This window comes from Meriones unguiculatus, chromosome 11 (assembly GCF_030254825.1).
Source record: "Meriones unguiculatus strain TT.TT164.6M chromosome 11, Bangor_MerUng_6.1, whole genome shotgun sequence".
Classification (NCBI taxonomy): domain Eukaryota; kingdom Metazoa; phylum Chordata; class Mammalia; order Rodentia; family Muridae; genus Meriones; species Meriones unguiculatus.
Genome location: NC_083359.1, coordinates 15987695 through 16122225, shown reverse-complemented (window position 1 = coordinate 16122225; position 134531 = coordinate 15987695). Strand labels below are relative to the sequence as shown.

Below are 134531 nucleotides of genomic sequence, written 5' to 3'. Positions count from 1 at the left end.
AGACGGGTGTGTGGCAAGCCAGAGGTAAAAAAAAAAAATGATACACCCTTTAGTGGGGCAGCCAATCAGTCAGTACTCTTCTGACTTCCACAGGCATCAGGCACACAGACACACTCACATACACACACTCACATACACAGATACACACACACACTCATACACACATATTAAAGATTAATAAATCTCTCTTTAAAATAGTTATGAGGCACTGTGTACACAGGAGTGGAAATGCCTCCAGAGGCCAGAAGAGGGCGTTGTTTCTCTGGCAGCTGGAGTTAGAGGCGGTTATGAGCTACCCAGTGTGGTACTGGGAACCAAACTTGGTTCCTCAAGAGCTGTATGTGTTCTTAACCACTGAGCCATCTCTCCAGCCCCAGAAGTTTGAGTGTATTAATTAAATTTGGGAGGAGCACCTTTCTCCTTTCACTGATGCAGAAGAGAGGTTAGGTGCCTTCCAGAAACTGCGAGGCAGCCTGGCAGCCTGCCTTTCTTACCTAGGCTTCTGGGTGGCCAAGAACCATCTGCTTCGTAAAAACGGCAAAGCCCAGTGTCTTTACGTGAGAGTCTGCTCGACTCAATGACATTGTCATCTCACCACAGAGAGATTGTAATAGGAAAAATCTAACACCCTGGTTGCTGTTGTTCGGAGAAAGAGTCCTACTAGGCAGCCCAGGCAGGCCTTGGGCTCAGGATCCTCCTGCCTCAGACTCCCGGGTGCTGGGAGGACAGGTGGGCACCACATCCCCACCTGACACACTTTCTCTGATGAACTAAGGCAGTCTCTGTGTGAGCTGAGTTCGAGATGTAGGGTGGTTTGGGGAGTGAGAGTGTCTTTCTGTTAACCACGCACAGCAAAAGCTCTTCACTTAGTTTCTTTACGTGGTGTATGAGTCTGTGTATGTGTGTGTGTGTGTGTGTGTGTGTGTGTGTGTGTGTGTGTGTGTGTAGCGTGGAAGCCAGGGGAAGAGGAAGATCCTGAGTGTCTTCTATCACTGCTGCCTCACTCCTTTTGTTTGATTTTACTTTGAGACGGGGTCTCTCTCACTATATAGGCCTGTCTGAACTCAGAGATCCTCCTGCTTCTGTCTCCTGAGTGCATGCTGGGATTAAAGACGTGTGCCACCACTGCCCTGCTAGGACACGGTCTCTTTATGAGCCGAAGGTCCCATTTGGGCTACGCTGGCTGGCCAGTGGGTCTGTGGAATCCCCACCTCTGCTCCATGACACTAGGGTTGCAAGCTCCTAGCTCTTCACTCAAGGGCTCAGGCCTTCACAGGAACGGCTCTCACTGAGCCATCTCCTCCAGACCTCATCCCTGCCTTTAAGCTGGGTGTATCTATTCTAGCAAATAAAAGCTACTGTTTCACATCGTAGCATCTGTGTAAATATCCTCTTCTCCTGCTAGGGTTGCTTTTATGCAGCATTCATTTGGGCTGGTTTTGTCATTTGGCTCTATGGAATAGCTTTACAGCACATAGCCCACAGCCAGGACATGTGTATCTATTTAAAGATGAATCAGAGAGGGGCTGGAGACATGGCTCAGGGGTTAAGAGCACATCTACTTCTTCCAGAAGATCTGGGTTCGGTTCCTCGTACACACATCAGGTGGCCCCCAGCCACCTGTCACTCCAGCTCCAGGGGACCCAACACCTTCCCCAGCCACTGTGGGTACTGTGTTCTTGCAGCACACCGAAATACACGCAGGCAAAACATTTGTACGTGTAAAATAAAAATAAAATAAAATAAATAGCTTGAGGGGGAGAGAAGCTTTTCTGCTCCGTGGGAAGCATTGCCCCCTGTTCTGTAACTAAACTGTGAACGGAAGAGCGTGCGGAGTCTCCAGTGAGAGTCTCTGGAGACCTTTCTACCTTGTGGCCCACAAGCCAGTCGACGCAGGAAATAATGGCGGGAGGAGGCTGGACAAGTGACCTCGTTCCTCACAGCTCTCATAACGCCATGTGGCAGATGCCTCATTCTGAGCAGAATTCCAGCAATAGTTACGTCCCGGTTCACTCTGAGAGCTTAATCAATGCATTTCTGCTGTCCTTCTGTCTCACCTCCTCCCACCCCCATACATCACAGTGCCTGAGTCCTGAGTCACACCAGCTGAATGTCCTCACGCTTGGAAATACATGCTATGTGCTGCTTACTCAAAAATATTCTTTGAGACGAAGTCAAAGAGACTTCTGAAGCAGGGTTGCTCTTGAGCAGCGATATGAGACACAGGCACATAGGACCAGGGCACTGTGAACTCACAGTTTCCATTTAGAGAACTTCAACACTTCGAAGAAATGCCTGCCGCAACCATTATTCAGCCAAACTGACATAAATTAAATGAAGAGTTAAATGATCCTACGCACATCACCATTCCTGTGGCAGCACGAGTCCCTCGGCACTGTGTGCCTGGAAGCCACGGTGCCTTGTCTCCGTGACACTTACAGCAGCCCAGGTCCTGAGTGCAGCGGTTAATGACCCGTCTCACCGAGCTGTGTGCTTTGGTTCCCTTGCTCACCGTTGGGGGCGGGGGTGGGGGTGGGGAGTAATACAATGCAGTTCCCGGAAAAAAAAAAGTCAGACTTTTTTGTTAGTTCATCCGAAAAGGACATTGAGGTCTGTTCAGAATATGCAATAAAGACAGGCCTTTATCCAACCTGCCACCAGGGAGCAACCTATGCCGGACTGTATTAAGTGGTGGTGGTAACGGTGGTGGTGATGGTGATGATGATGGTGATGATAGTGACGGTGGTGGCGGTAATAGTAGTGGCGGTGGTGAAGGTGATTCCTGCAGAACTGGAGATGGAACTCGGGGCCTTGTACCTACCAGGCAGGCACTCTACCTCTGAGCTACATTCCCAGCCCCACAGTGAAAAAGTTTTATGTCTCGAAATACAATAGAATTGTGTACCATTGTAGGTAACACAAATGTTTTTTTTTCCTAATATCTGTTGTGGAAAAGATGTATGTATGATATGTATCATGCCAAAATCATAAGATCTGATAACCTAACATAACTTAGGCTTTCTTAATGAAGGAATTAATGATTGCATGTCTGTGTGTGGACATGTGCACAGTATGTACACGGATATCGGGGGAAAGCTTGTAGGAGTCAGCTCTCTGATTTTTACAGTGTGGGTCCCATGGATCCAACTCAGGTTATCAGGTTTGAGAGCAGGCACCCTTCTCTGCTCTGAGAGCTCCCTGGCCCTAGGTTTTTACACAGGCTTTTTGGGTCACTGGAAACATGACTCAGTGGGTACAGTGGTTTCCTAGCATACATAAGCACCTGGTTTCGATGCCCATCGCAACTCATGACTATAATCCCAGTACTTGGGAGAGGATGGCAGGGAGATCAGACATTCAAGGCCATCTGCAGCTACCTGGTAAGTTGAAGACAGGCTGGGACACGTGAGACCTTGTCTCAGAAATATACACAAAAATTCCACAAGTCACAGCTACACAAGCTCAATGAATTTTCATAAAACAACTGCTTACCCTTCAGAACAGCCTAGTGACGTCTCACAGGGATAGCACATCCAACAGTGATCTGCCAAGATGATTGAGCTGAAAACTCCTCCTGCCTAGCGACGGCACACCTTTTTTTTTTTTTTTTTTTTTTTTTTTTTGTCTTTGGTTTTTCAAGGCAGGGTTTCTCTGTGTGGCCCTGGCTGTCCTGAAATTAGCTCTGTAGACCAGGTTGGCCTCGAACTCATAGAGCTCCACCTGTCTCTGCCTCCTGAGTGCTTGGGTTAAAGGCGTGTGCCGCCGCTGCCCGACAGACAGCACAGGACACTTTGTATAACGCCACATCACAGAACAATGCATTTCGTGAAACCATGTTGTCACATAAATAGTTCCTCAGAGTTGGTCTTATTTTATTTTTTATTCCTTTATTTTGTGTGTGTGCACACGCATGCATGGAAATCAGAGGACAACTTGAGGGAGCCGGTTCTCTCCTCCACCGTTCTGATTCTAGGAACAAAACTTGGGTTATCAGGCTTGCAGCCAAGTGCCTTTACCTGCCGGGCCATCTGCCAGCCCTATTTCCCCCGAATTGAGATGTTCCCTGCTGGAGATATGACAGTGGTGCAAAAGATTCAGGAACCTAAGGATGGGCCCTCGTGGTGAGCTCTGGTCTCTACAAGGCAAGAGAGATTCTAACAAAATCTGAATGGCTTAGATTGGTATGTAAGGTGGTCTTAGAGGGTCTGCAGAATTCAGAGGAGGATGGAAGGAGGGAAAAAGACGGTGGGGCCTCACTGGGTCTCCTGGAAAAAAAAAATGTGGCAAATGCTGCCTGGAGTCAGAATTTTTAGAGTAAAACTTGACAGCTAAATCCAGTGCCTTTGAGCCTTGGGAAGGCTTTGAAATCTGAGCAACAAAAGGGATAAAAGGAGTGGATGAGAGTAAAATGGGTCAGAAGGATTAAGCTTGTCATAAGGTTGGGTAATTATTTCACCCAGAGAATATGCTATGTTCATTTTTCCCTGCGAGAAAGTTGAGCTGGGTAATGGTAGCATACTCTGTTAATCCCAGCACTCAGGAGGCAGAGGCAGGTAGATCTCTGAGTTAGAGGCCAGCCTGGTCTACAGAGTGAGTGCCAGGACAACCAGAGCCACAAAGAGAAGCCCTGTCTTAAAACACACACACACACACACACACACACACACACACACACACACACACAAAGATTGCTCAGCATGGGGTCCTTGTGGTAGCCAGGTGTAGCTGACAATGAAACCAAACACAATGGCTCAGTGTTTACCACATAGCAAGCCCGCTTTTGTCCTTAGTACTGAAAAAAACAAAACAAAACAACAAAAAAAGTCAGGCTTGGTGGCGCATGCCTATAATCCCAGCACTAAGGGAGGCAGAGGCAGGCAGATCTCTGTGAGTTTGAGGTCAGCCTGGGCTAAAAAGTGAGTCCAGGACAGCCAAGGCTACACAGAGAAACCCTGTCTCAAAAAAACAACAAACAAACAAATTAACTAAATAAAAGTGTTTACTGTACAACACAGCAGCCCTAGCATCATAGATTTCTTGTTTTCCACGTCTCTTGCTCACGTTAAGCCATGTGGGGCTGAACAACATGACCCCTAGAGCTGTGTAAGAACATGCTTCACGGTTCTCGTTCTGATGAAACTGCTGGATTTTTCAGAATTCACCTTGCCACGGAGTGACTCAGGATTGTGTAGGTTATCATTAGGATTCTGGTAGTTCCTTTTTTTTTTTTTTTTTTTCGATTTTTAAAACTTTTTTGTGTATGGGTGGTTTGCCTGCATGGGTCTGTACACTGCTTCACTGCTTGCATGCCTGATGCTTATGGAGGACAGGAGGCATTTTAGACACCTGAGAACTAAAGTTACAGACAATTTGAGTGGCCATGTGGGTGGTGGGAATCGAACCTGGGTCCTCTGGGAGAGTGCTCTTAACCAATGAGCTGTCTTTCCAGATCCCCACAAGTTATTTTTTTAAAAACCATTATTTGCCTGTTCTCAAAAGTCATCCAACAACTTGACTTCTATAATTTTATGATGCCTAGGTTTAAGCATGTTTTAAGTAGCATGTAACAAACACCCAAAAAAGTAGGTGGTAAGATACAACCAATATGCAATAATTTGTGTTATTGCTTGTTTTGAGACAGGTCCAATGTAGCCCCAGGGTGGTCTCGGATTCACTATGTAAGCTGAGGATGGTCTTGAACTCCTGATCATCCTGCTTCTACCTTCTATGTGCTGGGATTACACGGATGCTTGCGTGTCTGGTGAATCTGCCGCCTCTGCCATATTTGCCAGGTGACTTTTACAGAGGGTAAAAGGCTTTCTCCTGGTGATGTGTGCCTTGGCTGGACAGGCTGTGCCGAGACTAGCTCCCAGTAGACGCTTTAGCAAATGGTGTAGCTCTGCTTTAATCCACAGGAGCCATGCTGCGCATGTTGAAGGTGTGTGCTGTGGTGCTTCTCAGCCAGCTGGGCTGCCGCTGTTTAGTGTGAGATAGCTCACCAAGAGCTGTGGGTGTGGTGCACCTGAATGGAAGTACTGGGGTGCCCGTCAGTTCCTGTGGGCGAGGGAGGGTGGGGCTGTTCTGGTGGACCACGGCGAGTGTGGCATAGCTTGCTTCTTAGTGACACACTGATGTTTAATGTCTGGGGCCTACAAGGGTGGCTTTTCCGAGACCCTGGGCCCTGAGCTGCTAGGGGAAGGTGGTTCAGATGCTTCCTGGAGCTCGGGGTGCGTGGTTGGTGTTTCTCAGACTTCTTAATCAGGCTGAGCTGAGAACAGGCTGTTCAGCAGCTTCTTGGGACTAAAGGCAGAGTCGTAACGCTGCCTGCCTGTTTCCCAGAGGCCTTCGTGAGCCAAGGCGGTTAGAGAAGGCCCACTCGGCGGTTTCCTGGAACTGTAGGTGGGTGAGGAGGCCACCCATGTGCTTCCTAGGACCTCAGCTGCTCAAGCTGCTTAGGGTACACTGCCAGGCTGTTTCCTAGGACAGTGAGTGGGTAGCTGAGGCCACCTGGCTGCTTCTCGGGACTGGGCTGTTCCTTCAGAACACTGCTTATGGGTTCCAAAGTGGCAGCCTGCAAAGGAGCCTACGTATAGGAAAGCAAACAGAGACTGTCCAGGAACTCGGAGCTCACAAGCACCGCAGACCTGAGCAACAGATGTTACTCCAGGGATGGGTGGGAATCGCTGACTGTCTACCCCCTCTCCCGAAGTCCAGGCCAGTCTTGAGCTCCCTATGTAGCTGAGAATGACAGGACCTTCTGATCCTCCTGCTCCCATTTCTTATTCCTGGGGATACAGGTGTGTAACACCACGCCTGATATATGAGGCGCTGGGGATCAAACTCAGGGCCTAGTGCATATTAGGAAGAATTCTACCAACTCAGCTATGGCCCCAGCCCCTGCTTACCTTTGCTTTAGGGAGTGAACTCCTTCTTACTCCAGGGTTGATCTTGAAATTCTGGGTGCTGTATGCTTAGCTCCCTTCTTTAGGAGCTCAGCACACCTCTCCCCTCTGAAAAGAACAGCTTCAGCCTCAAATCACCCAGTGAAACAGCTGGTTTTTGTTTGTTGTTTCTTTTGTTTTTTTCATTGTGCTCTTCTATTAGGGGGGACATAGCTCAGACACCTCTAGTAGCCATCATGCTTTCATCCTCCAGCAGGGGGCGCTAGTTGGATTGGTCTCTTTCTTGGGTTGTTTTAAAGGCAGTTTGAAGAAACAGGAACCTGAGATTCTTAAAAATGTGCATCAAGGACTGAAAACACCATAAACTACAGGGTTACCTGTTCTTCGTCGATGAGTCTATGCTCATATCAACAATATCTGATCCTGAATATCAACAATCAGGCAAAGCCATAAGTCAAGGAGGAACCAGGAAAAACACATCTTCCCCAATGGCTTAACTCTCACCATTTTGTCTGGGGTTGGGGGTGGGGTGGGGGGGGAGGGTTGGGGGGAGAGGTACACTCCTTTAATCCCACCACTTGGGAGACAGCAGTAGGCAGATCTCTGAGTTCGAGGCCAGCCTGGTCTACAGAGTGATTTCCAGGACAGCCAAGGGTGTCACAGAGAAACCCTGTCTCGAAACAACAACAAAAACCAAACCAAACCAAACCAAAAGAACCAAAAGAAATGGAAGGAGCTGGGCAGTGTCAGCACACACCTTTTTTTCCAGCACTCAGGAGACAGAGGCCGCTGAGTTCTAGGCCAGCCCGGTCTTCAGAGCAAGTTCCAGGACAGCCAGTGCTACTCAGAGAAACTTTGTCTTGAAAAAACAAAACAAAACAAACAAAAAACAACAACAAACAAACAACTAACCAAACACACAAGAGAAACAAAATCCTCACCATTTCCCCTCTGGAGAGGCTGAGGGAACCCTGCCTGGTAGGTTATGATCAGCATAGTTAGTGTCACTAAGTGAGCTAAGAAGGAAGTGGGGCTGATTGCATTTTTCTAACAGATTTTTCTCTAACTTCTCTAATCATTGTCAAATTTCTGCTGCCGATTGTTAAATTTTACCCACTGTGGTTTCAAACTGTTTTAAATTAATCTATTTCTTGCAACAGGGTTTCACGTAATCCCAGCCTAGCTTTGAACTTTTAAACTTCTGGTCTCACGGTTTATGCAATGCTAGAGATAGAACTTGGGGCTTCACGCATACTAGGTAGACATCTATCAAGTAAGCTGCATCCTTACCTTTTTTGTTTTTGTTTTTGTTTTTGTTTTCAGAGGGTTTCTCTCTGTAGCCTTGGCTGTCCTGAACTCCCTTTGTAGACCAGACTGGCCTCGAACTCACAGAGATCTGCCTGCTTCTGCCTCCCTGAGTGCTGGGATTTCAGGTGTGCCTGGCTTCTCCTCACTTTTTAAAGAGAGCTAACTGCAGCAGACTCCTATTAAAGTAATTCCAACTAGTGCTGGTGATATGGCTCAGTGGGTAAGGGTGCTTGCTGCCAAATCTGTCAGCCTGCCTGAGTTTAATGCTTGGGACCCACGTGATGGAAAGAGAACCAACTCCTGAAAGGTGTCCTCTGGCCTTCACATGCGCAGTGTAATGTAACCATTTCACACACACCCCAAATGAATATATATATATGTATTTTTTTTAAACAATTCTAACTAGCATAGCATCTAATCCAGATTTTTTTTTAAAAGACTAATTTATTTTATTTTATTTTATGTGCATTGATGTGAGGGTGTCAAATCACCTGGAACTGGAGTTACAGACAGTTGTGAGCTGCCATGTGGGTGCTGGAATTTGAACCTGGGTCCTTTAGGGAGAGTAAACAGTGCTCTTAACCACTGAGCCATCTCTCCAGCCCCCTGATTTTTCTTTCTTTCTTTCTTTTTTTTTTTTTTTTAATGCTTAGGGGTAGGACTCATGCCCCAGGAGAACACATCCATGATTTCCTCAGACACACCATTTTCAGTGACATAACCATGACTAGCGTCCAGTCTCCTGTTCACCCTTTGACGGATATTTTTCCTTGTAATTCAAAATAGAAAAAATATTAGGTAGATGAATGACTGCAAAGTGTGTTAATTCGCTTGGCTCTCCGGCTTGTATGCAGCTTCTTGGCCAATAGACTGAGTGCCCTGAAGAGCAACACTCAGCCGCCTCTGGCAAGCTGAGGCAATGATGGTAAGGATGCATTTGTGTCCTCTGGCCAGAAGCCTTCAGGAACCTTCCTCCTCAGCTGCAGGGGGTGTTGGCTTGAGGCTCTTTCCTCAGAGTTACCGGTCTAAAGGAACTGCCCCCCCCTGAGGCTCTGCCTCTCTCCTGGTAGGTCAGGTCTTGGTGCCAGGACACAGAGTTCCCATCCTCTTGCCTCCGGGTGCCCAGATAGATTCTGAAGGCGTGTATCTTATCTCCTTCACTTCCTGAGATCTAATTTAAACCTCCCACAAGCAATGCTCTGTCTCGAGTCTTTTTCCCTGGGAACCCCAGCTAAAACATGAGCCCTTTTCACTTTTTTTGTTACAAAAATAAAAAGATAAAAGTTAAAAAAAAAAAAAGCTACATAAAAGCCGTGCGTGGCCAGAAGTTTGATAAGTGCCTCCAGAGTACTCCCGAATCACCAGCAAGAGCTGATTTTTCTCTTAAAGCGGGCACAGGGGTGCATGCCTGTAATCTCAACACCCAGGGTGGGGAGGTGAAGGCAGGACGCTCAGGAGTTTTAGGTCAGCCTTGGTATATACTGCGTTTGAGACTAATCTAAGCTATAATGTTTTTAAGCTTCAATTCATATTCTTAAAAACAGTGTTAGGTGTAGAGTTATGTTATACTTCTCTCTGTATCCATGTGTACGCGTGCACTCACGCATGTGAGTACAGGTGCCTGGAGAGAGGAGAAAAAGGTGTCACACCCTGGGAGTCAGTCACCACCGTGACCTGGGTTTGGGGAATTGGAGTTCTGCAACCTGCAGAGCATTACACGATTTCAACTTAAGCACTGAGTTAATTATTGTTTTGTTCGAGATGGACGTCTCTCTACACAGCCCTGGCTGTCCTGAAACTTACTGTATAGACCAAGCTGGCCTCAAACTCCCAGAGATCCTCCTGCTTCTGCCTCAGGTGCTGGGATTAAGAAACGTGCACAGCCATGCCCAGGTCCACTGAGTATTTCCTTAGGTCCCACTTATATTTAAGATAGAAAAACTGGGGGCTGGAGAAATGGCTCAGCAGTTGAGAACCCTGTTCCCTTTTCCAGAGGCCCAGACTTCAGGTCCCAGCACCCAATTCAGTTAGGTAATAATCACATGTAACTCTTAGTTCCAGGAGATCTGACACCTCTCATCCACAGGCACATACACTCACATGTACATATCCACATGTGCGCGCACACACACACACACACACACACACACACACGTTTTAAAAAATTAATCTTTAGACAGACAATAAAGCTACAGCACACTGTGTATTATAGCTTATAAACAATGTTTTAATAAATTATTCCATTATCATTTTTTGAGACAGGGTCTCACACATCATAGGCTAGCTTCAAACCTGCTATAGCGCTGAGGTTGATCTTGAACTTCTGACCCTCAAGCCTCTAATACTCCCCCACCCCAGCACCCCCAGTTCTGGGAACCGCTTTGGTTATGCAGTGCTGGGGACAGAACTCAGGGCTTCATACACACTAAGCAAGCGTTTGGCAAACAGAGCCACATCCTTATCCCTAGAATTAATTTTCATATTGAAAAGCAGTATGGGAATCTCCAGGTATCCTTGGGCCTCCTGACAAAGGCAGGCACAGAATCCCCGCTGGGCCATTCCAGCCCACACCTCCGCAGACTTCTCACAGAATTGTCAGTCCTCACTCTATTTCCTCTGTTGTTTTTCCTGCAGTACTGGAGACTGACCCCCAGGCCTTGTATGTATTGTACAGGTACTGTACCGCTGAGCTATAGCCCCAGCCCGTCACGGCTCTAACTCAGGATACCTGTGGTGTGGATCAGTGAGGTGGCACAGCAGAAAAAAAGGTTCTTGCTGTCCAACCTGATGACCCATGTTCAATTCCCAGAGAACCAACTCCCAGAGTTATTCTCTGACTTCCGTGCATGTACGCGATCACAGGTGCACACGCGCGCGCACACACACACACACACACACACACACACACACAGAGTTACAGTTTGACTCTAAGATGCCTCCCACAGGTTTGTGTTTTAAATGCTTTTTTTTTCTCCCTAACTTGTAGGGCTGTTTTGAAGAGTGTGGAACCTTTAGGAGGTAGAACTTGATTGTCACAAGTAGGTCAGTAGAAACAGTCATTTTAATGTTATGCTCACCCCACCCCCACTCCCCACCAGGCTTAGCCAAGTGTTTCCTGTCTGCTGCCATGTTTTGCTGAGACATCACCCTTAAAGGGTTGGCCTGAAATCATGACGGAACACAGGTAATCATCACAATAAATCTTGGATCTGTCCTGAGCCAAAAGGATGGTGGATGATCTAGGGATTTGATAAAATAAGGCAAAAAGCAAATATAATATGTTCCAGACTAGCCAGGGCTACATAGTGAGAGCCTGTCTCAGAAAAGTCTTATCCCTGCCAACACTTGAAACTGTCAGCCATCCAGATTTTGGCCATTCTAATAGACACATAACAGTATGTCACTGTGATTTTAATTTCCAGTACCTGACAGTGTTAAACAACAACAAAAAAGTGTGGCTGGAGAGATAGCTCAGTGGTTAAGGGCACTTGTTGCTCTTGCGGACCCGCGCTCAATTCCCAACACCCGAATGTTGGCTGACAATCATCCACAACCCCAGGGGATGATACAACAAAGTTTCGTGTGGCACACATAAACGCACACAGGCAAAACATCCATAAAATAGAGTAAAATACATAAATCTAAAAAAAGAAAAAAAAATTAGCCAGGCAGTGGTGGTGCACACCTTTAAACCCAGCAGAGCCTTAAGAGTAGGCTGGGGCAGGCCTTTGCGAGTTTTAATCCAACCTGGTCTATAGAGTGAGGTACAGGACAGCTACACAAAGAAACCCTGTCTCAAAAAACCAAAAAATAAAAAAATAAAAATTAGGATTGTGTGTGCATGAGTTTGGTTCTCTCATTCCATCACGTGGGTTCCAAGACTTGCAAGTCAGCTCCTGTGACTCTTTTTTGATGAGACATCTGTTCAAATATTTATTTTTAAAACTAATTTGAGGGGGGCTGGAGAGATGGCTCAGAGGTTAAGAGCACTAGCTGTTTTTCCAAAGGTTCCGAGTTCAATTCCCAGCAACAAGGTGGCTCATAACCATCCGAGATCTGGTGCCCTCTTCTGGCCTGCAGGCACACACGCGGGTAGAATACTGTGTAAGTAATAAATAAATAAATCTTAAAAAAAAAAAATTGGGTTGAGGGCCTAGAGAGATGGCTCAGTGCTTAAGAGCACTGGCTGCTGTTCCAGAGGACCTAGGCTCAATTCCCAGCACCCACATGGCAGCTCACAACCATCTCAGTTCTAAGGGATCTGACACACTTTTCTGGTCCCTGTGGGCACCAGGCACACCATGGTGAACTGACATACATGGCAGTAAAACACTGATGCACACAAACGAATTGCTAGTTGGATTTCTTGCTCCAAGATTCCTTTATTTTTATTACGTATATGTGCATATTGTTGGTTTGAGTTTGTACATGTAAATGCAGTGCCTCTGGAGGCCAGCAGAGGGCACTAGATCCCCTGGAGCTGAAGTGATAGTTGTGATCTACCTGACAGGGGTGCTGGGAACTGAAATCAGGTCTTAGGGAAGAGCAGCAAGAGCTCTTAACCACTGAGCCATCTCAGGCCCTGCTTGCTTTTTTGTTTTGTTTTGCTTTGCTTTGTTTTTGTTGTTTTTTTGAGACACCGTTTTTTTGTGTGTAGCCTTGGCTGTCCTGGACTCCCTTTGTAGACCGGCTGTCCTCGAACTCACAGCAATCCATCTCAAGTGGATCTCAGAGTTTGAGGCTAGAACTACACAGTGAGATCCTATCTGAAAAGAGAGGAAGGGAGGGAGGGAGAGGGGGAAGAAGGGAGAGAGGAGGGAATGTAGCTATCTATAACATTTCACAACAGTCTGTGATCCAAATACAGCTAGTTCTACAAAGACCACAAGTAGTCTGACAGAGGGCCACTACTTCCTAAAAATGCTGGGATGTCTTTATTCTATAGTGACCCAAAATGATTTTAACATTTCATCTAGCTCTCTTCAGAAGACTGTTTAAAATGTCTTTATAGGGCCTGGAGAGGTAGCTCAGTGATTTAGAGCACTGGATGCTGTCCTAGGGAGCTTAAGTTCAATTCCCAGCACCCACATGGCAGCTCACAGCCATCTACAGGTCCAGTCCCAGGGAACCCGATCTCTTCTCCTGACCTCTGTAGACACCGTGGACACTTATGCAAGCAAAACATCCATACACATAAAACAAGGGGAAAGTTGTCTCTATAAGAATGCAGAGAAATAAGCTACATAATCTTCGTTAGCTGCAGAAATAACCACAGGACTCTTGGACACAATGGCTGCTTTAGGCGGAGAGCTGGCAGAAAAATGTTAACTTTTTACCAACTTAATACTTGGGGGATTAAACACCAATTCAGTGTAGCATTTTATATTTAGCAGTTGTGTTTCCCATGGGGTGGGAAATCACCAAGTTGGGAAAGTGCTTCATTGGCAAACAGCTTTGGTAAGACCAAAACACCTACCAAAGGGAAAGAGAAGAATGCCCCACCCACCCAAGCATTCAGTCTCCATGTAAGGGCTGCCTGTCCGTGAGAAGGGAGGGTATTGCTGTGTCCTCAGAACACTGCGGCGCTCTGTAGCCCCTAGCCCGTGGCTCAGAGAGAAATATGTGCGTGGCCAGGATCTTTGTCATGTATGTATTTTAAATGGGAAGGAGCAGAGGCTGGTTTTGTCCTGGCAGCTTTACTGCTTCTGGGTTGGCGCGTCACAGTAGGGCACGTTTTCTACAAGAAGATCTTCCCTGGGAACCAGTTCTAAAAGGAACACAGAGAGAGGAACGATCAGAACTCCAGTCACTATTTAACCTCAAAGCAGACCTAGGAGCCAACACGTCCATTTCCCCTACGAGTTCTAACCAGAAGCTGTCTACTTTAGAAACCATGAAGACAACTCTTCTAGAGACATTTTATTTCAGTTGATGTCTGAGGTGAAATCTTTGACTTTAAATGGCAGCATTTAATAAGATCCTCATTCATGATACTTAAAAACATATAGTCCTTTATTTTATTAAACATGAATAATTAAACAACTGAAAAGAATTAAGCTAATAACACGTTAATGGCCATCTGTCATTGCTAATTAAAAATGTCACTTATGGTTTTTGAGACAGGATCTCATGTAGCTCAGGCTAGCCTTGAACCCCCTATGTAGCTGAGGCTAACCTTGAACTCCTGATCCTCCAGCCTCCATCTCCCAATGATGGGATTATAGGTGTATCACACCATGCCTGGCTACTTGGAAATTTTTATAGAAAGCAAGATGTCACCCTCATAATTTAGACAGTCCTCTGGGCATGATGGTGACACATGCCTTTAATCCCAGCATTCGAGAGACAGAGGCAGGCGGATCTCCGTGAGTTCGAGGCCAGCCTGGTCTATACAAAGCGAGTCCAGGACTGCCAGAACTACCATACAGAGAAACCCTGTCTTAAAAAAACAAAACTGAACAAACACAAAAAACAAACAAAAAATTTAGACAGTCCACGTTTAGAGAACAATGGTTCCCATCCACTCCCATAACTTCCTCTCTTCTTTCCTCCTTTTCTTTTAGTTTTGGTGCTGGGACCAAACCCAGGGCCTCACACATTGCTAAGCTTCTGTCCTACTACTGAGCTACACCCCTGTCTGCTAGAACAATGGTTCCTAACTGGGGGAATCTTCAGACACTAAAATTTTACTGGGCAGGAACCAAGGATGCTAGCTGCAGTGTGAAAGACAGTCTGGTGCAGTGAGGAACTGCCATGACAGAATGACAGCAGTGCCCCCACTGGGACACACTGCTAAACAAACAAACAACTGTTGACAACAGTTGTCTTACTGGGCAAGACAACTTGATAGTGTCAAGATAAAATTCCTAAAACAGAAAATGCTGGGGCCTCAGAGATTGCTCAGGGTTTAGTTAAAGTGCTTTCTGTGCTAAAGTGCTTTCTGTGAGGACCAGATCAGCTGTGCTAGCATGACTAGCCATATCAGAGAACTGTGTGTTTAACTGAGAAATCCTGCTTCGATGAATAAAAAAAAAGTGATGGAGGACAATTCCCAGCATTGGGTTCAGGGGTCCACATACGCATGCTTCCACACACACGTAAAAACATATTTGTGTGCATGCGCACACATGCACGAAAGATGGACAACAAGAGAGAAAACTGCACACATATGTTGGTGCATGTCTATAATCCCAGTCGAAGGCAAAGGCAGCGAGATCTGCATTCAAGGCCAGCGTGTGGCACACAGCATGAGCATGGCTGGTCTGATCTACAGTGAGACCCTGGCTCAAAGGTCCCGGGTTCAATACTCAGCACTGAAAAACAATTAAAAAGAAAAAAAAATTTGAGGAGATGCATCACTGCCCCCTTTCTTGGGAAAGGCAGAACCCAGCTAAGCCATCCTCATGAGGCTCAGTATGGTGTCTCACACATAATCTTAACAGTTGGGAGGCTCAGACAGGAGGATCACCGTGACTCTGAGGACAGTTTGAGCTACATGAGTTCTGGACCAGCAGAGCTAAACCTGTCTCAACAAAAACAGGGTTGGGGGTGTAGCTCTGTTGGCAGAGTGCCCTTCGCTCAACCCCCAGGCCACCTGGTGTGCTGGTACACACTTACAACCCTGGCACCCAGGAGGTGAAGGAAGGAGACTCAGAAGTCAAGGTCATCCTCAGCTACATAGGGTGTTTAGGCCACCTTGGGATATATAAGATTCTGGTCAGACAAGAGAGCAAATGCTCCCTTGACAGCCATTCTCAGAACCTGCCTACACTCTTCAAACACGGTCATGAAAGACAAAGCAACTGTTTTTTACTCAGGAGGTACTGGACACTCATTGGCACCCTGGACCACAGGGGAAAGTAGTTTCTTCCTGCTAGAAAGGGCCTTGTTAGCTGGGTGGTGGAACATACCTTTAATCCCAGCACCGAGGAGGCAGAGGCAGGTAGATCTCTGAGTTCAAGGCCAGCCTGGTCTACAGAGTAAGTTCCAGGAGAGCCAGGGCTACACAGAGAAAGAAACCCTGTCTCAAAACCAAACCAAAACAACAACAGGAAATGCATATTAAAGTGCTTTTGAAGATGTATTGTTCTTTATGCATGTAAATGTGTCTGTGTGTGTGTGTGTGTGTACATGTGTGTGGGTGCTCCAGGAGGCCAGAGAGCATGTCAGACTCCCCCAGAGCTAAATTTATAAATGATGGTGAACCACAGAATGTGGATGATGGGAACTGAACTTCAGTCCTCCATAAGAGCAGTATGGGCTCTGCCTTGCTAAGCCATCTCTCCACGCGCCACACTGAAGTATTTTAAATCAGTTATTGGTGTGAGAGCACAGTCCTGTAATCTTAGCACTTGAGAAGTGGGGGCAGGAGGGAGGATCAGGAGTCAAGTAGAGCCTATACTACATGAGACCCTGTCTAAAAAATTAAAACAAACAAACAAAAAAAGATGTCAACAAGAACAACAAGAACTCAAACTACAGTTACCCGAATTCTGCACTTAATAGAGAGGTTGGCAAGGACACTTGCCACCAAGCCTGAGACTCACATGGTGGGAGGAAAGCTGTCACCTGATCTCCATGAGCACATCATGACAAGGCATATAAACACCCTACCACACACATAAATAAGTTAATAAAATAATGCACCCATAAGATAAATCTGGCTGATGAAATGAGAAAGCCCCTGATTATTTCTGACTTGTAATTAGTTTTACTGGCTCTTGGGTACTTTCATCCAACCCTATTGGTTTTAATAGTGGTAATAATTAATTTCACTTATTAAACACGTGTTTATTCTATGCTGGATAGTACATCAAAAAATGAGATGAAGCTAAACATGAAAGTTTCTTTGGCAAGCCAGGCATTGTGGGTGCACGCCTTTAAACCCAGCACTCAGGAGACAGAGGCAGGTGGATCTCTATGAGTTCAAGGCCAGCCTGGTCTCCATTGCAAATCCAGAACAGCCAGAGCTACATAATCTTTGGTTTCAAGTGGTTCATAATCTCTTGGAAAAGATAAGATAAAGAACAAATCACACTGTAATATATGGATTCACAAATGCCTTTTATAGTGAAATAAATTACTAAACCTATCAAAACCACTTTAGATTATGTTCGGCTTTGAATAACCAGAAGTTTATCAAACAGTGGTTTAACAAGAAACTTAATTTTCAGTTTGAGGCCTGCCTGGTCTACAGACTGCCAGGTCAGTCAGAGCTATTACACAGAGAAACCCTGTCTCAAAAAAACCAAGAGAGAGATAACTTTCTGCCATTTTGAGACAGCAGGTCTGAGCTTGTCAAATCCTTGGTGCTGCTAAGAACCCAGGATCTTCCCTCCAGGTCTGCAGCCCTCGGTGAACAGCAGTGTGCCTTCCCTTCTGCTAACACCACATTTGCATGGCAGGCAGGAAGAACAAAGGGCAGGAGGGGAGCCCCACCCAGCCCATTCCTTTTCAACAAAACAGGCTTCCGTGGAAATAACACTCAGTGGATAGGTGCTTATGAAGGATGCCGGAAAGTCTGGGAAATCACGTCATATCCTTCTTTGATGTCCCTCTCTGGATATGCAAAGTGGACATAAGCAATTCACAGAACACCCCCATTTATTACCCGTCCCCAGAGCCTCACCCAGATTCACATAGGGGCCTCTGATTAATAGACTGGCCTGCTCTGCCCTTTGGGTCCATCTGTGGCTCAAATGGTAGATAGCTACCCACTTTGGTTAGAAATAGACGATAAGATGAAAAATAAAAACACGAGCTTTCGAATACATAGTAGCGACTGCACCACAAAAAATCCTAATCCTGGGGACAGGAAAAGGTAAAGACATCTTAATTTGGTAAGGAATAAATCCTGAGCCTGCCAGTTTGGCATTATCAAATCTATTTCAAGAGATGCAAAGCCCCCCTCTGATGAATTCGACTATACAGATGCTGGCCAGTGCTAGCCTCTGAGCCACTTCCTGTCCTGGAAAGATGGAGACCTTGGGGAAGACAAGCCCTTCTGGGGGCCTCAGAAGCTGTCACAGTCCATTTGCTGTTACTCTGAGTTCAGGAGACCAGGGATGGCTCTAAGAGTTAGAGTAAACTAGACAAGCCTGGGTTTCTTAGCAATATAATGTGCTCAAAAACTATAAACTTCAAGTCTGTTTCCAGTTGTTTCTAAAACAAGAAGCCACAGGCAAGCATCTTGACCCAATTTTAAGCAATAAAGACAGTCATCTTTCAGTAATGGTCTCTACAATCTGCCGCACTTGCTGGTCCTTACGTTGAGACCACTTCTTCTTCTTTTTTAATCTTATTTATTTGTTTATTTATTTTTCACATTACTATGCACTTTATGTTGTGAATAGTCATCTTTTGTGTTTACCTTTTTAAATTTTAAAAAAATTTATCCTATCATATATTATATCTAGACCGCTGTGTCCCCTCCTTCCTCTCCTCCCAGTCCTCCCACCAGACCACTTCATAAGGCAACAGCACTCAGGAGGCAGAGGCAGGTGGATCTCTACCAGTTTGAGGCCAGCCTGGTATACAAATCAAGTCCAGGGCAGCCAAGGCTACACAGAGAAACCCTGTCTCAAAAAAACAAAGATATTTTAAATTTATAAAAAAAATACTGCTAAATATATCAGGCACATAAATAGCAGTAAGCGGAATGGGGAGCTTACACTTTGGTCGTGTTCTCTCCAAGAACCTGTGCCTGCCTGTGTTTACGCTCAGAGCTCTGCTGACACGCAGAAAAGGCTGTGGGGGATATTTAATTATCAGTCTTTCACAAAGAGTACACGTTTTATAAGGACAGGAACCAGGTTTGTCCTGCCTGTTGTTCCACATAAACCCCAGTGCCTACTACAATGAGGATTCCATAAATATGGGTTGAGTCACATTAATTTGTCTTAGGAAAAAAAATCAGATATCATTTGACAATGACAACTATAAAAGGAAAGGCAGAAGTGTGGGGCTGAGCAGATGGTTGAGCTGATAAAACGCTGGCTGTGCAAGCACAGGACCTGAGCTTTGATCCCTGGTACCCATGCAGAAACACACACCTATGGTCTCAGAGCGAGAGAGGTGGACACGAGTGAATCTCTGGGGCTGGCAAGCTAGCCAGGTTAGCCAAAAGCAGTGAGCTCCAGGTCTGGTGAGAGACCTTGTCTGTTAAGTATTAGGTGGAGAGCAATCCAGGACACCTGACGTCAACTTCCAGCCTCCATACACACATGCGTACACAAACACACACACATACACACAAGGCAGAGGTTTAAAAAAAAAAGATATCTGAGCCAGGGACAGCAGTGCATGCCTTTAATCCCAGCAATTGTAGGCAGAGGCAGGCAGCGGGTTTGATGGCAGCTTGGCTTACACAGTGAATGCCAAGACAGCCTGAGCTACATAGTGTACATAGTGAAGCCCTGTCTTGGGGGAAAATCTTGCTGTATTTTCTTAATGTTATCACATACATTTAGAAATACAAACCAATTCTGTCTTACGTCTGTGCTAGAGAGGATAAAAAAATATTGGGCTGAAAGTTGGGTAGTGGTAGGGCACACCTTTAGTCCTAGCACTTGGGAGGCAGAGACAGGTGGATCTTTGTGAGTTTGAGGCCAGCCTGGACTACAGAGTGACTTCTAGGACAGCCAGGGCTACACAGAGAAACCCTGTCTCAAAAGACAAACTACATAGTTTGGGCTGGGCTAAAGAAAAGCGGATCTGGGCTGGAGAGGTAGCTCAGAGATTAAGAGCACTGTCTGCTCTTCCAGAGGTCCTGAGTTCAATTCCCAGTGACCACATGGTGACTCACAACCATCTATAATGAGATCTGGTGCACTCTTATGGCATATAGGCATACATGGAGGCAGAACATTGTATATATAATAAATTAATTAATTAAAAAAAAACAAAAACAAAAACAGAAAGGTGGATCTGATGCCCTTTTCTGACTTCAGAGGGCACCTTTTGAGGTAAAGCTGTGTTTTTGCACTGTCAGTAGAATGATTGCCTAATATACACATATATCAGCATGGTGGTACATATTGGGAATCCCAACACTCAGAAGGTAGAGAGGCAGGAAGAACAGAAATTCAAGGTCATCAGCTACATAATGAATTACAAGGTAACTTGGAAGCCGGAAGCATGGTGTCGAAAGCCTGTGATTCCAGCATTCGGGGAGGCAGAGGCAGGTGACTTGCTGTTAAGTTTGAGGTTAGCCTGGTCTACAAAGTGAGTCCAGGACAGCCAAGGCTACACAGAGAAACCCTGTCTCGATAAACAAAAAAAAAAAAAAAAAAGAGAGAGAAAGAGAGAGAGAGAGAAGGTAGCCTGGAGACCCTGTCTCTAAAACAAAACAAACAAATAAGACAGGGGAATGGAGTGATAGCTCAAGGGTTAACAGCATTTGTTACTCATTCAGAGAACCTGAGTTTAGTTCCCAGTACCCATATCAGGTAACTCTAGTTCCAGAAGGTCTAACCTCCTCAGGCTACTGCATGCACACGGTGCGTGTGTGTGTGTGTGTGTGTATGTCTGAATATACGTGATATATAACGTGTATATGTATATATACATATATCTAAGATAGAATTTAATATAATATATATTCAGGTACACACACATATAAATAAACAAGCATCTTTTAACTAAACAATAAAATCTTAAAGGAAAAGTTTGGGTGTGGGCTCTTCGGCCTTTGGCCCTCCTGCTTGGGTGTCAGCGACTGGGCTGTTACAGTCTCTTCTCTCTGACTGAGCTGAAAGTGAACTCTTGGTTCACTTTGCATTTAACAGCATTCGGCTCCTTCACATACTTTACTATCAGGGGACGGTAGATCAACTGTTCCAAGCAGAAGGCAGCTCAGAAACAGAGAAACAAAGGAAACCGGTGTGGAGGGTGTGGAACTCTCAGAGCATGGACTGGCATCGCTGTGTAACAGACTTTAGCACAACTGACACCATAATGGGAGTACCATTCGGACCTGGAACCCAGAACACGGCAGCAACGTCTGCCAAAACAAGAACAAGGACTCAACCCGTCGAAGTCCATAGTCTGGGAGAGACCCTAAATGAAGTATGTCAACCCAGGATTTGGTTTTTGTGCTTAGAAGCCCACCCCGAGGAAGGCTAGGGACTGCACTCTGGTCCTGAACTCCCAGTGAAGTCACCAGCCAGCTAAGTCTTTTTATCATCTTGAGCCTGTGTCCACATGGTCTTCTCTGGGGGATACCTCACAACAGTTCCTCACCCAGTGACCCTCTTAATGTATATGTTACTTGGAAGCCACAGCAGGCTTAGATGACACCATCGTAGAGCTGACAGACATGTCCCCTGTCAGAAAGCACTGGTTTGGGAAGTCTAGACTTCTGCAGCCTCCAAAGTGTATTCCTGTCTCCTCGCCTCCAGGCTGTGGGAAAACATTTATCACCATGACTACAGCTGAAGCAGCTGTCTGTCAGCCACATTAACCTTCAGTTTTCAAAGATGATGAGTGGTATGAAGGATCTCCCAAACCGGCTGCTACTGTTTCCACCTTACCGCAAAGCTACAGCTTTCCATTATCTTATAAAGACTCCTTTCTACAAAGCTGTTCAAGTTCTGGCCTCAAGGCTACAGTCGTGAGGAAAGCTCAGTTTTTGTGAGTCTCTGGGATTGGACTGCTGATCACAGCTGCTGAGTCATAGGGATGACCCCTGCCTAGGCCAGACTGAGAAGAATGCCTGTAAGAGTTTGCTTCACACAGCCTGTTCCAAAACAAAGAGAGCAATCTTGAGACTCATCGTAGACAATGAAGATGTGTTGAGGCATGAAGACCTGCTGCAAGTTGAAACTGATGGGTTTTCAGAGAGTGACCTCAAGAAATAGGGGATCCTACGCCCGGCCTGGTGGAACACGCCTTTAATTCCAACACTCAGGAGACAGAGTGTTCTTTTTTCCTTGAATTCTTTGAATTCGAAGCCAGCCTGGTCTAAACAACAAGTTCCAGAACAGCTAGGACTATAGAGGACAACAAAAAATGGAGTGTGAGATGCTGTCCTCCTGTAAGGGGAAAGGGGAAGGAAATGCTAATTCTACTACACCAGGAGAAATTCTTGAGGGTGAAATTAAAATCAAGCCTGTTTGCAATGGGTCTGCACTCTGCAACTGCACAAGTGAAGGAGTCAGATTTAATTCATGTTTGTTCAGAGTAGAGATCCTTTGCGCGGGTCAGTGATCTAGTCTGCTGTGGAAGCTCATCTCTCAGTGGGAGGAGAGTGGACCATGTGCTCTTAAAACATAAAGCCAACGTTAGCGGATGACCAGAAAGCTACCTTCTGGAACACAGCACAGGAGAATCCCTCTATGACCTTGCTTGACACAAAGTCTTCTTCGACAGGGCCCAAAAGTACCCACCATAAAGGAAAAATGGATCAGCTAGACTGTATTAAAATAAGGAATTCCTCGAAGGGAAAAGCCACAAGTAGGAGGTTCTTAGGATGCACACACACAAGAATTCCTTCAAGTCAATAAAAAAGGCAAAAATCCCCTAGACACGTGGCCAGAGGCTTTACAGGTACTTTTAGAGAAGATTCCAGTCTCCACGAATCAACTGTAGGGTGCTCACACACTTCGCTAGTTGGCAGGCAAATGCAAATTCAGCAGCCTGTGAGATGGCTCAGCAGTTTAAGGGGCCTGTTACCAGGCCTGGATCCCCCAAATTTAATCTCACGAACCCACAGTATAAAAACTATCCTTTGGGGCTGGAGAGATGGCTCAGAGGTTTAAAGCACCAACTGCTCTTCCAAAGGTCCTGAGTTCAATTCCCAGAAACCACATGGTGGCTTACAACCATCTATAATAAGATCCAGGGCCCTCTTCTGGCATGAAGGTATACATGCAGGCAGAATACTATATACATAATAAATAAATCTTTATAAAAAAAAGAATCTATGTAGAAAAGAAAACTATCTTCTCATATGTATGTATATATGTACCTATTATAGAATAAAAGATAAAAGAATAGACTTAGTCTAGGTAGATAATAAATTATGCCAGAATTTTTAAAAAATAAGGTTATATAAAAACAGTTGGCTGGAAAGTAGTGGTGTACTTTTTAATCCCAGTACACTCTAGGCAGAATAAGGCAGATGTTTGTGAGTTCAAGGCTAGCCTGGTCTACATAGTGAGATCTTGTCTTGGAAAGAAAAAAAAAAAAAAGGATGTATTTATAACAACAATTTTGCAATATAACCAGGAATTAAGATTTTGGGGAAGAAAGGTGCTAGAGGGATAACTCAGCAGTTAAAAGCAGAAGACCTGGGTTCGATTCTCAGCATTCACATTATGGCTCACACCATTCTAACTCCAGGGCTCCAACACTCTCTTGTGACTTCCGCCAAAACCAGGCACACATGGATGGGGTGCACAAACATGCATACACATAAAATACAACTTAAAAATCTAAAAATAAGCCGGGCGGTGGTGTCACATGTGTTTAATCCTAGCACTTGGGAGACGGAGGCAGGTGGACCTCCATGAGTTCAAGGCCAGCCTGATCTACAGAGCTACTTCCTGGTCAACCTACACAAAGAGACCCTGTCTCCAAAAACCAAACAACAACAACAACAAAAATCTAAAACAAAAACAAAATACCTTAAAAGTAAAATAGAAACGAGGTCGGGGAAATGGCTCAGTTAATGCTTGCTGCATAAGCATGAGAATTTGAACTCAGTCCCTGCTGTTAATGTTAGAGTAAGGCCAGCCTGGTAGGTGTGGTCACGCCTTTAATCCCGCAGAGGGGCTAGCCTGATTTACACAGGAAGCTCTGAGACAGCCAGGGCTACACAGTGAAACCCGGTCTCAAAGGGGGAATAAAACCCCAAAGATTAATAATAATAAATAAAATAGAGACAAAGGTACATTAATTGTTCACTATTTTGAAACATCACAGTCGGCAATCATTTTCTCATGCTTTACTTACTCAGTGTGTCGTGGTCAGTGTGGATACCTTGAATGACAGATGTTCTGAGCAATAGTTCAACATCGGAGCCTATTTTCATCATCTGTTAAGAAAATCAAACAGAGTAACCCCTGAGTGCTTCATAGGACTGCACTGGCTTTAAAAACCACACTTTTACAGGTCCCTTTTGGAGAATGTGGCTTTTAGCTCTTGACACAGTACATGGAAATGCAGGACTTTCAGAGGTTCTTCACTTTTATCTAGACAACCCATATTTTGTTCAAAAACAGATGTAGAACTTTTCTGTTATATATTTTTAAATATGTTAGGGCCTAGACATGATGGTACACACCTTTAATCCCAGCATTCGGAGGCAGAGGCAGGCAATCCCTGTGAGTTCGAGGCCAACCTTATCTACAGTATGAGTTCTAGGACAGCCAGAGCTATATAGTGAGACCCTGTTTCAAAAAAAACAATACAAATAAACAAACCTAATATTTCATTCACTTGTATAAATGCTATTAGATATGGGAAACATTCTCTTATTTATATTTTCTCCATTACCAAATCAATTCTTTATACCATAAGTATCCCCACAAATAATTGTCTTACCCTTTTTTGTTTGTTTGTTTTTAAGACAGGGTTTCTCTGTGTAGCCCTCACTGTCCTGGAACTCACTCTGCAGACCAGGCTGACCTCAAACTCAGAGCTATCTCTCCACCCCCAGAAAAAAAAAAAAGCAGTCTACTTTTGATCATAGAGCAGAAAATTCCCTCTGAAGTGTTGCGTCATGACAGTGCTCATTGCTTCTCTGTCGTCACTTGTCTCAAGTGAAGAAAGGATGGTATGGTTTCCGCCATGGTTCACCTACTCTGGACTTGATCAGGGCCATGTCTGAGCTCTCTTCCCAGGGGACCTTGTTATCTTTGGGGGCCGGAGATAGTCCTGAGGAAGGGAGCCACAGCAAACACATCCAGGTTGTCCACAGCTGTGACGTGATAGCTTTCCTTCACACAACCCTCCAGTCCCATACCCCCTCTTTACCAAAAACATTTACGCCAGCTTTATAATTGAAACCTATTACTGCACCTCCTTTATTTTCTCCGGAGAGGTCTCACTTTTGTGTTTTTTGAATTCTTCATTTATCTTTGCTCTGGCTGCTAGAGAGAGAAAGAAATACACACAATTAATACTTAGGATTCTGCTTGTTTGTTTGTTTTTCAAAACAGGGTTTCTCTGTGTAGCCCTGGCTGTCCTGGACGGGCTCCTTAGACCAGGCTGGCCTTGAGCTCACGGAGCTCCAACTGTCTCTACGTCCCTGAATGCTGGGATCAAAGGCATGAGCCACCATCGCCACCATGCCCAGCTTAATACTTAAGATTCTTACATGTTATTCAGTGTTACTCATGAATCTCTGCTTCTCACATAAAACATGTGAGATGTGTTACATGAAAATGTATTGCAATGATGGTGTTATACACCATAACAGCAGCACTTAGGAGGATGAGGCAGGAGGATTTCAAGCTTAAGGCCAGCAGCTAGGGTGGGCTATATAGTGAGGTTCTGTCTCAAAAAAAAAAAAAAAAAGGATTAACCAAATCTCCTGGGGAGTTCTTGAGAGCTGGGTGAATCTATGAAAGAGACTTAGTGCTCTCATACTCTGGTCCTCTCTGCCTTTTGTCTTCAGCTTTTCTTTTTCTTTTAAAATGCTTCACAGATTTGCATGTCATCCTTGCCCAAAGGCCATGCTAATCTTTTCTGTACCATTCTAGTTTTAGTATGTATGCTGCCGAAACAAGCACAACTTCTTTTCTTTTTTTATTTTATTTTATTTTATTTTATTTTTTATTTTGAGATAGGGTCTCTCCACATAGCCCTGGCTGTTCTGGAACTCATTATGTAGACCACGCTGGCTTTGAACCCAAAGAGATACAGAGATCCTCCAGCCTTTGTTTCTAGGATTAAAGGCCACTACCTCCAGCTTCTTTTTAACTTCATTTGTGTACCAACCAAAACTACTGGATTCTAAGAAATCCAAAGCCAGGTAAGCAATGCCCTGCTTTGCTTTGTTTTGAGATGGCCCAGGCTGTCACTGAACCTGTGAGCCTCCAGAGTGCTGGGGTTACAAGCATGGGCCGCCACATCCGACTGCGATGCTTCATGAAGATGGTGAGAGCCAGTGCAAACAGGCATGTAACCTGCATCTGAACACACACACATGCATCAGTACAGAAGATTTGATCCCAAGCACCTTGGCTGACACAAAAGTGAAAATAAAAACGAAGTTGCTAGGTGAAGTACTGCATGCCTTTGAACTAAATACTGGAGGGGTAGAGGCAGAGGCAGGAGGTGCCCTGTGAGTTTGAGGCCAGCCTGGTCTACATGTTGAGTTCCAGGACAGCTACACAAAACCCTTTACTGATCACATATACCACCTGCACTACTGCAGCTTAATCTGCTCTAGTCTAACTGACCTCGCTATATTGGGAACATGTAGTAGAACAATCTATATGAACTTCTTCGTAAATACTCAACAAATGTTGGCTAAAGCAAAAAATATACCATGCTGATAGAAAAAGATCAGAGCTGTGGAAATCTCCTTCAGTGCTGATCTTCCTTGGTATGCAAGGTGGTTAAGAGTCTGGTCTTACACACTCATAATCTCAGCACTCAGGGAGACAGAGGCGGGCAGATCTCTGTGAGTTCGAGGCCAGCCTGGTCTACAAAGAGAGTTCCAGGACAGCCAGGGCTACACAGAGAAACCATGTCTTGAAAAACAAAACAAAACAAAGAGTCTGATGTTGTGGAGGCTGGAGAGATGGCTCAGTGGCAGCTCCAGGGGATCCACTGCCCTTCCTGGCTTCCCAGGGCACCAAACACCCAAGCGGTGCACAAACATACCTATAGGGAAAACACCCATACATATTAAGTAATAAAAATAAATCTTAAAAAAAAAAACAAAACAGTCTGAGCTGGGCAGTGGTGGCACACACCTTTAATCCCAGAGCTCGGGAGACAGAGTCAGGTGAATCTCTGAGGCCACCCCGGTCTACATGAGTTCCAGGACAGCCAGAGTTGCACAGAGAAAGCCTGTCTCAAAAAATGAAAGCAAACAAAACAAAAGGAAAAGGAGTGTGGCTTCTGGAATGAGACTGCTTCAGGCACTCCTCGTTCTACTGTTCAGTCAGGACATGTGGGAAATCTTTTTAATATTTTGTCAGTTTTCCTATCTACAGAAGTTGGAATTGTAACCGCCTCACAGAACTGAGGACTGTCAGAAATGTGTGTAAAGTACGTGAAACGGCGTGTTTGTGAAACTAGGGGCTGGAGAGGTTGCTCAGCCGTTAAGAACAGGCACCGCTCCTGCAGAGGACCGGAGTGTGGTTCCCTGCACCCACATCAGGTGACTGACTGCTGCCTCTGACTCTAGCTCCCAGGGAGCCTTATGCATCAGGCTTCTGTGGGCACCCGCACAGCACATGCACAATTAAAATTAATAAAAATCAGAATTTAAAAGAAATGACCAAATCTGATTTCCTGGGAATGCTTTGTCTAGTGCCCTCTTAGGGGAGGTTTGAAAAGGGACGGTGGGTGGAAATCAACAGTCAAGCAGAGGCTGAGGGTTAAAGCTGTGACTTCCAGGTGAGCCCGAAACCACTTCAAACATGGAGAGGCTGAGTCAGGATTCACATGCCTGGATTCTCCCACAGCTGCAGTGACTGCTACACTTGCTCCGGCATAAACAGCACGGTAGCACCTGGTTCTAAAGTGGAAAAGTTAGGTTATGATGCATAGAAATGGGATTAAGGGAGAACCTTGAATTTCACCTGCCCCTTCCTTTTTCACTGATCCTGTATGAAAGCTTGATCTCTATAAATATTTACATATTCTTCCATGAGTATGATGTAAGCAGGTCTTTATAGAGCACCAGGGAGAGATGGTGAAGGTCACGCCATAGAGGGGTCAGCTAAAGGATGAATGTGCGCCAGGGGCATGGGGACACACATCTCAGATGGGAGGATTAGGAGTCCAAAGTCATCCTCCAGAAAAGCAAGTTCAAAGCCAGATTGGGATATTTAAGATTCTGGCTCAGGTTGGCTACCTAGCTCAGTGGTAGAGCGCTTGCCTTGCATCTGTGAGGCTCTCAGTTCAGTTCCTAGCACTGAAAAAATAAATAGAAAAATAAATATACATAGACAGACAGGTAGATAGATAAAACAATAAAGCAAAAGCATGATTTTCTCTAAAGGAAGGAAAGGTATATTTACCTTCTAATGCTCTTCTATCGTTTTTAAAAACCTGTTGTCTGGTCCTGTGCAGTGTTTTAAAGAGCTGTAAAACCTATGAAGAAAAAGGAGAATTCAGACTGAGGAGATGGTCAGTGGATAAAGGGAATGCTCCCAGTCTTGGGGAGTTGAGTTCAAATCCCTGGAACCCACATAAAAACCAAACATGGTAGCACACCTCTGTAGTCCTTGTTGTGAGGTGATGGCAGAGAGATGGGAGAATCCCCGAACTCAAGGGCCAGCTAACCTGGCATAGACAAAGGAGAGCCCCTGCCTCAAACAAGGTAGAGGGCAGGAGCCAACACCTGAGGTTTTCCTCTGAACATATACACATACACAAACACGCATACAGATAAACATGTATCACATTTTACATACATCTAGAATTATCATATTAGAAGTATTAAACACTATTTATTTTCTATTTGTTACTGTTGCATGTGGGTTTTTTTTGTTTTGTTTTGTTTTTGAGAAAGGGTTTTTCTGTGTAGCCCAAGCTGTCTTTCCTGAAACTCAGAGATCAGCCTGCCTCTGCCTCCCTAGTACTGGGATTAAAGGCATGTGCCATCACTGCTTCTGTTTGTTTCTGAAAACTACTATTCAGGATACCTGGTAAAAGCAAGGGCTTGCAAAATAACTTTCTGGTTGTCATTTCTCTTTTAAGTTAAAGAACAAAACAAGGTCTGGCTGCTAAACAGAGGAACCCTGTCTTGAAAAACCAACACCCACCTCACCATCCCCACCCCACCCCCTGCCACACACACACCAAAAAAACACAAAACTAAAACCAAACCAACAAAAACACTGGGGAGCTGGCTCAGTGGTTAGGAGCTTGTACTGTTCTTCCAGCTCTGTTCCTTGGTTCCCTGCACCCACACCAATTGGCTTGAGACCACTTGTAAGTCCTCTGGGCCTCTGTAGGCATCCGTATTTGCACACACATACACACACACACATGCACACAGAAACATATTAAAAAAAAAAGTAGCAGTTGGGGATACAACTCAGAGATAGAGTGAGCAACATAGTACGGGTAAGGCCCTAGGCTCCAACTACTACCAATATATTACAAAACTGTTTACAAAATGTCAGCCTCTGCTACGTGGTGAGTTCAAGGCCAACCCGGGCTACATGAGAGCCTGTTTCAACAATGCCCTCAAAACAAAACCGTTAGTCATCTGTACAAAAACCTAGTGTGCTAAGGTAGTGAACCCTGCCAGTTCGCACGGGTTTATTGCCTTCTTAACATGTACCTTTCATCTGCTCTTGAGGCATACATACATATTCAGGAACTTATTCTATCCTAAGAGCCCAAGAAGGTGTTAGGGACAGCTAACTGCACCCTTCTGAAACAAAAAGTGGAAGGAATGCTGACACTCGCCCGTGTGAACGGGTGGGGAGAGGGAGGTGAGCGCACAGAGGGCTGATGTTTTGGTGATCCATGAAACTGGAAAGGAATCGTGGTGGAAACTGGAGCGGAGGGAATGGAAAAGAGCATAAGACACACATGCATGTGTGAAAGTCTCAAAGAAAAAAAAAAGTTGCTGAAGCGATGGCTTACCACTTAAAGAACACTGTTTGGTTCCTTCTTCCAGAGGACCTGGGTTCAGTTCCCAGCACCCACATGGCAGCTCACACTGTCTGTTAACTATGGTTCCAGGGGCTCTGACACCCTTACACAGACATGAATGCAGGCAAAACATCAATGCACGTAAAAATCTTAAAAAGTTAAAAACAGGGCTGGAGAGATGGCTCAGAGGTTAAGAGCACTGGCTGCTCTTCCACAGGTCCTGAGTTCAAGTCCCAGCAACCACACAGTGGCTCCCAACCACCTATAATGAGATCTGGTGCCCTCTTCTGGTGAGCAGGCAGAACACCATATACATAATAAATAAATCTTAAAAGAAATAAAAAACAAGACAATAAATGTAGAAGGCTGGAGAGATGGCTCAGCAGTTAAAAACAAAAAAGAGAAACAAAGATAAACGAAAGATAGAAAATCCAGGCCAACAAAAATCCACATTAGATTTAGGTCTGGGGAGATGGGTTGGTGATTAAAATGCTTGTGCTGAAAGGTAAGAACTGGAATTTGGGTCCTCAGAACCCACAAAAATGCACAGTTAATTTATTTCCAGCCTTAGAAGGCAGAGACAATAAGTTAGAGCAACTGGCTAGCAAGACAAACCATACTCATACTGAAGAGCTCGGGGCTTAACTGAGCCGCTCTGCCTCAATAAAAAAAAAAAAAGGTAGACGAGCGAGAGAAGTATTCATATACATGTGCACACAAGTACACACATGAAAATGGAAAAAAATAAGATTTATTTATGAACATTTCAGATTTAGTTCTGTTTTGTTTTTGGATGCTTGGCCCATACTTTGTTAAGACAATCACAGATCACAGGAAACTAACACATTTGGTATGGGGGGAACAGGGAACCATAACAACCAAAACATGTGGGGGTGGCTTTGGAAATGAGTGATGTGTACAGAATGGACTTTTCTCAAGTGCTTAACAATAAGAGCTGACTGCCTTGCGGAGATTGTTGATAGGAATACGGACTTTTAAAGGCACCACAGTAGACTGGGCTTAGCATGTAGTGGGGCCTGGGTTCATTCTCAGCACTACAAAATCAAATACAAACTAAGTAAAGATACACATACCACACTAGGTGACCTGTAGTCCCAGCCTCTTGAGACATGGGGAGGAGAGGATAACTTGATCCCAAAGTTTAAGACCATAGCCTCAAACCAAACAGTGAGAGGTGAGTTATGTAAGTAATTTTGTATAGTGCTTATAGGGTGGGGGTTGTCAATACAGAAATAGCACCACTAAGACCATTCTCTTAATAAAAAGAAAATGGGAGCTGGAGAGATGGCTCTATCACTGGCCATTTTTTCAGAGGACCCAGGTTCCTCCCATTCCCCCCATGGCAGCTGACAACCCCTTGTAACTTCAGTTCCAGGGAATCTGACACCCTCTTCTGGCCTCTGTGGGTACCAGGCATGCGCATGGTCCACAGACATACATGCAGGAAAAACACCCATGCAAATAAAATAAAATTTAAAATTATTTAAAAAACAAACGTCATCTTTTATTACCGCAAAGGTACTGAAACCAATACTACATTGGAGTTAATAATCATAAATTTTATTACTTATGTAGTGCTCAGCATGGAAGCCAGGGCCATGAAAATGCTAAGCAATGGCTGTAATAGTGAGCTAAATACAACCACAGCCATATCTAAGAAACGTCTTTTCAAATGCAGAAACCCCAGCACTTGGCGTGATGATTGCTGTGGGTTGGAAGCCAGCCTGGGCTGGATGACGGCAGCCCCTCCTAATTCCGAATCAAACTTCAGGTTTCTTCCTATAGTTCCTTGTGATTTTTAAATTTTGAGACAGGATCTATATTGCCTGGGATTGCCATCAACAAGTAGGCTCGGCAATGCTGCCTCTCTCCCTCTATAGAGATTTCTGTATTCCTCTAAGGTAAATCCTGGTTACAGGTTCACAAAACATGCTGGGGGTTTGTTGTTTGTTTGTTTTGTTGTTCTTGTTTCTTTGAGACAGGGTTTCTCTGTATAGTCTTGGCTGTCCTGGACTCTCTTTGTAGTCCAGGCTGGCCTCGAACCTCACAGAGATCCACCTGCCTCTGTCTCCCTGAGTGATGGGATTACAAGCGTGCGCCATCGCGCCAGACGACAACATCCAGTGTTTTTAATTTGAAGAACTTCCTACGGTTTTATTAATTGTTTACAATCTTCCTACTGCTGGACTTATTAGGGCAAAGGTCAGTTTATGTTCATCGCTCTCCTCCATTCACCATCTTGAATGGTTGTGTCATCCTCCTCACTGTCTCTCATGGCTGTTACCCCCCTCCACTCACCGCCGCTCGGGGGCCTCTCCTTCCTCACTCACTGTCCCCCTCCTCCACTGCCGCCCCTGGACACTGTCACTCGTCCCTCACTCTCCCACAAGGCTATCACCCTCCTCCGTCCGCGGTCCCTCGGGGTGGTCGCCCTCTCCCACTCAGCGGCCCTCAAGGTTGTCACCCTCCTCCACTCTCCGCCCTGGGGGTCGCCTCCCGCCCTTGCTAGGATGGTGAGCCTCAGCACCCTCCTACCCGGCTCTGTCACCTTGGCTGGCTGACCCATGGCTCCCCACGCCGCTGCCTCCGCCTCTCGAGCCCGCCCCCTCCCCGGCAACCAATCAGGGCCAGGGCGTAGCCGGCGACGCTTCCGCGTAGCAACCATTCAGAACGTGGCACATCCTATCTTGCCCGCCTTCTCCGCAAGACGAAGGCGTTTGCTGAGCAAACCCGAAAGTGGAACTGCGAGAGGCCGCGGAAGCAAATCGCGGGTAGAACGGAAGTAGCCGAGACGCCATGTTTGTGAGGGACAGAACCTTCTCCGGCTTTCGCTCACGCCTGGTTGTTAACGGGTGGCCGCGGAACCTGCTCATTTTCACCTCCTGTGCAAGGGCGTGCCCGTATTTTAACATTTCCCAGCGGTGACGGTCTCCTTGGAAACGTGCGCAAACAAACGCCAAGTCCTAAGAACCACAGCCGGTGCAGATCAGACCGCTGACTCCCGAAAGTTCTGTTTGTACATTCGCTTAATTATTCCCCCAGAGGGTCCGGTTGAGCTGCCTGCTCAAGCTCACACGTTTGATCCCAGAGATTGTTCACCTTCTGCATTGTCATTTCCCTACTTGCCTTGCCCTGATCTTTGGTTTTGCTGAGGTAGGAAATCACTGAAAGCTTCGTAGTCATAACCATAACACATTTATATTCATTTTAACTTAGGGCTTGCAGGCATGGATGAAAATACCCACCTTGCTCCTATTTCACAATCGTTTGTCTTCAACGCTACTGTAACATTTCAGGTTACTTTTACGTAAAACTGTTTATTAACCAAAGATTTGGGAGCTGGGTGTGGTGGTACCTGCTTGTAAGCCCAGCATTTGGGAGGTAAACTCAGGAGCTTCAGGAGTTCAAGGACAGCCACAGCTTAGCATAAATGAGACTATCTCAATAAAAAAAAAAAAAACAAAAAGAAAAAACAATTTGTTTTTTTCAGGTTTTGAGGCAGGGTCTTATTATATATAGCCCTGGCTGTTATGGAGCTTGCTATATAGATCAGGCTGGCCTCAAACTCCGATATCTGCCTGCCTCTGGAGTGCTAGAACTAAAGTCAGACCCCCACACCTGTGCTCTTCCTCAGACGTGCCTTCTACTTTTGTTTGAGACCTAGAATTTGCCTAGAACTCACTGGTTAGGCTAGCCTGGCTGACATGGCTGGCCTCAGAGATCTTGTCTCTGCCTCCCCGAGGCTGGGATTACACGTGTGTAAAAATATGCCTAGCAAGTCATCATGACAGCAGCAAGAACAGCCAGCTTTTAATAATTGTTATTGAGGGCCGTAGAGCTGGCAAGGAGTTTAAGAACACTGGCTGTGCTTCCAGAGAACCTGGAATCTATTCCCAACACCCATATGGTGGCTAAAAACTGTAACTCCAGTCCCAGGGGCTCCGACACCCTCTTCTGGTCTCCAAGGACACCACTCGAAAATGGTGTAGACAAACATTCAGGCACTCATACACATAAAAATAAAATCTCAAAAAAAAAAAAAAAATGTTACCGATGTTCTTAAATTTTCAGAAGAGCATTTAATACAACCAATTAAATCAAGTGTAGTGGCTATTGGCTTTTTTTCCAAGGAACAATAAGATGGTCCTGTGACATTCAACTGTAGTGCTTTTGGGAGTAACCTTTAAAAAAATTTTTTTTTTCACTTTAGGATTATAACCCAGTTTCCTTCTTCTTTTCTTTTCGAGACAGGGTTTCTCTGTAAAGCCTTGGCTGTCCTGGACTCGATCTATAGCTCAGGATGGCCTTGAACTCTAGCAGAGATCCACCTGCCTCTGCCTCTCGAGTACTGATAGTACAGTCATGTACTGCCGCTGCTCCATGGTGAGTGTTGTGAGTCTTCTCTTAAACAAGGTGCAGTTTCTTCAGCTGCTCCACAGATGAAGTAAAGTGAGATGGCTCAGCACTCTTTACTTATCATCTGGTTATTCTGGGAACACGTCCTGGTTTTCATCCGGACAAGCAAACTGAACTGAAGAAACCCCAGAACTCAATTTGAAATTTACATATATTCATAATGTAAGTTCCTGGAGCTATGTGCCTGGCAGGATCATGCCCTCCAAAACATGTGTGCACTCAGATGTCCAGAGCTTTACGTTGGTATTACCCTGCAGGAATAAGGGGTTTTGGCTGGTGGGTTAGACTAATATTCTCAGGTGGGAAGCTTTTTCTGTATTATCTGGTGGATTAAAAGTCACATTAAAAGTCGAAAAAGGAAGCTGGCGCAGTGGCACAGGCCTGTAGTCCCAGCACTGGGAGAGGAAGAAGCAGGCAGAGTTCTGTGAGTTCGAGGACCACCTGGTCTACAAGTCCAGTCCAGGACAGCCAAGGCTACATAGAGAAACCTTGTCTCGAAAAACATACAAACAAACAAACAAAAAAGTGGAAGAAGGAAACAGGGAAGTTTAAAGATACTTAGCTGCTGGTTTTGAAGATGAATAAAGAGACCACACAAATCAAGGGAAGCATGGGATCGCTGGAAGCTGGAAAACACAAGGGAATGGACTGCCCTCTAGAGCCTCCAGGAAGAATGCACTTCTGCTAACATGAGTTTCGCACAGTGGAAACAAATCTGACTTAGGACTTCCAGAATGCCACCCATCCATCATCTAAACCAGTAGCTCTTACCTTTGCTAGATCATCACATCTCTCCTCTCCTCTCAAGAGACCTGTGGTTACTCTGGGTTCACCCTGATAATTCAGGTGCCCACCTCCTTCAGTATCCCTAATTTAATCACGGCTGCAAGATACCCTTTACCTAATAACATAACGTGTTCATGGGATCCTGGAATTGGGACATGGGCATATTCTGCCTGCTACATCCAGTTTGTATGCCAGTCAATAAGCTTGAAATGAAAGTAAATGAAGGAGGAGAAACGGGACATGGTCCCAAAGGTTCCTATTAGTCAAGGTAAGGATTTTGGATATCATTCTGGGATAGCATGCCCTGGAATCGTATCAGCAGAATTACATCATGGTTTACATTTTATGAACATCATTTTGGCTGGATGTAGAGGCAGGGGGGTCAAGGGTTCAAGGTCATCCTCAGTTAAACAGCAAATTCAAGTATATATGTGTGTGTGTGCTCTATCTGCATGTACACCGGCATGGCAGAAGAGGACATCAGAACCCAGTGGAGATGGTTGTGAATCACCATGTGGTTGCTTGGAGTTAAACTCAGGACCTCTGGGAGAGCAGACAGTGCTCTTAACCGCTGAGCCATCTCTCCAGCCCCTGTCATTATTGTTGGTCTGCACTGCTGTAGTCTAATAGTAGCCACAGAAGATGGATAATGGACACACATGGACTTGTCCTGATAATATTGGTATGGGCAGAGGCTTTTAAGTAGCATTTATGTATTATCACATATCCATAGTCTCATGGTTTTTTATTAAGTTTTAGAGCCCCATGGCAAAGTTTGGTGAAGTAGTTTACAGTAATCCATTTCATCTAATGAATGTCTATAGGAAAAGAGTTCATAACTTTCAAAACAATGTAAAGATAAAAGAATGCTGGGAGTAGTGGCAGTGCATGTTTTAACTCTAGCACTGGGGAGGCGAAGGAAGGTGGATGTGTTCAAGGCCAGCCTGGTCTACAGAGTGAGTTACAGAACAGCCAGGGCTACACACACACACACACACCTGTCAAGAAAAACCCTGTCTTAAATAATGTATTAAAAAGAGTAAGCTGCAGATATAATACTCCTTTGCCTCTAAATACATAAATGGGTTTTTCCCAGCAACAACACTACATCACTGGTCCTCAGAGTGAAGTGTCAGGGCCAAAAGCAGTAACATCATCTGGGACACACTAGAGACCTAACTCAGAGGACCCCAAGCCGAGGCCAGCTGATACTGAGGACCTCTCTGTAGTCATGGGAAGAAATGAGCATGACTTCAAAACTAATGTCTTACGTAGAGATATTATTTATCAGTGATCGTAAAGTACCAGTAATGCCTCTGATAACAAAGAATGGGACACTGAGACTACCAGGAACCACTACCAATAATTTTGCCAAGCCAGGTATGTGTTGCAGGCTTGCAATCCCAGCACTCTTGAGGTGGATGAAGAAGGATCAGGAGTTTAAGGACGTCCTTAGCTACATAGCAAGCTGGAGGCCAGCTTGGGCTACATGAAACCCTGTCTCAATAATGGTAATAATTTTGTTAAGGCAAAGTGGCCAAATATTATAAAACAAGTGCAATTCAGAGGAAGTAGTTAAGTTTTCCTTTTTTTTTTAGACAGGATGTCCTGGAACTTGTTCTGTAGACCACGGCCTCAAACTCAGAGATCTTCCTGCCTCTGCCCTCAAGTGCCGGCATTAAAGTCGTGGACCATCACTGCTTGGCTTAAGCTTTCCTTTTTAATTATGTATATATGTGTGTATCTGAGTGTGCACATGTCCACGTGTGATTGGCGGCACCCTGGTAAACCAGAGGCATAAGATTCCCCTGGAGCGGGAGTTACAGGTAGCTGTGATGTTTGAGCTGGTCTCTTAGAGAACAGTATGTATTCCTGATCACTGAGCCACCTCTCTAAGCCTTTAAGGTTTCTTACAATGGCCACTTGGAGATTGTCAGAGAAGAAAACCAAGAGCAGACTCCAGTGAGGAATGAAAATGAAGGCTCATTGTGCAGAAGACAATACCATCCAGAGGGGCAAAGGAGTAGAGATGTTGAAAGAAGATAACAGTAACAACGGTGGCAACCTATGCCAACAGATCTGTGGCAAGTGGTACTGTCTATAGAACGTGAATGGAGGTCCTGCTGAATCTCGACAAGAAGGAAATGGACTCAAAGAACCAAAGGTGACAAAGCTAGCACGATGTGTAGAAAACTTTTTTTTTTTTTTTGAGACAGGGTTTCTCTGGTTAGCCTTAGTTATCCTGGAACTCACTCTGTAGACAAGGCTGGCCTCGAACTCAGAGATCTGCCTACCTCTGCCTCCAGAGTGCTGGGATTTAAAGGTGTGTGCACCACCACACCTAGCTTGGAAAGCACCTTTTAAGAGGAGCAAAGGAGTTGGGGGCTGGAGAGATGGCTCAGAGGTTAAGAGCACTAGCTGCTCTTCCAAAGAGTCCTGAGTTCAAGTTCTAGCAACCACATGGTGGCTCACAACCATCTATAATGAAATCTGGTGTCCTCTTATGGCAGGTATGCATGTAGGCAGAACACTGTATACATAATAAATAGATAATCTTAAAAAAAAAAAAAGAGCAAAGGAATAGAAAGGAGGAGTGGTGGGGCCAAGAAAGGTTTTGTTCCTTCCAGGTGGGACATCTTACCTGAAGCTGGTCCCTAGAGGCTTACAAACAACTGCAACCTAGGCCTCATCTCTGCAGATTTGGACTTAATTGATCTGGAGTGTGGCTAGAGATGTTTAAAGAGCTCCCAAGTGATTTTTAGTATGTAGTTAAGATGGGGAACTACTGCCACACACAGTAAAACAACAAAAACAAACAAAAAACTGACACAAGACTTCACAGCTCTAGCCAAAACCTTAAATAGCCAAGGGTTTAAATGATCAGGATTAAGAGCACTTGCTGCTCTTGCAGAGGGCCGGGTTTCAGGTCCCTCCGCCCACAGGGCTCACAACCCTCTGTAACTCCAGTTCCAGGGAATACCAGGCATTGGATGTGGGGCCCTCACACACACATGCTCGCAAAATACTGTATACATAAAGATAAATCTTAGAAAAATTGTAAAAGAAAGGTTAAGGTATCACAGCCAGCAAACGTGATCAGCACCCCATGAGCTAGAAGACAGACTGCCCTGAGACAGGGTCTCAGGTAACCCAGGCAGGCCTCAAACTCGACTATGTTGGGGACCAACCGAATTTCCATCCTCCTGCCTCCATCTCTCAAACTCTGGGATTGCAGGCACCAAGGACCGGCCTATGAGGAGTTGGAGATCAAACCTAGAACTCCGTGCATGCTGAGCAACAGTGTACCAAACCGAGCCTCCTCCTGGAGCCAGCAAATCAAATTTTCCTATAGACGTGCACACGCAAAGCCCTTCTCGCTCTCCTGCTCGCAGCAGCCGCCGCGCCAGCGCCAGCACGCATGCGCAGGCCGACCGGGCGCGAGCCGCCAGTCCCCGCGCGCTCCCGCCGTTCCTCTCCCCACCGGGGCCGCGGCGCGGGAAGGGCAGCGAGCAGCCGCGATGGCCGACGAGATTGCCAAGGCTCAAGTGGCCCAACCCGGCGGCGACACGATCTTCGGCAAGATCATCCGCAAGGAAATCCCCGCCAAGATCATCTTCGAGGACGACAGGGTAGGCTTGCGGCCGGGCCACACGCCGGCGTTCCCTGAGGAGCCGCGGGCCTGCGGCGACGCTCGGCCCGACTGGCCTGGCCCTGCGCCCGCGTGGCCCCGCGGCGCGTGCCTGCGCTCCGGTTACGCGTTATCGGCCGCCCGGCCCGCCGCGTGCCGCCGAGGTGCCGCGGGCGGAGGCCCCGGGGGTGACGCCCCGTCCGGGTCCCCTGTGCGGGCCCGACCCATGGGGTGACGCCCTCCGGGGCCCCCGCGGCCGCCACCCACCTCGCAGGCGTCAATCTGGCCCGCGAGAAACCCGATCGTGCCCCCGGCGCAATCTCCGCGATCTCCCGCGCGTAGCGGTCCCCGCACCGCGAGGTGACCGGGGAGGCGAGGGCCATCAGCTCCCCGGTCCCGCTGCAGAGGGTGCCCCTGGGGTCTGGAATCAACCCTTCAGCCTTTTAGAAAAACATTGCTTTAGGTTGCTTTGTGTATATATAAAATATATATTATATATTACATATGTTGCCTTCACGTGCCCCAGGCTGACCCCGAAATCGCTGAGTAACTAGCCGGGGCTGACCTTGAACCCTTAATCCTCCTGCCTCCGCCTCCCAGATGCTAGGATCGCAGGCGGCCCACTACGCCACTTTAAGCCCTGCTGAACGAGAAAACAGTTATGGTGCAAGATCAAAAGGTTATTTATTTATTTATTTTTCTTCCGTGATAGACAAGAAATCGCGGTCAACACTGAAGACCAATTTTGTAAATTACTTCCTAGTTCTCACTGGGTGGGAGCATGGCCCGTTGACTAGAAAGTTTTGTATATGGTTTGTTCAGTTCGCTTTAGGAAATAACGAGAAAGCATTAATGCTACTGGTAATGTTCATAGAGAACCAAAATATTACCCCAAATTTAATTCGGTTCCTTGAGGTGAGTTTTATTTAAATTGCTTGTATTTGTCACCAGTTGGGGCAATGTCTTTGTCTTAGAAAAAGCCCCGTTTCATCTAAAAAGTTTGCAGTTGTAGCAGCACGCCCTGTAATCCCATCCAGAAGGCTGAGCCAGGAGTTACAGACCAGCCTGCATTATAAAGTGAGACCCTGTCTCGAAAACAGAGCAAAACAAAACAGGAAAAGCTTTAAACACAAAACCATCCCCCCTGGGATTCTTGCACTTGGAAGGTGGAGGCAAGAGGATCAGTACAAGTTCAGCCCAACCTGGTCTACAAGAAGACCTCACTTTCAAACAAACAGAACCACAGTTTTCAGTTGTTTTGATAAATGGTCTTTGAAATAATGACTGAACTTCATTATAACTGGCTGAAACATTCTAAGTGACACAGCATTTTGTAGGGTACAGCAAGTAAAATTATTCCCTAGTCAAAAAAAAATATGGCTGGGTTCCATAAGGAAGAGAGCAAGAGTTATAAAACACCCACACAGGCAGTAACCTGCAAAGTAAAACAAAACTACAGGCAATTGTGCAATCAGGACTCTGATATGGAAAAGGTGGGAGGGGGAAGGGAATCGGGTTTGTTTCTGATTGTATAATCATGGAGGTTGAGGAGATGGTTCAGTGGCTAAGAGTGCTTACTCTGAAAGCCTAAGGACCTTTGTTCAAAATTTTTCCTCCCTGTTTTTTGAGACAGGGTCTCTCTGTGTACTTCTGGCTGTCCTGGACGTCTGTAGACCAAGCTAGCCTCAAACTCACAGAGCCTGCCTCTGCCTTCCCGAGCGCTGGGACTAAAGGCGTACGTCACCCCCGAAGCGCTAGAAGAAAACATTTAATTGGGAGCTTGCTTACAGTTTCAGAGGTTTAGTCCATTATCATGTAGGAGAGCATGGAGAGAAAGAGAGATTCCCTGATGACTAAGCATTCTACTATATGAGTCTATGAGGGCTGTTCTTATTCAGACCACACACATTGTCACAGATCAGGGTCACTGCCTCAAAATGCTTGTCCTTGATCACTCAGTCTAAAGCATATCTTTTTGTGGTAATCGTCCACCTCACCCTTTACTTTTATAACATGTCTGACCGCTAAGAATTATGTCTCTGCTTAAAGTCCATCCACTCTAAAGTTCCATGAATAGGATCATGAAGCCATGTGAATTGTGTACAGTTCTGTTTTTCTAGCTCAGTACCTCCCATTCAGTTAATGCTTGATACTTGTCAGAGAGTATGTTTTAGCCTAATGGGTGATAGACTAAAGCGTCTGTTCTTTTTTTCCCGTAGTGTCTTGCTTTTCATGATGTTTCCCCTCAAGCGCCAACACACTTTCTAGTGATACCCAAGAAGCATATATCCCAGATTTCTGTAGCAGAAGATGATGATGAAAGTGTAAGTACATTTCTAACACATTTTATTTCACTGATTCTGTAGTTGTTGTTTTGGGTTTTTTGACCCAGGGTATCGCTATGTGGACCAGGCTGGCCTGGAACCCAACAGAGACTGGCCTGCCTCTGTCTCCTGAATGTTGGGATTAAAGGCATGCTCCACCATGCTTGTTATTTAATGGCCAGAAGTGTACATTTCCTATGTTTAAGAAGCTTGTTTTTTTGTTTCCCAGCTTCTAGGACATTTAATGATTGTTGGCAAGAAGTGTGCTGCAGACCTGGGCCTGAAGCGGGGTTATCGGATGGTGGTGAATGAAGGTGCAGACGGGGGGCAGTCTGTCTATCATATTCATCTTCATGTTCTTGGGGGTCGGCAGATGAAGTGGCCTCCTGGTTAAGCAGGTTGGGGTTAATTTTCCCTTCTCTAGGTAGAGATTCAGTTGGCAAGCTCTAGTGTGTTAAATGACACACACAGTTTTGCCTGAACATGGAGAAACTGAAGAGATCATTTAAAACTTCTGTGCCTAATAAAAGATGTTGTTGCATGCCTCTGAGTGGGGTTTTATTCTGGAACTGTGCAATGGAATGATGAGGGTAGATTCATCATAGAGGTTTCTCATATACGTGTTCTGGAGATTAGACTCGGCTTCAACAAGCCAGGCAAGGGATCTACCACTAAGATAAGTCCACAGCTTTAATCCCAGTACTCAGGAGACAGCGGCAGGTGGATCTCTGGGAGTTCTAAGTCAGGCTGGTCTACATAGTGAGACCCTGTGTTAAAAATAAAAAGAGATAGGCCCACAACCCAACTTTATTGCATTTTCTTCCCAAGGAGGCCTGGCATTTGAACATTCTGGCAGAATCATATAACTAATCTTTGATAATTAAAAAAGTTTGATTTAAAAAATCCTGAGGCTATTATTATTTAAAATATCTGAGGCTATTATTAATTCAAGAAGTTTCCTCTCACCCCTCCCCTTTTTTTTCTACTCCCCCCCCCCCCTTTTTTTGAGACAGTTCAATGTAGCCCTAGCTAGTCTGAAAGTCACTAAGTAGACAAGGCTGGCCTCAAACACATAGGTCTCTTCTGCTTCCCAAGGGTTGGGATTATAGGCTTACACCATTATGTCTGCCCTTGAATATTGTTTGGATAGATTTAAAAAACTGGCTTTATATGTAATATTTTTTTCCATTTTATGTTGTATTTAAAAATTTTGTATAGATGATACATCTTTTACAATGCCTTTCATGGCCACTTTCTCTCCCCTGTCATTTTTCTGGTTTTCTCCTTTATGTTATGGCAAAGTTTTGGAAGGATCTGTGGCGTTGTTCAGAATGAAGCAGGAAGCTTGAGGGTCGAGTCTGCTTTCTCCAGGCATGCTTCCTGCCCTGATGGACCATTCTCTTTCTCCTGCACAGGACCTCTGCCTTCAGTTGTCCTGGGACAGACATGCACACTCATGAGGCAGCCAGTCTCCAGGATAGCACTCAGGAATCCTCTTGTAGTCTTCCCATCTTGGTGTCTTCTGAATCAGGGCCTACCTGTCAGACTAGCGGTATGGCAGAAGGAAGGTGGGAGTTCCGAGGTTAGGCGCGCGCGTGTGTGTGTGTGTGTGTGTGTGTGTGTGTGTGTGTGTGTGTTTTGTAGACCAGGCTGGCCTCACAGAGATTTGCCTGCTTTTGCCTCCCTGAGTGTAGGGATTAAAGGCATGCACCACAATGCCCATCTATGAGGGTAGGTCTTAAAGGGTGATCTGGCCTACACCATGATCTCGGGGATGGCTTTCTGCTATAGACCAATGCCTGTGTTCAACACATACCTTACCTCTGCTATGATGCTATAGGGAGGAGAGGCCTTTGTTAGGTGATAGAGAAAAATGACTGGCTTCCTTTGCCATGTGAGGATGATTCAGAAGACAGCCATCTGTGAACCAAGGAGTAGGCCCTTTTGAGGGTCCTGAACTATGAGAAAGAAGTTGCTATAAGAAGCCCAGTTAATGGCACTTTACAGCATCTGGAACAGGCTATGGCACTCCCTCTGGGGGAAGCCAGTGTCTGCGGCTGAGGAACTTCAAGCAGCCTACTGAGAGGCCCGTGCTGAGAACAGATCTGCAAAGATGCTAGTGCCAGTGTCCCTGTGAGCAAATCGCACTGGCGTTGAACCCCTCTGGAACTGGAGTTAAAAGTACTTGTAAGCTGTTATGTGGGTGCTAGGAATCCAACCCAACCTCTGTAAGAGCAGCAAGTGTGCTCCTCCACTAAGCCACTTTTAGTCCTTGGCAGAGTATTTTATTGCAGTTTAGGAAAGAACTAGCAGTTCTGCAAAAGCAAGCTTGTACCTAAGTAGTACATCATGGGCTTCTGCCTAGAGCAACATAAATGTACGGGGCACTTGCAGCTTCTGGCTACCTCTCCTAGAGAGACCCCTTGTCCCCAAAAGAAGCCGCGCTGACCAGTGAGAACTGTTGCTGCCCCACCCAGCTGCGATGCAAGCCCTTGACTTCGGCTCTGCCAATCAGATGCACTTATCTGGGACTTTCAATCTGAAACTAATGACACAGGAACAAGGACAGTGGACACTTCATCCTGGTGTCCGTGGCAGCAGCTTCAAATTGGCAGGCACAATGATGTCTGTGTTGCCAACCCTTGGATCCAGTGTTGAATGCCAGGGAAAGACAACAGTTCAGGCTGGTTCCTGTGTCCAGCAGCAGCAGGGCATCCTACACACTGGCTCCCTGGCTCTGCTTTGATGGTGGCTTTTCTTCATAGCTTGTCTTTATTCCTGCTTATTCCCTGATTTAACCTGTGGGTCATCCACCACATATTGTTTCACAAAGGTAACTGACAGAACTTAGTGGAATCCTGTTCTGACCCTTACTGAAAAGTGAGACTGGTGAAGAGTGGAGACTGGCTAATTGTTTGGGATGAAGGAGAATGCAGTGGACATTAACAGTGGAGTTTTCAGAGCCTGTGGGAACTAGCCAAAGAGTGGAGGAATTAATTTGTGTACTGATGTGCCAATTTAAAGGCATGGCTTGGAGCTTCCAAATGCAAACACTGTAGGAGTATATGAAGGATACTACAAGATAAAGAACTGGGAGCTGGGCGCAGTGGCCCACCCCTATAATCCCAGCACTCAGGGAGGCAGGTCACTATTTGAGTTTGAGGCCAGCCTGGTCTACAAAGTGAGTCCAGGACAGCCAAGGCTACACAACCCAGTCTCAACAAACCAACAAACAAAAACAACTGTGGCAATCTTCTGACTGCTGTTTTGTTTTTTCAGACAGCATTTTACTGTGTAGCCCTAGGCTGCCCTTTGTAGTCCAGGCTGGTCTTAAAACTCAGAGATAATGTCTCCTGAGTGCTGGAATTAAAGGCATAGACCACCATGCCTGGCCTGACTGTTTTGTGTGTGTGCATATGGGGTATATGTGCATGGGGGGTGTAGGGTTACAGGCACCTGTGCACATACATGGAGGCCAGAGGCAGGCACTAGATATCATGATCTGTCACTCTGCCTTAATCCCTTAAGACAGACAGGATCTCTCTCTCAACCTAGAGCCAGGCTTAAGGCCAGCAAGCCCCAGAAATCGTCTTGCTACCACCCTTCACAGCTCTGGAGTTACAAGCAGGAGAGGCCACACCTGGTCTTAACTTGAGTTCTGGGGATTTAAGCACAAGGCATGATTGTGCAACAAGTGCTCTAACCCACAGAGCCATCTTTCCAGCCCCCTTATGTTGTTTTTCCACTATGTAACCCAGGCTAGCCTTAAATTCCAACTCCTGCCTCTGACTCCAAAGTGTTGGGTATGTACGGCACCACCATACCCAGCTTTTATTATTGCTCCTGATAGTACTGAAATTGTGTTTTGTGACAGGGTCTCATGTAGCCCAGGCTGGCCACAAACTTACTATGTAGCCAAGGATGATCTTGGACCCTGATCCTTCTGTCTTCCCTTCCTGAATGTAGGGATTAGATGCACATCTAGCTTCTGTTTTTTGAGACACGATCTCTCTTGTGGGGTTGACCTTCAACTCACTACATAGCTGAGGGTGACCTTAAACCTCCGGTTGTCCTGCCTTCACTTACGTGCTGGGATTACAGGTGTGTGCTGCCAAATCAATTTCATAGTGCTGACATCTTCACAGCGACAGTATCAGAATTGTAAAAAATTAGCTCAACTGTCAATTTAAAACCCAGGGGCTTTCCTGTGACTCTGCTGTAAAACTATGTGAGAAATTTTGCAGAACACATTCCAGTAGGGGAAGATGTGAAAAGGTGGCATGCCCAACACAATGCTGGGTTCTCAGCACCACCAAGTGTTTATGCTTAATTGACACACATACACAGACTCCAAGGAAAGCTAAAACATTGATCAGGAAAGGGTGGCAGCTAAATATTTGCACTGAACTATGCTTGTGAATTTAGTTGACGAACCACACCCAAATCCCAACCTACTGAGCCTCCCTTGTCAGCTGGAGCTGGCTCCTGCTGGGTGAGGAGGGAGGGAGGAGAGACAGACAGACAGACAGACACACACACGTACACAGTCCTTTCCATGTGTCTGTGGTAAGCATGTGTGTGTTCACATCTGGACATGCATGTGGAGGTCTGAAGTTGGTGTCAGGAATTTTGTGGGAGCTGTTCATCTAGCCCCTGACATTAATGTGGGTTCAAGGAACCCAAAGGAGCCTTCTTGTATGATAAACTGGTAAACACTGTCACCCTTAGCTGCTGAGCCATCCCCCACCCCAGAGGATGGCTGATTGTTTACAGCCCCTTTCTCAAAATTTCACTTTTCTACTGTAGCTATTATCTGGCTGGTGCCTGATGCTTCCTCCAGGCAATTCTTGCATTTCTTTCTCTCTTCTCCCCACCTACCATTATTATGTGTTAGGAGATCCCAATCAGTTCCTGCATCTCATGCCTGCATATCTCTACTTTCAGCATTTTGGAGGCTGAGTCAGGAGGATTACGAGTTCTAGGCCAGCTTGGAATACATATGGACATGCTGTCTCAGAGAAGAAGAGGAGGGAGGGAAAGAATAAAAAGAACCCAGGTTCTGGAGAGGCGGTTCAAGAGCACTGGCTGCTCTTGAAGAGGACCCAACTTCAGTCCCTAGCATTCACACAGCAGCCCGCAACTCTTCTAGGTGATTGTGCCCTCTTCTGGCATCCATGACACCAGGCACTCACAGTAAACAGACATACGCAGGTAAAACACATACATAAAATAATTTTTTAAAAAGCTGGGTGGTGGTGGCACATCCTTTAGTCCCAGCATTTGGGAGGGAGAGGCAGAGGCGGGAGGATCTCTGTGAGTTTGAGCCCAGCCTGGCTTACAGAGTTCCAGGACAGCCAAGGCACAGAGAAACACAAAGAAACCCTGTCTTGGAAAAAAAACAAAAAACAAAACAAAACTTAAGATTCAAACCCAGAGGAAGCAGCTGAAGTGCCTATTAAACATATCAAAGCAAACCTGGCCCCAGGCTTTTCCAGCATCCCTTAGTCCCTACCTGTTACTGGGTATGGTTGGAATATTGGGCCCCTTACCCTGAACTTTCCAGCTCAGGGGCTGGACTGCTCTTACCCCAGAGGTTCTTCTCTAGGTAATTGAGACCTACTCTGTCTTCACATCTCTCTCTGCCCCTCTCTTCTCTGTGTATGTTATCTATCTATCTATCTATCTATCTATCTATCTATCTATCTATATCTACCTACCTACCTATCTATCATTTATTGATCTATCTCTGCTCATTCTTTGCCTCCCTGGCTGCATGGCCACTTCTTTGGCCTCATCCTTTGAGACTGGTGAACAGGTTTATTTAGGAATAAACCTGCTTTTATACTTTTAATTTGGCTTGAATTGGCTCATTACGTCAGTGGAGAAACCCACTGAAAACAAACACACAAGACCACCGAGTTCCACCAAATGTTTGTCTGTGGGTCTCCACATCTGTTTCTCAGAGCACAGGTATGCCAGTCTCTTGTCTGTAAGCATAGCAGAGTATTGTTGGTAGTGTCAAGGTCGGCTCTCTCCATAGGGTAGGTCTCTTGTTGGGCTAGGCATTGTTTGGCTTTTTCCTTAATCTCTGCTCTATCTATATCCCTACACACCTTGTTGGCAGGGTAAATTCTGGCTGAGCTTGGGGAGATTGATATAAGGATAGAGGGACCTGGAGGGGACAAAAACTCCACAAGAAGACCAACAGAGTCAACTAACCAAGGACCATGGGGCTTCACAGAGACTATCACCAACCAAAGAGCATGCATTGACTGGACCTAGGCCCCCTACACATGTGTAGCTGATGGGCAGCTTGGTCTTCATGTGGGTCCCCTAGCAATTAGAGCGGGAGCTGTCTCTGACATGGACTCTTGGCTCTTTTTGGATCACTTTCCCCTAGCTGGGCTGCCTTGTGGCTTGTGGAAGGGGATGCACTTAGTCCTGAAGCGACTTGATTTGCTGGGGCGGGTTGGTGGTGGCTCCCCTTTCCTGAGGAGAAGGGGAGGGGGAAAAGGTGAAGAGGCTAGGAAGGAATAGGACCAGGAAGAGAGGAGGGAGGAGGCTGTGATAGGGATGTAAAGTGAATTTAAAAACAAACAAAATGTTAACAAAACAAAACACAAACTTAAAAATGGCAATCGGCCAAAGTCTTTTAGGGCATCGAAAATACTTTCTGAGAATAGCATGATGGATTTGTTTAAGTGCAAATCTATCTCACACATGGCCTACCTAATGAGACCCTGTCTCCAAAACCAAATATCAACAATAAGATTAAGCATACAGTAACCAAATGGGCCAACTAAGCACATAAGCACATTCATTTGTAAGCATAAAATTAAGAGAAATAAAAATAGGAATGAGAGGCTGGAGAGATGGCTCAGAGGTTGAGAGCACTCTCTGTTCTTCCTGAGATCCCGAGTCTAATTCACAGCAACCCCATGATGACTCACAGCAATCTATAATGAGACCTGGTGCCCTCTTCTGGCACGCAGGTGTACATGCAGACAGAACATTATGTATGTAATAAACAAATCTTTTTAAAAAATAGGAACGAACCTTGAGTGTGAACTTTGTGGGATTGTGATATGTCGAATCACAATGCATTAATGTAACAAATGTACCGTTGTGGGGTACATGCACAAGTACATGCATGGGGCAAGGGACAGACTTTACCTTCAGTGTTTCTGGGAACCTAAAACTACTTTTTTAAAAATTGTCTTTTTTTTTTTTTTTTTTTTTTAATAAAGAAAGAAGCAAATCAGGAGACACACAGTGAGCAAGCTCATGGAAGGATTCTCAGCATCACGAGCCACTGTAGAATGTTGATCAAAACCACAGTAAGGTGCCACTTCACATCCTGTAGGGTGATTATAGTCCAAGGTAGTGTTGACCAGCAGGCAGTTATCCCCTCATAACTGTTGAGGGGATTGAAGATGGTTGAGCTACTTTGTAAAATAGTGTAGCAAAAACTATTTTTTTTTTTTTAACCAGGAGTTTTTTACCAGGAGTTTTACCAGGTCAGATATACAGAGACAGGTTGAAGAGAGAACAAGTTAGACATAGGTGAAGATACAACGAGCCAGAGAATGAGGAGCTAGAAGATTAGAAAAGATTACTGGAGTTTTGAGGCCAAGCAGAGCAATTCAGAGGCAGAGAGAAAAGCCAGAATGAATAAGTTAGCAGGGAGAGGAGTTTGAGCCAGAACAGCTGAGTTGAACCAGCCAGCCCAGAGCTCAGTAAGAACAAGAAAGGGTGAACTTATTCAGCAGTGAGTCTCAAAGGCTGAAAATGTTCTAGGCCTACGTTAGATTGTACAGAGGCTAGAAGCTTCTAAGGCTAGGCCTAGTTTAGCAGATAGAAGCAGTAATCTCCTGAGGCAACCGCAGAAACAGGAGAATAAAAGCACTTTTACACATGGCGGCTGTTAGTGTATAGGCAGCCTGCTTCTGGGTTGCCTGGTAACCTGTGATGTCATCATGTGTTCCCACCAGGTGTGTGGTAGACACAGTTCAGCTGCGCATGTAGAGGCTATAAAAGGACCAACCCGCCACTTTGTCTTTCTGTCTTACCTTCCTCTCTTACTCTTCTCCCTTGCTCTCTGGCTCACTTTCTTTCCTGGTGGGGGCCCCACCATGTCTCTCTCTTTCCTTTTCTTCTCTATCTCTCCACCTCCATCCAATAAATCTCTTTCATAGAATATCTGTTGTGTGCATCATCATTTCAGTGGCTCTGCCTCCTTCTTTCTCCTACTCTCCTCTCTCCTCTCTCCTCCTCCCACAATCCTGTCCTCAAAGCTCTCAAACCTTAGCTCCACCTCTCATTTCTGCCCTGCCCAGGCTTCAGCATTTTTTATTAACCAATGAACTTCAAATTACGTTAGAGCAAGGTTTACACAATAAGGACAGGTGTACGTGAGACGTTCTCGTAAGAGACAGCAAGCAGGGGAGAGTCTTGGAAAGGGACTTTTATCCCTAAACATCAGCATTCAAGTGTGGATGGGGCAGTGAGAGGCGGGGAAGAGGCCAAAATCTACAGCTCCATCCCTCTGCGCTACGACTGCCAGATTGGAGAATTTATAGTCGCCAGGGTTGGTTCTACCTACACTGTCAGGTGCACTTTGATGAGGGAAGGCCGCCTACCTGGAGCTAGATTTGCTGGTGAACAGTGTGCTGGCCATGCACTGCCTGGAAGAATTCTCAGCCACAGCATTAAGTTCCCCTGGGTCCCAGCTCCATCTGTGCAAGGTGTCTGAGCTGTTGCTGCTTTGGCCAGGGTCTTCCCTTCAGATCCATACCCTCCCCTGGGCTCACCTTAAGGCTTCCCCTTTCCTTACCTACTTTGGAATCTTTGAAGTTCTCTGTGGGGTACTTCTCTTCCAGATTCACTAAACTTTACCCAAACATCTCCCAAAGCACCATGACCACCCCCATCCCCTACCCTATGCCAGAGCTGCTCCTTGCTCCAGTCCTGTCTCCAAGGGCAGCCAGCCCTTGTTCACATGTTTTCCATTCCACAGAAGCATTCCTGTCCCTAAACATCCCATCCCACCTCAACTGTCCACCTCACTAGCTCCCAAAGCCCCACTTATCCCTGACTCCCCAGGCCACAACCCTCAGGATACTGTATTTACTAATTATGCGTGTCAGGCACTGAAATGGGCTGGACTTGGGAGCAAGAAGCCAAAGAGTGTGGGACTATGCCTGAGGTTTCCAATATGAAGGGTAAGAGCCCAAAAGGAGCTCCTCCATGGATCTCTGTGGATTCTGAAAAATTTTAAATGAATATTAAAGAGAATAAATCATAAAAAAAGAGAGACAGCAAGCAAACCTTAGGGAGCAAAATAATTAACAGTCAAATACAAAACACCAGACCATATTGTTACAAGACATAGCAAGACCTTGTCTCAAAACACAAAACCCCAGAAAGGTTAAACAGAATACTCACATAGCCGATTGCTATGTAAGCATAGGAACAGGTCTACCCTGAACCGTGCACACACTTAAGAGAAGTGGGCACGTTATAGTTTGAATGTGAAAGGCCCACACAGACTTATGAACTGGGAGCTTGGCTGCAGGCTGATGGGCTTTTGGGAGGCCAGTGGCTCTGACCCACGGCTCTGAATCATGATGGCACCATTGGAAAGTGCTGAAAAGCAGGAGGCCTAGGTGGAGAAAGTGCCAATAGGAGGAGGTCTTTCCTTGGTCTCCACTTCCAATCTGCCATTAAGTGTCCTCTGCAACACTCTCCTGATGCCCTGAAGTAGTAGACCTAGCTGACCTTGTACCAAAGCCCAGAAAGGCAAGCAAAACCAGTCTTTCTTCCCTTAACTTGATTTTATCAAATATTTGTCACATGACAAAAATCTAACTAGCACACACATGTCCCGCAAAAACCTGTCTTGGAGTGGCTGGAGCAACATTACCCAGAATGGCCAGTGCACATACAAATCACAAGCACATTTAAACATTTTAAAGATTTATTTTAGGTGTGTGCGTGTGTGTCTGTCTTGTGTATAATCTGTGTGAATGGGAGTATGCAGAGACTAGAATAGAGCATTGGATGCCCTGGAGCTGGGGTTACAAATGTCAAGGGTAATAGGAATTTAGCTTAGGCCCTCTGGAAGAACAGCAAGTGTTCTTTATTGGGGTAACCTACCACCATACATGATGTCTATGAATCAACTGGCTATGAATCTGTGCCCCTATATATTTTCAATTGTTAATTGCTGTGCTGGCAGGATATGTGATACTGTCATTTCTATAGCCCACATGACCTGCTTTCTATATGTAAATGTTTGTTGCCTCCTCACCTGTCCAAAAAGATGTAAACAGAGTGATCAAAGATTATCTGAGATTATCACGTTAAATTAAAGGCAAGCTGTGGGTCTAGAGAGGTGGCTCAGAGGTTAAGAAAACTAGAAGCTCTTCCAAAGGTCCAGAGTTCAATTTCCAGCAACCACATGATGGCTCACAATGAGATCTGGTGCCCTCTTCTGGCCTGCAGGCATACGTGCAGGCAGAACACTGTATACATAATAAATGAATAAATAAATCTTAAAAAAAAAAAAAAAAGGCAAGCTGTGTGTGTGCTCTCAATCTGGCCAAAAGGTAATGCTAAGACATAGATAGGGTATAGTGCTGCTGCTGATTGGTTCAGAGTGAGTCAAGTGTGAAACCTCTTTTCCTATGCTAACAAGCCCTTCTGTGTTAGTAAGAAGGAGCGGCTTTTGATGAATAAAGAGCTGGAGCTGTAGGAGGAAGAAAGCGACAAGGATGAGACAGAGGCTGGGTGGTCAAGACGTGGTAGCAGAATAGTTGGCTCAAGTCTGGATGGCTAGCTCAGGAAACTGCTCCCAGCAAAAAGGCTAGAAGGCTTATACTATTCAAACATCTCCGTGTCTTTATTATTATTAAACCCCAAGCTGGACCTCCAGAAGCTCCCACAATCGCCCTTAACCACTTAGCCATCCCTTCAGCCCCTTGCAATGTTACAAGTGCATTTAAGTGATCAATAAACAAAACATATTATACCCCAATAATGGCATTTTATTTAGCAATAAAAACAACAAAGTTGCTATGACATTTGGATGCTAAATGGAGGAAGCTGGTTGTAAAAGGTAACAACCTGAGGCTTATGGTGATGTATGGGTCATGGTCCTACTGTGGGTGGGGGTCTGTTCTGATGTATCCACACCAGAGACCATGTTGTCCATGGTCTGTGCTACAGCCTGAAGCCATGTTGATGTCTGTCGTCTGGGCTGCCCCCGAGGGTCTTATCTGGGCCCATGGTCCACTGTTACGTTGCTGCACAGGCAACTCAACTACAACTTCAGGGTCCTGACAACAGCCTATGTAACCACTTGGGCCAGGTGCTTGAGACATAACCCGTCTGACACTCTCATCCGCTCTGTGTTTTGGTTTCTCTCCCCATCTCTGACTTTTCTCTCCTGAGGTGCCTCACCCATCCCTCTTCTCTTTTCTCCTCTGCCTTCCACTGTCTCTCTGTCTCTGTGTCTCTCTCCACCTCCATACAATGAATCTCTTCATACCAGCTCTGTTGTGTGTGGCATTTTTTAAACATCTTGTTACACCTACTGCAGCAGGAGGCCATGTTTGTTTATGGTCTGTGTGGCCACCAGAAATTGCGTGGAGGCCCATGAGCCGTGCTCCTGATGACTGTGAAGAGCAGGCAGGCTACGTCTGGTGTGCTACTGATGACTGCAGATGCACAGTTGAGACAGGGGGACATGGAAGGCTTCTGTGACAAACCCTATACAGACACCTAAAAGTAAAAGCCTAGGCAAGAAGCTTTTAGAGAAAACTCTTAAAAATCCTGCACTCGGGAGGCAGAGGCAGGCAGATTTCTGTGAGTTCAAGGCCAGTCTGGTCTACAAAGTGAGAACAGGACAGTCAAGAAACCCTGTCTCAAAAAAAAAAAGGTTCTGCAGGTTCTACAGAGGGTTCTGGGGGGAAAGGCCTCAGTTCTAGTTAAGGGGCCAGCCGCTAAGGATTTGAGCATGCTCCAGTGAGTATATAGGTATCACAAACTGGGCTTTTAATTTTTTTTCTATTTGTAAAAATTTCTATTCTTTATTTTTATTTTTTTCTTGGTTGGGGGAAGGTCACAAGGGTGGAGAGGTAGGCATGGAAGGGCTTGGAAGTGAGTGAGATGTTACATTGCCAGAGAATCAACAAAATGTCATGTTGAAAAGAAAAGAAACCAGAGAGAGAGAGAGAGAAAAGTAAAAATCAACAGAATTTCACCAGTCAACACCAACATTTAGTCCCTCAACTGTTCATTTTTATAAAATGTGGTGTCATCCATAAGTAGGTTTCTTCTTGGAATTATGCTGGAGGCATCTATATCACTGCAGTCAAAAGATCTATTTGGCCTATTCTCATTTGAAGCCTGGTTTGTTTTCAATGCAGCCTCATATGACTGCTGGGTCACCACACACAGATTTCATAGTGATTTTAACTCTATCCACAAGGAGGCAGCAAACAACTATGCTAAGATTTTATTTTATTTTTTTAAGTGAAAGGAAGTCTATGCAGGTACACAGCTTTCCCTGACCCTGTGGGTGGGCATCCACGGTAGTATTGTCATTGGGGGTGCTCCTTGCATACTTTTCATCCCAGCACTTGAGAGGCAGAAGCAGGCAGCCCTCTGGGAGTTTGAGGCCAGCCTGGTCTAGAGCTGGGCCAGCTGGGGCTACACAGTGAGGAAATGTCTCATTAAAAAAAAAAAAAAAAAAAAAAAAAAATTAACATTCCAGGACAGGATTGTAATGCTGTTTTCTGACTCCTCAATGGTCAAGTTCTCAGCATTCTGCCTGCATTTAATTCAGCCCTAGGCACAGTACCAGGGAGACGATGGTGCATAAGGGATAAATAAGAGGGTTCCTGCCCGTCAGCAGTCGTTATCAGGTGTGAGGACAGATTCATCCACAAATAGATGAGTGGTTACACAGCAGAGTAAACAGAAGGGCCCAAGAAGGCAGGAGACTCGGTCTGATAGTGGTGCTGGGCTTGGCCTTATCAGAGAGGAGAGATAACAGAGTTCAGGCTGGACAGACACTGCTCAGTCCCTCGGCGCCTCTCATCAGAACGCCCACACAAACTTGCAAGCGTTACATTCTGGTTTGCAGGAAAGAAAGCTGGTAGTCAGCATGGTTAAGAAACTACACCAAGGCTAGGGAGCAATTAAAATGCCTACTGCTCTCCCAGACGTCCTGAGTTCAGTTCCCAGCACCCGTGTCCAGTGGCTCACAGAAAGGATCTCATGTAACTCAGGCTGGCTTCACTCATTACATAGCCAAGGATGACTGAATTTCTAATCCTTCTGCCTCCGCTTTCTCAGGGCTAGGATTGCAGGTGTGTGTTACCTCACTTGGGCTCCAACTTTGTACATGCTGGGCAAGCATGGAACTGACTGCTCTCTATACCATCCAGAACTTACATTTTAATATAGATTTCACAGGCCCACAAAGAGTAGTGGCTGTGACAGACAAAGCAAGAGGAGACTTCTAAGATTAAAAAAAAAAATGTGGGTAGAAAGCCTGGGAGGCAGGAAATAAAGGCATGTCGAGGAATGGCAAGGAGGTCAGTGTGCCTAGACAAGAGAGAAATCTAAAGAAACTGAGTACTGCCAGGCCTGGTGGCACAGGCTGAGCCTAGCCTGAGAAGAGCTAGGCAAACAAGAATATTCCACTGTATTTTATTTGCAACTACAGCGAATGACATCACAGGTGCTATAAAAGATTAATTTGGTGCATTGTGTAATAGAATAAGGACACTAGTTAGGAGCTGTTAAAGGAATCCTAGCCAAAGATAACTACAAAAGCAATGAGTGCCAAAAGACATTACAGAGATACATTTCCCCATGGTCCCGAATCTCATTAGATGCCAGGGAAGACAGAAGAGATGACTGTGACGAAGGTCTCCTTGGTAGGCTGCCAGGAGGATGTGAGTGAGGCTTCTGAGAGGTAGATGGGTAGAGCTACACAGTGGCAAGATGGACACAGGCAGCTGGTACCTGAACCCCAAAAGAAATGACCCAGGAAGCTGGCCAGGTAAAATCTTTATATAAGATTCATCAGAGAAAGCAGGTGCAGTGGTGCACGCCTGTAATCCCAGCACTCAGGAGGCAGAGGCAGGTGGATCTCTGCGTTCACGGCCAGCCTGGTCTACAGAGTGAGTCCAGGACAGCCAGGAATACACTGAGAAACCCTGTCTCCAGAAAAAAGCAAACAAACCAACAAACAACAAAACAAAACAGAAAAGCAACAACAACAAGAACGATTCAGCAGGGACAGCCAAGCATATATCTGCTCTTGCAGTTCCTGGACACAGAGGCAGAAAGGTCAAGAATTCAAAATCATCCTCACCAACACTCTTGAGTTTAAGGCTCACTTCAGCTATAAGAGATTCAATTTCATTTTGGTAGTGCACACCTTTAATTCCAGAACTCAGGAGGTAGAAGCAGGTAGACATCTGTGAGTTCAAGGCCAGCCTGGTTTACTAAGTTCCGGTTAACCAGGGCTATAAGGCCAGACAGACAAACACACACAAAAGGTAGTTAAAAAATGAGGTTTGATAGAAGGGGGGAAAAAAAAAAGAACAGAGGCATGTTCCAAGACTCAAGATAGGCCAGTGTAATTGTGTCCAGAAGTTTCTGGAATTGGGTGGGGGATGGACCACAGCGTTCCTGCAGAGATACTGGCCAGCAGGATGGGTCCTGTGAGAGGCTGGCTTTCAGCACCGTTCAATTACAGCCCAAACACCTGTGTCCTTGGGCGGTCACGTCTCAAGGCTTGCCCTGGAATTAGAGCTGCTGTTTGTTCTGTTCTTTTCCTCCATGGTAAATATCCTGATTTTCCACCCAGTTCTTGTGTTTGGACATGCCCTCATTTTCCCAGAAACTCACTCCACAGTTCTCTGTGGCTTCCCGCTTCCTCCTAGCCCAGCATTCCAGCACCAGCCAATCTGTCTACCACCATCCCTGTTCAAGACAATTCCTATCCCAGGTCTCCTCTTGTTTTCTCTTTGAAACAGGGTCTCGCCAAGCAGCTCAAGCCATGCTCGAATGTACTGTTATCCTGCCTCAGTCTCCCAAGTCTCAGTTATTTATTACTGCTACTATTATTATTATTTTTTTGAGACAGGGCTTCTCTGTGTAGCCCGGGCTGTCCTGGAGCTTGCACTATAGACTAGGCTGGCCTTGAACTTAGAGATCCACCCATCTCTTCCTCCCAAGTGCTGGAACTAAAGGGGGTGTGCCACCACACACCTAGCTTGTTTTGAATTATTTTGATACTCTTGCTTCCTTCTCCCCAATACTGAGATGACAAGCATGAACCACCATGCTGGGGTTATGCAGTCCTGGGGAGTAAACCTAGACTTTGTGCCCGTTAGGCAGTCACTCTACCAACTGAGCCACATCCCTAGCCACTGGCACTTGGGGAGCTTAGAAAATAATACTTTATAACACCCCAAACAAAGACTTCAGAAGCCACATCTCTTTATCCTGTCCTCCTGTTTGGAGCTCTTCTTTCTCCTCCTTAAACTAGGCCATGGAGACTAGAATCTTTTCCCTGAGTTAAGTCATAGAAATGGGAACCCGTTTCCCACAAAGCAGTTGCAAACCCTAACACCATGACTTGTCTTTCCCTGCCTTTCTGTCTTAGAGTTGGCATAAAGAAATTCTCTGTTCTGACAGCATATATGCCTTCTTTGCAAAGGGCTGGCTGTGCTCCATATCAAAGATGACAGGCTGCACAGGAAGGCCTGGCTCAGTCGCCTTAGTCTGTGAACACCAGCTCAAACCGCTTTCGTCCAATTACATTTTTGTGGTTGACCCTGCTTCATGGCAAGCCCAGCACAAACACAGAGAGCTATCCCTGAGTGTCCTGTTTTTGATATTACGGACCGTGTGTCAGGTGAAACTACGATCAAGTAAATCTGCTTCTTGCTTTTTTGGTTTTGTTTTACCAGCCTGCTGATCATTTCAGCAGTGCCAACCATGTGCCTTTAAAGTTGGTGGGTCCCCTGAGAACACGTTATGTGGTTTCTCACGAGATATCCACCACAGACATGGCAAATCTCGGCTGCTCAAGCAGAGGTACCAGGTTCCCTGTCAATTACAGCATCTCAGGGAATCCTCCGGGGACAGGGGTACAAGCTTGTCATAGCACAGAGCTCCTCGTGATGCTGAGGCTTGCTGGGGCTGAATGACCTAAGGTCACACAAAGCTGTGAGTAGGGGTAAGGACATGCTGGGTGAATGCACTTGTCCCCTAAGTGAGTTTGTCCTGAGTGATTGGCTGTGGGGAGCAGTTAAGTGACAGACTGAACCAGGCAGGACTCAGGTGCGTAGGACAAGTGTTGAGCAAGTGTGTCTATGTGTGTGTCTGTGTGTGTGCACGTACGCACGTGTGCCCAGTTGTGTAGAGGTCAGAAGACAACCTCCAGGAGTCAGTTCTCTCCTTTCACCGTGTGGGTGAAATCAAACTCAGATCATTAGCGCCTTTACCCTCTGGCCATCTTGCCAGCCCTGCCTTGTTTTGAGGCAACGTCTGTTACTAGGTTGGATGAACCCTCTGTGTACGTGTACATTAGGCTGATGGCTAGTGAGCCCCGGGCATCTGCTTGTCTCTGCCTCTCTAGTGCTGGGATTGCAGATGTGGGCCACACAGCCGCCTTTGAAAGGATTTCTTTATTTTTGCTGTTTTGTGTGCATGCACATATGTGTGCCATGGGAGTGCATGGTGCCTCCCAAACACAGAAGAGGGCATTGGATCCCCTGGAACTGGAATTAGAGAAAGTTTGAATTGCCCTGTGTGTACCAGGAACCGAACCTGGGTCCTCTGCAAAAACAGCAAGTGTTCTTACCTGCTGAGACATCTCTCAAGCCTCCACACAGCTATCTTAAAACAAACCAACCAAATCCCAAAAAAACATGGGTTCTGGGGATCAAACTCGGATCTTTAGGGTTGCGAGGCAAGCATTTTACAGACGGCTATCACCCGTCCCCCCCTCCCCCCCAGTGTCTTTCTAATCTACCATCTCACATGGTGTTACCATAATGCTCTACTTATGGGACCATTAGACTAAATAATGAGGTTAAGGCAGTGAAATAACCTTCAAGTACTCGGTCATCTCTGGCTCTTGTCTTCTGGGAAGCCCTGAGCCTGGCTGCAAGGGGAGGGAGTGTGCAGAAGGGACACTCCCCAAAGCCCCTTTAGCCCAGGTCATTGAGCACCACAGGCTCTGAGCAGCCAGCCCTCCCAGTGTGGAAATTCTTGACCAGGAACCTCCTGTTCTCTCAAATTGCTCAAGTGGTGGAGGGGCCAATTTCCTGCGGTTTAATAAACAGGCTGTTTATAGCCAGGAGCCATCACGGGGCAGGAACCAGCAGGGGCAGGCCAGGAGGTCACGCTGCTTCTGGAGCATGCGGCTCCTCATAAACACCCTCCCCTCTCCAGTGAGCCTCCCAGAATGGGACGACTCACGGCTGGCGTGGAGACAGAGCTCCAAGAACCATACTTCTTTCCTTCTTTTCACAGTGCTTGCCTTTCTCCCTTCCCCTATCTGCTCTCCTGTCCCATCCCCCTACCCGCTCACAACCAACCCCCATCTTCTCTAGTGGACAAGAACACCTTTTCAGAAGATCTGCACCTGCTAACTTTGAGTGGGTGATTGATCTTTCTCAGTTTCAGTTTTCTTGGTTCTATTATCCTCCGCCCTAACCTTCTCTCTAAAGAGAAATCCTTTCTCTTTTCTCCTGCCTGCTCCAACCCTGTCCCCATTGCCAGTACTGGCCATGTTATCCAAATGTGCTTTGCTGCCATGGTTGATGGACCAAAGAGCCTGGCTCTAAGCTCAAGACAACTGATGATGGTGGGGTCAGGCTGGCCTTGCCACTTTCCCACAAGGCCTTGCCCTAGGCCTTTCTGCTTTTAATAAAGTACTCTTATCATTTGGGAGTGGAGGAAAAGTGTAGAACAGGAGAGCACTTACCTGTTGGTTTCTCCTGGTCTCTTATCTGGTTCTTCCTCCATTGCCTTAATGGTAACAAACCACTGTGCAAAAGGCAGGCAAGTCCCCTCCACTGTCTGGACTAGACGTGAACAGGAAAAGTAGACTAGAAGGGCAGGGCGTGGAGCCAGCTTCCCAAGATGGGACCCTGTTTTACTTTCTCTTCTGTTGCTATGCAGCAGCAGCTGAGGACACCGTCTTAGAGGTCTGAGGCCAGCCCTATAAGCAACCTGAGGCTGTTAAGACAATACCAGAAATGGACCTAGAATGTTCTCTCACATGTGCAGAAGTACATGTCCACAGAAACAGACTGTGGCCTTCGCCTTTAAAAAGCTGCAGTCAGTCTCAGATCCAACCAAGGAGACCATGGTCAATTGCTGCTTAAATAAAATTCGGTTGATTACAGTTTCATAGGGGTCAGGTGGTTTTTCTAGGTGGTCTCAAACTCCCAAGTCAATGACAAAACACTCTAACCAAAAGCAAATTAAGGGAAGTGGTTTGTTTGACTTATACTTCAGTTTATAATCCAAAACTAAGTAAAGCCAGGGCAGGAACTCAAGCAAGAACTTGAAGCAGAAATCAAGGAGGAGCGCTGCTTGATGGTTCAACATGAGGGCTCATGCTTAGCTAGCATTCTTATACAGCCCAGGCTCACCCGCTTAGGGACAGTGCTGCCCACAGTGGGCTGGGCTCTCCTGCATCAATTTGACCTGGAGAAATCTTCAATTGAGACTTCCTTCTCAGGTCAGTTGTCTTAGGCTATGTCAACCTGACGGTTAAGGCTAGCTAGAACAGATCCTATCCCCATTACTTAGCAACAGGGTTTACTGAACCCCTCTATGCCTCTGTTTCCTTTTTGTTTGTTTTTGTTTTTCCAGACAAGGTTTCTCTGTGTAACAGAGCCTTGGCTGTCCTGGACTCACTTTGTAGATCAGGCTAGCCTTGAACTTACAGAGGCCCACCTGCCTCTGCCTCACAAGAGCTGGGATTAAAGATGTGTGCCACCATGTCCAGCCACTTCTGTTTCCTTAATTGTAAATCAGTACCCAGCATTTAGGAGGCAGAGGCAGGCAGAGCTCTATGAGTTTGAGACTAGCCTGGTCTACATAGTAAGACCCAGGCCAGGTGGGGCTACAGTGGTTAAGAGTACTGGCTATTTTTTCTAGGTTCCTAGGTTTGATTCCCAGACCAGTGTTTGGCAAAGCCTTATGACTGTCTTTGTTCTGTAACTAATGAGCTTTCATGAAACCACTACAAGGAGGAGGAGGACAAGTTACTTAGAGCTGTTTATATTGGCACAAGAATAAACTCTTATTCTTTTTGAGGTGAGAGTTGTTTTGTGTCTACATGAAAACCATCATTGGTATTTGTGTAGAGACAGGGTCTTGTGTAGCTTAGGATGACCTTGAACTTCTGATCCTCCTGTTTCTGCAGGATAACAGGGCATTCACCACCATACTTGGTTGATGTCCTGCTGGGGATCAAACACAGGCTTGTGTGGGTCAGGCAAGCATCCTACCAGCTAAGTTACATCCTCAGCCCCACGGCCTACCCAAACCATGTAATAAGGAAGGACTGTATCCCGTGTCCAGAGCCAAATCCTTCCTTGAATTGGTTCTCTCTCTCAACACTGCAACAAAATGCCTGACTGACAAACAGCTGTCCCAGCCACTGTTCCATTGCTGTGAAGAGGCAACATGGCCAAGGCAACTCTTACGAAAGAAAACATTTAATTGGGAGCCGACTTACGATTTTTGGACAGTGAGTCCATTATCACCATGTATGCCTGCAGGCATGGTACTGGAGAAATAACTGAGAGCTACATTCTGCAAGCAGCTGGCAGAGAGAGAGAGGGAGAGAGAGAGAGAGAGAGAGAGAGAGAAAGAGAGAAACTTTCTCTCTTCAGTCTCTTCAAGTTCTGCTTTAAAAGCCTGTCATAGGTTTTAAAACCTCAAAGCCCACCTCCAGTCACACACCTCCTCAAACAAAGCCACACCTCCTAATCCTTTCCAACAGTCCACCAATTGGGAACCAAACATTCAAATATACGAGCCTATGGGAGCCATTCTCATTCAAACCACCACAACAGCTCAAGGAGAGAAGGCATCATCCTAGCACACTGTTTCAGAGGGTCACTCACTGGTCACTGTGGTCTCATGCACTTGGGCAGACCATCATGGTGGTGTCACTGTGTGGCAGAGGACCGCTGCTCACTTTATGGCTGACCAGGGATCAGAGCAAGACAGAAAGCAGTTAGGGAGGATATGCCTCCAGGGATACAGTCCCTCCTTATTACATGGTTTCAGTTGGTGGTGGGGCTGAGGATGTAGCTCAGCAGGTGGGATGCTTGCCTGTCATGCACAGCCTGGGCTTGAGCCCCAGCAGGACGTCACTCAAGTGTGGTGGTGCATGCCTGTTATCCTAGCGGAAACTTGTTCCAGTCATTCACTCCTTTCAGAAGGGCTCCACTCTCTAGTTTCCAGAACCTCCTGAAATAGCACCATTAGCTACGGACCAAGTGTTCAAAACTTGAGAGCCCTGGGGACATTCCATATTCAAACCACGGCAGTCCTCATGTGCCATCTCGGTCACTACAAAACCCCCTTTTTACAGACAAGGGAAGATACTTTGGCCATGCGAAACCATGAGACAGGAGAACCACCGTTCTCAGAAGCTAGGGCCAGGGTTCCCATGCCACACCTCCAGACTTGAGTCATGCATGTCATGCATATGTCTTGCATTTGTCTAAAGGAGCTGGCCCAGCGGGGAACAGCAATGGGCCAGCCTGGACTCAAAGGCATCATCCCAACCCTGATCCATAAGCCACCAGGAGAGAGACAAGACCCTACGGGAAGGCAGGTCCTGTCCTTTGGGGACCCAGCCTCTGTGCCATTTGCCCCCAGTTATCTAGGCAGGAAGCACAACCATCCTGGAGGCAGACAAGGAGGACCAAGATCCAGCAGCAAAGTTGTTGACCCATGTGTCTGATCTGCCCAGACTTTGGCAGGCCTTGATTTGTTTGTTTTGTTCTGATACAAGGACTATCCTGGTACTCAATACATAGCCTAGGCTGGCCTCAAGCCTGCAGTGATTTTTCTATCTCAGCCTCCAGAGCACTCGATTATAGATGTGTATGCCATACAGGGCTAAGGACCTTGATTTGGACAGAGGTACATGAAAAAACAGGAAGATGGTGGGAGACATAGGGAAGGAGACACCAAAAATAATCAATAAAAGGTCATTGTTTTAGGTGAATTTCATAACCTGGGCTACAACAGAATGGGATCTCAAACTTAAAAGAACTTCTAAGAAACCAGACAGGGACTGGAGAGAGGGTTTGGAAGTTAAGAGCACTGGCTGCTCTCGCAGATCTGGGTCCAGCTTCCAGCACTACATGGCAGCTACCAATTATCTGTAACTACAGTTCCATGGGATCTGATGGGACACAGACAAATCCACATAAGCAAAACATGCATATACATAAAATAAATAAAAATTTCTTGCAGGGAGGTGATGGGGTATACCTTTAGTCCCACACTCAGGAAGCAGAGGCAGGTGGATCTCTGTGAGTTTGAGGCCAGCCTGGTCCACAAAGCGAGTCCAGGATAGACAGGGCTACAACAGAGAAGCCCTATCTCAAAAAAAGAAAAAAAAATTCTTTATAGAGCCACAGTGAGATCCTGTCTCATATGACCACAAATCAATCAATCGATCAATCAATCAATCAATCAATCAGGAGACAGACAGTCAGGTGAAGTGGCTCATGCCTGAGATTCTAGCCCTGGCCGAGGCAGGAAGATTTCTGGGAGTTTATGGTGGACCTGGGCTAGATAGGGATTTCCCAATAGGGTGAGATTCTCTGTCTGTCTCTCTTTCTCTGTCTCTCTTTATCTATCTATCTAACGGTCTGAATTTCCCAGACAGGCCAGTTTCAGTCTGTGTGATAGTGAAGTTCCGTGCCTAATCCTTACAAACCAGTGAGCTCACCAGCCTGGTCTCCGTGTTCCACTTCACAAAGGAAGTCTCTTAACACTAGGCTCCCCTTGGCCTTTGTTTCTGCTTTCTCAGCTTCTTCTTGTTCACAAAAACCAGGCCTCTGCTTAGCTCATTGGAATGCTTTATAGCATGGAATGAAGTGTTGCCTGATTTTAGAGTACAAAATAAAGTCAATTAAGATCATGAGACTAAATAATTATGATTTTGTCTGCTGACAAAATTTTCCTATCAGATAAGCAAACACAGCATGAACAGCAAAGACTGAGAAAGTGGAGGCAGAAGGAAATAGTCCAAGACCAGTTTCGCCTACACAACGTACGCTGCATGAAATCCTGTAGCAAGCAAGCACACTAGAAACACAGGACTGGACTGGCACATGCCTGTAACCAGGGCACCTGAGGCAGGTGAATTTGATGTCAAGCCTGGGCTAGATAATATGAGACCATGTCACGAAATAGTTCTAAAAAGGGCTGGGAGAGCCAGGCGTGGTGGTAATATGAGCTGTAACTCCAGCACTTGGAAGGTACAAGCAGGAAGATCAGGAGTTCATAGTCATCTGTGGCTGCAGAGTGAGTTCAAGGCAGCTTGGGCTATATGAGCCCCTGACTCAAACAAAAGAAAGAAGAGAGTTTGGTGGGGAAAAGACAAGTCCTTTGGGCATGGGATGTCATCACGAGGAGTGACATCTTGCTTTGGAACGAGGCTGTGTGGAACAATCTGCTCCAGGAGTCTCACAGAACCAGGGCCAGAGAAAGGTCAAAGGTCAGAGTTCTAGGATGGGAACTAAACTTGAGACAGGGTACAATGTGGAACTGTGTGTGTGCGTGTATGTCACAATAAGCCAATCAAGGAGGATAGGAACTCTGCTCCAGGGATTCTCCAGCCTTGCCCTTCACGGTAGGCTGGCCTCAGCACTGGTGGGTTTAAACCAGAAGATGGAATAGGTCACCTAGTCTAGGATCCTTCATCACCTTCAGGTTAAAAAAAATATCCTGGAGAGAGAATTAAGAGTGGGTTGTATCAAGGACACAGATATACCAAGGCGAAGCCCAGTGCTATTCCTTCTATATCATGATCCAAAGCAGAGAAAGCACCAGGAAGAGTCCAAGAGAAACAGACTGCCTCAGATAGTGACAGTTTAAATAGGGCTGGGGGTGGAGCTCAGGGGTAGAGTGCTTGCCTAGCACTGTAGAGATTCTGACAATCCCCAGCACCACAAATATGAATGAATGAATGAATGAATGATGAATGAACGAATGCGGCCTCTTGTTTGAATATGAGGGCTAGCAATGTAGCTCAGTTAGTAGAGTTCTTGGCTAGTAGTCACATAGCCCCAGTTTCCCAGCACTATATAAGCCAGGTGTGGTGATGCCCACCTATAATGCCAGCACTCAGAAGGTGAACAGAGGAGTATTGGATGTGCAAGGGCATCTTTAACTATGTAGACAGCTCCAATTAGAAAACCCGAGACCCTGCCTCAGGGTTGGAGTATCTGGGAAAGAGGGGCAGGGAGAGCAACTTCAGGAAAAGGCAGATAGGACCAGAGGAGAAAAGGTTATTATTTTTTTTACAACTCTATGAGTTATGACTCACATAATGGCTTGTTGAATGTGTGTTGCTACTGATGGGACAGAAGACCTAACTTCATCCCTGAGCTATACTGTGTGACCTTGGGCATGTCCTGCCTAGGACTCTCAGAATGATCATTTGAAGCAGGAATGCAACAGTGAGTGTCCCACAGAGCTGATACTGGAGACAGGCTGGAAAATAAGTCAGAAAGAGTAGTCCATCAAATTCTTAACAAAAGGGTGACAAGTATGTGGATTAAACCATTCACTGAGCCTCTGTGCCTCAGTTTCCACACCTGAATGTGGAATGGGTATTGGTGGGAACCAAACTGGGTGAATCTGGCACAGCCTCCAGACCTTACTGAGTATGTAGTGACTCCATATTCCTTACTATCACTAACTGAAGGTGACTCTCAGTTAGAACTCAATAGTGTCACATGTAGAAGAAAAGCATCATTAACTCATGTAGAGATAAAGAAACTAAAGCAGAGGAATGTTTACTGCATCAGCAGCAAGACAAGGCCTGAGGCCACACTAGGCAGAGGTCAGAACTCAGGCACAGTGCAGGCAGCTGCATGAACATCTGTCTGCAGAGCCCAGGGGATGGCATAGCCACGAAGCCAGGTCCTGGAGCTACTGTCTCACTTGCAGCTTCACACTGCAGCGTCAGCCTGTTTCCTCTGGGGCTCCAAGAGTGGAGAAAAAGAGGTCCTGGGAAGACACACTGGCTCCAGAAGCCCCTGGTTTTGGTTTTGGTTTGCCACTGTTGCTGTTTCGTCTTAAGAGTTTTATTTCTTTTATTCATGTGTATATTGTGTACCCTATGTGTGCTGGTGACTGCAGAGGCTAGAGGACATCAGAGCCTCTGATGTGGATGCTGAGAACTGAATCTTCATCCTCTGCAAGAGCAGTAAGATCCACTGAGTCATCTCTGTGATAAAAAACAAAAACAAAAACCCCCAACAACCTACTATTATTTTGTGTATATTCTGTGTGTTGGGGGGGTATGCAAGTAAAGGTATTTGCCTGCATGTGGGTGGGGCAGAGGTTGACTTCAGCCTCTTCCTCAATCTCTCCCCTCTTTATTTATTTACAGATTTATTTATTTACCTGGGTGCAGTGGTGCAGCCCATAACTCCAGCACTCAGGGAGGTAGAGGCAGGGAATCTCTGTGAGTTTGAGGCCAGCCTGATCTACAAAGTGAGTCCAGGATGGCCAAAGGGTCACAGAAAAACCCTGTCTCGAAAAACAAAACAAAACAAATTTCTTTCTTTTATTTTTAGGTATAGGGTATGTCTGTGCACCAGGATATGCCTGGTGCCAAAAGAGGCCAGAAGAGGGCGTCTGATCCCCTGGAACTGGAGGCAGGAACTGAAAGGCAGGTGTGAGCCTCTATGGAACAGGTTAGGGGAGTAACATGTAGGCTCTAAAGTAAGCTGTCCTACTTCATTTAAAATTCAAAATAGTTGGTTGGGTGAAATGACTCAGCAGGTAAGTGGGACCTGCTGCTAAATTCAATCCCTGGGGCCCACAGGATGGAAGGAGAGAACCAACTCCTGAAAGCTCTTCTATGACCTGCACACGTGGTTACCGTGGCACACAATGAATGAATGAATGAATGAATGCAATTTAGAACAATTAAAATATTTTTGAACTATCCATTTGAGGGTAACAGTTAAAAAAGGAAAGAAGAAAGGAAGGAGGGAGGCACAGAAGGAGAAAAAGAAGAAAGAAAGAAAAGAAGGAAGACAAAAAGAACATGATTTACCCATAGTCCTTCAGTCTCTGACCCACCCTCTACTAGGCAGAGGCAGCTTCTGTAGAGCATCAGCCATTGGCTCTCAGGACTTTGGCCAGCTCAGGAGAGACAGAATGCTCTTAGAGAGATTGGCAGGAAACAGCATAGGAACCCAGCTTTTTGTTTCAAGCACAGGGGAACCCAAGGCTTACTGACTAATTTACTACCTTCCTGAGGTAGGGTAAAGGTTCTGCATCTGTCTGCAGCTTCTGTTTGTTTGCTTGCTTGTTTTTTTTTTTTTTTTTTGTTTTTTTTGTTTTTTTTTTGAGACAGGGTTTCTCTGAGTCACCCTGGCTGTCCTGGAGGAACCGGCTTTGTAGACCAGGGTGGCCTCGAAGTCACAAGAGATCCACCTGCCTCTGCCTCCCAAAATCTGTAAATAAAGTTGTGCTCCACTATGCCTGGCTTGTCCAGAACTTTTTTTGTTTTTTCAAGACAGGGTTTTTTCGACAGCCTTGGCTGTCCTGGACTCCCTTTGTAGACCAGGCTGGCCTCGAACTCACAGAGATCAGCCAGCGTCTGCCTCTCCTAGTGCTGAGATTAAAAGCATGTGCCACCATGCCTGGCTCCAGAACTTTCTTAAGTGGGCTTGCATAGCTTCGGGGTCTGAGTTGGAGAGAGGATGAGATACGAGTGAAGTGGGCCTGAACCAGCAGTGACCATGCTGAGAGCAAGACAAGAGATGGGGCAGGCGGCTCAGCCACTTGAGGAGTTCTCGCTCTGTCCTCACTGTGTTTGGATGCAGGTGCCCTAGAGGTCTTGGCTGTTTGTGAAGGCAGTTACTGAAACTAGAACAATCTGGTCCCCCAGGTGAACCCTAACCTAGGAAAGATACGAGAAAGGTGGAGGGTTAGCTACCAGAGTCGTGGGTTCTGGTGACACGGCCAATCAGAAGGGAAAGGACATTTTGGCTGAAAGCTTGGAGCCTTGTCCAGCCTAGATGTACAGCCCATAGATGATTGGACTCTCAGTGAGATACCAAAAAATATAATCCAGAGGAGAGGTTGATTGTCATGAGGACACCTCCCTTTCCCCTTTTATTTTTTATTATTGTGTGTGAATGATGAACGCATGCATATGCGTGTGTGCGTGTGTGCGTGTGTGTGTGTGTGTGTGTGTGTGTGTGTGTGTGTGTGTCAGAGGGCAAATTTTGGGACTTAGTTCTCTCCTTCCACTTTTCTGTGGGTTCTGGGGGTCGAACTCACGTTGTTAGGCTTGGAGCCACATGAGCTGTGGAGGGAGTGACATCTCTCCTCCGGTGGTCTGTTGAAACCCTAACCCCCCCCTATGACAGTAGGGAAGTGTGGCTTTGGGAAGATGCTTCAGGCGTGCGGGTAGGGCCGCATGAGGAGATTAGCGCCCATATGAAACAGGCTTCACTCACCGTCAGTGAGGTTACCCCGAGGAGTCGCCGCCTCTGAGAAAGCAGGCCTCTCAGACACTGCATCTTTTGTCACCTTGCTCTTCGACATCCCAACCCCAGAACTGAGGGACAAAGGCTTCTGCTGACTCCGCGACACTTAGCTCATGCGTGGCGCTCTGTCACAGCCTAAGACAACTCTGTTTCGGAAACACTCGACAAAGCCCACAGTTGCTAGGCCAGCACTCGGAAGGGCTGACTCAGCAGGACTGAAACCGCTCTCCCTAGAAAGACCTGCCCTGCTTGCTCCTTTGGCTTCTGGAACCTTGTGTTCTACAGAATTCTTCCTCCTTGGGATGAATTAGCATGGCTCGGCCACACAAACAATTGAGGTCTGCGGAACCTCTGACAGTCTACAGTGTTGATGCACAGAGTCTCTGAGGAGTCTCCCTGTGAAACAGCAGCGCAGACAGTTGACATGCTTCCTCACTGGAGGACTCAACAGGTCCCGGTGACTCAGCTGGAAGAGGGCTTTCAGGGCTTATGTCTGGCTTCCTCTGGACCTTGCCCCAGGCGCCCTCTCCATCCGCTGATTTTGCGACTTTCCAACGGGCTAAACCGTGTCATATGCTAGGTTCTGTGGCTGCACGGAGTAAATCAGTGAACCGAGACGTGGCTTTGGCCTCCGTCAGGAGGTAAGGCTGGTCTTCCCAGAGGCACCCGGAACTCTCTGCTGAGCTTATACGAGTATTTGAACCGGCGCTGGCCACTATGAGTCACAGTTTTAAACTTCGCTATAGCTACACTGCAATGACCTCTTCCTGAAACGCAGTCTTGCTATATAGCCCAGGGTAGTTGGCACATGCTATGTAACCCTGACTAGCCTCAAGCTCACGGCAGGCTCTGTTTCAGCCTCCCAAGCTCCGGCGTTACAGATCCACACCGCCGCACCGGGCAGTAGCTGTGGGGTTCGTTTGTTTGTTAAGGTCATTTTCTTTTCAGGACTTCGTGCTTACTGGGCAAGTGTCCTACCCCTGAGTTACATCCCTTTAATGGTTAGTATTAGCTTGAGACAGGGCCTTGCTGGGTTGGCCAGGCCAACCCCAAACTCGTAGCCCTTTTGCCTCGACACCTTAAGTAAATGGGATTATAGCGATGGACATATACTCCCGGCAGGTGAAATTATTTAATTAAAAGTTTAAAACTTACTATTGGTGTGTGTGTGTGTGTGTGTGTGTGTGTGTATGATGTGCACAGCATATGTACATGTATGTGTGCATGTATAAACTGTGTGTGATGAAGTGTGTGTGTGTATGTGTTTGCTTGAGCACAAGTGAGCACCACGCCTGGCTGTATGCAGGGTGGGTGTGGGTGGGTGCTTCATGGTACCCATATGGTGTGAGGACAACCGTATGTAGTCTGTTCTCCCCCACAGGTTTCTCTACGTAGCCCTGGCTATCCCGGAACTCACTCCGTAGACTCGTTCTGGCCTTGAACTCACAGAGCTCTAACTGCCTCTGCCTCCCAAGTGCTGGGATTAAAGGTTTGCGCCACCACCTCCTGGCTTTATAGGGTTCTTGGGCTCAACCTAGGCTTGTTACCAGGCTGGTGAAGCAAGCGCCGTTAGCCACTGAGCCCTGTCACTGGCCTGTTTGTTTGTTTGTTTTTTTTTTTTTAATTTATTTCTTTATTTTACATATGAGTGTTCTATTTGCATGTACATCTGCATGACAGAAGAGGGCACCAGATCTTATTATAGATGGTTGTGAGCCACCGTGTGGTTGCTGGGAATTGAACTCAGGACCTCTGGAAGAGCAGCCAGTGCTTTCAACCTCTGAGCCATCTCTCCAGCTCCCTGGCCTGTTGTTTTAAAATTAAAAATAATATTTATTTTTTATGTGTGTGACTGAGTGTATGTATGTATACCACATGTGTGCCTGATACCATTGGAGATCAGGAGAGGTATCAGATCCCCTGAAATTAGAGTTGCAGGCAGTTGTGAGCCTCCTTGTGGGTATGGGGAATTGGATCCAGCTCTCCGGAAGAGCAGCCAGTGCTTTCAACCTCTGAGCCATCTCTCCAGCTCCCTGGCCTGTTGTTTTAAAATTAAAAATAATATTTATTTTTTATGTGTGTGACTGAGTGTATGTATGTATACCACATGTGTGCCTGATACCATTGGAGATCAGGAGAGGTATCAGATCCCCTGAAATTAGAGTTGCAGGCAGTTGTGAGCCTCCTTGTGGGTATGGGGAATTGGATCCAGCTCTCCGGAAGAGCAGCCAGTGCTCTTCATCATTGAACAGCTCCCTGCCTTTCTGAGACATGGCAGCTCAAAACTGTGATTCTAATTACAGGGGATTTGCTACCTCTTCTCAGTCCTCTGTCGTTGTTTTGAGACAGGATCTTGTTTTCTAGTCCAGACAGGTTCAAATGTGACAACCCTCTTAGCTTCAAAAGTGCTGGGATTAAAAGAGCTGAGTCTCCATGCTTAGCAAAATTTTTTTTTCAGTTTTTAAAAATTAATTTATTACTTTATTTATTACAATGTATTCACTTTGTATTCCAGCTGTAGCCCTCTCCCTCATCCCCTCCCTATCCCACCTTTCTTCCCTCTTCTCCTCCCATGATCCTCCCTCAGTCCACTGATAGGGGAGGTCCTCTTCCCCTTAATTAGCAAAATTTTAAACATATATTTATCCTTTAACTTGACACACTAAAATATTATTTCCACTTGGGAGGCAGAGGTAGGTGGATCTGTGGGTTTGAGGCCAGCCTGGTCTACAGAGCGAGTCCTGGACAGCCAAGGCTACACAGAGAAACCCTGTCTGAAAAAAACAAAACAAAACAAAACAAAACAAAAAACTCCCAAAATAAATATTATTTCAACATGTAATAATATAAATTTTTTTGAGACAGGAATTTATGTAGCCCAGGTTGGCCTCAAACCAGATATACAGCCAAGGATGACCATGAAGACCTAATTCTCCTGCCTCTATCTCCCGAAAGCTGGGATTACAGGTATAAACTACCATGTCTGGCTTATATTGAACATTTTTTGTTTTGTTTTGTTTTTCTGTACCAGGAATCGAACCCAGGGCTTCATACATACTATGTAAGCACTCCACTGCTGAGCTACAATGACCAGCTATTTGCCTTTTTGCTTTTTTTTTTTTTTTTTAAAGAACAACTCTTAAAAAACAATGTGTACTTCATTCTTTTGGCACTTATCAATTTGGACTGGGCACATTCCAAGGTGCCTAGTAAGCCCACATGGCCAGCAGCCACCATGTTGGGTGGCACAGGCCCAGAGGTTATTGGCAAGGACTCTGAAGACAGCGTGTCTGATTTAGACCTGGTTCTGCCTCCTTACGGACTGCAAGACCGTGAACAGTTTCTTAACTTCCCTGCACGTTAGTGTCATCCCTTAGATGCCAATGACAATGCCACCTTTCTCATGAGGTCCCAAGGCCCTGTCAAAAGTTAAGTTGGCACCAAGGACGAGGCTCTCAGTTTGGTGGCATGCTTGTTTAGAATGCATGAGGTTCCACCTTTTGTTCCCAGTACCACAGAAGCCAAGCTTGGTGATGGCAGCATGAGGGCTGTGAAGGCTGGAAAACCGAAGGTCAAGGCCACCCTTAGCCACATATCAAATTCAAGGCCAGAATGGGCTACAAGAAAAATGTAATAAATCAAAGTCAGCACCTGTATATAGCTTATTGATTGATTGATGGTTACTAGTTAAACGTCATCCCAAGGTAGACTTGTCACGTTGTTCCTTGTTCCACAGATGAGAAAAGGGAGACTCAGGATGGGAAGGTGCTGGTTCAGAAGTAGGCTCCAGGACTGGAGAGATGGCTCAGAGGTTAAGAGCACTACCTTTTCATCCAAAGGTCCTGAGTTCAATTCCCAGCAACCACATGGTGGCTGACAAACATCTATAGTGAGATCTGGTGCCCTCTTCTGGCACACAGGCACACATGCAGGCAGAATGCTATATAAATAATACATAAGTCTTAAAAAAAAAAAAGTAGGGGGCTGGAGAGATGGCTCAAAGGTTAAGACTAGTGTCTGTACTTCCAGAGGTCCTGAGTTCAGTTCCCAGCAACCACATGGTGGCTCATAATCATCTATTATAAGATCTGGTGCCCTCTTCTGCCCTGCAGATCAGATGTACATGTACACAGAATATTGTATACATAATAAATAAAAGATTAAAAAAAAAAAGTAGGCTCCAGCTTCTCTCCTTTCCCATTTTTATTATTTTTAGCTATATGTTTGCTTTTCTGTGTCTGCACATGTGTGTGCAGGTGCCTGCATGAAGACTCAGATCCCCCCAAACTGGAGTTACAGGTAGTTTTGAGCTGCCCAACATAGGTACTACGGACTGAAGTTGGGTCCTCTGTGAGGGCAGTTCACACTCTTAACTGCTGAACAGCTCTCATCCCTCACTCAACTCCTGACTGACAGCCTGTGAGCTGACTCTGAGATCCCATCTGCCAATTCTTCTAGAAACCAGAAGCTCCAGGGTCCCACCCGAGTTCTGCAAACGCTTCTTGATTGAAAAACAGATCACAGAGTTCTGAGTGATGGGGGCTGGGCCTTCCTGCTGCCACCCCTATCTGGGTGCTTAAGTTGGGCTAACTGACCCCATCACTGACCTCCAGACCTAAAGCACTTACTCAGCGATGGGGTGCCTTTCAGTGTTGTGGCTTTTATAGCCCTTTTTGTTCATTAACTCATGTTCTGTTTTCCTTGAGGACACAATGCATCAGCACTTAAAAAGAAAGCTCTTGTTCTGCCATCTCTAGTCCTTGTTTACCAACCAAACAGAAAGTCAGAGCCAGCAAGATGTCTCAGCAAGTAAAGGGGCTTGCCACCAAACCTGACCACATGAGTGCCATCTCTGGGGATCAGCATGGTAGAAGGAGAGAAGAAATAAGTGTAATTACACTTTGTTATCTTTTTTGTTTGGGACAGGGTTTTTCTATGTAGTTCTGGCTATCCTGGAACTTCCTATGTAGACTATGGTGGCCTTGAACTCTCTCAGAGATCTGCCTGCAGTGACCTTTACAGTGTTGGGATAAAAGTGTGTATCACAATTCTTGACAAGAAGAAATTTTGTTTTGTTTTGTTTTGAGACAGTGTTTCTCTGTGTAGTATTGGCTGTCCTGGACTCTTTTGTAGACCAGGCTGGCCTCAAACTCACAGAGAGCCACCTACCTCTGACTCCCTGAATGATGGGATTACAGAGAAGTATGTACCACCACGTCCGACTGAAGATTTTTTTAAAAATTATTTATTTACTCAGTTTACATCCTGATTGCAGGTGTCCTCCCCTCCCTGAAAAAAGAAATTTTAAGTTATTTTTTAGTTCCCTGCATGTATTTATGTGTATGGGTGTTTGGCCTGCCGTCTATGTCTGTGCACCACATGCATGCCTGGTACCTGCAGAAACCAGAGGAGGGCATCGGATCCCCTGGAACTGGAGTTACAGGCAGTAATAAGCTGCTTTGTAGCTGCTGGGAATTAACCCCAGTCCTGGACGAACAGCCATGCTTAGCCATTGAGCCGTCTCTCCAGCCCCTTAATTTTTTTTTTTTTTTTTTAAGGATAAGAGATGCTGGGTGCTCAGCTCTCTGACATGAGATGGAGATCATGTTCTCAGACAGGAAATAAAGCCTACTATTGCTTCCTCCAAGGCTCTATGATGTCTATTTCCACTACCTCCACCCCGAGGTCACTGAATGTCATCTCTCCTGAACAAGCTTCCTCAGGACAACCCACTTGCCTTCAGTCTCAGACTAGTCTTGTGGTGGAAAATGGTTAGCAAAGGCTGCCTGCCATTCTGCTCGCTCTGGTTGTCAAAGTGTCCTTCACTTGCTACTATGTGATAGATGCTGACCAAGCTAATACGTATCAAGGCTCACTTGAGCTGCTGCAAATGGCGATTTTGTAGACCTTATAATTCAGTGCATAAAATAAGCAGGACATGATGATGGGATGGTGAGTTGCTTTAAGATAAACAACAAACAAAATAAAGAAATTATGTTAGCTGGGCACACACACCTATAATCACTGGGCTTGGAAAAGTGGAGGCAGAGAGATCAAGAGTTCAAAATCGATTATCCTTGGGAGGTGGCTAGATGGCTCAGCAGGTAAAGGCACTTGCAGGCAAGCCCGATGACCTGAGTTTGATTGCTGGAACCCGCATGGCAGAAGGAGAGAACCAACTTCTACAAATTGTCCTCTGACCTCCACAGGTGTGTGGGGGTGAGCGTGCCTTGCCTCCAAATAAAAGTTAAAATTTTAAAACAAAATTTGTAACAACTTTGAAAAGAAAGAAAGAAAAAAGAAAAGAAAAAACATCTCCTTTGGGAATTAAAAAAAAATGTTTCCTTAATAAATCTACATTCCCTATGCTAAAAAAAATGTGTAATAAAGTTGAGGGAGAAAGTTTGAATTCTAGGAACTAATAAAACCAGGGGTCAGGTGTGGTGGCATACACTTTAATCCCAGCACACTGGAGGCAGAAGCAGGAAGCTCTCTCAGAGTTGGAGGCCAGCCCGATCTACATAGTAGGTTCCAGGTCAGTCAGGCTACGTAGAAAGACCAGGTCTCAAGAACTAACCAACCAAAACCAACCAACCAAAACCAACCAACCAAAACCAACCAAAACCAACCAACCAACACCAAACAACCAACCAAACAACCAACCAAAACAAACCTAGTGCATCTGAGCATTGCTCAACAAGCAACATTAGCAGAGTCCTGAACTGGTAGAGGGAAGGCTGGGCAGAGGTGCAGAGGGCACCACACAAGAGAAAGCCTGCAGTCCAGCAGAACAGACAGCGTTCGGTCCAGCTGAGGAAGGCAGGATTGGAAGAGAGGCCAGAAGACCAAGTGGGCAGGTTCTGAGTCACTGAAGGAATTTGAACTTTAACCTGATGGCAAATGGAAGCTGCCTGGTGGAGAACAACATTTCTCAGGAACAAACCTAGCAGAGCTGCTTCGAAGCTCTCTTGGTGTCTCTCTCTGACAGATATTTTTTCTTCTAGAAAAGCTCTCTCTGTATACAGTTGTGAACATCACACCTAATCCAGCTGTTTATGCCTTCTCTTTCTCCTACTTTTCAGATAGAGGCTTTTGAGGCTCAGGCAGGTCTCAGTGAGCGTTTGATCCTCCTGCCATCTGTGTGGTCCTGGGACTGGAACCAAGGGCTTCAAGGTGCTAGGGAAGCACTCTACAAACTGAGCTACACGCCCCCACCCCTTTAACTTAAGATAAACCTTTCACTAAGTTGCCCAGACTAACCTTGAACTTGTGATCCTCTTTCTCTGGTCACAAGTTGTGCCGACAGCCTTCGAGCTCATCTCTTTGCCTGGATAGTTTTTTGAGGAGCAGGGGAGATAAGGTTTCACTTTGTAGCTCAGGCTATTGGTTATTTGGGGAGGGAGGCTTAACTCTCGTTTTTGAAACACAGTCTTGCTATGTCCAGTGCAGCCTGACTAGAACTTGCATCCTCGAACTTGCCATCCACCACCTCAGCCTCCTTAGCCATCTCAGAATCCCTGGGATTTACGCCTCCTCTGAGTAGACTGCAGCAGTTTTCTTTCTTCTCTCTCTCTCTCTCTCTCTCTCTCTCTCTTTCTCTCTCTCTCTCGTATGTGTGTGTTTGTTTGTTTGTTTTGTTTTGTTTTTTTTCGAGACACAAGGTTTTCCTGTGTAGCGTTGGCTGTCCTGGAACTCACTCTGTAGATCAGGATGGCCTCAAACTCACAGAGATCCCCCCCTGCCTCTGCCCTCCCAAGTGCTGGGATTAAAGGTGTGCCACCAGGCCAGCCAGCAGTTTGCTTTCTTATACTCACGAGGACCACTCGCAGGCCAGTCTGATGAAGGCAGCCCTCAATTGTGACTCCCTCTTCCTAGATGACTCCAGTTTATGTCAAGTTGACAAAACCCAAACAGAAATAGAAACAACCCAACCAAACCAGCACTCGTAATAAATGCCGTCATTCAAAACCTAAAGTGTCTCCCAGCTGTCTCCCAGACCGTACGGACAACAAAACAGCATAGGCCAGAGTCTGGATTCTGGTAGTTATCACCACAAATTTGCACAGCAAGGGCTTTTACCTGCTGAGACATCTTACCAGCCCCATCATTGAGCAAGGCCTTATGAATGCAGAAAGGACCTTCCAAATTCCACAGGTCACATAACTTCTCGAATCCCAGTAAGAGCACAGTACCTCAAGGCAGTTCTGGGTCAGGGACTTCCTAGAAGGCACCTAGTCCTAGGACTCACATGACCAAGACTGAGGTCTTAGAACCCCTTCTGCAACTTGTCTGAAGGCAGAGGCTCAGCTAGTGCCTTAGAGAGTCCGACACAGGGGTCCCATGGTTGTCCTACCAGCTTGCCAGCCCACTGTGGCAGCAAGGCAGGAAGCCCCAAGTTAGAGCTGCCTGGCCTGACCTTATACGAAAGCACAAACACATTTAATGATTCATTCAACAAATATTAAACACCTGCTGTGTACCCTCAAGAGATTCCTGGGCTAGCTCCACCACTTAGAAGCATAGCCTTCTTTCACAGCCAGGAAGTCTTTAGAGATTAACCAATCTCATCATTACAGTTGGGGAAACTGAGGCTCAGGGAGGGAAAATAATGAGTTTTAGACCACAGAGATGGACACATAGTTTTACGTGCTAATTAAAAGTGTGTGTGTGTGGGGGGGAGGGGTTCTGGTTCCCACCCACCTGAGCCGCCATCCATACCCTAATCAAGGAGGAGGCTGACTTCTAAACCCAGCGCATTCACAGATTCCTCTAATTGGCTAAAGCTGGGGATTGAATGAACCTGTGACCTCATGCATGCTGGCCAAGTGCTGTACCACTGAGCTACATTCCCCAGTCGACACCGGGTCTCAGTCTGTAGCTAAGGCTGGGCTCGAACATGTGCAGTCCTCCTGCTTCAGCTTTTTGGATTCTGGGTTTACAGGCGCGAGCCTCTACATCTGGCTCACACACCGCTTCTTCTGCACTGGGGGATCTACATTCTTTTAAATCCTCGTTATCCAGGGCAGGGCCCTCTTCTGGTCCCGAGGTTTTTAGAGCTTGGGAAAAGAGCTGCATCCTGGGTGCTCTCTGGAGGCTCAGCCGCGCCCATCTCCTGCTCTTTCCTGGCAGCTGACTCCCTTCTCTCCCTCCTAAGCTTTGTCACTGTCATACCGGGCTTAGGGAGAGGGAGGAAAAAGGGGCGGGAATGTCTCGCCCTGAAATCCCAACCGCCTTGCCATTGGCTAGGAAGCCCCCAGCCTGGCTGCGGATTGGCCACGGTGGAGGGCTTGAAATGTGGCAGAGCGCTCCGGACACCTCAGACGGACTGTGGCCATCCCAAGACGCCCCCCAGCTCGCCATGGCCCGGTTCCTCCGGGCATCCTGCCTCCTGTCCCTGCTCCTGGCCGGGTTCGTTCCGCCGGGCCGGGGACAAGAGAAGTCCAAGGTGAGTGACCCTCCAGGGCGCAAGAAGAGTCCATTGCGCCCAGGTGTCCAGCGCGCGACTGGGAGAGCCACTGCTTCCCTAGAGGTGCCGGGCTCTCCACTCTGCGACCCTGCTACCTGCACCTTTCCAACTCAGACCGGAATGCTCCAGCGGGCAGAACGAACCCAGGAGGACAGTCTTCCCCGAGTTTATACTTTCTCATCCCAGGGTCGCGTTGCTACATCCCCAAAAGGACTGTCCCATTCAGAGGGTTTGGGAGACGGTGTGGTTTTGTTTTGTTTTTCCCCCCTATAGTCAGGAGAATGCGGCTGGTGGCTATACTCCTGAAAAATTGCTCGTGTCCGGGGGCGGGGGTGGGAGCGGACCGGGGTGGGGGCTAATAGCTTCTTCACTCATCCCAGGGCACTGAAGGCAAAGATCTGTGACTCAACAGTCTTGGCTCGGAGATGCATCCCTTTCTGGGCCTCAGTTTCTCCATCATCAGGATGATTGGAAGGCTATGTAACCCTCCAGTTGCCCTCTCCATGCGCAGCCCACTGGCCTGCCACGGGGCAAAGAGAAGCTAGAGGAGACAACCAGGCCAGTCAGTCTGCTGGCGCCTTGAGTATCCTAGTCTAGTTGTGGCGCCCTGAGCTGGAATGAGGGTGGGGAGACTGAGGGCAGATGGCCTGGCATGCTATCTCCTTGGTCAGGCCTGTGCTGGGTGGGCTTTGCAGGCCCCTCCTCTACAGGCGGAAGAAAAGAGATTGCTGTCTCCATCTTCTACACACACCTGGGAAGGCTCTAGCTTTGAGTTTCTGGATTTCTAAAATCCTCTGGGTCTTCATTTTAAGATCTTCTAAGTCTACCTCTTAGAGAGCCTCAAGAGTGGTTCCTGTTTTAAAGCACCTTTCTCCCCTCACCTTCTTAAACAGAGAGGGCACCTGTAAAGCTTTGGTTTTTCTCTCCAGCCCTGTCCCTGGTCACCAGCTTGGCAGGCATTTTTCTCAGACACACACAGGATGGAGTTCAAGATCAGGGTGTGGAGTGTGTGTGTGTGTGGGGAACTGGGGCCTGTGCCTTCAGTGTGGGAATAGCTTGGGGTAGGGAGGGGGTGGTGAACCCTGTCCTGAGGCTGCAGGAAAGAACTTGGGCTGTAGAACTCATTGTAGCCTTGTGCTGTCCATAGGGAGGGAGGTGAGGTCAGAGAGAAGATCGAGAATGGTCTAGGAAGTTTTTAGGGTGAGGTGTGATCTTATCTCATAACCAGCTGAGACTTGTGGCTCGTCACAGCCCAGGCGTGCCCATCTGGTCTCCCAGGTCCTGGGAGTTAGCATGCTACCGCTCTGGCTTCCGGGACTCAACTACTTGCCTCAAGCCCGCTTCAGGACAAGGGAACAGGGAGGGGACCTGTGCAGACCCAATGTGATACAGCCACAGAAAGAAGTCCTCTGGGCTCGAAGGGAGGGGCGATGGGCAGGGAAAGCCTCTGCCTTGTCCAGTTTACAGCTGCAAAAGGCTTTGCAGAGCTGTAGACTAACAGCTGCTGACGTGGCATCCTAGTAACCGCTGGTTTCTAGGTGACTGCACAAGGCAGAGAGCATCATGGGAGCACAGAATGACGTCAAGGCTGAAGGGCCTTGAGTGGCCCCGAATCCCACTCTGTCTTACAGTGGACAGGCTGGAAGCCTGAGAAGGGGGAGGGATGGTCACGTACTGCCGAAGGCCCAGCAGAGCCCACATGCAGGCCACTCACCTGAGACCTCTCATGTTCACAACATCACACCAAGGGACACGGGGAGATGGAACAGGGAAAGACATGGACCAGTGGCCTAGGCAGCCAGGAGGCCTGGTTCAGTGACCCCCCGCCCCCAACTCGTAACCCATTATTCTCCTCTCTTGTTCCTCAGTCCCTTTCAGTACTCTCTGGTCTCCCTCGTGGAAGAACAGGGTTCTGGGATTCTATGGACGCAGAGGGGGCTTTTGTGGGAACTGAGCTGATGGATGTAATCTAAGCCTCACTCACCACAGACCACCCTCAGACCCATGGTAGCCTGGGCTCCCAGCATGCACCCTATTCTTCCCCTATAGAAAGCATGACAGCTGCCATTTCTTAGGGTAGCCAGTAGACAATTAAGGCCCCTCCTTACCATGACAGGGGAGCCTCACAGACTCTTGGTCCTTTGCTGCAGGTAGAGTAATCTCCATGTCCGGCTGGCCCAAGTCTATTCTGATCTGCCAACAGTTTCTTAAAATCATTTTGAGTGTTGGGGAGATGATTCAGTAAATAAAATCATTGTTACGGAAGCAAGAGGCCCTGAGTTCAAATCCCCAGCATCCATGTAAAAGCCAGTCATGGCCACATGTGACAGCAGTGGTGGGTGGTAGGGCAGACAGACAGGCAGACGCAGGAACTCACTGACCAGCCTAGCCAAACACTGGGCACAAGCTGGGGAGGGCCGGCAACATGGCTCAGGGGTGACAATGCTTGTAGCCAAGCTTGATGATCTGAGTTTGATTCCTGAGACCCACATAAGTAAATGAAATAATTTAATAGACAGCATCTCACAATCCTTTCCTTCAGCTTCTACATGTATCTGCATACACACACAGCCAAACAAATCAAAACAATACAACAAAAACATCCTTTGAGAGGCAGATGGAGTTATCCTTTAGACCAAAGCCCAAAGAATGTTTTGTTCAGGGCCACACAGCCAATGAAGATAACAGAATCTAATTCAAGGGGTTCCTCATGTTCCCTTCCCTCAAAACTATATGGAGAGGCTTGGCTTACCATTGTTTCAAAGGTCCCATTATTCAGTCAGCCAGGGATTTTTTTCTCCTCCTGAGATTCAGCTTGGGGGTGGTGTGAAGTGAGGTGGGGTAACATGCAGGCAGGCAGCAGCGGTTGTATCCTGGTGTTTGTGTTGTGTTGCTCTTGTTGAGGCAGGGTATCCCTATGTAGTCCAGGCTAGCCCTGAACTCTTCATCTCCTGCTTTGGTGCTGACATTGCTGATGTACACCCCCAAGCCTGGCGCCGTTTGCCCTTTAGAGTGGAAGTGATCCCAGCCAGGGCTTCCGAAGCCTGGGGCAGAGGTCTCCAGCTGAGCACTCAGCCCAACACTCAGCCACAGCACCTGGAATACTAGACTCCTGGAAAGCAGGGACTTTGTACTATAGCCCAGAGAGCTGTTAGGTGTCCGGGATGACCCAGCAAAGGCGGCCAGACTCACCCAAGTCGTCAGGCCTGCAGCGATTCCGTGACAGAGGAACACTACTGCAGCCCACTCCTCTCCCCCAGCCCCCCACAGCCGGGATGGCTCTTTCACCTACTTACGCTGAGGACCTTGCTTTGGCAACAGGTTTTCCAGAACCAAGGGGAAGAGGGAGTGGCTTTTCCCTTCCCATGTGGCTCTCCAATCTACTGAACCAGGGACCTCTCCCTGGAGTTCTGTTGTCCCTGTCGGGGGTGAGGTGGGGTGGGGGTGGGGGCAGGGTAACATCCTGCTGGCAGGCAGTGGGATCCTCTCACATCTGAGTTGAAAATAGCGAGTACAGTGTGACGGGAAGGCTGGAGAAGAGAAACAGCCAGCTGCAAACAGCACTGAGCTGGTGGCAGGGCTGGAGCAGCTCCCGAGTGCTCCGCTCCGGCACACCCTGCTGTGCCCTGTCCACCTTCCCCCCTTCTCCGGGAGGCAGACTGTGGAGAAGCCGGACAGACAGGAGGGAGCATGGACATCATCACATCACTCATCTCTGCAGATGGTTCTGTCTAGACATTGTATTGTCACCCCAGATGTCACGACGAGGCCCCGTGACAAACCTTTCCATACTCTCGGATCCTGCTCTCACATCCCTGCTTCCTCCACGCCTCATCTTTCCAGTCCTCCAGACTGGGAGGCTCTGACTCATTCTCAAAGTCTTGACACATCCTTTCTGTCCAGCGTCTCCTGTCCGTCATCTTGCACAGGCCTCCTCAGATTTGCCTGGACTTCTGCAATAACCACCCTACTCTGCTTCTCAACCCAACCCAACTGCCTATGAAATACAGAAATGATTACTGTCAGAGTTCCACAGCACTCAGTAAGTACTTAATGCAAATACTGAGTGCTTGTTGGGTCCTCAAGTGTCTCACAGTTCTAGTTTTTGTTGTCCCGGGTAGTCATTCTCTCCCTGTTGGGAATCATCTTAACTGGAAAGTGGAGAAATGTCTGTCTCCTAAATGTCTCCACTCTAATAGTTCCCTGGTGTCTATCTTTTTCTCTTGCAGACAGACTGCCATGGAGGCATGAGTGGAACCATCTATGACTATGGGGCCCTCACCATCGACGGGGAGGAATACATTCCTTTTAAGCAGTATGCAGGCAAATATGTCCTCTTTGTCAACGTAGCCAGCTACTGAGGTCTGACAGACCAGTACCTTGGTAAGAGCTCCCTCATTCATGCCTTGCTGCTGAGTGTGGGGTCAATTCTGTCACTTGGGCATACTTTACTCCCATGAGGTGCAAGGGAGAAAGGGTGATGGTGACTGAGAGCCCAAAGTCTGTATCCCAGCTCCACTGTATTTCATATCTTCTGGAGACAATTACATAAGCCTGAGGTCTGATGGTCTTTGGGTGTGTTCTAAAGTATTCCTAGATACCCTTCTTCGCTCTAGGGCACCTCAGCTACCTTGGCTATGTGCCTGCTTGCTCCCCTTAACTAGAGTGAAGGAACAGCAGGGGTAGCTGCAGCTCACTCTGGCTGGGAATGCCTCCTCTCCCCCTAGCCTTGTCCGTCTGTATCCTTCTCTTGAGAATAGGTCTGCTAGCTTGAAGCCCTGGAGGGAGTTGATGGGGAAGAGTTATGGGGTGCTGGGGTAGATGGTGGCATCCAACAGTTCATTCTTTTTTGTTGTTGTTTATTTTTTCAAGACAGGGTTTCTTTGTGTAGCCCTGGCTATCCTGGAAACTCGCTCTGTAGATGAGGCTGGCCTTGAACTTAGAGATCCACCTGCCTCTGCTTCCTAAATGCTAGGATTAAAAGCATGCACCACCACTGCACAGCTCAACAGTTGAGCTCAACATTTCTCCACTTTCCAGTTACCGATGATTTTTAAGCAAAAAAAAAAAAAAAAAAAATTTGAGACAGGGTTTCTCTGTGTACCCTTGACTGTCCTGGACTTGCTTTGTAAACTGGGCTGGCCTCAAACTCGCAGAGATCCACCTGCCTCTGCATCCCTGAGTGCTGGGATTACAGAAGTGTGCCCCGAAGCCCAGCTTCATAAGCAAACTTTAAGGACAGACTAACTCAGCCCTCCTCTTTACTCAGTATAACATACAGGAAAGGGAACCAAGGCTCAACATGTATAAACTAGGGCGACAAGGCTGGCAGTGGCTGAGCCCGGCATCTGGCCGGAACTCACGTCCCCTTAACAGCAGTGTCCTCTGTCTTTTCTTCTCAGTGAGGACGGAATCAGAAGCCTCAGTTGGGAACAACTGGGCCAAAGCTTGATGGTTCTAGGGGCAAACGCTTTGGGGCCAAGCAGACCCTGGCCACCTGGCTGCCACCTGCAGGGGAGTTCCTGGATTTGCAGACAGGGTGTATATATTTCTGTAGCTCTGTGGGCAACACTTTCGTCCAGTCCTTGAATGGTGCAGTACATCTCTAAAGAGATGGGCTGGGTACTCACGCTGCACCCAACTTAGAGGTGCTGAGGAAACCGGCAAACTGGCCAGGGCCTCTCCTGGGCTCCTGAGTTCCCAGCTGGGAGCCATATGAATCCTGCCCTCCCCACCACCCTAAGAAAGTCCTTAGCCATCTGCCCAGGGGCTGATGGAAAAGTCCTCAGCTCACAGTGAGCCTATGACTACTGACGTGAGGAAGCAGATTCCTTCTCCCAAATCCCAACTGGCCCCAGACTGAGTCAGGAGAGGACCCGGGTCCAGCCTTGACACTGACTCACAGGGTCACCCTGTGAAAATGCTCCCTCCTCAGGCCTCAGAGTTTCCAGCAATGTGGAGGGTGGGTAGGGAGAGGGGCGATGAGGCAGGTTCTTCACCCGCTCTCTTCTCTTTTCCCGGCCAAGAACTGAATGCACTACAAGAAGAACTCGGGCCATTCGGACTGGTCATTCTGGGCTTCCCCTGCAACCAATTCGGCAAACAGGAGCCAGGCGAGAACTCGGAGATCTTACCCAGTCTCAAGTGAGTCCTCGTGGCTGGAGATGGGGCAGAGGCTTGGGAGACTGCAGTTCCTGGTTGACTGAGTCCTCGCCAGCCACTCAGTCCCTCTGCTCCCCCATCCCTAGCCCAGGATGGGGTTTAATGGAACGACGGGGAGGGGATAGGAAACAGAAGGCTATGGGTAACTAGTTGGGCAGCACATGATGAGTAGAGAGGAGTCCTGAGGCACGTGGGGTGTTGCAGAGAAGGGACCAAGATGGTAAATACACACTCGGCCCGGGTATGCCACCCACGTCACCAGCCATCACTGCATAAAGGATTCGCAGCCCTCCCCCCCATTTCTAAGCCACGTGTGGCTCCTTTGGACCCACAAAAGTATACTCTTCCAGGTATGTCCGGCCAGGTGGGGGCTTTGTCCCTAACTTCCAGCTCTTTGAGAAAGGAGATGTGAACGGGGAGAAAGAGCAGAAGTTCTACACTTTCCTGAAGGTGAGAATGGGTGGTCTGGAGGAACCTCCCTCAGCTGCTCCCGCCCCAGCCCGTGTGCCTTAGCGCCTGGGAATGTCCTGGCATTGGCCTAGTAGTCCATGAGAGGGCTTGGCAGACCCTGTGGGCCCATCACCCTGCTGTACAAGTGAGGTGGGGCCCCCAGGGGCATCTGAGGGGCCAGAACCTTCTAGTCACCACCACAGAGATGGGCAGCCAAGTGCTCTAGTCCCCAAACCGGGGGCCTTCCCTCAGTGCCAGAGAGTTTTCTCCCAAGAAGGCTGAGAGGGAGGGTGGTGGTCAGGGGCGGCCACAAGTCAGACTGGTGGCCTCTCACCCCTGCTCTAGAACTCCTGCCCTCCTACCACGGAGCTCCTGGGCTCACCCGGCCGCCTCTTTTGGGAACCTATGAAGATCCATGACATCCGCTGGAACTTCGAGAAGTTCCTGGTGGGGAGAGATGGCAAACCGGTTATGCGCTGGTACCACCGGACCACAGTCAGCAACGTCAAGATGGACATCCTGTCCTACATGAGGCGGCAGGCAGCCCTGGGGGCCAGAGGGAAATAACTGACAGCCCCGCCCCGTTCCCTGTCCATCACGCAAGGGCTGGGAGGGGCTCTTCAGGAAGGAACCCACATTACTATTCATTCTGCACTCACTCCTGTCCCCCTTCCTTATTACATAAAAGACAGGCCTGGCACGACAGTGTGTCCGTACACAATTGTCCCGTGTGTGCATGGCTACACAGCCATGTTTCTGCCTGCTTGATATCCAGGCATGGACCATCCATGCTCACAGCTTGGCGCTGGGGAGTAATAACAGCCTTATTTTTTTTCAGTTTTCTGTTCCAAATGAGCCCAGAGGAAACACCAGTTCTAGTCTTAACAGTCCTGCTCAAACCTGGACATCACTCTTGGGGCCAGTATCCCCCCCCCCAACTACACTGCCCACTTCCTTCATCCTTCCTGAAGGGCCCTCCCAAGTCCCCAACCCCATCCCACAGTGCTCCTGAGAACAGCCAAGACATCCATGAGTGTGATAGCCATGTACCCCAAGTCGGGGATGGTGTCTCCATGAAGGAGGGGCCCGAAGCCCTTGTGGGCGGGCCTCCCCTGAGCCTGTCTGTGGGACCAGCCCTTAGTGCATTCAGGCTCTGGCTCCCAGGCAGGGATACTACCCCTGATCCTCTGGAGGACATGCTATTCTCTCATTTTGTCCACTGGCAACTCTCACACCCCCATCTGCCCAGTAAAGGCCTTTCTGCAGCAGCTCAGCCTACTTGGTATTTCTTCAGTGGTGGTTTCCTGGCATGGGTGGTGGGGCCTGGGGATGGACACAGAGAGGGTGGAGGAAGGGGGAAGATAAACAAGGTACACAGGGCGTGCTTTGGGGCCTGTGATTTGGCTTCTATTTAGGTCCATACTGCAGCTCTTGCTCAGCCACTGGAGTCTGTAACCAAGCTCACATCGGCTCATTCCCCCCACCTTCCCCAGGGCACTGAAGGCTGAGAGAGGGTGTCAGTTCTGAAGGATGGGAACTGAGGCTCACTTCAAACCCTGATTCCCTACTGAGGATCTTCCCTCCACCCTTGGTGCCCCTAAAATGGTCGCAACATTCTCATGGCTATGCAGGAAAGGAATGCTGATAGAAGAACCAGAACCAGAAAAACACCCCAACTGGCCGTGAGGGCCTGAAAAAATTACCAGGCACAAAATGTCGATCCTTAAGTTGGATTTATGTCCAAGATTTGTGCAAACAGCTGCCTAGCAGCAGACAGCTACCTTAATACAGACCTCTGACACCATAAACATCTAACTGTAGGGGCCAAAGGCAGCGCCAGGCTGGGGCCCTTCAGCAGACATGGCTGGTGTGGCCATCGTCCCAGATCACGGTGGCTCTCAAGAGGCTGCCATGGGTACAGTAAAGAGCATGCTGGCATCAGAACATCCCACTGCTCTCTTCTGCTCTAGAGACAAAGCCCTTTCCCCGTAACTCCCCACAGAGGGGTAAGAAGGGGGTCGTGGTGCAGGTCCTGCTACTGAGCTTGAAGCAAAATTTACACGTGCACACGAACTGGGTGTGGTCTCTGGAGAGCCTAGAGCCAAGTCTGTGAGGTTCTGAGAGGAAGGGGTCTTCTTGGTCGCACTCCACTGTTAGGACGGAGGCCAGCAAGCCCCAGCAACAGCGGGCAGGTCAAAGCCAGGCAGGGTCCCTTTGCATCTAGAAGAAACTGGTGGAGGCCTTGTGGGTTGATTCTCCTTGGTCTTGCAAACAGTTCCGAGGTGGGGCTGGGGATGTGGGCCGCCTGCTCATCCCAGCCTCTGCTCTGCCAAGGCTTGGGCCACACAACATGCACATGTCCTCTAGAGTCTCGGGATTCTGACTTTAGCTGGCTCTGCAAGACGAAGGTGGAGCCAAGTGACCCAACGTGGTCTCACTGAGGCCCCTCACAGTCATTTTCTGCAGACTCTAAATAAACAAAAGGTTTGAAGCTTCAAGATCATGTGGTCTGGTCAGTCTCACATGGACAATTCAGGCCTCCTCCCCAGTGTAAACAACAGCTTGTTATTGGATGTCACTGAGGGCCAGGCTGTCTCTCTCGGGCATTCATCATGCAATCTGCACTCAGCCCTGAGGAGCACATCATTCGTTACCTCTGTAACAGAGGAGGGAACTAGGACAACAAGTTACGAAATCCTGTCCCAAGTCCCAGATTTATAATGTTCTGGAGCGGGAATTTGAATTCAGTCCATCAGCCTCCAAATCCCAAAAGTAAGTACTGGGAGAGGGGTCAGCCCAGCCTACCATGCTATCCTCTGCCACCCACTGAGCCCCAAAGGACTTCAAAGACCCTCTGAGGAAGTGGCCAGCCAATCCAATCCCTTCTTCCAAGCACCAAGTTTTCCGGCTCCATCGGAGTCTGTCTGCAGCCTCTGCTCACACTCCCTCCTGACAGGGCTCGCCTCATTTCTGCACAACTGTGACTTTTTCTAGGAAGTCCCTCTTCATGCTGAGACAGACATGTCCTCTCTGTTGTACCTATCCACTTTTCACGCTGGCCTTCCCAGAGTCCCACAGGCTCACTGTTTCCTGTAGAGACCAAGGACCCATGCCTCCAGACTAGCTTTCAGTTCCAGAGCCTTTAACCTCTGTAATGGCAGACTCTGGCCAGAGGGAGTTTCCCAGTGTTCCAATCTGGTCATGTCACTGTGTTTTAAAACGTCCAAGGACTCTACACTACTCTCAAGATTCAGACCAGCCCTCCTATCACATTCTGCCAAAGGCCCTACCCTGTGGGGACTGCTGACATCTCTTACCCCACCCTGCCCTGCTCTCTTACCCCTCCTTGATCCTGGCTCCCTCAGATGCTTAAATCACCGACTTCCCTTCACAACAAATTTAACATTATGACGTGGATTATTTTTTTTTTTTTTCTTTTTGAGACAGGCTTTCTCTGTGCAGCCTTGGCTCTCCTGGACTCACTTTGTAGACTAGGCTGGTCTCGAACTCATAGCGATCTGCCTGCCTTTGCCTCCCTGAGTGCTGGGAATGACTTGGATCTTAAATGTTTTGTTTTGAGACAGGGTTTCTCTATGTAGCTCTTGCTGTCCTGGAATTACTCTATAGATGAGGTTGGCCTCAAATTCAGAGGCTCACCTCTGGGGATCAAAGGCGTGCACCACCACCAAGTGCCTGGCTTTAAAAGAGAGACATTTAAGAGCTTAGCCAGTGGCTGGCCCATGGTGCTCTCACAATAGGACAGTGAGGGGGAAATCAAGGTCGCCAGGCAAGCACCCTTGAAGGGGGGCTGAGATTTTAGCCCTTCTCTCTTCCTTGTTCCCTGGTAAACACCTGCTCTACCATATACTCCTACTATAAGAGGCAGTACCACTATAGACCCAAGGTGACAGGGTCAACTGACCATGGGCTGAGACCTCTGAAATTCTGACTCAAAAATACATCTTTCCTTCAGATAAGTAGATTGTCTTAGGTGTCTGGGCCCACCGATGGAAAGCTGAGTGACATAGAAAACTGCTGACCAAGCAAGCTGCCGACCAAGGAAATTGCTGACCAAGACAGGGATCAATCATCACGGAGTCTACGATGCGGGTCAGAGTCCCAGGAATGCCTAGGTGGCCCCTCCGATCGAGATGAGATCAGTGTGCCTTTAGGTGGGGCCGGGCAGAGAACCACTTTCAGATGCTTCGCCACGTTCAGACCCAGTGCCCTTAGGCTCCCTTGCCCATCGCCACTGTGACCCCAGCAGGCTCTGGCACAGTTCTAATTGGCAGATGTCGACATCATCCACATAATGATGGTTTGGCAGGAATCCGTAATGCCAAGTGTTATGGGGTCAAGGCTTCCACCCGGATTTCAAAAGAAGGCCTGGGGACTGGGGCAGGCAGTGTATGCGGCAGGTTGCCAGTGGGCAACCCCAGAGAGGAGGTAGTAGGTGAAACTGTGAGGATGAAATCTAAGCTGTCCTGAGACCCCAGGAAATGAAAGATGCCAGTAGTGTGGCATGCAGGTCAGCAGACACCCATGGGCAGCAAGCACAGCCAGCTAAGGTCACAGCCCAGAGCTGTGGAACTTGTTTGTTCTCCCGGGTTTCAGTATTATTCTGGTCTGACCCATTCTTGTCTATGACACTCGCTCTCCCTTCTGAAACAGGGATATTCACTCTGTGTCTGGTCCAACACTGTATACTGAAGTGTGGAACTTTCTCTTTGGATTTTTGTTTTGACTACACAGTCTTGAACTTGCTATGTAGTCAAGGATGGCTTTGAACTCTTGATCCTCTTGTCTCTACTTCCCAATTGATGGGAATATAGTAGAGGCCATCATGCCTGGCTCTCTTTGGTCTCTGTGAGGGTTCACAGGTGGTGAGTCTGCCTTGAGCCTTACAGATTGGGCTTCTAGGCAATGCTAGAAGAGCCAAAATCATGGGGACTCTGGGAGATAGCCTACATGCGCTTTACACTGTGAGACAGACACAAGCCTCGGGAGCCAGAGGCAGAATGTCCCAAATGCCTGAGTTACCAGCCCATGGATCGCCAGGAGTGGGGCAGAGTGGAGGGACGCTGGGTCATTGTAAGCATGCCCCTGAGAGGATATAGGGTCTCCCAGCTGATCCTCTTTCTTTCTTTCTTTTATTTACTTTTTAATTTTTTGCGTCCTGGCCATCATGAGGTCAAGAGCCCACCTCTCTGCTCTCCTGTCATGATGCACTGGGCAACCATGGACTCAAACTGCTGGGCCGAGTAACAGTGACTGAGATCTATGAAATCTTGAGCCAAACTGAATCTTTCCTGTTTGGAAGCTGACTGTCTCAGACATTTTGTCCCAGAGAGAGAAAGCTGAGTAATACATGAGGTTTTCATGGTTGTCATTTTTCTCTGCAAAAATATCTCCCACCCCTCTGGCTTCTCGGCTAGGATGTCACCGCCGCCACAAAACTCCCTTGGCCCTGCTCCAAATCCCACCCCTTGACCTCTCTTGCAGAAACTTGCTCTTCTGGGCACTTGAGTGCAACCCGGCTGCCTATGTGAGCCCTGAGATTCACTTCTGCCTCTCTCACCAGGACAGCACCATGTCTGCTTCCACTTCTGAGCAGCACTAGCTCCTAGCACAGTGCTAGAATTGCGAATGCCTGCTTCTTCAGTCATTTCATCTGTCAGTCAACATCTTTCCTCTCTCAACACTATTTCAGGAAGCTGGGCCTCCATGCCACCAAGCTCACAAAATAAGTTTCTGCAAACTGGATCGGTTCTTGTGGGCGAATGTCCTCTCCACCAGGGGAACCATACTCACCTGGTTCTGCAGGCCTGTCTGGGGGCAGGTCCCTCACTTGGGAAGTCTGATTTCGAATCCCTGCACAGGGTGGACTCCAGGCATACTCTGGCTGCAACAAGATGGGTAGGTAAGAGTCCACAGCTGAGCCAGGTGTGGTGGCCCAGCACGCCGGAGGCAGAAGCAGGTGGATTTCTGAGTCTCAGGTCAGCCTCATCTACAAAAAGTTCCAGATCAGCTAGAGCTATACAGAAAAACTGTGTCTCAGAAAACAAAAACAAAATAAAACAAAAATAATCAAGTTGGTTGGGCATGGTGGCGCACACCTGTAATCCCAGTACTCAAGGAAGCAGAGGCAGGCAGATCTCTGTGAGTTTGAGGCCAGCCTGGTCTACAAAGTGAGTCCAGGATAGCCAAGGCTACACAGAGAAAGCCCATCTTGAAAAAAAAAAAAAAAAAACAAAAACAAACAAACAAACAAAAAAAACCAACCAACTCCCCTGCCCCCTGCAAAAAAGCATAAAAAAGAAGAAGAAGAAGAAGAAGAAGAAGAAGAAGAAGAAGAAGAAGAAGAAGAAGAAGAAGAAGAAGAAGAAGAAGAAAAAGAGTGAAGAACCCACAACCACACTGCAGAGCCACAGCCAGAATAGTTCTAAACACACAGGAACAAGGCACCAAGTCCTAAGGGTTACACGTTATTTGGCCAAATGTAGCTCTGAGACCAGGCCTCCCTCCCTCTCTTGTTTTTTGAGAGAGAGCCTCACTCTGTAGCCCAGGCTGGCCTCAGACTTGTGGGCAGCCTTCTGCCCTCAGCTGTACTGGGGTTACAGCATGAGTCACCACATCTGGCTTACGCCAATATCTTAAGCACGGCCTCTATGCCAGCGTTTAAGTGTTATGAGGGGAGAAGCTGTATACCATAGGAGGCGACTATATCCACCAAGGGAGGAGCCGGGCACACCTGAAGTGGGGCAATCATGGAGACCTCAGAGGAAGGGGCAGGTGACAACTACAGAAGGTAGGAGAAAGAGGAGCAAAAAGAGAGGAGCCAAAATAAGAAGAGGAAAGGAAAGGAGAGGGAGGAGGAAGAGGGCAGGGGTAAGGGAGAGAAGCATGGTGAAGGTCAGATCTGACTCAGCTGAAGGTGCTGAAACTCCAGAGCAAACTTTGATACCTAGCTGGAGACTCAGTGTCAGCCCTCCCTACCAGGCCTTCTCCCCTTGACACGAGTGGCGCTAGCAGCTAGAGGCTGTGGAGTCCTGACCACAGGAAGAGCAGCCCAGGGCCAGGCCTGGATACCTGCCCGCAACCACCCTGTCTCCGAGAGACCTCCCGGACAGCAGTTTCTCACCTTCCCCCACCCCTCCACCTTGGCCTTCCTTTCTGTCCTACAGACAGAATCTGTAGGAAGGAGGAACACGAAACTCACCAGATGGAAGAGGCGAGAGTTGGGGAGGGGGGGCGGGTGCTCCATGGGCATAGGGGCTGGAGGGTAGCGGATTTGGGACCATTCCTTGTAGGTGTGGTGAGGTACCATGGCTGGCATGGGTGGGTAGGCATAGGGATAGGCCCCGCAGAGGTGCTCGGGGTGGGGTTCCACGTGGTAGCGCTCTCCCGAGGCCTGCAAGAAAGACTTGTATTTGCCTCTGGCCTGCCAGTCAGTGGCACCCACCTTGTTGCCCTGTAGCCAGAACCTAAGCTCTCAAAGGCAAGAGAGGCACAGGCAGAGGTCTGGGGACCTGGTTATAGATGATGGATAATGACAGCTAACAGGGACTGCTCTGGTGGCACTTAACTGGCAGAATGCCAGCAACATTTCCCATGGGATAGTCAAGTGCGAGCTGCCTGTTCCCCCCAGCTGCTCACCTTCGCTTTCCTCTTCTGCTGTTTGGCGGCTTCTTTGGCCTTCTCCTCATCTTTGAGTGCTTTGAGCTGGAGGAAGAGGGAGAGAGGCCTGATGGTATGTAAGTGGTTCAATGCCACGTGTAGGCCCAAGATCTCACCACCCTGAGGGCAGATGGCTGAGGCCCAGGCTACCCCACAAGCTTGGGAAGTCCCAGGAAGGGCACTGAGGTGCACAGCAGAAGCTCAGTGGTTAGGGGGCCCTGCTCTTCCTGGGTGGCCTGAACACAGGTTAGGAGGGCTGTCGAAGCACTTCCCTGCCAGCATCTTTTCATTCTACTCTATTATTTCATTCCTCTAGGCATCAACACTGATGATGAGTCAGAGCTAGAACACCTTATCGAGTTAGACCTTGACACTGTACAAAGTTCAGAGGACAAGGGGCTGGCAGACAGACAGAGCTGGACAGAGTCCAGGAAGTGCCCAGGACTCTCTGACCCCATAAGGCCCGGGGTGGTGCTCTCACCTGGGCATTCGTCAGGGTGACCTGGGCCTGCAGCTTCTCCACTTGCTTCTTCAGCTCCTCCTTCTCTTCGTTCATGCGTTCACGGTCACTCCGTTCCCTCTGGAAGTCCTCCTCAAAGATCTTCACCTGGTGGGGATGAGGGGGGAAGAGGGGGGGTCACACTGCTGGAGGCTGCACTATTCTATTTGGATTCCATGCTTCTCACTGGGCTGTGGGGGAAGAGCTGGGAGCACTGGAGAGTGGAGTAGGGCCCCAAATCTAATGTTGCCAGAATAATTCCGTGTTCCTCTAACTCACACTCAGAACTTTTAGACAATATGTCATTTGAACAAAGGGATCATGGGCTTAAAATGAAATGGTGAAACCCAATGACCAGGCCCATAGAGAATGGAGAGCAGAGCCAGCATGCGCAGGGCTGACTGGCTGTCTCCCAGCTCACAGGCCCTCACCTGTTGTTTCAGCAGCTCATTCTGCGTCACCAGCTCCTGCTTCCTCAGGTGGACCCCAACCCCTTCTGGGCTCCCAAAAGCTGGAGGTGGAGATGACGGAGCGGCCTGGATGCTGAGGGCCTCCTCCAGGGCCTGGGGTCAGGAGAGAAGAGACAGGATCAGCAGGAGGCATCCCTGGAGGTCAGGCCATCTGAAGACAGCCCGTGGAGGGCTCTTTCTTACAGTCCCATGAATGTAACTGTTAACCCCAGCAGCAGTGGTCCTCAACCATACCTACTCATCACTGCTGTACATGGGCCGCGGCACTGACCGAAGCCTCTTCATCATGCTGCAGGATAAAGGCTAGGACCTCATCCCTGCTTTACACGCTTGAAAATCGAGGCCCAGGGACCAACTGCAACTTGGCTGAGTGTCCCGGGTTTTGTGTGTGTGTTTTTTTGTTTTGTTTTTTTTGTTTTTTTTTTTTTTTGGTCAACTCGACATAAGCCAAAGTCAGTCATTTGAGAAGATGAAACCTCAACTGAGAAAAAGCCCCAACCACACTGGCCTATAAGCAAGCCTTCGAAGCAATTTCTTGCTTGGTGATTGATATGGGAAGGTCCATCTCTGTGGGCAGTGGCACCCTGGGCTGGTAGTCCTGGAGTATATAAAGCAGGCTGAGTAAGCCGTGAGGAGCAAGTCTGTAAGGAATATTCTTCCATGGCTCCTACTTCAGCTCCCTGCCTTGACTTCCCTCAGTGATGGACTGAGGGACATGACAGTTATACCGTGAAATAAACCCTTTCCTCTCCCAGTTGCTTTTGGTCATGGTGATGTATCACAGCAACAGAAACTCTGACGGACACTGCTGAGGTCGAACAGCTAATGAGTGAACATGACGATCCTAACCCAGCTTGTGCTCTTAACCTGCATGCTAACCTGAGATCTCCATGTACAAAGACCTCTAAACAGGCCTGGCTCAACAATTCACACCCTAGACCTTGAAAGAAGCTTAGCTCTCTGAGAGGAGCTGCATCTCTCACAGCTCCTGCAGGATGCTAAGCTTCAGCAATCCATCTTGTCTCTAGTTCTCTAGTTACATGAACCTGGACTGCAATTTCTACTTAGTTTATTTTATCAGGTAACCCTGTAGACCAGTCACAGCCAAAGCTGGGGGGAGGGACAGTTGGGTGGTGGCGGCACATGCCTTTAATCCCAGCACTCAAGAGGAGGCAGAGGCTGGCAGACACAGAGCAAGTTCAAGGACAGTTAGGGCTACACAGAAAAACCCTGTCTCAAAAAAAAAAAAAAAAGGGATCCATGCCCTCTCACTATTCCCCTTCTTGTCTACAGAATGCTCCCATCTTCCGAGGTTCCCTTCGCTGCTTTCCACCAACCCTGGTCACGTGATAATTTACAGCTCTGACCATCTCAGGGCTAGCTATTCATTACCACCTGGACTTTAGCCCCTAGACATCAGGGACTTTCAGTGACAGGAATCTTACACTGCCTTCAAGAAATGTGTGTGTGTGTTTGTGTGTTGTGTGTATGCATACACAGGGCAGCCTGTTAGCAAGAGTGAGAAAAAGCTGCTGCTACCCTAGGTCCACAGAATGGTGCCACCAAATATAGATAAAAAAAGATCCAGAGACGGCTTTGCTGAGCAAGTGACATGCAAACTTGAGTAGGCCAGAGGGGAGGGCCCTAGGAGGAGCCGAAGGTACAAAGGCCACATGGGAGGCAGGAGTGAATCCACAAGAATGGGGCTGGGTCACTCAGGGTGTGTGGGGGCAGGCAAGACAGGAATTGTACCTCTCGCCCTCTGACCAGGGGTCACATCTCCTGATCTGGGAGTGCCAGCAGAAGGGTGGGCCCTGCAGCTGAGCTCATCTTGAGCTGTAGCCTTCCCCCATTTGGGGGAGGAGTCCTAGTACCCACCTTATTGAGCCTCTGGATCTCCTTTTCCTGGTATTCTCGTTGCCGGGTGAGTGGGCTCAGCTGATCCTGCAGGTATTTGACCTTCTGGCGCAGCTCCTTGGCCTCCGTTGTCAGCTGTTCCTTGTCAGTCTGCAGAGAGTGCAGGCTTGGTAAACAGGGACTCTGCAGGAGGCCAGGACTGCCTGACCCATGCCCTGGCTCTCCCTCCCTCCCAGCAACCACCTCACAGTGCTTGTCTGAAAGAGGCTGGCATCTTTGAGAGTCTGTATGTGTTGCTCTCAAGGAAGAGATGCCTGGCAGAGTGGAAGGCCCTCAACTCTCTCACCAACTGGCAGAGACCCTGGGCCCCACACAGACCCTCTTAAATAAGCTTCCTAAATACTAGGGCTGATGGGATCTTAACAAAAGTCACAGGGGGACCTCATGAGAGCTGTGAGTCCCAAAACTGGGTGTAAACATTGTCTGTGAAATCCTCTCAGGAGAAAAGTCCCCATCTCCACCAGATTCACAAAGTGAAGAATACCACAGTCTTGTAAGGACCTCAGGCATGTGAGTGTAGAAGACAACACGCTCAAAGATGTAAGCGGGACAGGAGGAGGCCCTCTAGGGACGCGTACAGCGTGAAAGGTCACCACAGCTGAGGGGTGGAAGCTTGCAGGCTTCTGCACCACACAGCCACAGCTGGAACAATGAAGGGGCACCGACCCCCTCTGCTCAGTGAGAAACAAATGTGTGTGTGGCGACTTCCTGCAGAGCACACAGGAAGCTGGGGCAGAATTCAAGGTCCCCATTTCCATTCCATTTATGTCCAAGGAAGAGTTTCTCTGCTTTTTACATTCTCTTTTACTTATTCATGTGTGTGGGTATGCACACATGAATACCTACCACGTGGGTCCCAGGATCAAACTCAGACCGTTAGGCTTGGCAGTAAGACACTTTATCCACTGAGCCATCTTGCTGGCCCAGATATTCTTCTCTGACTGGGAATCAAACTGAGCTGCAGTGGTAAAAGTACCAAATGCTATTTACCAGGACAGGAAGTGGATTATTTACTTTTCCACGGGCTGAGTTTCATGCATGCCAGGGAACTGTCGTGTCACTGAGCTATGGCCCCAACCACGCAGCCCTCATTTTTGTTACTTTTCTATTTTAAGATAAGGTCTTACTAAATTGCCTAGGCAAGCTTGAACTCAATCCATAGCTCGGGAGGCTCTAAGCTTTGGTGATCTTCTTGTCTCCGCCTTCCAAGAAACTGGGATTGTAGGCCTACACTGTGACTCCTAGCTAGGCAAGAGTTTAAAACAATGGTTGGGCTGAGAGTGGTGGCACACACCTTTAATCCTCACAGTTTGGAGTGGTTCTCTGAGTTTGAGCCCAACCTGGTCTACATAGTGAGCTCCAGGCCAGCATAGGCCACATAGCAAGACTCCTGCCTCCAAAATAAAAACAAACAAACAAATATTTAAACAGTGGATGGCAGTACAGCACTAGGAGCAGGCATATCTATAAAAAAAAACCTGTATTGTCAGCAAATATATGTTTTGAAAAAAGGTCTAGGAGCTAGAGATGGTTCAAGTGGTTACAAGACTTGTTGCTCTTGAAAGGACTTGAGTTCAGTTCTTAGCACTCACAAAGTGGCTCACAAACATCTGGAACTCAGTTCCACGGCATCTGATGCCGTCTTCTGGCCTCCATGGGACCAGGCACACATGAGGTGCACATATACACATGAAAGCAAAATACTCAATACACATAAAATAAATCTAGAAAAAATTTATTAACCGATGTTACGGTTCTGAAGACCAGAGTCTGGGGAAGGGGTGGGGAAGTATTCCAGGAAAGTGTTCAGCTCATCCATATGTGGATCAGGGGACAGACTGAGGCAGGTCAGTGCTCACCCTTCCTGCATGGCCCTTAGTCAACAGTCTACACATCGGAGGGTGAGTGGTTACTAGTCAGAAGTGGCTCAGTGCAGCCTAGGCCAGGACACATGGCTCCTGCTTAAGACTCTCAGACAAAGATTGTTCTCGACCACAGAGTTCCCATCTGCAATGCCAGGCTTAACCTAGAAAGGTCCCGCCATCCTCCAGTGGACAGGTCAGAACTGTCAGGTTCCAGGGATTGGCTTCCCTTGTAGACCTGAGTGAGCAAAGGAGAACACAGAGCCAGGATATTTGGCTGTGAGTGCCATGCTAGTGTGCTCAGAAGAAAGTACAGTGTCTCTGCTACCCAGTCCTCTAAGGGAGGGGGTAGTCACAGACAGAGGCTACACTGGAATAAGGCCAGGCTGTCACGTGCTGATGGAAGGGCCTCTGAAATGCAATCCGTGTTGAAAATATCCCCTTTAAAGCTAGGCAAAGCAGCCCACACGTAGCTTCGTGACAGGAAAGACCATCACTAAATCACTAAGGGTCTACAAGCCAGGTGGCCTTTCTTCTGTCAGCTGCTTCAGGACTCTGGAGGGCCATCACTGGCACCAGTCATACATGACAGAGCAGAGGCCATTTCTTTATAGAATACTGCTCCATAGCACAGCCAAGATCAGGTTCCTTCCGCTCAGTCTCTGATCAGTCCCCTTCTTTGTTGTAGAACTTAACACACTTTTACTTATGAGCCTCTAACTGGTCACTCAGCACCTCTTCTCCAGACAGGGTAGAGCAGACTGGTTTCCCCTGATTCTTTCTAGCACAGTGCCTGGAGGGGCTAGGATGACTGGATAAACGAATTCCCTCTATTTTAGGCCCCATACTACTCTGAACTCTGAACAGCACCTCACCCCATCAAGGCCTTTCTGTTTTAGGATACAAAGCCTTTTTATATGTTATTTTGACAGTCTCATATAGCCCAGGATGGCCTCAAACTCACTATGCATTCAAGGATGGCCCTGGGCTTCTGCACTTCCCTCTACATACTCCCACGCCTGGTTTATGTAGCACAAGGGATTGAACCCAGGGCCTTTACTAACTAAGTGCCAGCTCCAGCCTTGCTGTATAGGTCAGGCTGGGCTGTAACTTTCTATCCTCCTGTCTCAGCTTCCTGAGTACCGGGACTGCAGGTATCAGCCTCCCATGCTCCATCTGTATGTTTGTATATATCATGTACTTTTTTCTATAGTTCTTAGGATTTAAGATTTTAACTGATCAGGGGCTGGAGAAGTGGCTCGGTGGCTACGGGCTCTGGCTGCTCTTTTAGAGGACACAGGGTTTGATTTCTAGGACCCCCACATGGTGGGCTCACGACCATCTATAACTGCAGTTCCGAGAGATCTGATGCCCTTTTCTGGCTTCTGCATGCACTCAGCACACACGTGGTACAAGGGCATAAATGCAGGCAAAAATAAACAAAATAAAAATAAATCTTAAAAAGCATATATATATATATATATATATATATATATATATATTTCAGCCAGGAATGATGGTGCATGCCTGTAATCCCAACCCTGGGGGAAGCAGAGGGAAGTGGATCACTGTGAGTTCAAGGCCAGCCAAGGCTACACAGAGAAACTCTCTTGAAAAAAAAAAAAAAGATTTTAATTGATTAAAAAGCTTTGCAAAATGCAAGCAAAAAAAAAAAGTGTGGGGGGGAAGCAACAGTTATTCCACCTTCTCAATTTTAAGAGGATAAACGCCAGAGGACACAAAGCGCTTGACTGCGACCCTGGCTCACTGAGCCCAGGAACTCTGAGAGGGAGCCTGGAACCTCAGAGACTTGTGGCCTGATCACACTTGCCTCTTCCATCTCGATCTTCGATTTGGCCAGGAGGAGCTTCCGGTCAAAGTCACGCTGCTTCTGCTCGCGCTCGGCCTCCAGCTCAGTCACCTGTTTCTGCAGGTCCACCAGCTTCTGGCGAAGCTCTGTGATCTGGGGGAAGGCAGAGAGGGCCTGTGAGGGTGGGAGGGCAGCACGCACCGGCTGTCCTGCCACCATGCCCACCTCAGCCCTCCTTCTTGAGCCATGCTCGGCTCATCTCCCAGGAACTCCACCTTCTGCTCGTACTGCTGCTTCATGGACCGGAAATGCTGGTCCCACTGCTTGTTCACTTCCAGCAGCTGTGGGCGGGCAGGTACTGCGGTTAGAAATACACGGAAGGACTACCAGATACCCACCTCATGGCCCAGCTTCCCAGGTGCGAGCACGAGCAGCTCAACATCTAGGTATTGCCTCAATCTCCCACTGGTCAAGAGCTCCCTGCTGCCCCACCTTTACCCCAGGTGCATTTCACCCCTGCTAGGAAAGCAATAGGGAACACTGAGGCCTGGAGACTGTGAGACGCAAACACGATTCTTCAGAGGGCAATCTGAAAAGGGTGTGACAATCTCAGGTTTTCACTGTCTTTAACACAAATTATTCCACTCTGAACAGTTTAACCACTGGAAATATTAAAACCAAGGGCTGAGGTGTGTCTCTACAGGAGAGCACTTGCCAAGCATGCACAAGGCCCTTGGTGCAATCCCTGGTATAAGAAGAGAAAAACACTTAAGCCAAGTGTGCAAACATCCTTAAAAACTAATCAGCCAGACATGGTGGCCACACCCTTAATCCCAGCACTCGGGAGGATCTCTGTGAGTTCGAGGCTACTCTATTTATACAGTGAGTTCTAGAACAAAGGCTACATTGAGGGACCCTGTCTCAAACCAAAACTAAAATAAAATGAAACTCTCCTTCTGTGTATGTGTGTCCAAAGGTCAGCTTAGAGTAGGACATGGGTTAAATCACATCATACACAGATAATGCACAGCCATTAGGAAAATAAGACACTTAATACATTCTCTCAGCTTTAAGATAATGCTAATTATAAGGCATACTCTTGACAGAGCAATTACCCAATCAGCTCCATATCATTAAGTAAATAAAATGAGGGATGATGGGAGAAGATACTGCGATTTCAGACATACTACCAATGACAAAAGTCCAAAAAAAAAAAAGGAATTGGCTTATGCTGTAGATCTGAACAGATATGCTGAGATAATTTTAAAAGAAAAAATTAATCTGAAAAGCAGTATGTGTCATTTTATTTTTCTGCATTAAAAAAAACAAAACAAAAACTAACAACTCTGAATACAGGGTTTGCACATTAGCTACTTAGAAGGCTGAAGAAAGAGGACTTTGAGGTGCATTCAAGGTGAGCAGAGGCAACTCCGTGAGGCCCCAACTTCAGTTCCTATTATCACAAAAAGCTAAAACAAAAATAACCCCAAGGGAATGCAGCGAGCTGATGTCAGCTGCAGTTATCTCTAGGGAGATCCTTGATTTATTTTATAATGGGCATTCTTCAGTTCTGAGATACGAGTAAAATACGTCTAGACTATGTGTGTCAGCAAGTTTTCAGATGTGTGTGAAGGAAGAGAGGCAGCAAAGAAGAGGTTAGGGAGGGACCCAGCTTTGAGAAGAAGCCTAGAGGGGAGGGACAAGGACAGGCTACTGCCCTGGGCTGGAGATGGGGAGGGGCTCGGGAGACACAGGTGCTGCTACCAAGGATACGGGCACACTCCATCTCCCTGTTTCTCCCACCCAGCAGCTACCAGAGTAAGTGTCACAGCCATGACCTCCTCCTTCTGGAAGCCCATGGGGAACTTTCCCCTTTGCTGATGTGTTTCCTTCACTGACGGCCATTCCCGACACTGCAGCCCGTGTCTCCAATGCTGATACTGACCTGACCTACCCATCTTTACCCCACTAGCCAGTTTACCTACGCCTTCCTAAGCTCCCCTTTTAAGTTATGTGCACACACGTGTGCAGGTTTGTGCATGTGTGTGTGGGCACTCCTGGAGGCCAGAACAGGAGGTAGATTCTCTGGAGCTGGAGTACAGGCAGTTGTGAGCTGCCCACAAGAATCCTGGGAACTGAACCCAGGGTCCTCTGCAAGAGCAGCATGCACTATTACTACTGAGCCATCTCTCCAGCTCCCAAAGCTCCCCAAACAATTTCAGGCTGTGCCACAAATACAGTATCCTCAGTGATCTGCCTGGTCAATGGAGAGAGGACTGAGACCTCTCCCATGGGTAGATGGTCCAATGGTTTCCTCAATAACTCTCCAAGATGACCTGGGATCAGTGGGAACCAGGGAGCCAGGTAGGGCCTTCATCCCTCACCCCTCTGGCACTCACTGACTACCCTGTGCAGCCACCTACCTCCATGCGTTGCTGTTCCAGCATCTTCACCTTCTTCTCGGATGCGCCCAATACCACCCCCATCTCGGGGACTTTACCTGCCATCACACTGGCCTGAGAAGAAACAAAGAGAGACTTCATCAGAGCCTCAGATAAAACTTCGCTCCCCAGACTGCTGCCCTTCTTGGACTGCAGCCCCCTTCTCCAATCTCCCTGCTCCCTTCACCCAGCAGCCACCTGAAGTGTCACAGCCATGACCTCCTCCTCCTGGAAGCCCATGAGGAACTTTCCCCTTTCCATGGCTGCCAGCCTCACCATCCCTTCCCCAGCTCTGTCCAGAGCCATCTAGCTCTGGGGCACTTCCGGGCAACCCCACAACAACTCCAAACCCCGTGACATGAAGGGTGTGACTTCTGTGCTTTTCAAAGAGTTATTAGGAGCCAATGAGATGGCTTAGTGAGTGAACTTGACTGTCACTAAGCCTGATGAGCTGAGTTCAATCTCCAGAACCTACATGGTGGAAGGAGAGAACTTTCTGTCCTCTGACCTCAATACATGCAACCCCAACACAAAATAAACAAATGTAAGGAAGTTGGCAGATACCACTAGTCCAGATGCATGTGCTAAGGGCCCAGCACTGTGCAGACGTGTGCACGTGGCATGCCAGTTCTGAGATTCTTTCCAAATTCTGCAACCACAGTATAATCTAAACCCAAACCCATTCTGCAAAACAACTGGCTGACTCAAAAGCCCCAAGGTCATAAAAACAAGGACAGCTGAGCAATGTCACTAACGTGAGAAGACTAAGGAGCTATGGCAACTGAATGCCATTTGGGATCCTAGATTCAGTTCTGGAGCAAAGAGAGAACAGGAGTGGAAGATGCGTGGAATCCAGATAGTGTTACTTTGGTAACTGAACCAGAGTTAAGTTACGTAAGACGTAAGGTCGGTGAGGTAGTTCCGTAGGTCCGTAAGCTGGCCAAGGAAGCCGGAGGAAAGGAGTATGGGAACAGAACTCAACACTATTACCTCAAAATAAAATGTTTGGAAAGTAAACAACTACACGTGCTGAGGGGACAACCACAGAAGAAGGCTGGGAGTGCAAAGGCAGTGACTGTCACCAAGGCCCTAGTGCATGATCAAGACACAGGAGCTGGTCTGCAAGGGTCCCGTCAGAGTCTACCTCGTGAGTTCAATCTGTCCAGTAGTCATGCTGTCCGTACTCTCACATTTTCTATTCCCCACCATAGACTGGGCAGAGGCTGGAAGCAGAGCTCGTGGGCCTCTAGTGCCCCCTACAGGCTATTTCCTAAAAGCACACCAAGGCACCTGAAGAGGAAAAGGTGGTATCTGATAGGGTGGCCTCTGAAAAAGGGTGAAGATGCCTGTCCCAGGAAGCCCACTGTTAAAAGCAACAGCTAAAGGCTGTTGTGAGGTGGCATGTATTTTTAATCCCAGCAAAGGCAGAAGGATCTCTGTGAGCTGGAGGCCAGCCGGATCTACATCGTGAGTTCCAGATCAACCATGGGTATACAGTAAGGCCATGCTTAAATAATAATAATAATAATAATAAAAAACGGGGCCACGGAGGCAGAGGTGAGAAGGCTTTGTTGTTTAGCTGGCCACCCTCACATCTGCTTGAGAGGTGAAGGACTCCTGCTGGGGTTGCACGTGGAAGAGACAGCCTTTCAGGCAGAAGAGCTCAAATGAGCTTTGCAAGTCCCAGGTAAAGTATATCACTATGCAGTGATGGGGAGAGAGTGACAGAGGTTAATTACTGCATTACATAGAATAAAGCTGGCATTAGGGCTTATGCTGCAACTGACTACAATTCACTTGAGGGGAAGAAAGGGGGAAAAGTATGTTCTGTTAAAGACTGGGTGAGAGGAGCCTGGGGGATGCTGAAAATGAAGCAAGGCTGGGTCTGGAGGTGGGAGGTGAGGGCCAGTGCTGTGGCATCCCCAGACCACAGTCTTCCTCTCCATACAGAGGCTCCAAGTTGCAATCTCACAAGATTAACACAATCCCCATAGGATCCCCTGGTGTGACACCTCCGTTCTGCCACATAATGCCTTGAGATGCTAAACTGACTCTTGGGAGTCACCGTCACAACACAAAATGCATCAAGTTGTTAGAACCTATAATGAGCCAAACACTGAACCCCAGCTTCCAAGAGCAGCAGCTGGACAGTCTGAGCCAGCAAGCAAGAGAAGCAGCCAGTGGAGTCCACAGAGCCACGTGACTGCCAATCATTCTGAGCATGTGTCTCAGGGAATGGGACCCTCCACGTGGGGTGAAGGCAGAAAAACCAAGATGTGGTCGTATAGAGGAGGCAGACGCTGCCCAGGAAACATGGTCTGTCAACTAGACCCTTCTGCAGCTGGAACTGTGTGTGGGAGGAGGTAAGCTCACTCTCACTGAGGATCGGAGCAGATCCTGGGTCTGAGAAGCCTGGGATACTAGGAGAACTTCCTGCCACGCACCTGCTGCTGTCCGGCCATGCCCTTCTTGCCAGCACCCTCTGTTTTGGGGGAGCTGGGCTGCCCACAGAGGCCCTCTTTGCAGCTGCTGTTCATCAACAGTTTCTTGAGCTCCATGTTTTCCTCCCTGGATAAGGGACAAGTGGAGAAGTCACAATGTCAGCCCTGGGTTAAGAAGCCTGCGAAGCCAAGGACGGACGGACTGTCACTGCACTGTGGCAGTGTCCTGGGGAGTGCGACGAGACCAAAAGGGCATCTGTGAGCTACCCAGCGCGTATACACGCATCATGAGAATCCTTAACTGCAGTTTCCGCATGTGTAGGCTGTCAACGTACATGGCACCTTCAGGTCCATGTTGTTTTCGTAAGAAAGCTCTGCCCCTCTGGTTAGAGTTGAGTGTCCTGGCTCAGCTGAAGCAGGAAGGACCTGTGTGCTGCTAGAAAGTCCCGAGCACTCACTGGCATCTCTCTGCCACACTCCCTCTTTACTACAGAAACAATAGGCTCCTGGCTTGGAGCCAGTGTTGGCACAACCATCCTCACACCTGTCAGTGACTCAATTCTACTGCATGTGCTTGCAGGGTTATCTGCTGTTGAACAAAGGTGTCGCTCCAGGAGAGGCCGCCTTTATAATCTGCAGTAGGGACAGTTTCCAAGCAAAGCTGAATGTGGGTGCTTATGCCTGTAACCCCAACATTTGGGAAGCAGAAGCAGAACTATGGAGCCTGAGGCAGCCTGCGCTAAACATCAAGTTCTCTGGGCTATAAAGAGGGACTGTTGCAAACAAATCAAGCAGAAATATAACTAAATGAGAGCAAAATCCAAAGTCCATGACGTAGGTAGTGCTGGAGACTCAGGATGTTTACAACATGGACACATTCCCTCAGCTTCCATTTAATTACAGAAACACCACAGAGTCAAATGCCTTTTCTCCCAGGTCTTTCAGCAAGGGCTTGAATTCTTGCCTTCCCAACCAAGAGCCTTTCCTTCAGCCTGGGCATCCTTGTCCTTGACATGATCCATGTCCTCCATGAATAATGGCATATGGCTCTAAAGTCTCAACCACTGGGCCATCCAAAAGTTCATTAAGACACAATGATGCAAAATGGCCCTGTGGCCACACTGATCAACAGGAAACACAGAGTGACAGGTCCTGGCTCTAATACAGACTCTACTGTCTAAAGGCAGCCCAGTACCCTATTACCCAGAGCCCTGTTATCTAGGGCTCTGTTATCCCACTCTCTGTTACCAGGACCACAGTGAGCAGGAACTGTCACTACTCTGCTGAATGCCTAGGTCCTTGTGATGAGACCCTTAGGAATCCCCTGTCTCTTTCTGGGCCCAACTCCCCTCACACAATGGTGGTTAGCCTGCATGATCTGATGGCAAAGGCCCTTTGAGATCCAGCAATCCCAAATTTCAGTTTCCCCAGGCCTCCTTACTTTGTGGTCACAGAGATCCCTGGTGACAAGCAGAACCTACCGCTCACCTAAGACACCCCAACTCAGTCTTGCCAAGGACAGAGAGGCTGGGATAAACTTGTATGCCTTCCCACAGGCCTGAGTCCAGAGAGGGACTTCCAAAGATCCCAGGAGAAGTGAGCAGAGAATGTTAACCACCAGGGGGCAGGAGAGTCCTGAGCCTACACAAATATTAGCAGTTGTCCCCAGGGGAGGAGGGCAGCTCTTAATGCTATCTGTTCTGCTCCCATCCCCAAGATAAACAAAGTGCAAAAAGTGTGGGAGATCTGCCTTCAGAACAGAGCTCTGAGGTGTGGCCTCATCTCGGGACCAATGCTTTATGTTTTTTCTCCTGCCCTAATCCTGGCCCAGTCTCAGGGTACCCTGGACTTACCGTAGCCTCTCAGCAGCCTGATCCCGCTGTTCCAAGCCCTTGTCCAGCTTGGCCTTCAGGGCCTCGTTCTCCTGGCGCAGCTGCTCACACAAGGTCTGTAGGGTAAATGAGCAGATACAGGCGAGGGTTAGGACAGGCTTGTCCCAAGGCATGATGACACAAGGGGGCTGGAGCTGCAGCCAGCCCAGGCAGGACCAGACACTCTATCCCCTTGACTGGCATGACAGATGGAAGCCAGGCCACCAGGCCCATCCATCCAGGCTTCTCTTCCATGGGAGCCAGTAATGAGAATGCCTGATGGAGAACAGCGCTGGGGTCCTTGTCCCAGAGATAATTCCCTCCTCTTCCTTTCATGGCTATCCTTGCCTAGACTGTTCCTCCATGGCAGTCCTACCTGCCTCACATCTCCTTTGATCTAAAAGAAAAAAATATTTTTTTATTTAAAACATTTTTTATTTAAAAAAAAAATTTTTTTTCTTTTTCAGGTGAGGTTTTACTTGTAATCCAGTCAGGTCTGAAACTCACTATATACCTCACTATACGCCCAGCAATCTTCTTGCCTCAGTCCCAAATGTAGGACTACAGGTATGAACCTGCAATGTTTGTTGAATGAACCAAGAAACAAATCAGAGAATGAGGAACCGGATCCAGCTTCCTCCACCCAAAGGCTGAGAAACAGAACTGCTGGGACCCTGGGCAGGGACTCCAGGGAACAGAATGTCCTGCTCCTGTCCCTAAGGGAAGGCCACAGTGGCACTTCACTTGTTACACTGTCATTCCAGGTCAAAGACTGTTCTTGGAGCCCTATGTGGCATTACGGGTGGAAGCCTCCATGCCTGGCTTGCTCACTCATTCTTTAACCAATTGTGCATGAAGTGCCAGGCGCTGGGGCACGGTGGTGGGCACACTCCCTCTGTGAAGACAGCACTCAGCAGGGAGGCAAACTAAGCAAATTAACTACCCAACACAACAAACAGAACTGTGAGAGCCAGGAAAGGGATAAAAAAGAGAGTGAACTTAAGAGGCTGGTGGACATTACGGAGCCAGGACACATTCCCCTTGGTATGCCAGAAGTTGATGCTCAGAGTGATCTCAGCCCAGATATCTAGTCAGGTTTTCTTCCTCAGGGCTCAGCTCGGAAACCCCAAACTCTTGGTGGCCTCTCAAAGAGGTCCCCTCCCCCAGCCTGGCCATGAAGGGCCTCAACTAAACATTTCTATTGCTTCTCCAGTTTCCAGAGGGGATATCCTGTGTGTTCCTTGCCGTATAAACAGTGTAGAACTCACCTGCTCAAGGTTGCAAAGGGTGGATTCCCTCCTTTCATCAAGGTCTACTGGCACAACTGTGACTGTAGACCATGACTGGCACAGAAGGAGGAGAGTCTACCGGAAGTAGAAGGGGTGCTCAAATCCTGAGCAGGCCCTCCAGCAGCCTCAGGCTCACCATCTTTGCAGTGGTCACCACTTAACAGCAAGTGGACCATAATTAATTGCAAAGCCCTCTGAGCTTTGGTGTGGATGGGCACCATCACACAAAGCTGACAGCTGACCTGTCTCCTAGCACTGGGTTCTCGATTGCACAAGAGCCTCCTCTGATGCAGTGTCCCAGGAGGGAGACACTGCTAGTTCAACTCCCGAGAGGTCAGGAAGATTAGCGACTTGTCTAAGGCCATACAGCAACGAAGAACCAAGGGCAACAGAACTCCAAAGCCTGACCTGGCCGAGTAAAGGAATCGACCGTCTCCCCAGCACAGGGAGAGTTCTGAGAGGGATTTGAGAAAGGCAGCAGGTAGGGAGGGTGGCTGAGGGTATGACTTTAAAAAATGACAGGTTAAAGGTGGTGCCTCATGTCTGGAATCCCAGTCCTTAGGAGGCTGAGGCAGGAAGATGCTGTGAGTCTGAGATCAGCCTGGGCTAAAAGTGAGACTGGCTCAAAAAAAGAAAGGAAGAAAGGAAGAATGAAAGAAAGAAGAAGGAAGAAAGAAAACACAATAAGAATCGAGGTTCTAATATTAGCCCACCATTTACCAGCTGGTTGACCTTGGGGTTAAAAAAAAAAAAGCTGTTTTTTGAAGGCTGGGGTTGTATTAATGGCTCCTACTGAGGGGGAATAACTTACAAAGAGCTGCAGTGACAGCAAAGCAGGCAACAGGGGTATGCTCAGGAGGCACAGGCAAAGGCAGGTAGATCTCTATGAGTTCAAGGGCAGCCCAGTCTACAGAGTCAATTCCAGGCCAGCTGGTGAGACCCTGTCTCAACAAAAACCCAACCCAACCCAACCCAATTCCAAAAGAAACAAACAAGAACAAAGCTGGCCATACCCAGCTTGCCAGGCCACACACCCCTCAAAGGCTATACCCATTACGATTCTGCAAGGGCCACCCACCTCCTGTTTCCTCACTTCCTTCTTTTTCTACACACCTTCCCACAGCTTCCTTACTGTAGTCACCACTGTGAACAAGAAGCCCCAAGTAGGCCTGGAATCCATCACTCCGAAGTCCACATGGTTAACCCCTGTACCCCACAAACAGCTTGGGGGGGTGGGGGCGTGCTGGCCTGCCTCACCTGCAGGATGGACGTGCGTTGCTCATTTTTATGCACCTTGGAGGCCAACCTGTTGAACTCGAGGGCCATGCGGCCGAGGTGGGTGAAAAGCTGGCTGTGGTCCGGCTCCTCCGCACATACGCTCAGGGTGGTCTCCAGGCGCTGCAGGTGAAGCATCAGATTGCCATCCTCTGGGAGTGGGGGCCCCAGCTCCTGGGAGAGCAACGAGACAATCTTCACCAAGCCTAAGCAGGCAATGCCAGCCAATTCTCCCACTGCTTCCCCATTCCTCATGACTCAGTTTCTCCCATGGCCTCTGCTCAGCCCAGGGAAAATTTCCAGTTACACAGGTTCCCTATCTGGGGCTGACTCACAGGGCAGGACCTAGGACTTCCAGGCCACTGGCTGGCCTAACAGCACCAAGGCCATCTTCCTCCTACGATTTGAGTCTTACTGAGCGCCAGAGGGCAGACGGCTCACCCTCCCCCAGGCTGGGCATCCTCTCAGCAGTGTGCATCACTTCCCTCCTTTACTGCACAGCAAAGCTGACAGGAGTGAAGGCAGAGAGGGTGTCCCCAGCTGTCCACACCCTGCTTCCTGAGCTCTGGGAGACTCCACGGGGGGTTCTGCCTGGGAGGGGACCAAACACCACCTGTTTCTAAGAATCACAGCTCTAATACTACAAAAAAACCCGACCTAGTGGAGGACTTTAAGAGTCAGCAGCCTGGGTAGAGCAGTTCAGTTCTGCTCTTTCCACTCTCTCTAGCACATCCCTACCGAGGCCACTGCCCTGGTTATGCCATAAGGCATCAGGCATAAGGATCTCAGCGGGACCTTTCCTTCTCAAGGCATCAATCCTGGCTCATGGCCAGGCATTAGGCCTCCCAACTGTCTTCCTGCCCAAGCTCCTATGCCCAACCCCAGGGTTCTGTGGACCACATCCCATATATCCTGATCATCACCCCAAATGTTCACACACTTTAGCCCCATACACACACACACACACACACACACACACACACACACAAACAAAACAAAACCACAACAAAAAAAAAACGAAAAACAAAACAAAACAAACAAACAAACAAACAAACAAAAAACTTCAGAGAACCACCCAGCAGACACCTTTCCTATCAGGGAATCACCTAGCACTTCAGAGAATCAGAGCAGAGCCCCAGGGACCTCGGGGTTTAGGTTGGGACAGTAAGGAGAATCTGACACACTGACAGAATTTGTTCAGAGCAGCCCAGTCAGGACATAGCAGAGGCAGCCTACACCTGGGGTTTTCTGACTGCCCTCCAGGGCTACTAAGCTCTGTGGTGACTGGGTGCTCAGCCTTGTTGGCACCACTCTCCCAATTCTGCATCCCTTCCCCACCACCTCTTCCCACAAAGGACTAGGGGTGGTCAAGGCTCCTCTCTGAAGGCTCATGAAGGGCTTCAAATCCCTCAGGTTTCTCCGCCTAGCCCGCAAGCTTCCTACACGAGCTGCTGTACTCCTGTCTTGGCACAGAGGAGGCACACTGACTACACAGGAACTTTTAACTCAAGAGGTAAGTTACCAGCCAATGGCCGAATGCTGAAACCCTTCTAAATGAGAAAACCTTGCCTCCACAGTCAGAGAGTCTCAGAGTCCTCAGGGACAGAACAGGTGGAACAGGGGGAGAGTCATTAAGTCCCAGGAGACAAAACACTGAGGTCCTATCTCACACTCAGCATCGCCTGACAGGATGCTTCTCTCAGCACTAAAGGCTAAATGCTGGCGGGAGGCGGGTTGGCTGCTGTTTGTGGGTGAACAAGAGAGCACCAGCCATCCAAAGCTTCACGACTTAAGGCCACAGAGACTGCAGCATCAGTGAAGGTGAGGCTGCACAGTGCTGGCACAGCAACAATTTAAAAAGAACTGCAGTCCACATTGGGGTATGCCTGTCATTGCAAGGACTCAGGAGATGAGGCAAGAGGCTTGCCCTGAGTTCTGGGCTATAGTGTCAGACCTTGTCTCACAGAACAAAACAAACAAAGCAAACATGGGAAGGGCCAGGCAGTAGCGGTGCATGCCTGTAATCCCAGCACTTGGGAGGCAGAGGCAAGTGGATCTCTGTGAGTTCGAGGCCAGCCTGGTCTATAAAGTGAGTCCGGAACAGTCAGGGCTAAAACAGAGAAACCCTGTCTTGAAAAACCACCAAAGAATTCGAAGAAAGGGAGGGTTGAGGAAACGGTAGGAATTTAAGGTCTCTGATGAATCTTGCAGGTCTTTCAAAATAGCTTTCCAGGAAGTTTGGCATTTTAAGAAAGAACAGAAGGACCACGTGGTTGGGACCAAGGTGATAAGCACTGCAAGGTAGGAATGGGGATCTAAGGAGGCCCTCTGAAGCAGGAGGAATGCGTGTACCCCGTGTACCCCACACGTGGACAGAAAGTTTAATCTCCAACCCACCCGCTCCTGGGAGGAGTCAAGGACCTGCACAAAAGGGTAAATTACTCCCCCACCCCCAACCCCACCATAAACACCAGGAGGAGCCTTTCCACACCCCCAGGCTTGGAGCCTGGAGACCCAAAAGGCTGAGTCATCATGGCAGATACAGAAGTGATTGGCCAAGGGGCCAGTGGGGCTGGCAAGAGGCCCAGGCTTTCACAACAGTGGGGTGCCTGTGTGCCCCAAGCTGGGGAAGTCACCAGTGGGGGATTTGCATATGAGAGCGAGAAGCACCCCATGCTCTAGCCCCTCCGTGTCCCCCATGTAACTCCAGGGGACCCAAGGGATCTGGGTGGCCCTAGGGCCTGTCACGAAAGGGCAGGTAACAGAGAGAGGAAAGCAGAGGATACGCTCAGGGGGTTTGCCTGTCTGCTCACCATCATGTTCCTAGGGTGGCTGCCAGTTTCAGGTGGCGGATTCTGCTCCTCAGTGGTGACCACTTCAAAGTCAGAAGAGGCGCCCTGTATAGAAGGCAGTTAGGGGCTGCCCAAGAGAAAGGCCTCCTACCCCCAATGAAGAGCAGTAAGGGGACAGAAGGACACACAGGGCAGAGTTCCCAGAGGCAACCAGTCACACACCATTCACATGAGGTCAACCCGGGAGCCACACGACTGCCATCACCCTCCTTGTGATCCGAAGTCATACCCCTCCATGGCCATTACCTTCTCTGTGACACGGGGCTGTGGGGTGGGCTGACCTTGAACCACTATTATTTACTGGTTATCTATTTGTTCACTTGTGTGTGTGAGTGTATGCATGTGTGCCATAGTACATGTGTGGAGGTCAGAGAACAGGTTTTGAGAGTTGCTTCTACCACGTGGGTTCTGGGGCTAGAACTCACGTTTCTGAGTTCAGGCTTGACAGCAAGCACCTCTCCCTACTAAGCCATCTCACTGGCCAAAGGACTCTGCATTTTAAAATGTTCTCACGAACTTTATTCTGGAGTAGCTGAGAGGTCCATACACTTAGGACAGATGAGGAAACCCAGGTTCACAGAGTCAGTGAACAAAAGCCGGGACTTGGCACAAGCCGGCAGATTCTGCCAAAACAACCAAGCTGCATTGTTCTGTCCTGGGCTCAGGTGTCTCGAGCTCAGCCCTAGGTGGCAGCAGGCCAAACCAAACCAGTCCCGGAGGTCCCAGGAGAGGACTGATCTGAGAAAAATACCAAGGACGGGCCCACACCACACACCAAACCAAGGTGGTAGCCAGCGGATTTTGTATTTTTCCATACCACCAACTGTTCGAAGCAGACTGCACTGGTTGTTCAACCAGCTGATGGGCCCAAGTCCATCTGAACCTGTCAGATTCCTCTTAAACCTTACCGGGGCTGAGGAGATGGCTCAGTGGGCAGAGCATCTGCTATGCCAGCAGGAGGACCTAAGTTTGGATTTCTCAGCACCCCTGTGAAAAGCATGGCTGACCACCTGTAACTTTGCACCCCCAGTACTGGAGTGGACAGAGACAAGAGGACCGATCCCTGGGGCTTGCTGGCCAGCCGGCTTATCTGAAAAATGAGTTCACTAAAGAGACTTATTGGGATAAAGCAGAGAGCAATACAACAGGACAGGTGATATCCTCCTCTGTTCTCACAAGCACACACTGGGGTATCCTCCCCCTAAACCCCCAAACTCTCTGGACCTGCAGAGACTATTTAGCTTTCCCTGACCTGAGATGGGGGTAGGACGGACGGAGAGACCAGTCCAGCTGGCCACCTAGTCACCACCACCATGACCCCGTCTATGGTCTCAGCCCTACACTCTCCGAGTTCCATACAGGACATTGGAAAAGGCCCTTTTCTCCTCACCATCTGACGGGTCCCTAGAGGGGCTGGCCCTACCACAGCAAGCTAAACTTCTCCACTGAACCTGCAGGAGGTGGTTTCTGAGCCTCTTGGCGGTGTGCCCTGTTGGTGAGCACGTGACATTATACCCCTCAGTAAATGAGAGAAATTCCTTGCTAGATGAGGACCTTCCTAGTCATGTTAACCACGACATCCATCTCAAAAGAGCCAGCTGCCCCGCCCAGCACTCCAGACTGATAGGTGGTGGGAAGAAGTGCAGGGAACCACAAGTCCAAACACTACTTACATTGGATGGAGGCTTGGAGGCTGGCGCAGGCTTCTCCATGGAGTTTTCTGTGGTGGTGGTGGTGGTAGTGGTGGCACCAGGATGTACCTGGACCTGTGTGTCCTGTCCTGGAAAATCAAGGCTGGCTAAAGAAACCCGCAAGGGAAGAAGCCTGAACCCAGCCCACAGGAAGAACACTTGTTGGAAGCCCTCTGTTTGAGCTCTCTCTTGAGTCAGAGAAAAGGGAAGCTGACCCTTTAAGACAAGAAGCTAGGTGAAATGACTGGCCTGCATAGTGGGGACAGAGCCTGGGCAGAGAGAGCCTCTTCCCATACCTTACTAAGAAAATTCCACGGTGGCCATGGCTCCCCTGCTCCCCTAGACCTGCCTTAGGGATATGGAAAGAATTTTTAATTAGAAAAGTGCTTTCTTTTGGTTTTTGAGAGGCTTAGGTTAACCTCAAACTTGATTTCTCAGAGCTCAGGCTAGCCCCAAACTCAGTATGCAGCTGAGAATGACACTGGACTTCCTTATCTTCCTGCCCCCAACTCCCACCTACAGGATTACAGGTGTGTGCCGCCATGCAGTTTATTCGGAGCAGCTGAAGATGGAACCTAGGGCTTCACACACGCTAGGTGAACCTTGTACCCACTGAGCCACAGCCCCACTCCTTATGGTCTTCTCATAAAGGCAGAAAGCCAGGGTTTGGCAAAGTCACCAATTTGGCCGTCACTCTGTCAGCAACTGTAAAACCTGGACTCAAATGCAGCAGCTTCCTAGTATAGGAGGCCACTGCCACAGAATCCCCATGACTATTTCCTCATGGCCCTTGGAGTGAACCTAGCCCCAGTCAGACACTGAGGACTAACAGCTGACTGGGCCAGGGAGGACTGGAATGCCCCTTTGACAACAGTGCCACAGGCTCTGACACTTCCACCTTTCTCATCTGTCCAGCAAGTCTCATCACCCTTGGAAAGGAAGGTACCACAGGGGCCTGGGCTGAGACCTGAGGAGCAGCAGCAGGAAGTGCTCAAGTCTGGTGTGGGAGATGTTTTCTTGGTCCCAGACTTTGTCCTGGACTCAAGACACATTGGAGACCAACCCAAAGTCAATGTCACCCTCTGCTTTAGCAGACGGCACTGTTGAAGGCTAACGGGCAAGAACCAGAGTCCTCTCTGGGCCTCAGCCTTCCTGATCTGAAACAGAGTGGGGGAAGGGGACAGAGAACTTCTGACTCCCATGCCTGGAGGGGGGAGGGGTGAACCAAGCCTGCCACAGAGCAGCTGTAGATTCAATAAGCATTCAATAAAGCCCTAAGGCCAAGTCTTAGCGGTCATGGACCAGTGTGGCAGATCACTAATGCCTGCCTGGGAGTGCGGAGTCACCAGTCTTCTGAGGTCCCTTACAGATCTGAGCTCCTACAGGTGCTGTAGCCAAAAGATGAGCACAGGGAAAATGGTCTGTGTGAGAAGGGGTCTGCCCTGTGGTGCTCGGGGCCTGGGCAGTCTGGATTCAGAAAAAGGCAGGGTTTCTGGATTCTTTTGGTACCTGTGAGCTCAGCCAGGTGATCAAAGGAGCCCAAGGAGGGGGCAGGTGGTGGTGGAGGCAGCTCACTGTCCTTGACCAGCTCCTCTGCCTTCTGCCGGAGCCTGGACGCTTCCATCTGAGACTCCTCTAGACGCTCCCCTAGAGACAAGGTGGAGAAGCACATGGATTTACCCAACCCAGTGCATGGTTCTCTCCATCCCAGGCCCCAAACCGGGACAAGGTCTGACTTCCTTCCCACAGTGGCTGTGCAGGCTGTAAGTCCAAGCCTGTGTTGGCCCCCATCCGAAACAGGCCAGTGTAAGAAGAATCTGGCAGAGGGCTTAAGGAAGCCTCCCACTTCTGGCCTCCTCTTCCTGCCCACCTCTCCCCCCACATCTGGTCAGCCCCATCCCCAGCCCCTGCAGCAAGTGAGGGGTTCTCAAGGGACTGGCTGCATTCTAAGCCTGTTTCCCTTCTGCAGTTGGGGAAAGGAAACGAACTCCTGCCGCTGTCCCCCACCATCCCAAGTGGGTTCTGCCAAGCAGGGAAAAAATACTTGGAAAGCCAGGGTGCTAGGCCTTCCACAGCAAGTTTGGACACAAAGAAAGTGACCTCCAGACACAGTGTGAGGACAGTGAGGAGGGAAGTCAGTGAAGACCTGGCACCAAGGAGGAGCATGCAGTGCAGCGGTCAGGGCTGGGCAAGGAGGGAGGGAGGGTCGGGCTGGACAATGGGAATAGGAGCGGAAGCTGGAAGAACAGGCACTGAGCTCTGGGCCAGCTCTGCTCCTGGCCTGGCATCCAAGCCCTGGGTCCTGGGGCTGCCCTGGTAGCCCGGCTCTCCTCATCTCACACACTTCACTTCTCCAACGGGAGACCATTCTGGTTCCAAATCTACATACTCCTCTCTCCATGCATGCTTTCTTCTTGGCCCCTCAAAGATACCCTTTGAGATGGGCAAAGTCAGGGCTGGGAATGCCATCACCAGGCTACAGAAGTGCACACAGATGCCAGGAGCCAACACTGGGTCCCAGGGACAGCAGCGTGATAGGCAGAGGCACCTGCCAGCCTTTGTGAGGGAGCTGGCATTGCAGGCTGCGGGGAGAGGGCCGACAGGGGGAGGGTACGGTCTGCTTTACCTAACATCTTTATCCCTTGTATTTTTCCCTTCAGCCGGGTATTCTCCTCCACTAGGCGTTCAAAAGCTTCGGATGCCTCTCCCTGAGGCGTGCTGCCCCCTGGGTCGTAGATCCGGTAGGGTCCTCTCCCTTCCATGAGGGCAGTTCAAACCCTGCTGTGATGGCCACCTGGCTGTAGGGACAACGTCAGACATCAGAGGGCTGGCCAGGCCCTTAGGTCACCTTTTCTGGGGATGATGCTCTAGTCTGCCAAGGCTCCAAAAAGCAGTCCCCATGACCCGGAACACAACAGCTCACATCAGGCTGGTTGGACCATAGTACTTATAGCACAGCCGTCACCTCCATCGATGCTCTGCTTCTATGAGCGCATCTATTTCTTTTAGCGGGTGCACTGCACTGTGGCTCATTTACAAGTACAGTAAAGTGAAGTTTTGGGTGTGAGAGAGAATCTGGGAAAGTCAGGAGAGGCCTGAGCTCTTACTTGCTTAACCCTTTACAATACCCACCCCAGTATCAGTAGTGAGGTGAACACCCAAAACACACAGCACTTGAGTAAATGGCTTGGGCACAAACTGGCTGCGGGGCTGGAGGAGCCCCTCGTTCTTGCCAGGAGGGGAATAAAAGCCTTAAACTCAGTCAATGATCTCTAGGTTAAGGAGGAGACCCTGGCTATGTTCTAACACTGTCAACTTCCTCCTTGGGTTGCAGGTGAGGATTGCTCTGTCCCATCTGGTTCTAAGCAGAAGAATTTCCCATCAAACAACCATGTAGCAAGTACATTTCTTCCGTAAGCTGTTGTTTATCTGTTTTATTTCATTTGAAACTACCCTACAAGTACTGCAGGCTTCTGGTCCCAGGCCCTAGTAAAGTAGCCTTCATTCATTCACACATTCATTCATTCATGCATGCATTCATTTATTCAACAACTTCTGGGATTAGAAAGGCTGGTCTAATCCAGGTTCTGGGTCACAGCTCTTACCTTGGCTAGATGCACACAGTGCGAACCCATAGCTCCTCAACACAGGCCAGACTGGCAGAGTTCAAGCCCATTCATAGGGTAGCCACAGGCCACCAAACAGCCTCTTGTTCAGTGGTTCTCAACCTTCCTGAATGCTGTGACCCTCTAATACAGCTCCTCATGTTGTGGTGAACCCCCACCCATAAAATTATTTTCATTGTTACTTTATAACTGTAATTTTGTTACTGTTATGAATCATAACATTAATATGTTACGCAGGATATCTGGTATGTGACCCACGTGAAAGGGTCATTCGACTCCACCCCAAAGAGGCTGATATCCATATGTTAAAAAACTCCTGTTCTAACTGTTCCCTTCAGTGTAGAATCATTAGTCTCTCACTGGGGATGGAACCCAAGGCCTTGCACACCCCCACCACCACCACAGCCACATCCAGAGCCCCAAAGCCATCGGCCCCACCAAGAGTGCTGTTGGAACACACCGGGCCAGAAGGGAAAACAAAGCTGTAACAGGTACCCCATCCCCACTCCAGGGCTTACAAACACCAGCTGAACACTCACCGCAAGAGGCACCCGCACCCCGCTGGGCCCTGGGAGCCAAAGGACAGCTGCCTACACACCCACATTGTTGGTTAGGGGGGACTTTTTTTTTTTTAACTTGAAAGGTCAGCACATACTGCAGAGTGGCAAACACTGATGTACCCTTGAGCAAAAGAAGACAGTGTGGGTGAAGCAGCAGGCAGGACTAGCAGACAGCTGGGTGCTCAGACCTCCAGCTGGCCTCCTCTGCTCACCTATGCTCGTGACCATGTGATTGCACCTGGCTGGAGCCAGCATTTGTCCATTAGCCTAACACCTTCTGGGGCAGAAACAGGCTTTACATATCTCTTTTCCAGTCACCAGCACAGCAAGGAGGGACATCCCAGAGGGAGGAACAGGGTTCATAAATGGGAAAACTGAGGCTGCAGCCACCCTGAGTGTCCGTTAACTGCAGGTGGCCTGGTTCCCAGCCCCACTCCCTAGGGTCCACAGTAGACTCAGAGTCAACGTTATGGGACAGTTTGGTGACTTTCTATGTGGTTTTCTCAGTAGGTGGAAGCTCCAGGGAAGCAGGGACCAAGCCCACCTGTGGGCCAGGGCTTCTTGAGGAAGCAGAGAGCACAGAGGTCCAATATACCATTTCAAGGCCCAGAGCCAGAAGGGACTTACCCCACCTCTCAAGAGGCCATGTTTAAAACACCCAGCCAGATTACCATCGTTGTGCCTGGTGGCAAGGTGCCAGCCCCATAATTCTAGAATCACTGTCACTGTTTCCCAGAAACACCCAGGCAAGGCCAGGTGGCGGACTGGTATGCAGGGACTGACAAGCGGGGTTCACGGGAAACATGACCAGAGTAGACAGAGCAATGACCTCACCATGGCCTCATGGAAAACAGAGCTAGGGCAGGGGCCAAGCTCCCTGCAGGGTAGTAGACTCAGAAAAGAGTGGCCTGAGAGATGCCAGGAGGAAATTAGTGAGTGGTTTCCAGACAAGCTCTGGCCCAGTGGCCAACACATTTCCAGCAAGGCCACTGCTGGTGAGGATCAGGGGACTCCAAGGACTAGCACCAGAAGAGTTCTCCTGAGACAACAAAGCCAATCTCACCCCCGGAGCAGGAGACACTGGCAGGGCACTGCCAGAGACTGAGAAACTGACCAAGAGAGGGTGGTATAGTCCCCGAGGCCAGAGCAGGGGAAAGACAAGAAGAACAGGTCCTGCCTTCTTGTAAATCTCCCTCTGGGCCCAAGCAGGGTCTGGAACAAGGAGGCCAAGGCCATACAAGGCCTTGTGGGAATACAGACTCTCCATTCACCAGGGCCCAGTAGGAGGCTATATAGTAGCCATTTATACAGAAGCCACCATTCAGCAAGGGACCTTCCTGCAGGGAAACAGCAACACCTTACTCAAAACAGACAGACACTGATAAAAAGGCAGCCAGCTCAGGCCTTCTAAGCAGGCCCTGGGCTGCAGGGAGTAAGGTGGTCCCCCTGACCCTCCCTGGACTAGATGAATCTGGGGCTACATGATGGAACTAGAGAGGCCCGGCTTGAGGACAGAAAAGGACCCAGGGTCACAGGTCAACCAATAAGCACAGAGCATGGAGATGAAGTGACTCTGAATGCACTGTGGTTGGAGAGCAGCTAGGGGCATACACGGGCAGGAGGGTGGTTGAGGCAGGAGAGTGGACCCCCATCCCTGACCCATTTAAGGAAGAGAGAGCTGGAACGATCAGAACCACATTAAGCTCACATTCTGTCCCTGACTGTCTGAGGCTGCCTTGCCACAGCTACTTTCTAATGGCTTAGGAGATGGGAGCAGGCACCAAGGAGGAGGGGTTACTGGACCAAAGGGAAGAGCTTCCTGACCCCCAAAGCCATGCTAATTTTCATAGCCACTAGCATTTATAAAGTACTAAGTTTCAGGCAATGTTCTTTCACTTGAATGTCCCAAAAGCCCTGGGGAAAAGACATTGTTGAGAGGCAAGATCACCAAGCCCAGCTTGGGGACGTAAGCCCCACTAAGGCCTTTGGTTTCTGGCTGTGTCAGAGGACAGCTATGCCATACAGCTCTGGAGACAGATAAGGTCTCCTGGCACCAAGGAAATGGCCCCAGCACATTATATCATGGTGGCAAAGGTCTATGTTCCTAGCAGATGCAGAGCTGTGATATGCCAACGGGTGTAGCTAGAACAGAGGCTGCCTGCCCCTCCTCTGTTATATGACCTTGGGCTCCTGTCCTCTTCTGCAAGGAGAGGGAGCCTGAATGAGACATACAGAAGCTGCCTGACTAGATAAAGGTGGATGTTGTAAGGATGGAAGGGACCCAAGCCTCAAGTGTTAGAGCAGGCCAGGGAACAGAGATGTAAAACAGCCTTAAAATCAAGAAGGCTCTGCCCAGGACCAGGAAAGGTGAGACACACAGGCCATGCACTGGCACAGTCACATTGTACCCGGACCCTCACCTGCCCCAGACCCAGCTCTGTGCACCCTGCAGCTGTGAGACCCTGGGCCAATCACACAACCACTCTGAGCCTCATCTGTTCATCTGCAAAAGAGGTATATAAAAACCTACTCAGGCTAAGGTGAAGACATTAAATGGTGCATCTGTGCATAGTGGTGAAGGATTCTTACTTCAGACTTTATTTCCCAAACATGGTTTACTCAACAAGAAAACACGCGCTTCACAATGAAATATACAATATAATACAGGTATTCTACTGTAGGTAGGTAGTTCAATATGTGGTCCACTGTAGGTATTCAGCAAAAGGGCAAGGGGATCCCTCCACTATGCTCAGCTGACCTAAGACCCTGATACTTCATCCTTGGTTGGCTTTTATTTTTATTTGCTTGTTTGTGTGTGCACCAGTGTGTGTTGAGTGTGGGTGCTGGTGTGTGTGCATGCATCAAGGTCAACTTTCTGTGTCACTCTTCAGGAGCTGTCTATCTTCTTTTTTTGAGGCAAGGTCTCTCTCGCTGGGATCTGCAGGTTCAATGATTTGGCTGGGCTGAGCGGCCAAGAATACTCAGGGGTCTGCCTGTTTCCTCCTCCAAAGCACTAGGAATACAGGCATGACCCATCATGCTGGTCTTTTTTGTTGTTGTTTGTTTGTTTGTTTTGAAACAGGGTTTCTCTGTATAGCCTTGGCCGTCCTGGACTCACTTTGTAGACCATGCTGCCCTTTGAACTCATGAAGATCCACCTGCCTCTGCCTCCTGAGTACTGGGATTAAAGGCATATGCCACCATTCCCGGCTTTGTTTGTTTGTTTAATGTGAGTTCTAGGAATCAAACTCAGTCCCTTTCATGTTTATGGATCAAGCACTTCATTGTGCTTTTCCCCCAGATTTCTGCTATTTATTTATGTTCCGTGGTGCTGAGGCTAAAACCCACACACTATGCTGTAAGCACTCTGCTGCTTGGATGTATCCCCAGCTGTTAGGTTGAGACAGGATCTTTTTTTTTTTTTTTAAGATTTATTTATTTATTATGTCTACAGTGTTCTGCCTGCATGTGTGCCTGCATACCAGAAGAGGACACCAGATCTCATTGTAGGTGGTTGTGAGCCACCATGTGGTTGCTGGGAATTGAACTCAGGACCTTTGGAAGAGCAGCCAGTGCTCTTAACCTCTGAGCCATCTCTCCAGCCCAAGACAGGATCTTACTATGTAGCTAGTCTCAAACTCATTGACCTCCCTGTGCTCTCTGCGTCTTGGGGTACAGCCACGTACAGCTAAGAACAACTTCAGATTCTTGATTCTCCTGCCTCCACTTCTCTAGTCCTGGATCACAGGCATGTGCCACCATGCTTGACTGGACTAGACATTCATTAAGACACTTTCCAGTTCTAAGAATTCTACTCCTGCCATATCCCACCTTTCTGAGATTAATAGGACTATTGCATGCCCATAGCTCTATCCTCTAGTCTGATGAATTACAGACTCTGGCCATGACCTTACTCAGAGAAGCAAAGGCTTTTGGCTGACGGCTGTTTGCAGGCCCAGCTACTACAAAACATGCAGGGCTCCAGCCAAACGTGGGGACTGTGTCCCTCAAGTTTAGCACCCCCCCCGATCCTATTGCCTCTCCTGTGCTATATACACTACAGGAGTCCCTACTGTCCCCACCACACATGTCCCACAGCACCTGCCTGACACCTGAGCTGGGATTCAGCTGGGTAAAAATGACATACACAAGGAGTGCTCAGGAGGATGAGGTAAGGAAAGGAAATAGCTAGTCAGCACCACCATGAGCCAAGCTCTGGCTGAACCGTTACACAAAGCACCTCACCCAGAGCTGAGTGTGCTGATCCTGGCTTTCCAGCAAGGAGGCCGATCCCCTGCCTAGAGAGCATGCAGGAGCAGACTCAGAGGGGTTAAGTCATCTGCCTGAGGACACACAGCTTGTTGTGGTACAACAAACAATCCAGCTTCCAGTGGCCAGGGAGGCAGGAGGTGGAACCCTACAGAGAAGAGCCCAGGCACTGGCTTTCCTCTTGGTCCGCCCTGGCCTGCAGTCATCTCGGGCTGCAAGGCAGCAGAGGACACGGGTCTGCGAGGCTGAATTTGGCACTTGGCACAATGGCACCTGCATTGTTCCCATTCTACTTCTGATGGCCCTTACGTCCCAGGTCCCAAGGGTAAGGAACAAGATCTCACTCCTCTCGTGCCAGCCTATAAAGTCTGGAACCACAAGGCTTGCCTTGTGGCTGACCAGGTCTTGTTCCTGGCGTTGTCCCACCACCTGCCCCATCCTAGCTGCAGCAGGCCCTGGGACTGGGCTCAGGCATTGCCTCGTGAACAGATACACAGGAACTTTTGCTTCCGCCCTTCCAGGTACTATCTATCTGTTGACAGAGCCCTGGCATCCACATGTGTTTCTTACAGTTGGGTCACCTATAGAAAAAAGTATCGGCTATAGTTGGATAGTGAATGTCCCCCAAAGCCCTACATATTACAAAGCTTGGTCCCAGGGTGCCTCAGCTTCTCCTTTCTTTCTGCTTCATGGCTGAGGAGTTGAATGCCTCTTGCTTTCCATCCCTCGCCATGTGCTCCCGCCATGCTGTGCTGTCTTACCACAGGCCCAAGGCAATCATAACCGGCTACGGAGCAGTGCCCAAACTTCCAAAACTGTGCAGCCTGTCCTCCTTAAAATTATATCAGGATGCCTGTGTCCTTTATCAATGTTGTCACCAGCCTGTGTGTCCACAGGCCAAGCTGAGAATCAAGCAAACTAGGGGGCTATTTCCCTTATCCAGTAGAGCAGAATCTACACAGTGAAACTCTAACGAGGCTTCTAGAGATTTCTGCACCAGCCTACACAGGGGCTGGATGGCAAGTGGACTGTTACATGCTTTATAGAGGTAAAAATATCCTGAATGGCCTTCAAAAGGACACTGGCTAAAGAAACTAAGGTGTGGTCAGTCTGTGAAACACTATATAGCAATCAAACCCATGAGGTTCACTGCTTTGTGAAGACACAGAAAAATGCCCATAAAATAAAAAGCCAAGTGCAGACTGTGTGTGACAGGATAATATTTTCAGGACACATACCCTAAATATGCACAAAAAATTGTGGAAGGATATATGCCAAACCACTGCTGCCTGACAACAGCTGAGGGCTGCTGTCTTCTGAAGCCCTTCCTTAACTCTTTGTAGGGGAAATCTAGGCTCTTACATGGTTGGTGGGGAGTGGAGGGTACAACTTTCACCTTAGGCTGGGCTCATCCATCTTTTTTTCTTTTTTCTCTTTGAGACAGTCTCATGTGGCCCAGTCTGGCCTCTTATTTGTTATGTAGCCAAGGATGACCCTGAACCCCTGACCCTTCGGCCTCCACCTCTCAAGTGCAGGGACCTACAGAGTCCAAAAAAATCCATACTGTAGGCATGTACCCCAGGCCAGGAACAAGCACAAGAAAGAGCCTTGGGTGCGCCCACACCCAGCACTATCCCTGCTCTGTTCCCAGAGAGCCAAGTCCAGAGGGCAGGGCCTTACCCAAGTCAAGTCCTCGAGGATCAAAGTGGGGCCTAATCACAGTAGGGCATCACAGTCCCAGTGTTCTGTCACCAGCGGATGCCAAAGGGATGATTGGCAGCCTATCTACCATGCCCACTGTCCTTCATACCCACATTCCTCCGCTCAGCCCAGAACTGACAAGAGGCATCACTGAGCCAGGGTGGCCTCGACCATCCGCTGAGAGGCCAACCTTAAGACAAGAGGGCCGAACAAGAGAGACAGAGCAGCCTGTTTCTCAGCGCCCAAATGCCACAGCCGGCTTATGCAACCCTGTAACTCCCCTCTCAGAGCAGGATGGCAGGTTTTGAGAATTCTCCTTATACCAAATATGGTAGGAAGAGAATTCTACAGTCAGGCCTGGCTCTGCTGCCTTCCCTGGGCCTGTTTTTGTTTTTGTTTTTTTTTCCTTCTTCCCACATGTGAGCCAAGTAGGAACCACAGAGCAGTCTGTAAACCTTAATGTGAAACACAAACAGGAGTCACAGTGGCAATGGAAAGGCTAGGGAGAGAAGGGCTCAACCAGGAAGAGAGCCTCAAATGCTCGTCTCAAAGGGCAGCAAATGGCCCATGAAAAGGAAACTGAATCAACTTGCTGTGGAGATGTCTCAGGGAATACAGCACAGCAGTGAAAAGGAATGGGGTTGCAGATGCAAATTTGTATGCTTCTCCTCCAGAGGCAAGTTGTAGAATCGGACAGTGAGACAGCTCAGAACACATTTATAGAACACAAAACACAGTTAACACACTGATCAGGGACGCACACATTCATATTAAAGCTGGGAGAAACTCAAGAGAGGACTGGGAAGTGGCTCAGTCAGTAAAGTGCTTCCCACAGGAGCATGGAAACCTGAGTTTGAGCCCCAAGACACACATTTAAAGGTGGTGTGTGTGTGTGTGCGTGATGGCTGGCTGGGTAAAGGTGCTTGTTTCTTGAACTGATAACCTGAATTTGATCTCAGGAATAACCTGAATTTGATCTCAGGAGCCCACGTGATAGGAGTGAACTAACTTTATAAGTTGTCCTCTGACCTTTAAACAGATACACAATAAATAAATGTAATAAAAAATTTAAAAAGCCATAAGCCAAGCAGGATGGCTCACGCAAGCTCAGCATGAGTGCAAGGCCAGCCTCGGGGCACTGTCTGTGATCCTAGAGCTGAGAAGGTGGACGTAGGTAAATCCCCAGAACTGACTGGCCAGCCAGTCTAGCCTAACTGGTGAGTCCTAGGCCATGGGAAGAAAGCCTGTCTCAAAAACACAGTGACTGGTGGTGAGCCAAAGCTGGCCAGGTGAAGGACAGGGCTGAGGGACCCAGAGCAGGCCAGGTGTGGACGGAGTGGGAGCAAAACTGAGGCCCCCTGAGTCAGGGGCTCCATTACCCTACAAAAGCTGACTCTGGGTTTGCAGATTCCCCAGAGCCAGGACTCCCCAGCTCCACCCCACTCGCCCACTCACCTGCCAAGGTGGAGGCCTTGGTCTGTCGACCCTTGTGCTCTGTAGAGAAAGTGCCCAGGGCTCAGGGGACAGCCTGGAGACAAGGTCAGTGAGGGAAGGCAGCCCTGAAGGGACAGCCAACAGAAAGGAGCCAGCCACTCCTTAGTCATCCTTTCCAGTCATTGGGGTGACTGTCCTGTGGAGGTCGTGGGAAGCACACAGATTTCCTTTCTTCGTGGCTGCTGAGGCCTGCCTGTAGCTGGGGACATGACAACACTCCCCCACTGTGGGTCAAGGTAGGCAGGGAGCAGAGAGGCAAGCCGGAGACATCAGCAGGGAGGCACAGGAAGGCCTGGTCCTGCTGGAGCCAATGAGGACCATCCAATGAATGGACAAGAAGGGTCCTGAGACTGATTTACCATTTGGAATGGACAAGAAGGGTCCTGATTTACCATTTGGAGAATTCATTTCATTTGGATTTTTGAGATGGGGCTGGCCTTGAACTCAAAACATTAGTGAAGAACGACCTTGAACTTCTGGTTCTCTTGCCCTCGGGTTATAGATGTTCACTAACACATCTGATTTATGCAGCCCTGGGACTGGAACCCAAGCTTCACTCATGGTAGGGCAAATGCTCCGCTAACTGAGCCACATCCTAGGCCCAACATTTGGGACAGAGCAAAGGACAAGTTATTCAGAGAAGACTCAGCACAGAACACAGGCCAGGAGAGGGTTGGAGGTGACCGACCCAGACGCCTGGGAAGTAGAGTCACTTGTCACCTGTGGCTGAGATTTCAACAGCCTCGGCAACAACTTCAGCCAATAGGCAGAGAGATCTCCTACCATGCTGCCATGACGCAGACTTGGAGCTGGATGAGGAAGCAAGGGGTGCGGCAACCACCTGGTCTGCACCAGGAGCTAACATAGAGGGGTGGGTATTTTGGGGGTCCTGCCTAGCCTAGCTGGCAGCTCCCCAACCAACCATAACCTCCCGCCATATCTGCTGCGTCCATTTAGCCCCCTAAGAGGTCTAGGCCCTGCGCTGTACTTTGCCAGGGCCCACCCTTAACATCACCTACCTCTGGAAGTCCCACTAAACCAATCAGACGTCCCTTCACACTCTAGCCACATCCACGGTGGCTAGCCCTTATTCACTGCCCCCTAGCTCCTGATGCTGTCAGGAAGTGCTCCCAGCCAGGAGGAGCCCTGGAAGACAAAGCCAGGCTCTCACACACAGGTACAGCCTGAACACTGCCCAGCTGAAAGCTCAGAGGGACATTGGGAAACACCCCCTCCAGCAATCCATCCTAGAACTTGCTCTATCTGCCCTCCTCTGCCTCCTGAGCGCTGGGAGTAAACGCCTTCACCAGCATACTTGGCTGACAAATAAACTTACTTTAGATCATGATAAATGAATGAGAAAAGTAGTAACGTGTCAGAAAGCGAAAGGGAGCTGTGCTTTGCATACGAAGAGCAGGGAAGGCCCCCTCTGAGGAGGTGACATTTGAGCTGAGACTTGATAAGGAAAAAAGCAGCCATGGGAAGGGCTGGGAACTGTATTCCGGGCACTGAGATGCCAAGCGTGAGGTGGACTCAGCACGTGAACGAGCTGAGCACACACAGAGCTGGGAAAAAGCAGGTAGCAGGGTCTGCCAAATCACACTGGGCACAGAAGGGAGCTGGTACCCAGTGAAGGGAGGCAGACAAACAACCTTTAGAGCACCGTCATACTCAAACCAGGTCGGCCTGACCCAGCCAGGACATCCGGGCCAAAGGCACAGTAGCACTGGGGGTGAAGGAATGAGTCAGACCCATGGCTTCCTGGGGCCCCACGGGAGCTGCTATGGGCATCCAGGGACAGGGACCCACTGCCAGCTATACCGTACCCACACTCACAGGACACCCACGTGGAGGGGACAGCCTGACCATATGTATATAAATATGCAGAACACTCACATCTGTTGCTCTCAGAGGGACAGGATTAAATGTGTCCACAAAGAGCACAACCCTAAATATTTTCCCACCACACAGGCATGATGACAGTCTAAGCCAGAGGAAAAAGAGAAGAGCCCTTGGGGCTAGGGGTGTGGCTCAGCTGGAGGAGTGCTTCCCTAGCGCCAATGAAGCCCTGGGTTCAACCCCCAGTACCACATAAACCAGGCATTGTCGTGCCTCGGATCCCAGCAGGCAAACACAGATGCAGAAGAATCAGAGATTCAAGGTCATCATCCTCTGCTACAAAGTGAATTCAAGGCCTGCCTGGGCCATGAAGACACTGTTACAAAATAAAGCAAAGTAACACAGTTCAGAATGGTCCAGATGGCTCAGTGAATAAAGGTGTTTGCCACCAAGAGGGATAAACGGAATTCAAGCCCGGAAACCCATATAGTAGAAGGAGAGACCCAACTCCTGAAAGTTATTCCCTGACCTCCACACGGGCACCCTGCCATGCACGCACCCCCATTTAAGTACAAACGAACAAACGTCAAAACAGAAAAACAACGGAGGGCCTAGCGGAAATCTGAGATTAGCATCAGGTCAGAAAGAATAAATGAGAGCCAGACATGATTAGAATACTCCTATAATTCCAGCAGGGAGAGGTAGGAGGACCAGGAGGTTAGCCTGGACTGTGAGACTCTGTCCCAATAAAAAAATAAATAAATGAGTTCCTGAATGTAAAAACCACAAGTTTAAAAAATCTGTAAGTGTAACGTTACTAGAATTATGATTATGGGTGAGTTTCACAGGCCATTTGCTAGGTACAAAGGGATACTGAGCCTGCTTAGCTAGCTGGAGTATTCCACTCTCCTCACACAATGTCCTCTGTCCAGGACCAAAAAGCAATTCTAAGAGGCCCCTGACTGTCCACTCATGAGTCTGAATTCCCCTCTACCACACCCCTCATTGTTGGCAGCATGAGTAAGAGCTGATCAAATCCCACTCTGACTGACTGTGAAATCAAAATGATGCATCAGGAACCCACAGGGTTTCCCACACGGTCATTCTTCAGCAAGGGGGTGGGGACCGCCGCTGCGGAGACTTTTGCTTCACCCACGAAAGTCCCTCCCTCCCTCTTACCAAAACAGTTCCTCACTGACAGCACCAAATTCCCACCCACTGCCGGGCACAAGACGAATACATGCACAGCACAGCCACTTCCACACACGTGATCTCACGCAGAGGCACAGAGGCGTCTCACAGTGCGAGGCTGTTGAATCCAGCCCAGAGCACAAAAAACCATCGCTCCTAAATCATTCCCCGAAACTCACCCTATGAGTCTCACTGTTCCAGACTCAACCAGAACCTGGGAGCACAAACGCCTCCAGCGATGCGCAAAAGGAGCTCAATGAAGGGGCTTTGCAGCCCAAAGGCTTGTTTGGAAATCTTGACTTTAAAACTCACTAGTCGTGTGATCCCAATCTGCAAGTTACCTGGGTTTCCTCACTGGTGAGGTGAAGACGTAAGGTAACATTCATGGAGAAGAGCTGGTTAGATAGCCAATAAAGACGCTGGCCACCGAGCCTGAGGACCTGATCAATCCTAGGAACCCGCAGGTGGCAATGTTTCAGGCCAGCTGTCTGTCTACAACCTTACATGCAAAAATTGGTATAAATTAACAGTCATGTTCAGACTGAATGGTACAGTTGGGTGAGTTTCACACTAAAAGCCTGGATCAACATACGGTTGCGCGCTTTTCATCCTCCATCCTCCTCGGGAGGCTAAAGCAGGAGGGTCTCTGCGAGTTCGAGATCAACCTGTTCTACAAAGGGAGTTCCAGACCAGACAGTGCTACACAATTAAGACCTTGTCTCGAAACAAGCAAGAAAAGACTAGCTGGAAATCGACCAATAAAGCGTGGCTACGGTGATGAAATTATCCTCCAAACTTTGCTTGCTGGGGTCCGCAAGCTGGTCCCTGGAGCGCGTCGCACACGGTGCGCATGCGCACCCGGCTGGCTCCGCGGGCCGAGAGTCCCCGAAGCCCGGCGATGCCGACACCTCCCTACGCCGGGACTCCAGCCACCAGTCCGCGCGCCCCGCACAGGCTCCGGTCTCCTCCCGCCCGCCCATCCCCCCCCCCGGCGGCGCCGCTCACCCTAGGACGACAGCTTCGGGGCCCGCAGCCAGACTCTAAGAACCTAAGCTCCGCTCCGTACCAGGAAATGCCGGGCCCACGCCACGCCCCTGGGAAAGTCCCCGGAGACCGACGGGCCATCTGTCCAATGGCGCCTTGTGTTGGGCGCCGGGGGCGGGGTCTGCGATGTAAACAGCCTCAGTGGCGCCTCTGGGTGGAGCAGTTTAGGACTCCAACCTAGGGGCCCTCCCGGCGCTGTGCGGATCTCCCAGCTCCAGCTCGGTCCTTGTCCACTTGGATCACGGGAGGGCACTACTCAGCTTCAGCGAAGCAAGAGCCGGTCTGTTCTAGTTCCCGGCTGCAGGATCTGCTGTCTCAGTACTCCAGAGGCTGTAGCAGGAGGATTCTGAATTCGAGGCCCAGCCTCGGATATATGAGACACACCCCACTCCCACCTCCACCAGAAAGAAATCATGCACACACGTTCTCACACACACATATGCACACACAGATGCCATATACATAGGTGACATATACACGTGTGTGTGCGTGCGTGCGTGCGTGCATTTGACCCTGGCTCAAAAAGTGAGGTGGAAAGCAATTGAGAAAGACACCTGACGTTGACCTCTGGGCTCCACAGATGTGAACACACACGATTCTGAAAGGTGGAGGAAAGTCTTGACCTTGGAATAAAGAAGAGCTCTTTCAACAGGGAAGACAGTATAATTTTAGGAGAAAGTTTGAAATATTTCCTGTCACTGGAGCTGTTGAAAGTATTGACAGGTCTTCATCTTTGGGTCTGGGGATTAAGATTTAGGGGACTACTTTACACATGCACTTATTTTACATAAAGAAAGACCTATTAACTAGGACACAAACAGGCATCTACTTAAGTCTATGTCCTCCCAGGGACCCTCCTTTCAGGATTTGTGTGCCCGTGTCTCAGTTACCTTAAAGGAGCTGGCGGGCATTCAAAACAACATTCTAGGTCACATTATGGAGAAAAGTATGCATGCACCTTAACCCTGACTGGCCGACCAGGCACAGCAAGAGAGGCTGTACAGTCACCCCCAGGGCAGGCTGCGGGAGGAACTGGGTGCTTGGTTCCACGTATCAATTCCCCCTCTTTCCCCGTGATTCCCAATTCACCTCCTCCTGGACTGTTCACTTCCTGATCTTGTCACAACCTACCATCACCACCACCACCACCACCAGTAAAATATTACCCAGGGGCCAGTGAGACGGGTCAGAATTAGGTAAAGGTGCTTGCTGACCAGCCGGAGGACCTGAGGTCAATCCCTGGATCCCACAGAGAGAGAGAACAAAACTAACTCCTGCATGTGGATGATTCTCTTGAGGTGGGTGGGGGTCTCAGGATGTAGCCCAAGCTGGTCAAGACCTCTGCATCCTCCTGTGTGAGACCTCAAGTGAGGAGAAGGTAAGTTTCCACCATCACACCCAGAACTTTCTTATCAGTTTCAGTCATCCATCCAAGGTCATTACCCTTCCTATCCTTATAAGTCTTGGTTTCACTCCAGAACACTGCACCTGCACCGTCAGAGATGCCTTGAACCTCAGCATTGCTTAAGGCCACGCACGTTGACACAACCAAAACCAGAATGCAGGGCCTTGGTTCCTCGTCCTGTTGGCTTTTTACCCATACTGAATGTTGTCTCTACAGGGTCAAGATGGATCTCTCTCTCCTTCCCCGGCCTCAGACTTGCTGTGTAGGTTGATGTTGAGCTCCTGATGCTTCTAACCCTACCTCCCACGTGCTGAGAAGACAGATGTGCACCACTGCTCAGTGTGCAGGAGACAGAACCCAGGGCCTCCAGCATACTGGATGAGTCCTCTACCAAGTTTTACCCCCACACCTTTCTTGTTCCTTATAGAAGCTGTACTCTGTCCTGAGCACAGGCCCCAAACCCAACCCAGTCACTTAACTACCCTGTGGCCTCTAAACCCCAGGCTCTTTTCTGAAAAAGAATGAGGAGAGTTGTACCTCCCCTTCAAGTATTTGTGAAGACTAATAAGATAAGGGCAGAAGCTCACCACACATTAGACATCTGAGAAATGACAGTGAAGTCAGATGTGTGTCACACAAATGAATAGATTTCACTGCTAAACTGAGCAATGGAGTCTTCTTTGGTTTCATCTCTAGACTTGGGACAGGGAGCTGGCAGGAGGCAGGGCCCCTAGCCCAGCATCCTCCATCATCCCGTAGCCTGGAAGGGAGTTTCCAAGTTGGGAGATGGGTGACTCATGCAGGTGGCAACCTCTTGCTCCTCTGGAGTGTCAACAAGCACCCTCAAAAAGCCCCACCTGGGAGGAGAACCACACTGCCTGTGTTTTGTTTTGCTTTGTGTTAAAGCAGACAGCTTCCCATCCTTTCTGCCACCCCTCCTCCACCGCCTCTACCAGGGAGGCTCCAAAGAAGCCAAGTGCACAGTTAGAAAAAAAAAAAACAAAAAACAAAACATATCTTGAAAAGACTGTGTACCATCACGTGACAGAAGGAGGAAGTGGAGGCTGTGGTATAAAAGCATTGAAACATAACACAAAGGGGCTGGGGAGGACTAGGGAGCAAGAACCTCTGCTGCACGAGCCTGAGGACCTGGTGTGAATATGCAGCATTCATGTAAAAAGCCAAGGTGTGGCTTTCGTATGTCTAAACCCTATTGCTGGGGGGAGGGGGCAAGCAGGAGGATGGCTGTGGCTTAACTGACTGGCCAACTCCCCGTTCAGCAAGAGACCTTGCCTCAAGGGAACAAGGCAGATCTCAATAAAGTAGGGTACACGATGTCCTCTTTTGGTCTCCATGCTTGTGCGTAACCTCCCACACATATGAGCATACATCAACAACAAGACACGCACACACACACACAGAACATGCAGTTTTACATGATTCATCTCCCATGTAGTCTGTGAAGAATCGAACCCCCAGTCCTGCTCAAAATAAGCGATGAAAAATTTGCAATCAAAATATGAAGAAGAAGGAAGAGAGATGACCATGCTTTGAGGCTGAAGCCGCATGGAGGGCCACGCCAAGGCTACTATGTGTGGCAGGTATGACCCTGAGCTTTAGGCCAGTGCCTGGGCCCCCCATCCACACCCCAACCGATGGGAAGCACACCTGTTTGCTGCTGTATGTGTGTGTGTGTGTGTGTACACATATTTGTGTATGGTTGAGTGTGTGCATGCATGTGTATTTGTGCCCCAGTATGCACGTGTATGGGGGGGGCACACAGGTGTGTGGAGGCCAGAGGTCAATCTGGTTTTATTCTTAAGCAGCCCTCCACTTTGTACTTTGAGATAAGATCCCTTACCTGTGGCTCATCAATTAGATTAGGCTGGGTGCCTAGCAGGCCCTGGGGATTCGTTCATCTCTATCTCCCTCAGTGCTGGGATTACACGTGTGGGTCACTACACTCAGCTTTTTTTTCTACATGGGCTCTAGGGATCGAATTCAAGTCCTCCACACTACTGACTGAGCTGTCCCCTTATTCTCCCCTTCTGCACTGTCTCAAGACACGGTCTTATGTAGCCCAGGTCGGCCTCAAAATCATGATGATGGAAGACATTAAATTTCTAGTTTCTGTGGCTCTCTTTCTTGAGTCCTGGGATGCACCTCCACATCTCAGTTTTACTCTCCTGGGGACCCCATAACTTTGCATGTGGGAAACAAGTGCTCTGCCTACTGAGCGAAGGTTCAATCCCAGCTGGAAACAGAAGTTTGAATCAAAGTATGAGCCTTATTCTCATAGACTGGGAGACTTGGAGCCTTTTGGGGTGGGGGCGCGAAACTGAGGGACTGGGGTTGGAGTAGTTAAACAGTCCTGGATCCTTAGCCTGAGTGGACCTCGGAATACAAAACCCTTCTGTGGAGTCTAGGTACTTTCTGCTCTTGGGTGTGTGCTTATCAAAAAGAGAGATTTGGGTGATAGTTAACTGAGATAAGGAACGTCAAACATGTGACACTGACTGAAACGGGACTCAAGGGTGCTGGTGGTGATTGCCGAGAAATGATGGGGATGAGACTAGAGTCCCGGCCTACCATGCTCGAGAGCCTGGATTCCATCCCTAGTACCTCAGAGAACTGAATGGGATTACACATTTGTAATCCCCACACTCAAGAGGAGGAGCCTAGAGAAATCAGAAACTCAAGGTCATCCTCAACTCCATGGGGAATCTGGGGCTAGCCTGGGATACAGGAGACCCAGCCAGAAACAGAGAAAGAAGAAAAGAAAGGAAAAGATGGCATGTCATCTGGAAATAGTGGTGACTGCTCAAATCTCCAGCTTTATGGAGGCAGAGGTAGGAGGACCAAGAGTGTAAGGCCAGCCTGGGCTATCGCCATGAGACTCTGTCTCAAAAACAGCAAGAACAAGACAAACACCCCTCCCCCATCAAATCATACACAACTGAAAAAAATGTCACTAAATGAACTGAGTCTGCAGTCCAGCACCGCTCAGCCTAATTCTATCTACCTTCACAGGCCATGAAGGCCACAGTTGTGTGTGTGTGTGTGTTCCTTCAGAACCTTTAACACTTCTTTATTTATTACAAGTGTCTGCGTGTCTCCAAGCACATGCCATAGCAAATGTGTGGAGCTCAGAGGACAAGTCCTTTCTCTCTTACTATGTGAGTCCCAGGGACTAAACTCAGGCTTTCTGTCGTAGCAGCAAATGCCCCAGCCCACGGAGCCATCTCTCCAGCCCTCATTCATCGCCTCAAGGAGAACAAAACCATTTACATTCACAACTTGCCCTGTTCCCAGGATACAGGAATTAAAGGGTGGCCTCAGAGGTCTGGGCTTTGATTCTGGCCCTGACGCTCATGGTCTGCACCCTAGCTTTTTAAGCAAGGCTGTGAAGGCAACAGCAGGGCCAGTTTGTGGCAGACACAGAGAGAAATTGCCCCAGTGATACAGAGCATGGTAATTATGGTCTGGGGCAGCAGGGGGTGTGGATCTTCCTTTCCCTGAAGGGGATCTCAGGCCTACAGCTGGGGATCATTTTGCCTGGATCTCACTGAAAACTGTCTGAGGAGTTGGCCTCTGGCCATGGCCGCTGGCTTTTTCTCCAGCTTCGAGCTCTTCTTTTTCTCCTTCCCAGCTCTTTCCCCCGTGTCCCTAACCTGCCTGCTATTCTCTGGTTTCTAGGACACCATCAGAGGAGAAAAAAAAAAAAAGGACAGCGACACCAGGGAAATTCCCAGCTCGTCACATACTGGCCCTGCCAGGCCCCTCCCACAGTCTCTAGGAGTCCTGGGTCTTTCCTTCTCCAGCTTCTCTCCCTCTGGCCCTCCTACTCCAGGTCAGAGTATGAGGCTGGCTTTAGACTGGGATCCCAGCTTGCTCCTTGTCATCTTTCTGGAAGTGGGGAGAGATCAGCCCCTAGGGGAAGCAGACCCATAGGACCAGAACATTTCCCAATCCTGGGAAGCCCTACCAGGCCCGGAAAGCAGTTCTCTCTCAGTCTACCCCCACCTTCTCACATCTTCCAGGACCTCTCCACATTCTGCGACCCAGAGGCCACTGTCAAATGTCAGACCCCGCCTCTGCCCGTTGCTCCCCTTTGCCAGGGGCTTCCCTGGGCTGGCCCTCTGAGCAGCTTTGGAAAAACTGGACTGTTTGTGATCAAAGAAGGCGGCACTGCCCTCAGCCAGCCTTTGGCCCACTCCCAGGGCCTCAAGCTCTCGGTGAAAGGTTCACGCTCAGAGCCAGCCACTGGATCTGGGAGCAAAGAAGTCCAGAAACAGGAGAGGGGTCCCTCTATTCCAGTGTCCAGGAGGGCCTCCCAGGGAGCAAGATGGGCTTTACCTGGCCTCCTTATTTGGGTTTAGACTTTCAAATTGCCCAGCTGATCCCACACCATGCACCTCGAAATTCATACTCGCAGACACAGACACCCAGACCATCCACAAACATAAACACTCCCGTGGACCAATATGTACTGGCTCCTGTGAACTCGACACAGATGCAAGCCTGTCCTCTCACACACGGAAAATACGTGAGAGAGGAAAAAAGGAGTCTTCTTCCCCACCTCAGAAGGAGGAATAGTACAGAAATACGCCTCTCTTTTTCTTCCATTTGGAAAAGTTACAGACATTTGGAGAGTAGATTGGTTGAGGAAATAGAACAAGTGTAAGAACCAGAGATAGAGATCAGAGGAGGCAAAGGAGGCTAAGCAAAGAACAGAGGCACAGAATTCAAGGCCCTAGGTGTGCCCACCAAGCTAGGCTGGACAGCAAAGGACCCCAGCTGGCAGAGAAGGGGAGGCCAGGCAGTTACTGACACACAGCTGGGAAGGTCTGGTGGCCTCTGCATCACCCTGTGATGAGTTCTGTCACCTAGGCTGTCACACCTACCCCCAGCCCAGGTCACTCACCTGAGGAGGAAGCACGAGGAAATCAGGGGATGTGCGCAGTGAGTGTGGCCATGCGTCCCTGTGTCCCTGTGAAGGCTGCTGGGCTTTCTGAGCTTCTGCAGGAAGGAGGGCTGGGCGGAGCTGACTCTGAGGCAGGAGGGGAATTCCCCCATGTTGGAGAAGCCAGCCATCAGGCAGCCCCACAAGGCCCAGCTGAGGCCCCATCCTGCCCTCTGGCAGGGCAGAAAGCCCTTTGCCAGCCTCCACCTGTTGCTCTCCAGGCTGCCTGTCACTTGCTATAGATTCCAAGAATAGGAGGGGGCTCTCAAGAAGAGCCTGGTGGGT

The 134531-nt window shown here is 48.4% G+C and overlaps 4 protein-coding genes and 1 non-coding gene across 11 annotated transcripts; 2 read left to right on the top strand and 3 right to left on the bottom strand.

Moving 5' to 3' along the window:
* Positions 1 to 10416: 10416 nt before the first annotated feature.
* Lyrm7 (LYR motif containing 7) lies at positions 10417 to 32681 on the bottom strand. Of its 2 annotated transcripts, none has more exons than XM_021634607.2 (5): positions 32566 to 32681; positions 28409 to 28481; positions 25230 to 25300; positions 24162 to 24243; positions 10417 to 13977 (listed from the first exon to the last, which is right to left on the bottom strand). In XM_021634607.2, the coding sequence occupies exons 1-5, from the start codon at positions 32581 to 32583 to the stop codon at positions 13907 to 13909; spliced, it is 315 nt and encodes a 104-aa protein (XP_021490282.1). In that variant the 5' UTR covers positions 32584 to 32681; the 3' UTR covers positions 10417 to 13906. The 2 variants fall into 2 exon arrangements, with proteins under 2 accessions (XP_021490282.1, XP_060219674.1); XM_060363691.1 differs by lacking the exon at positions 32566 to 32681 and adding an exon at positions 31091 to 31183.
* On the bottom strand, positions 25836 to 25942 carry LOC132646665 (U6 spliceosomal RNA). Its single transcript, XR_009584913.1, has one exon. It is a non-coding gene; the product is annotated as a U6 spliceosomal RNA (small nuclear RNA).
* Positions 32682 to 38608: 5927 nt separating the features above from the next.
* Positions 38609 to 41712, top strand: Hint1 (histidine triad nucleotide binding protein 1). The gene is made up of 3 exons (XM_021634603.2): positions 38609 to 38848; positions 41067 to 41171; positions 41401 to 41712. The coding sequence occupies exons 1-3, from the start codon at positions 38738 to 38740 to the stop codon at positions 41563 to 41565; spliced, it is 381 nt and encodes a 126-aa protein (XP_021490278.1). The 5' UTR covers positions 38609 to 38737; the 3' UTR covers positions 41566 to 41712.
* Positions 41713 to 77267: 35555 nt separating this feature from the next.
* Positions 77268 to 85327, top strand: Gpx3 (glutathione peroxidase 3). The gene is made up of 5 exons (XM_021634617.2): positions 77268 to 77426; positions 81677 to 81830; positions 83474 to 83591; positions 83960 to 84059; positions 84405 to 85327. The coding sequence occupies exons 1-5, from the start codon at positions 77274 to 77276 to the stop codon at positions 84624 to 84626; spliced, it is 747 nt and encodes a 248-aa protein (XP_021490292.2). The 5' UTR covers positions 77268 to 77273; the 3' UTR covers positions 84627 to 85327.
* Positions 85328 to 85775: 448 nt separating this feature from the next.
* On the bottom strand, positions 85776 to 134296 carry Tnip1 (TNFAIP3 interacting protein 1). Of its 6 annotated transcripts, none has more exons than XM_021634593.2 (18): positions 134208 to 134296; positions 114781 to 114952; positions 113664 to 113801; positions 112137 to 112243; positions 110425 to 110508; positions 107594 to 107785; positions 105030 to 105124; positions 103180 to 103303; positions 100718 to 100810; positions 98570 to 98635; positions 98316 to 98447; positions 94584 to 94712; positions 92667 to 92798; positions 92218 to 92343; positions 91716 to 91781; positions 91279 to 91470; positions 89871 to 89961; positions 85776 to 86528 (listed from the first exon to the last, which is right to left on the bottom strand). In XM_021634593.2, exons 2-18 carry the CDS (start codon positions 114914 to 114916, stop codon positions 86494 to 86496), a joined length of 1938 nt encoding a protein of 645 aa, XP_021490268.1. In that variant the 5' UTR covers positions 114917 to 114952; positions 134208 to 134296; the 3' UTR covers positions 85776 to 86493. The 6 variants fall into 6 exon arrangements, with proteins under 6 accessions (XP_021490268.1, XP_021490266.1, XP_021490269.1 ...); XM_021634591.2 differs by lacking the exon at positions 134208 to 134296 and adding an exon at positions 127840 to 127971; XM_021634594.2 differs by lacking the exon at positions 134208 to 134296 and adding an exon at positions 127840 to 127971 and having other exon boundaries at positions 85776 to 86454.
* Positions 134297 to 134531: the final 235 nt, after the last annotated feature.

Bases quoted from the DNA above. Each gene is read 5' to 3' on its own strand.
- Hint1 (XM_021634603.2), top strand. From the start codon at position 38,738: ATGGCCGACGAGATTGCCAAGGCTCAAGTGGCCCAACCCGGCGGCGAC. The intron at 38,849-41,066 runs GTAGGCTTGCGG...TTTTTCCCGTAG, and splicing joins TCATCTTCGAGGACGACAGG to TGTCTTGCTTTTCATGATGT. The intron at 41,172-41,400 runs GTAAGTACATTT...TTTGTTTCCCAG, and splicing joins CAGAAGATGATGATGAAAGT to CTTCTAGGACATTTAATGAT.
- Lyrm7 (XM_060363691.1), bottom strand. From the start codon at position 31,168: ATGGTCTTAAACTTTGGGATCAAGTTATCCTCTCCTCCCCATGTCTCA. The intron at 28,482-31,090 runs GTATGTGTATCT...TTTTCTTCATAG, and splicing joins ACTACAGGTCACCTAGTGTG to GTTTTACAGCTCTTTAAAAC. The intron at 13,978-24,161 runs GTAAGTAAAGCA...TGTTCCTTTTAG, and splicing joins CACTGACCACGACACACTGA to AACTGGTTCCCAGGGAAGAT.
- Tnip1 (XM_021634593.2), bottom strand. From the start codon at position 114,916: ATGGAAGGGAGAGGACCCTACCGGATCTACGACCCAGGGGGCAGCACG. The intron at 113,802-114,780 runs GTAAAGCAGACC...CCTTGTCTCTAG, and splicing joins ACAAGGGATAAAGATGTTAG to GGGAGCGTCTAGAGGAGTCT. The intron at 105,125-107,593 runs GTGAGGCAGGCC...TTTACCCTACAG, and splicing joins AACGCACGTCCATCCTGCAG to ACCTTGTGTGAGCAGCTGCG.